The sequence below is a fragment of the Camelina sativa genome, chromosome 11 (assembly GCF_030686135.1).
Source record: "Camelina sativa cultivar CO46 ecotype springtype chromosome 11, ASM3068613v1".
NCBI lineage: Eukaryota > Viridiplantae > Streptophyta > Magnoliopsida > Brassicales > Brassicaceae > Camelina > Camelina sativa.
The window spans coordinates 39,842,160-39,984,443 of NC_141890.1; the positions used below are offsets into that span (position 1 = coordinate 39,842,160).

General features: G+C 36.8%; 13 protein-coding genes, 1 long non-coding RNA gene and 2 pseudogenes across 58 annotated transcripts; 6 read left to right on the plus strand and 10 right to left on the minus strand.

The window, feature by feature from the left end:
* Window positions 1-3,739, minus strand: part of LOC147935187 (WD repeat-containing protein 26 homolog pseudogene) — a 15,080-nt pseudogene extending 11,341 nt beyond the window's left edge.
* Window positions 3,740-4,498: 759 nt separating this feature from the next.
* LOC104725461 (xylulose kinase 2) lies at window positions 4,499-7,584 on the plus strand. The gene is made up of 11 exons (XM_087470826.1): window positions 4,499-4,740; window positions 4,843-5,500; window positions 5,571-5,659; window positions 5,783-5,847; window positions 6,033-6,088; window positions 6,190-6,310; window positions 6,402-6,476; window positions 6,564-6,617; window positions 6,706-6,800; window positions 6,902-7,076; window positions 7,185-7,584. The coding sequence occupies exons 1-11, from the start codon at window positions 4,682-4,684 to the stop codon at window positions 7,415-7,417; spliced, it is 1,680 nt and encodes a 559-aa protein (XP_087326952.1). The 5' UTR covers window positions 4,499-4,681; the 3' UTR covers window positions 7,418-7,584.
* Window positions 7,585-20,545: 12,961 nt separating this feature from the next.
* LOC104725462 (receptor protein-tyrosine kinase CEPR1) lies at window positions 20,546-24,541 on the minus strand. Its single transcript, XM_010444129.3, has 2 exons — window positions 21,518-24,541; window positions 20,546-21,183 (listed from the first exon to the last, which is right to left on the minus strand). The coding sequence occupies exons 1-2, from the start codon at window positions 24,027-24,029 to the stop codon at window positions 20,780-20,782; spliced, it is 2,916 nt and encodes a 971-aa protein (XP_010442431.2). The 5' UTR covers window positions 24,030-24,541; the 3' UTR covers window positions 20,546-20,779.
* An 8,521-nt stretch (window positions 24,542-33,062) lies between these two features.
* LOC147935188 (uncharacterized) lies at window positions 33,063-34,266 on the minus strand. The gene is made up of 2 exons (XR_015570421.1): window positions 33,592-34,266; window positions 33,063-33,493 (listed from the first exon to the last, which is right to left on the minus strand). It is a non-coding gene; the product is annotated as an uncharacterized LOC147935188 (long non-coding RNA).
* A 7,995-nt stretch (window positions 34,267-42,261) lies between these two features.
* LOC147935189 (uncharacterized) lies at window positions 42,262-45,106 on the minus strand. The gene is made up of 4 exons (XM_087472898.1): window positions 44,928-45,106; window positions 44,699-44,796; window positions 44,408-44,472; window positions 42,262-43,416 (listed from the first exon to the last, which is right to left on the minus strand). Exons 1-4 carry the CDS (start codon window positions 45,104-45,106, stop codon window positions 42,262-42,264), a joined length of 1,497 nt encoding a protein of 498 aa, XP_087329024.1.
* A 7,522-nt stretch (window positions 45,107-52,628) lies between these two features.
* Window positions 52,629-55,520, minus strand: LOC104725463 (E3 ubiquitin-protein ligase WAV3). The gene is made up of 2 exons (XM_010444130.2): window positions 54,699-55,520; window positions 52,629-54,607 (listed from the first exon to the last, which is right to left on the minus strand). Exons 1-2 carry the CDS (start codon window positions 55,053-55,055, stop codon window positions 52,742-52,744), a joined length of 2,223 nt encoding a protein of 740 aa, XP_010442432.2. The 5' UTR covers window positions 55,056-55,520; the 3' UTR covers window positions 52,629-52,741.
* Window positions 55,521-62,486: 6,966 nt separating this feature from the next.
* Window positions 62,487-76,062, plus strand: LOC104760948 (E3 ubiquitin-protein ligase UPL1). Its single transcript, XM_087470827.1, has 17 exons — window positions 62,487-62,703; window positions 62,905-63,037; window positions 63,548-63,643; window positions 63,746-63,952; window positions 64,065-70,458; window positions 70,609-71,663; window positions 71,742-72,044; window positions 72,128-72,332; window positions 72,468-72,742; window positions 72,834-73,126; window positions 73,231-74,329; window positions 74,409-74,555; window positions 74,665-74,745; window positions 74,834-75,059; window positions 75,175-75,314; window positions 75,512-75,618; window positions 75,705-76,062. The coding sequence occupies exons 2-17, from the start codon at window positions 62,939-62,941 to the stop codon at window positions 75,805-75,807; spliced, it is 10,830 nt and encodes a 3,609-aa protein (XP_087326953.1). The 5' UTR covers window positions 62,487-62,703; window positions 62,905-62,938; the 3' UTR covers window positions 75,808-76,062.
* A 1,365-nt stretch (window positions 76,063-77,427) lies between these two features.
* LOC104728738 (protein KINKY POLLEN) lies at window positions 77,428-90,371 on the plus strand. 2 transcript variants are annotated; one of them, XM_087470829.1, is made up of 23 exons: window positions 77,428-77,916; window positions 78,071-78,170; window positions 78,267-78,533; window positions 78,991-79,262; window positions 79,436-79,652; window positions 79,941-80,111; window positions 80,194-80,271; window positions 80,510-80,767; window positions 80,908-83,001; window positions 83,490-85,293; window positions 85,483-85,589; window positions 85,981-86,340; window positions 86,696-86,814; window positions 86,946-87,195; window positions 87,279-87,503; window positions 87,738-87,877; window positions 88,100-88,172; window positions 88,628-88,729; window positions 88,821-88,919; window positions 89,000-89,263; window positions 89,354-89,521; window positions 89,610-89,961; window positions 90,058-90,371. In XM_087470829.1, the coding sequence occupies exons 1-23, from the start codon at window positions 77,846-77,848 to the stop codon at window positions 90,183-90,185; spliced, it is 7,719 nt and encodes a 2,572-aa protein (XP_087326955.1). In that variant the 5' UTR covers window positions 77,428-77,845; the 3' UTR covers window positions 90,186-90,371. The 2 variants fall into 2 exon arrangements, with proteins under 2 accessions (XP_087326955.1, XP_087326954.1); XM_087470828.1 differs by having other exon boundaries at window positions 77,452-77,916; window positions 79,433-79,652.
* Window positions 90,372-90,720: 349 nt separating this feature from the next.
* On the minus strand, window positions 90,721-91,527 carry LOC147935190 (secreted RxLR effector protein 161 pseudogene; annotated as a pseudogene).
* Window positions 91,528-96,534: 5,007 nt separating this feature from the next.
* LOC104725465 (GATA transcription factor 24-like) lies at window positions 96,535-102,181 on the minus strand. 41 transcript variants are annotated; one of them, XM_087476061.1, is made up of 11 exons: window positions 101,736-102,143; window positions 101,471-101,554; window positions 101,260-101,393; window positions 100,960-101,070; window positions 100,749-100,857; window positions 100,072-100,670; window positions 97,879-99,908; window positions 97,387-97,446; window positions 97,220-97,279; window positions 97,016-97,148; window positions 96,535-96,900 (listed from the first exon to the last, which is right to left on the minus strand). In XM_087476061.1, the coding sequence occupies exons 1-4, from the start codon at window positions 101,934-101,936 to the stop codon at window positions 100,968-100,970; spliced, it is 522 nt and encodes a 173-aa protein (XP_087332187.1). In that variant the 5' UTR covers window positions 101,937-102,143; the 3' UTR covers window positions 96,535-96,900; window positions 97,016-97,148; window positions 97,220-97,279; window positions 97,387-97,446; window positions 97,879-99,908; window positions 100,072-100,670; window positions 100,749-100,857; window positions 100,960-100,967. The 41 variants fall into 41 exon arrangements, with proteins under 41 accessions (XP_087332187.1, XP_087332186.1, XP_087332184.1 ...); XM_087476060.1 differs by having other exon boundaries at window positions 96,535-97,141; XM_087476058.1 differs by having other exon boundaries at window positions 97,016-97,141; window positions 100,072-100,857.
* Window positions 102,182-108,291: 6,110 nt separating this feature from the next.
* On the minus strand, window positions 108,292-109,990 carry LOC104760953 (UDP-glycosyltransferase 91C1). The gene has a single exon (XM_010483955.3). The coding sequence runs from the start codon at window positions 109,829-109,831 to the stop codon at window positions 108,434-108,436; it is 1,398 nt and encodes a 465-aa protein (XP_010482257.2). The 5' UTR covers window positions 109,832-109,990; the 3' UTR covers window positions 108,292-108,433.
* A 1,620-nt stretch (window positions 109,991-111,610) lies between these two features.
* Window positions 111,611-112,994, plus strand: LOC104725470 (AT-hook motif nuclear-localized protein 17). Its single transcript, XM_010444137.3, has one exon. The coding sequence runs from the start codon at window positions 111,937-111,939 to the stop codon at window positions 112,753-112,755; it is 819 nt and encodes a 272-aa protein (XP_010442439.1). The 5' UTR covers window positions 111,611-111,936; the 3' UTR covers window positions 112,756-112,994.
* A 5,554-nt stretch (window positions 112,995-118,548) lies between these two features.
* LOC104728740 (uncharacterized) lies at window positions 118,549-119,457 on the plus strand. Its single transcript, XM_010447684.2, has one exon. The coding sequence runs from the start codon at window positions 118,549-118,551 to the stop codon at window positions 119,455-119,457; it is 909 nt and encodes a 302-aa protein (XP_010445986.2).
* A 4,635-nt stretch (window positions 119,458-124,092) lies between these two features.
* Window positions 124,093-126,016, plus strand: LOC104725471 (uncharacterized). Of its 4 annotated transcripts, none has more exons than XM_019231606.2 (6): window positions 124,093-124,616; window positions 124,719-124,791; window positions 124,890-125,050; window positions 125,128-125,155; window positions 125,541-125,649; window positions 125,788-126,016. In XM_019231606.2, exons 1-6 carry the CDS (start codon window positions 124,395-124,397, stop codon window positions 125,867-125,869), a joined length of 675 nt encoding a protein of 224 aa, XP_019087151.1. In that variant the 5' UTR covers window positions 124,093-124,394; the 3' UTR covers window positions 125,870-126,016. The 4 variants fall into 4 exon arrangements, 2 of the variants coding, with proteins under 2 accessions (XP_019087151.1, XP_010442440.1); XM_010444138.3 differs by having other exon boundaries at window positions 124,107-124,616; window positions 124,887-125,050; XR_015572842.1 differs by having other exon boundaries at window positions 124,109-124,616; window positions 124,887-125,050; window positions 125,551-125,649.
* Window positions 126,017-126,279: 263 nt separating this feature from the next.
* LOC104725472 (endoglucanase 25) lies at window positions 126,280-129,581 on the minus strand. The gene is made up of 6 exons (XM_010444139.2): window positions 128,721-129,581; window positions 128,301-128,611; window positions 127,752-128,216; window positions 127,504-127,639; window positions 127,229-127,401; window positions 126,280-127,055 (listed from the first exon to the last, which is right to left on the minus strand). The coding sequence occupies exons 1-6, from the start codon at window positions 129,091-129,093 to the stop codon at window positions 126,648-126,650; spliced, it is 1,866 nt and encodes a 621-aa protein (XP_010442441.1). The 5' UTR covers window positions 129,094-129,581; the 3' UTR covers window positions 126,280-126,647.
* Window positions 129,582-131,036: 1,455 nt separating this feature from the next.
* LOC104725473 (ferric reduction oxidase 7, chloroplastic) lies at window positions 131,037-134,782 on the minus strand. The gene is made up of 9 exons (XM_010444140.3): window positions 134,653-134,782; window positions 134,102-134,537; window positions 133,921-134,017; window positions 133,564-133,761; window positions 133,220-133,454; window positions 132,723-133,050; window positions 132,094-132,629; window positions 131,551-132,001; window positions 131,037-131,470 (listed from the first exon to the last, which is right to left on the minus strand). The coding sequence occupies exons 2-9, from the start codon at window positions 134,319-134,321 to the stop codon at window positions 131,301-131,303; spliced, it is 2,235 nt and encodes a 744-aa protein (XP_010442442.1). The 5' UTR covers window positions 134,322-134,537; window positions 134,653-134,782; the 3' UTR covers window positions 131,037-131,300.
* Between the last annotated feature and the right edge of the window lie 7,502 nt (window positions 134,783-142,284).

The window sequence follows — 142,284 nt, forward strand, 5'->3', positions numbered from 1 at the left end:
AGCCATTCAGTAGCAAAACAATCGCAATGCTGTCGCTAAATTTAGCGACTGCTTTTTAAGTCGCAACTTGCAGTCGGCAATTCCATGTTTTCTTGTAGTGAAAGGTCAATACACACGTGGATCCAGAAAGCCAACCATTGTTTTAGAGGCTATAGCGTCACAAGATCTGTGGATATGGCACGCGTTTTTTGGACCTCCAGGTACATTGAACGATATCAATGTTCTTGATCGCTCCGAAAGTAAATTACATTGTCAACGGCCGGGAGTATAATTTGGCTTACTATCTCACCGATGGTATTTATCCGAAATGGGCTACTCTTATCCAATCTATTCAGATTCCAGCAGATCCAAAGGCATACTTGTTTGCTACATGTCAACAAGCTGTCCGTAAAGATGTCGAACGTGCTTTTGGAGTCTTGCAAGCTCGCTTCGCCATAGTCAAAAACCCGGCTCTTATCCATGATAAGGGAACAATTGGAAAGATAATGAGAGTGTGTATCATACTTCACAATATGATAGTAGAAGACGAACAAGATGAGTACACGCAGTTTGAAGAAGCAGAATTCGCACAAGTGGAAGCAAACAGAACTTCACAAGTGGACTCCACAAATTCAGCTGATATACCTTCAAATGTCAGCAATTTGATGACCATGCTGAGCAAGCGGAAGGAAATTCGTAATCAACAAAAACATCAACAATTGAAGGATGATTTGGTTGAGAATATTTGGCAAAAGTTTGGCACAAATTAAAATTACAACTAATCTTTTTCCCCATTTGTGATTTCTACTTCTATTTTAATATGCTTTTATGTTTTGTATGTTTAAAAGTTTATGAAATGTAATAATTTTCCATTTTAATAAAATCTTAATTGTTTAAATATTTAAACTAATTGTTCTACTTAAATTAATTATATCTTAAAAATATTTTTTTTTTTCAAAAATTAGAACCCTAATAAGAGTCTTCCAGTGGAGGAGTATAATTTTATTCAACAAAAAAACTTCTTATTTTGTAAAATTATACTTTTTAATCAAAAACAAATATAAGAGCTTCAAAATAAGAGTCTCCCAATGGAGATGCCCTAAGGGTTTAGAAGAAGAACATGTTATAATCGTTTTTAATAACCTTGTTTAACAGCGTTTACGATTTTGTTAACGCCGGTAACAGAGAAATTAACGGACAGTGGGAAATCGACAAGTCGGGTTAGTTCACGTATTTTCAATCCACTATAAATTAATCTATGTTTTTTTCTGGCAACGTAAAAAGATCATGTTTTTTCTGACAAATATTAATTAGTTCATGTTTTTTTTTGGAATTTAGTTTCTCTACAACCTTAGTCAATGAATTCACACACTCTCTATCTTTTCTAGAAGCTGATATTATTATGGATGCCAACTCATAAAAGAGCTTCTTGTTAACACCAAGAGTCACCATCTCTTTTCTTAAGACTACCATAACATCAATATCCTTCTCCAACTTGAGAAACCAAAGAATGTTTGCTCTAGTAGAAAAAATATAACAACCTTTTCGTTTTGTAGTTCCATTCCCTTCAATGTAGCAATGTTATTTTCCCACTCTCCATTCTTTACTTGTTCAAGAAACAACTTAACGATAGTGTTGTGTAAAGGAAAGCCAGATTTATCCTTTAGACGGTTCCCAATTCGATCAAATCCAAGCGAGTAAAAAGCATCAGTGATGAGCCTAATGAATTCAGAATTTTTGATGAAATCTTTATAATCTATCATTTTCACAAGTTTCGAAGGTGCTTCAGTATTTATTACTGCACAAACATATTTTGAGCTTTCCCGAATCAAACGATATACATAAAAAGAGACACTAGCTTTTCATGAAGAGAATAGAATCAAGCTTGTAGACCCATAAAAAATAGCTAATTAATCAATAACACTTGATGTGTTTGATTCAAAATCAAGATACCTCAAATGGATGGCTAAAAATTGCAGTAAAACCCATAAAACAATCGCAAGAAAACACATTCCAAGAATCCATCAAAGAAAATGATATATCATGGTTTTTACGGTTTTTAACCATGATATAAGTGTGCTTTTTGAGTCTTTTGATTTGTTTTGTTAGGATGTTTTTGAGTCTTTACAGGTTTTCTAGGACTTTGTCACGGATGAAGCAAAGTGAAGCAATTTGGATCATTTTGAAGCATTAATCCGGAAGAAATCAACTTGGAGTCGAATCAGAGAGATGGTGTCGATCGACACCGCCTAAGTGTCGGTCGACACCCCGTTTTAGCCGACGAGAGAGCCAATTTTTGGAAGTTTTACAAAATTACCCGAAGTTCTCCATAATTGCAAGACTAGTCCCTGACGTGTTTTAGGACATATATATATATATATATATATATATATATAGTGTTTTTTTAGGTTTTAGAAATCCGGAAGCTTTATTTTTCCTGTAATTTTTGAGAGAAAACCCTGAGAGATTTTAGAGAGCTTTTGGAGAGAAGAATCCATACTCCTTTTGAGAAGATTGAGAACTCATTTACTTCTTCTTTATACTCTTTCTTAATACTCTTTCTTTTGAGTAGATCTGCTTGTTAGGTTTAGGATTTCTCATTAGGGATTTCATAGATTGTTAGATTGATTGATTGTTTGGAATCATCATCTTTCTTGTTCTTCACCATAGGTTGTTCTTAATACTAGATCTTTGATAAGTCATCTGGATTTAGATCTTATGATTATTAATTGATATGAGAATATAGTTGATTTTCCTGATAATAACATTTGGTGAGCAAAATTACTTCTTGCAAACAGATTTGATTTAGTAATTTTGTGAACAAACCTAAACGTATTTTTAAAGCTGATTTTAACCTAGAATTTTACAAAGAGATTTAGACTTTCTGGTTTTAAATTAAGATAATATTTGCAGTGAGAACTGATTTATTTTACAATTGTGTTTAGAGTTCAAGAACGGTGCTTTGAATCTTGCTTGCTAAATTAATTGATTTGATTTTCTATGATTTTCTAAGAATTTCCCTAGGCCTAACCTTTAATCCTTTTATATTTTACAACTCTTTTATTTTATGTCTTATTTTGCAATTTAATTACAATATTTCTGTGTAGCATAATTAAAAGATTATTAATTAAAAAATCTATATTGTGAGTCTAGAGTCCTTGTGGATTTGATCCCTAAGTACTATAGTGATCTCTTAATTTGAGAGAGTAGCTCTAGGGTAAATTTGAGCTGTTGAGCATATCATGACATATCAGAAAACCATGATATATCAGAAAACGTGAAATTGCAAGAAGAGGGCTTGAGAAGGAAAGATTCAATCTTTACCCGAGAAGATGCAAAAGCCAAGAATAAACTCAAAATGTGGAGAAAGGGAGAGTAGCTATTTAAACACCTGTTTTAAAAATCGCTAGGCGTTAGTCGGGCGGTAAGGGAGGACCTAGCGATTAATCGGAAAATCGAATTTAAATCGGAGATTCATCGGAAACTAGTTTTAGGACTTATATCTATATATAATAGATTAAAATTTCATAATATTACAAAGATTTAAACCTAGTCTAGTGGCTTGCGTCTTTTTATACATCCAACTTTTCCACAGTTCAAAACCCAGTAAATAACTTTTTTTTTTTGGTCAATTTTATTAATGAAGGGTAGAATGATCATTTTCACTTCATCTTCTCCATCGACAGAAATCAGCAGACAAGCAAACCCTAATCGTCACCGATCACTTTTTACCTTCTTTTCCAGTGAATTCACTTCCCATTCGACTGCTTTCGTTAACTAAATGGTAGATTTAAGGTATATCATACTATTCTAGGTCAAAAAATACAAAATTTATCAGTTTTTTGTTTTCCCGATTTTGACACCGATCTGGGTGAAAACGCAGCGAAGCATTGCCGCCGAACGCTTAATCGGCGCCTAAGCGGCTTCCGCGACCACGTTTTTGAACAGGGATTTAAACAATTAATAGATACAATTAAACATTTTTTTTATATGATAAGTTAATCTTTTATCAACAAACCACTTGGACCAAAAAAAAAAATCAACAAACCACACCATTTACTCCAACCTTACTATAATATATTTTAACTTTATTTTTTTTTACATTAACTCTATTTTAAAACAAAAAATAGAGTGATATATTGGCAAGAGCGGAGGCACACTAAGTATTATGGGTGCAGCTAAAACCAATACAATTTTAAAATTGTTCTAATTTACATCAAAAATTTAAATATATATTAGTTTGAAGTGAGTTTGAACTTTTGACCCCTTAAAAAAATTTCTAGATCCGCTACTCATGCATTAGAGATGGTATAACAGGCTATATATTTAGTATTTAAAAATTATATTTTAACAAACTATGCTACTCCTATATTACTAACGACTCAAATTATAATATGAAAGTTGTACATTAACAATATTTTTTTGAACCGTTACATTAAAAAAAAAAAAAAAAAATCTACTTGTTGTTTTTTCTTGTAAGTTAATTGGATAAGGTTAGAAATTAAAAATTATCCAATCTGATCACAGTCTTTTAGTCCATAGTCACTGAATATTCGGAACCTAGTACTTTGACTCCCTCCGCTCTTATCCAAAATACAATTTATTTAGTGTGACTGTTTTTAAATTCTGGATCAAACGAACCTTATAAAATAAAAACGACACATCTCCTTCCCCTACAAACTTTGGATCAAATCAATCAACAATGGCGGATCTCTCTCTTCCTCCCGATTCCTTCTTCCTCGGCTTCGACAGCTCTACCCAGTACGTCCCCCCCCCCCCCCCCCCCCTTCCTCCTATGTTATCTCTCTCTGATTTGATTAATTCGATCGATCTGAATCGTTGATTTCCTTAATGAATTGAAAGGTCTTTGAAAGCAACTGTGTTGGACTCAGACCTAAACATTATCAAAACCGAACTCGTTCATTTCGATTCTGATCTTCCTCATTACAAAACCAAAGACGGGGTTCACAGAGACACTACCGTCAACGGTAGAATCGTCTCCCCAACTCTCATGTGGGTGGAGGCACTTGATCTCATCCTCCAGAAGCTCTCCTCTGATTCCAATTTCGATTTCGGTAAGGTCATTGCTGTTTCCGGTAGCGGGCAGCAACACGGTAGTGTGTATTGGTCTAAAGGTAGTTCTGAGGTATTGAGATCTTTGGATTCAAAGAGATCTTTCAAAGAACAGCTCGAAAACGTTTTTTCGGTTAAGGAATCGCCTATATGGATGGATAGTAGTACAACAATGCAGTGTAAAGAGATTGAGAATGCTGTGGGTGGAGCTATGGAGCTGTCTCAGATCACGGGGTCTCGTGCTTATGAGCGGTTCACTGGTCCTCAGATACGGAAGCTTTTTATGACTCAGGGGGATACGTATAAGAGAACTGAGCGGATTTCGCTTGTTAGCTCTTTTATGGCGTCTTTGTTGATTGGAGATTATGCTTCCATTGATGAAACTGATGCAGCTGGGATGAATTTGATGGATGTAAAGAAACGTTGTTGGTCTAAAGCTGCTTTAGAGGTTCGTTGTGAGTCTATATAGTTAGACACCAAATAATGAGTGTTTCCTGATAGGGTTTCTTCATTTGCAGGCTACAGCTACAGGTTTGGAGGAAAAACTTGGGAAGTTAGCACCAGCTTATGCTACTGCTGGTTCCATTTCTCAGTATTTTGTTGAGAGGTTAGGATCGGTTGTGATCAGGATTGTTATGTCTTAGCCGGATTTGTAGACGTTTATACAGAACTTTAAGAGTCTTGCAGTTTCACATATTAGATTCAGAGATTCTTTTGGTGTTTGTTGCAGGTTCGGTTTTGCAAAGAACTGTGTGGTTGTGCAGTGGTCAGGAGATAATCCTAATAGCTTGGCAGGTACATATTCAACAACAGAGAAGCTTGGGGAGAATCCTATACATTTTCACACTTTTTATATTTAGCTTTTGAGTAGCAACTGCAACAGTTATGATGAAATGGAAGTGTATCTTGCGATTTGATTCTGTCTGTATTCGTATATGAAATACAAGGTGCTGATGAGAATGTTCTGAAATATTCTGCAGGTCTAACTCTTAGTACTCCTGGAGATCTGGCGATCAGTCTTGGGACCAGTGACACGGCATGTCTCTTGATTTTTGTCGAACTTTATAGTTAGCTATATCATAAACGGACTAGTAGTCTTACCATTTCACATGTCAAACATTGTAAACTCTCTTACAGGTATTTGGGATTAGCAAAGAACATCAACCCAGTCTTGAGGGCCATGTGTTCCCTAATCCTGTGGACCCTGACAGTTATATGGTAATGTTGGTTTACAAGAATGCTTCTCTCACCCGTGAAGGTAGTCATGACTGCAAACTCCAACTCTTATCTGTTCTTATACTTTCTTTGATCCTCTGAGACAACTAAGAATATGTGACTCTCCATTTCAGAAATTCGTGACCGTTGTGCTGAGGGATCTTGGGATGTTTTTAACAAGTATTTGCAGCAAACACAGCCACTAAACAGTAAGTTGCTTCTTCATAATCCTTCAGGTGTCCCCTCTATAATATACTCAGGTTCTTGTTTTCTAAATACACCACTATTTCCATTAGATGGAAAACTCGGCTTCTACTACACTGAAAATGAAATTCTCCCACCACTCCCCGGTATGTTGTGAGTTATTCTCCTTTCCATGCCATTGCTCTTGGCAAAAAGCTATAAGCTTCCTTTACTAATGTTATTACCAATGCTTAGTTGGCTCCCATCGTTACATTCTTGAGAACTTCTCTGGTGAGTCTCTTGATGGTGTGAAAGAACGAGAGGTCGATGAGTTCGACCCTCCCACAGAGGTAAGCAAGTGCACACACACATATACACTCTCATACACTGTTCTATGCAGTCACCTAGTTGCATAGTTTTTGATTCATCTCAATGTATTGTTTCCTGTCAGGTAAGGGCATTGATCGAAGGTCAGTTTCTTTCAAAACGGGCTCATACTGAGAGATTTGGTATGCCTTCCCCTCCGATCCGAATAATAGCGACAGGAGGTGCATCCGCTAATGAGAACATCTTGAGTTTGATCTCAGCAATCTTCGGATGTGATGTATATACTGTCCAAAGACCTGGTAACACTTGAAACATACAAAACAAAATTGCAGCGTCCTTGTTTACTCGCATGACCTCCTTACGGATTAAACAAAGTAACTGTCTGTTTGTTTGTTTGTGTGCAACAGATTCAGCATCACTAGGAGCTGCACTGAGAGCTGCTCATGGCTGGCTCTGCAACAAAAAAGGAACCTTTGTGCCAATCTCAAATCTCTACGAAGGGAAATTGGAGAAGACTTCTCTCAACTGCAAGCTCAAGGTAAAAGCAGGAGACGCAAACGTGGCTTCCACCTACGGTCTGTTGATGACTAAGATGATGGAAATAGAGAATAAGCTTGTGGAGAAGTTAGGCCACTTCTGAAAAGAAAAAAATTATCTCCCTAGTAGTACTCTCTCTGCTTATAGAAGAGTTGGAATAAATAATTAGATCTTACTAAAACAAAAACAGGTTTGCTTGTTACTCGGAATAAATGGACTGAAAGCTCAATGCTCGTATAAGATCTTTGAGAAACTTATGATTCGTAATCAGATATAACAGTGTATAGAATGAGAGATAGAGATGCGCACACAAACAAAATCAGAAGAGGTCATAATTGTATATGAATAATAAATCTCATGTTAGTCTTCACGAGGGAGACAAAAAATTGAACATAAACACGACAAAAGATTATTTCATCCCATTCGAAAATGTCACCAGGGAAAAAAAAACACAAAACACAAAACCCAGAAAAGAGCTTTTAAACTTGTGTTTGGTTTTAATAATCATCGAAATCAATTCATATGAATATATGATAATATAGAAAAATAGAGTATATAGTATTTTGCCTGGCTCCAACCTGTCTGCCTTTTTCCCCCAATCTCAATCTCTCTCCTTGTCTCTGTCTCTGTCTCTGTCTCTATCTCAGTCTCAGTCACTGTTCGCATACATCAATGGTGTCGGAAGTATAATACAGAGAGAAAGTGGCGTCTTATCTTTACTTATTCCAGCATTGTTAGTCCGGTTGTTGTTATACCGCTCGCCGCCGCCGATTATGGATTACGAAGACGGCGGCGGCATGCGGCGGTGAAATCGTAGCTTTTTCTTTGGTTCGATTGAAATAGAAAAAAAAATGGGTACTGACGGACACAATCGAGGAACGGTTTTGCTTAAAAAAATCAACGGCTAAAGAAGAAGAAGAGAAGAGAGAAAGGGGAAGGTTTGTAAGATGAGGAGCCATTTTCAAAGTTGCAAACTTTTGTATTGTCTATTCAATTTTGCTTTCCGGTTCGAGACACCATTTTGTCTTCCCCTAAGGGAAAAAAATGTTAATAAATATTTCTCATTAGCCAAATTATTTAATGTCCACATTAATTTTGATCTGTATCAGCCTGAAATTAGAATTAGTACTCTAACCTAGTCTAAAGTCTCAACTTGAAGAAAAAAAACAAACCTAATCTGAAGTCAGTCATAAATTTTGGGAGCGAATTTGAATATATATTTGTTACTAAAAAAAGGTATTTTATTAATATATATAATTAACATTTTCTCTCCCCCAAAATGTTATAAGAGTATCTCCAAGATGTTATAAAAGATACTTTATATATATATATAGTATAGAAACTTCAAAAATAAAGTATGAGAGTTTTTTTTAAAATTAAAGTTATAAGAAAGAGTTTTTTAACAATTCTACTACATGTATATTATTATAGTTTCTAAAATACCACATCTCAAAACTCTTTTCTAAAATACTGAACTGAATAAAATGTTTATAGTATCTTAACCAAAAACTAAACAAAAATATTTACTATTTTATTCATTTTCTTTCTCTCTCATCTAATCTCATCTTTTTTTTTTTTTTTTTTTTTTTTTTTTTTTTTGATTCGCGACACTTTTTCACTTTTTATTTTCTTTCACTTCTTCTTTTACCACCACTATTAACTTTATATTACAAATTTACAACTCTATTAATATTTTTGGAGATTTAAATATAGTGGTGGACAAATTTACACTATATAGACAGACAATTATAGTAAAAAATAAATATCATCCACAAATATGAAAATGCACAATATTGAAGTTTTTGGTAGACAACATTAGAATTTTTATGGACAACTTTCATATTTTTACAAATTAAACAAGTTATATTGGTTCTTCCAAGTAAATAAATTATTGTGAATACTTTAAATAATTTTTTTAACAATTTTTGGTAGACAACATTGAGTTTTTCAATGGACAACATTGAAATTTACGGTGGACAACTTTAATACTCTTACATATTAGACAAGTCATATGAGCTCTCCTAAGTTGTATTGGCGTACAAAAAATTGAAACAAAAAAACTTACTAAATTTGGTAGACAAAATTATTGTCCATGAAGTTTGTCTTTTAGCTATTTGTCTTTTTGCACTTTGATTATTTTTTTTATTCACATTAAATGCCAATATTGTCGTATCATGTGTCTGCTACATAAAACGACAATATTAATTGGTACCTATTTTATTTGTATATTTTCCCCCAAATTCATGCTAATAAACTCAAGGTTTTTTTTGACTTTTTAAATACATATTGTGGTAGAACGTAAAAGGTGATTTTCAATGTGGTAATATAGAAAAGTTTTAAACAAAATATGGTAGTTTTGATTAACTTCCCTATAAGAAATACAACTTTCAATTTTTCCTTTTTAGAAATGCCACTTTTTATTTTATGTCATAGGGATAAAATACACTTTTAATCTTGAATTAAAAAAAAAAGTAAAAAAATTGGAAGAGTGGCATGCGTTTTGAATTTCTAGTAGACCAGATCCAACGCCCAATAAGATTTAGTCCACCCAAATTTGTCCTTCGATTTCTGAAGTGGACAAAATGCACTTGGTTGGATTCTATTTGTCCACCTACACGTTTGCTGACGCATCTACCAATTTTATTGTGCCTCTAGTAGACCATATTTAACATCCGAACAGATTTTTGTCCACCATATTATGTCCTTCAGTCACCTTAGTAGACCAGATCCACTTGGTTGATAACACTTGTCTACCCCAATTATGTCCTCTGCTCTCTTAGTGTACCATTAATGGACCATGTCCACTTGGTTGGTGATACTTGTCTATCTTTTAACATGAAACCATTTTCTCCACCCTAAGACCTGTTGTAACCATCTTATTGAGAAATATCATACTCTGCTTTGAGAAAAGAATATTTAGTCCACCAGATCTGGTCCATCAGAAAAAAATTTGGGTCAGATATCATATCTGATACACTAAAATTGTATGGAGAAGAAAACAAATAGAAGAAACTCAAAATTGAGAAAATATTATACTCAGCCTAGAGGAGAGCTTCTCCAGAACCAGTGTCGGCTTAGATAGGGGGACAAGCGGTGCAACCGCCCCGGGTTCATAGCTTAAGGAAATGAATAATTTTTTTTATATTGGAAAAAAAAATTGTAAGATAAATGGGGCACAAAAAAAATAATGTAAGATAAATGGGCACAAAAAAAAATATGAGATAAAAGAGGCAAAAAAAAAATTTGTAACACAAAAATAGTCCATTAAAATATGTTTTAAAGATTTATTTTAATGAGTCAGTAATCAAAAAGACTATTTATCTTCCATAATTTTCTCAACATACTCCAACAGTAGAACGAAAATAAATTTTTATAATCTTCTCTAGTGTTTATATAATATAAATCCATATTTTTTAAACATATAACAGAGGTTCAAAAAAAAATTGGTCTTTCATTCAAAAAAAATATTGCCCATGGGCCCCTAAAAATCTTGAGCCGACACTGTCCAAAACAGAACAAAACACGTTGTGGGTTAGATCGAAGTCATATTTTTGAAAAAAAAATTTAGTTTGAAGAAAGCAAGAGGAGAGAAAAAGAAGAGGTGAGAGAAGAAAAGAGATGAGAGATCGAGAAAATAAGAATAGAAAGAAGATAAATGAGAAAGAAATATAAGAATGACAGTTTTGTCATTTTTAATAAATTAAAGTAGGACCTATGGCATTTTATAAAATGTTTAATTGAAATGGCATTTCCTTTAAAGAAATATATTGTACATGGCAGATATGATAAAAAAATTAAAAGTATATTTGAATATGAAGTTTTTAAAATATGTATTTTGCATTATAGTCTTTATATTGTTCGTAATTATTTTAAAATCATAAAACTTTTATATATAAGTCTAAAACATACATTAAAATGTTACAAACAATATTAATTTATAAAACATTACATTTTTATTTTAAATTACAGTAAGCCATAAACTACAAACTACTCAATTAAATTACAAACTACTTTATTTTGTTGTGTAATATTTGTTGTAATATTATGTAATTTTAAAAATATTAATAATTTTTTTAAACGTATTTAATTAATTTTATATATAACGATTAAATTTATAAGAATATATGTGAAATACGATGAAGTTATAAAATTTTAGGACTAAAATGATATAAAAAAAACATAATTTGTGATTATTTATGAGATACATAATTTTAGGGATTGAAATGCAAAAAAAAAATATGGAACTTCAAATTTGGAGTTTTGAATAGTGATAATTCATATATGGAGTGTCACTATTCAAAATTCCAATTATGAGGTATTGAACTATTTTTTGGAAGACATAAAACTTTAAATTTGAGGGGATAGAGTATCTTTTGGAGATGCTCTAACACTAGATCATTTCGACCACAGTGAATAAAATCAAATAGAACACCTCTTGCAGAGACCATTCCTAAAAACTTGTTCTCTAAATCAAGGACGACTAGACTAGGGAATAAAATTTCAAGCTTCAAGAACATGACAATAAAACTCAATATTAGCAGTTAGATTAGGATATATGTTAATATTATATATCCCTAGATTTACTATGATACGGTCTTAACAGGGAAACTTCTAATCGCTCCGTCCAACAAGGGGGTCGCTCGTCCAGGGGCAATGGCCGTTAATTGCACATTAATTTCTGTCTCTAAACTTTTAAAACTAATTGGCTCCATTGTAATAATTACGGATACCTTTTGTTTCTTGCAGGACCATTTTTCGAGTACGTAGATTGGGGCGGGGGAAGAGCATGAGGGAATGTACTATTTTACTGGAGTCTTGGCTGCTCGGTCTAACAAGGTCTCGGTCGGTACTACAGAATCTTCTGGAGCGTTATGGCATCGTAGGCTCGGTCATTCGGTCTCCTACTGTTTTACTTTCTTTACCCGAATGTGATTCATCTTCCAGTGGCCTTGGAGATATGAAAATTTGTGACATTTGTTTTTGAACTAAACAAACTGGAGAAGTTTTTCATGATAGCATTAATAAAGCATTGGATTGTTTTTCTCTTTTTCATTTTGATGTATGGGGCCTTATTGGAGTCCTTCTACAAGTGGTGTGTTCTATTTTCTAACTCTCGTTGATGATCATTCTTGAACCTTATGGACATATTTAATGTCCGCAAAATCGGAGGTCTCAAATCTGATTTGCAATTTTTGTGCTATGGCCGAGAGACAGTTTGGCAAACAAGTTAAGTCTTTTCGCAATGACAATGGCACTGAATATATGTGCCTCACCTTCTATTTTCAAGATCATGGCATTATTCAACAGACATCGTGTGTGGATACCCCTCAACAGAATGGTCGTGTCGAACGCAAACATCGCCACATTCTCAATGTTGCTCGGGCTTATCTTTTCCAAAGTCATATGCCAGTAAAATTTTGGGGTAAGAGTATTCTCACCGCTACACATTTGATTAACTGGACACCACTTCAATATTGAAGGGCAAATCACCGTATGAAGTTCTATTTGGGAAACGTCTGTCATACACCATACTTCGTACTTTTGGATGTCTTTGCTATGCTCACACTCAATCTCGTGGCAAAAATAAATTTGGGGCTCGATGTCGTAAATATTTTTTTGTGGGTTGTCCCTATGGCAAGAAAGCTTGGCGCTTACTCGATCTTGAAACAGAACAATTTTTCACCAGTCGTGATGTTCGGTTCCTTGAAAACGTATTTCCATACGTTGACAAACAGAAGGTCATATCTCCTTCTGTGTCGCCTGCTCTTGTTAACGATGATTGCTTTTTGCTAGTTCGTACTGCCTCTGTGGAGGTTGTTTCTTCTACTCCTTCTACTTCTTCACCGATTCAGAAGCCTCCTTTATCTGACACTGATGAGGTTTCCTCACCTGGTTTACCCGAGTTATTTGGAAAGGGACATCGCAAAAAGATCCTGTCCGTTCTCCTAAAATACTATGTTATTCCGCATGTACACTATTCCTCTCACCTTCTTGCTCCCGTTTTCTTTGACTGAACTTCCTCGTCTACGGTCTCTGGTAAGATTCTTTATCCTATTTCCATGTATTTATCTAACGCGGGTTTTTCAGCCAATCATATTGCCTACATGGCAGCCATTCTTGATAGCACAGAGCCAACCCATTTTAAAGATGATGTCTTAATCAAAGAGTTGTGCGAGGTTATGCAGAAAGAGATTGATGCTCTAGAGGCAAACTATACTTAGGATATTACTTATTTACCTCCCGGTAAGAAAGCTATCAATATTAAATGGGTCTACAAATTGAAATTTAACTTCGATGGCACTTTGGAACGTCACAAGGCTCGTGAGGGGATTGATTTTAAAGAAACTTTTGCTCCAATTGCAAAAATGATAATGGTCCGTTCTATTCTCGGTGTTGCTGCTGCTAAGGACTAGGAAGTCCACCAAATTGACGTTCCTAATGCTTTTCTTCACGGTGATCTTGACAAAGAGGTTTACATGCGTCTTCCTCCTTGTTTTAAAACGATGGATCCTTACAAGGTTTGTCGTCTTAGAAAATCCTTATATGGCCTCAAACAAGAATCTCGTTGTTGGTTCTCTAAGCTCTCCAATGCTCTTCGGGACATGGGGTTCACTCAAAGTTATCAAGATTACTCCTTGTTTACGTTAAGGCTAGGCGAGATGATCCTTCACGTTCTTTGTTTATGTTGATGATTTTGTGGTTGCAGGAAATGATTTAGCTACCATTAATAAGTTTAAAGTTCAACTTCACAAGTGTTTTCATATGAAGGATCTTGAACGACTGAAATATTTTCTGGGCATTGAGGTATCATGTGGTAAGGATGGTTTTTGTCTCTCTTAAAGAAATAATGTACTTGACATAATCAATGAGGCTGATTATGGGTCGTCTAATCAAAGAAAACGGGTACCAAGTGCCTATCGAGTTTAATCATAAACTTTCCTCTGCAACTGGCCCATTGTTTGACAACCCTCAACAATATCGTCGTTTGGTGGGTCGTTTTATCTACTTGACAATTACCAGGCTAGATTTAAGCTATGCAGTTCACGTTCTCTCTCAATTCATGAAGGCACCTTTGGAAGTTCATTGGAAAGCAGCACTTCGTCTTGTTCGTTATCTCAAAGGTTCTCCTGCACAAGGCATACTTCTTCGATCAGATTGGGATCTCAAAGTTTCCGCCTACTGCGACTCTGATTATAACTCATGTCATATTACTCATCGTTCACTTTCGGCATATGTTGTCTATTTAGGAAACTCACCTATTTCTTGGAAGAAAAAAGAAGCAAAAGATGGTTTCCAGTTCCTCTGCTGAGGCCGAGTACCGTGCCATGGCCTACACACTCAATAAAATCAAATGGTTGAAGGGCTTTCTCAAGAATTTGGGTGTTGATCATTCTTCTCCAATTTCACTGCATTGTGATAGTCAAGCTGTCATTCATATTGCAGTTAATCCTGTTTTTCATGAGCGGACGAAACATATTGAATCCGACTGTCATCAGGTCTGGGATACTATTCTTGACAAGCTCATTACAACCGAACATATTTCTACTACTGATGAGATTGCTGATCTTCTGACCAAAGCTCTCCCGGGGCCGACATTTCAACGACTAGTGTCCACGTTAGGTGTTATGGATTAGGTGCCATCAACGTGAAAGGGGGTATTAGATTAGGATATATGTTAATATTCTATATCCCTATATTTACTATGATACGATTTTATCACTTTTAGGCAACTCCTCTTGTATATATATTTTACGTCTTTGATTAGAATACATAATATATTACATTCTATTATCTTCTATTACAAAAATAGATCTAATCCACACCATAGATTATAAAAGAGAGTCAATATTGAGTCTATTGGATCAACTCATCCTTCCACCATTTCAGATGGTCCTTGATACTGTTAGAAATTGTAACCTCAGTGTAATTGATGTTGAAGATGGTGTTGGTGTTAAAAGGATAATTTAGCTCAAATAAGTGGGCATGTTGACGGTTTGTGATATGACTTTAAGAGATGCAACTAAAACTTATGAAAGGTTTTTAGGCATTGATGTTAAATTTGACGATTTCTTGAACGATGAGCAAAATATCAATTCTTTTTTCTTTCTTATTGATTGTTGATTGTGACTGATATAAAATGTACCAATGATACAAGAAAGAGAATTCTAGAAACAATATGAAGAACTGAACTATGTTGGAGGACAAGGAGGGCATCAACCAAAACCATTCAACCAACACCTAATTAAACTTTCTTACCGGAGCAACAATATTAAAATCCTCACCATCAAGTATACCTATCTCAATTACGCCGATTTAGGATACTTAATGGGAAGAACAAACAAGAAACTTTGCTCAAATATATACATCTATTCAATCCCACATACCACTACTTTTATCAAATTCAAGTGAACTCAAGTTTTCACGGCCTAGGAAGCTCATCTACTCATCCTCTTAATGATAACAACTTGGAACTTATGCCCAACAAGTGGTAGAAGGAAAACAAAGAGCAACTTGAACATTAGTTAATAACGTACCTTTTTCTAATAGATTTTAATTGGTCAAACTAAATACTCAGATACTATTTTTCAACACTAGTCACCATTTATAGAAAAAATCGATTGTTAATCAAAGAGATTTTCAAGGGATATCCATACATCATTGTGATGGATTGTCGAGACTAATGGCTAGAAAAGTCGTTATCTCGAGGAGGCGTGTGGAGAAAGATCCCACATCGGATAGATGTGAAGGGACTTGAATAATATATAAAGGGTTAGGACCTCTCCAATTATTATCAATTGGTTTTGAGTTGGAAGCCCACAGTAAAACCCGAATTTAAAATGGTATCAGAGCCTACACATGTTTACCTGTTAATTAATCTGGCCCGAATAGAGGCCTGATCACTCCATTAATTGATGGCCCAAAAGAAGGTCTAATTCCATCGAGATAGCTAAAAAAGAGCATTCTCGAGGGAGAGTAATGGATTGTCGAGGGGCGTGTGGAGAAAGATCCCACAACGGATAGATGTGAAGGAATTTGAGTAATATATAAAGGGTTAGGCCCTCTCCACTCATTGCCAATTGGTTTTGAGTTGTAAACCCAAAATAAGCCTGAATTTAACACATTGGTTGTAGATTTCCCAACATCAAATCCCATTACATGGTTTTTATAAAGTCACATAATGATCTTGACTTCACTAGGTGATTAGATTCAATTAAACCATTATACCTCATAATTCATGTGAGTTACCTCTCTAGTTAAACACCAAAGATTCAAACTTACTCTTTCATAAGAGGTAATTCTTACCATTTACTCTGATTGTTAAAAAATTTAGCTTTAACTATAAAAGTATATATCTTATACTTCTTCATCAGAAAGATTCAATGATCAAAGTAGTTCTGGTGTCATAAAAGAATCATGTTCATTATATATTCCTCATCAGTTTAGTTATAATATATGTGTATTTATATATATATATAAAAAAATTAGAGACCAAAACATGTAACATATTGGTTTGTAATAACTCAAGATAAGTTTTTACACTTGTGGATATGAACCACCAAGAATCTCATTTTGAGTTTATTAGTATTTGATGGGTCTGTCTTTTCTTCCTCTGAAGCCTTATTCCACTTTCAAGTTCTGAAGTCATCTCTTGATATTCCATTGAAATTGATCAAGGTTCTTTCTTGTCTTTTATACCGTTTCTTCTTTCTTTTGTACTCATTGATGGAGTGCCCCCACTAATTTCACAAAAGATGTAAAGAAATTTTTTTTAAAACAGTGATGAGAAGACTTTTCAATTTTGTGAGAGTTGCTGCAACGAATCGTATTCGTCTTTGTGTGGACCCTTAGAGCAACTTAGTAGAATCATATACTCACCACCACGATTCATTTCCGAGAATCCAAATCAATGATCAGCTCTTCAAGTACAATAATGATTGATCCGTTTAAAAACTATAAATATTTTTTTTGTTTTTCTCACTAATATTTTGGTAACATTACTTGTGGTGGTTACTTCATTTAGCATGACTAAAAATATTTCCTTTTGGTTTGTGTTTTTTTACATTAAATGAAATAAAATATTCCCCATATTGAGATTCTAAGATAGGCCATAAAGGGTGAATTTGCAGGAATCTTGGACAAAAATGGTCACACTCCTCTCCAACTTGAAGAATGAAACTAATTTAGAATGGTCACACTCTCCTCTAAAATCTTTTTTTTTTTCATGTATATGTCTTATTCATATGATCATATCTAATTCACTGCCCTAAATTTTTTATTTTACAGGACTTATTCGTTGTGAGACAAAATAAAAACATTTCTTTGACTATTAGAATCTTACTATTCAAATTAGTCTTTTGACATAAAACCCAACTGTGTGTTTTCCGAAAATGAAATTGGAAATACCTTTAAAACTTAAGTATATAGTGTTCAGAATATTTTACATTCTATGCTACAAACATTTATCGGATAAAATTCTGTTATTCGCTAAAATTATTCTTCAGCAAATTTGTTAAACCAAAGGGAGAGAAACTCATTTATATATCAACCAAAATCGTTGTTACGATAAAGCTATCATACTATGGCTCGTTAGATTTATGGCTTAACATATTTTTTTTCGTAACAGCTTTTTTGTTTTTGCAAAAGTTTATCGATAAAAGTAATATTACTATTTTTTTGAAATAATATGAATACATAATTTAAATTTAGTAGAAACTTTGATATTTATACTAAATTTTTTATTTTTTTAAAATATACCTTAATTATAATAAAGGGCTTTCTATTGACTCCAACTCTTTTCGATGGAGTCCGTTCTAAGAATTCAGGTTCACAGGTAGCGGCTTTCTCTTAGCTTATGTGGTATATTTGGAAAACGAGTAATGCTTGTGTTTTCGAAAATCAGGTTGAACAACCTGATGAGGTTGTGTGGGTGGCAGAAAGTGAAGCGTTGACCTAGATGTAGGCTCACGTTGAGGAGATTCCCTCAACCCCTATGGTTTCTTCTCTTCGGATTCGGGGGAGCATTTCGTCCCTTCCTTCGATTTATTCGGGATATCGGTGTTTTGTTGATGGTTGTTGGAAGGAGGCTGATGCTTTTGCAGGTATATGATGGTTTTGCACTTCTTTACAAGGATTGTCACCAATGCAGGGAGCTACCAATTACCAGTGCAGTCTGTCTCCGTTACATGCAGAAGTTAAAACTTTTATCTGGTCAATGCAATGTATGATTGGCAATGATTTCCGGGATGTGACATTTTTTACAGACTGTTCAGATTTGGTGAAGTTGGTGTCTTTCTTTCACGATTAGCTGGCTTTCTCAGGATACTTAAATCACATCAAGATTGACAGAGAGGAGCTTTATTCTTTTATTTATTTCAATCGAAATGCAAATGTAAAAGTGGAGTTTTTGGCACGCAGAGCGCGTACATATCCGTATTAAATTTTATTTGTAAACGATTTTCCACCAAATTAGTTTCTTTAAGCTGATTCTTTTGTTAAAAAAAAAAGATAAAAGGCTTTCTACTTAAATTGCTCAGAAAGGGTCATAAATTCATGTTCTTTTGTTTCGAGTAAAATGTGTTCATCCATTTTCCTGATATAGTTCTTTTTTTTTTGTCAACTAAACATTAATCTAGAAAATAACTTTAAAGTTGGTTGCCCAAACCGGAGGATAAAAGTTTATAAAAGAAATTTCAGAAGGTAAAGATCTCAAGGAACGAGCAAGACGATCTGCCCGAACGAGCAAGGCGATCTGATATAGTTCTTTTTATTTCTGATTTATTGTTTTTATCTCTTCATGAGTCAGCTTTATCATCATTAGAGCCTCCTTTAAAGTTGCCTTTAACTTGATAATAATTTATTACAAAGGTGCTATATGGAAATAATTTTAATACATGTGCTATTCAAACACGTTTGCACAAAACTTGTTAAGACAAGCCATTATGCTACGTTTTTAACTAAGAAGCATACAATGAAGAGATACACAATATTTTTTTGGTAGATTATATAATTTTTCTAAGTTGGTTACAAAATAGATTATAGATTAAATATAGGTTGAAAAAAAGATTATAGATTAATTGATCAATCCGTGGACTATATGAATACATTTAAGAATATCTCAAAGAATCCTCTTATAGAGAATATTCTAATGATTTGTACAATTTTTAAAATAAAATATTTATTATTCCATGTATTGTTACAAAATATATATTGTTAGGCATAAAAAAATATGGTTAAGAAATAAAATCTTGGCAATTTATCACACTTAATCGTGATTTCCGAGATATTATTGGAGTTGAAAATAAAATATTACCTAAGCACGGGTCATATTAAAAAAATTCACCAAACATGTTCAAAAATTAAAATAAAAACAAACAACAAACATAACCATTTCTTATACATAAGTACAAAATTAACAATATAAAACTTACAAAATATGTGTGTTTTTCAAACCATCATATTTAGCATATGTTTTTATTGCATAATAATTTATCCAAAAAAACTTTTTACAAATAATCATATAAATTATATTATTCTAAAATTATAATATAAATAAAAAAAAATTCAACCTTGCTCTCCAACGGATCCAAATCTAGTTATATGTGCAAAGACACAAGTATCTATTATAGACTTTACCCGAAACATGAAAGGCCCATAGGTGGAGACTGTTATCAAACATTACATAATGGTTGGCATATTTATATTGTATAAACCAATGAGAAACAATTAACATAATATACATAAATCCATATCTATTGTTTAGGAACCATTGTTTGATTGATTAAGAAGTGATATAACTCGTATAATTTCACTATCGCATATTAATAGAAATTTTCAAATAATTGAAAAGCATGACAGAATAAAAAATATGAGTCTCTTGCTTTTTCTCCTTTGTCCCTTTGTTGATATATAGAGACAAATATGACGATGCGACTCATAGATCGATCATACGTATTCGGATCATACTGATGAATATATATAGACACACACACAAGTATGTATAGCCTATATATTACTTTTTCCCTTTTTTAGGTTTATAAAAATGAGAATCAAGAATCCACTTCCATGCCATGCAATCGAAAAAGAAGTTCCACTCACTGATGAATAAAGAAGAATGACGAATTAAAAGTCCACAAAATAAAAAGAGCTTGTGAATTATCATGATTCATTTAGTGGGTCTACTACATATAGACATTCAGATTCTATGCGTTATTTTGAAGCAGCTATAAAATTCTAGTCTGAATGATGATCATCGATCCATATATAGTATTCTTGCTTACATGCTGATCACAAATCAGAGAAGCAAAACCGGAAATAATTAACGTCTTTAAACGGATAGATGTTAAAATACATGTAGAAGTATTAAAAGACTATATAAGCAGTTTCTTCTATGATATATATTTAAATACAGGATATCTTAGAAGTTATACGAACTGTTGCTACACCTCTCCATCAAGAAAGCATGAGACTAGAGTCTTGTTTGTGTGAGATGATCTGATGATAGAACTACTAAATCTTTAATCTTGGTTGTGGATTTAGAGGTCATGTCAGGTCCTCCTTGAGGCGCTGCGTCGATGAGCAGCTGGACGACTTCGTTCATGGTAGGACGGATTGTTGGAGTTCTGCTGGTACAACGGATAGCCACACGCAAGGCGTTGATCATATCGGCTCTGGATGATTCGGCTAATCTTTTGTCTAGTGTCTCAATCAATCCTTCTTTTGTGTCAATCTTTGTTGACACCCAGTTCACTATGTTTTTGTTCTCCCCGAAACATGAATCCACCGGTTTTTTCCCTGTGATGAGCTCCATTAACACAACCCCGAAACTGTATACGTCGCATTTGATCGTTGCTTTGGATGAGTACGCATATTCTGCCATTTCCAAATGCATATCATCAAGTGGTTAGTAAAACCAAATTGCAAACAAAAAACACACAATCAAATGAAATTTATAGAATTCTTAAAAAAGATTAAAGTTGAAAAAAAAAATCATTAAAAATTATAATATTAACCTCATGGAAATAAATTATCGAATTTAGTATAATGGTTTACTTGTTACAATTTTAAATACGACCATTTTCATTTCGTTATTTCAAGTTACTATGGCTATCATAATTACCTTAGGTCTCATTGTAATAACATTTCCATTGTTTAAAAGCATTGTGAAGTTTCATAATATAAGGTTTAAAGAGGTATTATATATCACCTGGGGCCAAGTAACCATAGGTGCCAGCCATAACGGTTGTGGTTGAATCTTTTCCTCTAGCCTGTAACACCTTTGCAATGCCAAAATCAGCAACTTTAGGCTGATAGTTTACATCCAACAAGATGTTTGTGGATTTGATGTCACGATGAATGATTGGCGGTGAGAGATCATGGTGAAGGTAAGCCAATCCTTGAGCTACTCCGACCGCGATTTGATGACGAGTACGCCACTCGAGGTGAACAAAGCCTTTGTGAAGAGCATCCCATAAGTTACCATTAGGCATGTACTCGTACACCAAAAGACTACAATCCAAACTTGAGAAATAGCTGAAGAGTTTCACGATGTTCTTATGGCGAATGCTCCCGAGGGTCTCAACTTCGGTTTTCAACTCCTTGTTCAAATGCATTTTGTCTTCGGAAGCTGAGTCTTTGCTGCTTTGGCTCCATAGTTTCTTCACCGCAACTACTTCTCCCGATTTAAGCTCTACTCTGTAGACCGTACCCGAACCACCATGACCTACAATGTTCTTGTCGACAAGAGATTCGAGAATCTCCCTTTGGTCGAAACTTATGCGGTGGAAACTCTTGACGTCGTAAGAGAAGTAAGAAGATGCTAAGGTCTCGTCTTGCTCTATAACTGCTCTGTTTTTACTCATCCGTTGTCTCAAGTAGAACATGATGCCCCCTAGGACTAGGATGAAGACTGAGACAAGGATTGCCCAGATGGAGCTCAGCTTCTTCTTGCCGCGAGGCTCTTGACACATTGGAAACTTCAAATCCGATGAACCAGCAGTTGGAGGAACACAGAGATTAGGGTTATCCGAAAAGCTTTCTACAAGACCTCCTCTTATTAATGAGACAGGGATGGGACCAGAGAGCCGGTTGTTGGAGAAATTTATCGAGGTTGGGAGCAACTCGGAGAGGTCTTCAGGGATTCTTCCGGTTAGGAGATTACTGGACAGATCAAGAACGTTGAGAGATCTGAGATTAGAAAGCGATTCAGGTATGGAAGAGTCAAGATGGTTGCCTTGCAGCACAAGTAAGTTCAGTTTCCTCAGTCTTCCGATTTCTGAAGGTATTGGACCAGACAACTGATTGTTACTAAGATCAAGCTTCACAAGATTGGTGGCATGAGAGATCTCGTGAGGCATAACACCGGAGATTATGTTACCCTGCATAAACAGCTCTGACAAATTCCAAGCGCCTCCAATAGCATTAGGTATTGGACCGAACAAGGAGTTGTAAGCCAAGTCGATGATGGAGACATGAGGCAGAGACATAACTCCTTGTGGTATGGTTCCCACGAGGCGGTTGCTCGCAACACGGAACCGTATGAGGGTCTTGCAGTTCCCATAAGTCTCAGGGATTGAACCAGAGAAACGGTTTTGTAGGACAAGAAAGTACAAAAGCGTACCGGATTTGCAAACATGAGCCGGAAGAGGACCTGAGAGGCGATTCTCCGAGACATCAAGAGCGATCATAGGCGAGGAAGATCCGAGATTTGGCGGGAGTTCACCGGTTAAGTAGTTGTCGTAGAGAGACAATATTTTCAAGGTTCTTGAGTTGCCAAGTGACTTGGGAATCTCACCAGTCAAGCTGTTGTTGTAAAGCTGAAGCACTCGTAGTTTCGGAAGACTACAGATTGAATCCGGTATGCTTCCGGTTAACCTGCTAACCGAGATATCGATATCCGTAAGGTTCTTGAGTTTACCGATTTCCTCTGGTATACTCCCGGTTAAGTGATAGTTGTAGTAAAGCTCAAGCTGCCTTAGGTTGGAAAGGTTCCCAATTTCTTTTGGAATCTCACCGGAGAGAAAGTTTCCGCTAAGTTCAAGATCAACAAGAGAACTCAAGTTACCAATGGATCTTGGGATGTTACCATGGAGCATACACGTCATCAGGAGCATGTGTGTGAGCTTCGTGAGCTTAGAGACAGAATCCGGTAAAGTCCAGAGGTCGAGCTCTGGATTCTCATTGAAGTTGAGATACTCTAAATCAGTGAGATTGAAAATCGAGAAAGGGAAGCTACCAGTGAAGTGGTTCCAAGACATGTCGATGACTCTTAAAGCTTTCATTGATGAGAAGTCAGGGAGAGTTCCTTTGAGATAAAGAGAGCTCATGTTTAGCTCTCGAAGCAGAGAACAGCTAGGGATGGTGCTGAGGAAGCTACTGCTTCTGTTGAGATGGTTGCGAGAGAGACGTAGAACACGAAGGTTTGGGAAGTAAGAGCAAATCCCATCTGGGAAAACCCCGGAGAGCGACCAACCGGAAAGGTCAATATCAGTTACTAGTCCTTGACCGTCGCATCTTACTCCGATGAAGTCACAATAGTTAGTACCAACGTCGTCAGAAACATTCCAAGAGGACAAAGCGTCGCCGAAGAGAGAGTTTTTCATGAGTTTGAAGAACTGAGGTTGTTGGTTAGAACTCATCAAGCCCCATGACTGGTTATTGCTGAAGCAAAAGAAGAAGAAGAAGAAGAGAACAAAAAAGGTGAAAAAATTGAGATGCATTTCAGGGGAAGATCAAGAGTAAACCTAGAGAAGCTACCTTAGGTTGCAAGAAAAGAGAATCGGGGTTGGGGGAAAAAGAGTTCAGGAAGAAGAGAAGAAGCTTACAAGTTGAAAGACTGAAATTATTGATAGGCTTATAAAAACAAAAGAAGGGTTCATGTTTTTTTGTACACGATCAAAAATCAGAATCAGATACATGCATTATACGAAAAGAAATATATAGTTTAAATAATAATATCATTGAAGAAAAGGAACATACATATCTTTCTTTTACATAAAGAAGCTTTATGTTTTATACCCACTAAGTTTATTATAGAGAGAATAACTTAGAGGTGTATGTAGCCAACTTTATACCCTATAGAAAGCTTTACTTTTATTTATAAAAAAAAGAGTATATATTAGGAAAAAGAAGAGTTGAAATATCACTGAATCTGATACTAAAGAGTGCATGATAATCTGTCCAAGAACCTCGCTCTTGTCTCGACATGTTTTTTGCTTGTGCTTTTTTGGATGGACATTGGACACAACCATGCATGAAACTATATAAATTATATAAAACATTTTCTCTCGCCATAACTATATTATTTTTATTTCTCTCAAATAGATTTTGAGCTTTCTTCAAACATATGTTCTGTGGAATCGGAAATACGTATATTTAAGTGCAGCATTTGAAAATGTACATATTTTAAAAATTGATTAGGTGTAAATAAAATTCGTATAATTTTCAAAAGTTTTAGTTTGATATATGCAAAATTGGATAACGAATACAGTAAAACCTTTATAAATTAATAAAGTCGGGACCATGAAATTTTATTAATTTATATAAGTTTTAATTTATCGATAAATTAATAATTAATAAATTAATGAATTAATAAAATATTAACTTATGAAGATATTTTTTTTTTTCATAAATTTGAAAATTTTCTACAAACTAAGATACTTTTGTTATAATTCACCTTTTTATAATTTTTTAATTTATAATTTTGTCTATCGTAATAGGATTGATGCTAATAATTTATTTAATTATCCAGGTGAAAATGATAAATCTTAGAAGTTTAGAGTTTAGAAGAAATTGCTAGTACTATCTTTCATGATAATGATGAAATCGAATAAGATATTATGGTGCCTTTAGAACTAGTTACATATAAAAAATTAATTATCGTATCTAGGACTCTCCACAATTTTATATGCAATTTGAGAAGACAACACCAAAAGTTTTTAATACAATTAAAAATATATATAGATGAGTTCTAACTAAAATACAAATTTAAGAATACACAACCAACAATAGAGTCCTATTTCACTAAATTTTCTTATATATATATATATATATATATATATATATATATATATATTTAATTTATATTATTATTAATTTATGATATTAATGGAACCATATTTTTACACTGGATTTCAAAAAAAAATAAAAATTTATCGAAATATGTCTTTTTTACGCCGGTCCAATTCGGGACTAAAAGAATTTATTAATTTATAGCAAATATTAATTTAAAAAGTATTAATTTATAGAAGTTTTACTGTACATTACCGTTTAAAGTTTATATAATTTTAAATATACGCTCTATTTAATTTAAAACCAATTAAGAACAATAATCGTAATAAAACAAAATAATGTATTCCTCTTACATAGTGCTGCTAATTCACTTAGGTTATAAGTAAAAGTAGGCCATTTATCCGGTTTAGAAGCTTCATAAACGTTTTTACTTTTCAACCTAAGTACACTTCCATATAAAGAGAGGAGATACCTCATCGGTATGAGACTATGTACATACAGTTGCTGCTTTCCGTCATGACAAGCATAGTCCATATGAGGTCTGTGGTCGTCCCAACTTGAAGATTGAACCTTGGACTTGAGTCGTCACATTTTTTACGTAAAATATTTGGATAAACCCGGAGGTATGCAAGTGTAGAATAACTAGTCCAAAGAATTTATATATTCGATTAGCATTTACCTTGGAATAGTTTGATATAATTGAATAAATCATTCTTGTCTTTTCTTGAGAATGGAACAGATATAAAGTATGTTATAATTAATTTAAATTATTGACAATATCAACAAAAACACATTCAGCTTCAGAATAACAAAATTTGGACTATGATATGTAGTAGTTTAATGATTTGTCCTTATTTTATATGTTGTTCTGTCATACTCTATATTAGTTCAAATCTTCATCATAATGCATGTTATTTACTGATAAATAAAAATAAACAAGAAATCTTCTTATAAATAAAAAGGAGTACGTTTAGCAAAATGACTGAAATCATCTCAGTAATTACATAAATTGCCACTAAATACATTAAAAAGGAGAATGAATCGTAAAAATTGAACACGGCAAATTTGTCCAAAATTGAAAAATAATTAGAACCCGACCCGTTTTCACAAAGGATCTGCGTGTTTTTAATAGAATCTGGTTTTATTCTTTATTGAGCCATCTATATACGGTAAACTTCACAAAGAAGGCCATATTAGCCAGACAAATTAATTTTAATTGTCCATAAGCCCAAAATTATTAGTATCGACAATCAATATCTGAAGAATATTCCACTTATATCTTAGGTAAACTTAAACACACTATTTAGTCAATCAATCCCGCCCTCAAATCTCTTTTCATAATCTACATTTGTCTGAGTATCAATCAATATTGATTTCAAATTCAATCAGAATCATAATTTAATCCTAATTATAACCAAGAATCTCGCAATCATCAACGACTCTATCAATGAGTGATCCTATATGATACCTTATACTATTAGATCACTATAAATAATCCAACATCAAACACATTCAAAACTCACCAAGCAAACAAGTCATTAGAACAAGAAATCAATGGCTGCATCTTACGCTTACCTCCGAGACGTTAAGCCTTACAAGACTTCTTGGAAGGTGTAAGTTAGGATTCTTCATTCATGGAAGACCTACTCAACAAGGTTTGGTGAAACATTCAATATGGTGCTCTCAGATTTTCAAGTAAGTTAAACTTCATTTGTCTCTCAGCATTTAAGTTAATATATTGTAGAAGAATGCAACTAAAATTTACTTGATACCCTCTTTAATCAGGGTACAAAGATTCACGCTTCGGTCAAAAAAGTTTGATTAATCATATTGAAAACAAGGTCGTCCCTGGGAAATGGAGAACCGTCGAGATCTTTGGTTGAGTATAGCCACTGGTCAATTTAAGCCAACGAATCTTCAATTCAAAATGTCTTTCATCACCCAAACCATTGTCAGTAGGATGAACTCTTTGTCTGATGATCCGTAAACCCTCTCCCCATTTGTTTCTGTCCTGTCCGGAAACCTAAATGAGAACAATTTGATCAGTGAGTTATTATATTTAAAGCATCTTCTTAAATACATACAATATTAAAAAGAAATTTGCTGATTCAATACATATTTTCAGATATTGTTGGTCAAATTGTTAATGTTGGTGAGATGGAAACCATATATGTCAACAACAAACTCACTAAGAAGATCAATTTTAAGCTTAGGGATGAGAGGTAACATTTTATCCACAATACTCGATATGTGAAAACATACTAACTTAGTCCATTCATAATATTATTAAATTAAGAGTGACTATTTATTAAGTGATGAAAGACTACCATGTACTTTGTGGGGTACGTTTGCTGAGTAAGTAAGTAGTGCCTGTGACAATGATGCTTCTGCACGGGTTATTTGTCAGGTGGGGTGAGATTAGCAAAAATCAAGACTTACAATGGTAAGTTTAAAACTTTTATAATTCCAGTGTGTAATAACATTGTTATTAACCATGATTTATGCAATGTTGTTTATTTGTATAGATAAAAGGAGTAACTCCAATGCTTTCAACGCATCTCAAGTGATAATTAATCTCGAATATGCTGAAATCGTAGAGTGGCAAAATGAGTAAGTTTAAGTTCATATAATCAATGAAAGTTATATAAACTGTATACTTTGTCTGGTTCTACTTCTTCAGCAAGATAGTTGGCTATATCAGCATACCAAGGTTGGTTGGAGCTATCCACAACAGCTAAATCTCCATCACTTGGCCAATTAGTCTCAGTAAAAGACGGGTGTCGACCGACATTTATAGTGGTGTTGGTCGATGCTGCTTCATTATCTCGAGAAATTGCTTCGGGTTTAATGAAGGTGTCGGTCGATGCTCCTTCAGCCGAAACAATGTTACCTGTCTGAAACCCAGTTTCAACAAAATACACATGCTCCTCTCGTAAAGAATCTCGGATTGGAACATCATCATCAATCCTAATCTTTGACAAGTGATCAGCAACACCATTCTCTACTCATTTCTTATCCCTCACCTCTATGTCAAACTCTTGTAGAAGAAGAATCAATCTTAAAAGTCTAGACTTAGCATCCTTTTTTTGCATCAAATATTTTAATGCAGCATGATCAGTATGAACAATGACCTTTGAACCAACTAGATAAGACCGAAACTTCTCAAAAGCAAACACCACTGCCAACAACTTTGTCTCTGTTGTTGCATAATTCCTTTGTGCATCATCAAGTGTCCTGCTTGCATAGTTGATTGCATGAAGTTTCTTATCTTTTCTCTGTCCCAGCACTGCTGCTCCTGCAAAATCACTAGCATCACACATTACCTCAAATGGTAAATCTCAACATGGTGGCTGAACAATAGGGGCACTCACAAGCTCTTGCTTAATCCTCTCAAAGGCTATGCGGCATTCATCAGTGAATTCAAACTTGACATCCTTACACAACAAAGCAGAAATTGGCCTAGCTATTTTGTTGAAATCCTTAATGAAACGCCTATAGAACCCTGCATGCCCAAGAAAGCTCCTCACTGCCTTCACATTCTCTGGTAATTGAAGCCTTGTCATCACCTCTATTTTAGCGCGTTCAACCTCTATGTCAGCTTCTAAAACCTTGTGGACAAGTACTATGTCATCTCTAACCATAAAATGACATTTCTCCCAATTAAGTACTAAATGCTTTTCTTCACACCTTGCTAGTACCTTACAGAGATTATCCAAACAGCTCTTGAATGAAGACCCATAAACTGAAAAATCATCCATGAATACCTCCATATAATCTTCAATCATATCAGTGAAGATAGACATCATGCATCTCTAAAATGTTGCAGGAGCATTACAGAGACCAAAGGGCATTCTACGGTAAGAAAGGTACCACAGGGACAATTGAAGGTCGTCTTCTCTTGATCATCAGGGTGACTCGGAATCTGAAAAAAACCCTGAATAACCATCCAAAAAGCAGTAGTATGGATGATTGGCTAACCTCTCAAGCATCTGATCAATGAAAGGAAGCAGAAAGTGATCTTTACGGGTTGCAGCATTCAGCTTCCTGTAGTCTATACACATCCGATGGCCAATAATTGTCCTTGTCGGGATTAGCTCATTCCTATCATTCTTCACCACTGTGACTCCACCTTTCTTAGGAACAACATGTACCGGACTAACCCAATTGCTATTAGATATCAGATAGATGATCCCAGCATTCAGCAACTTTATGATCTCTTTCTTAACAACATCTTGCAAATTTGGATTTAGCCTCCTCTGATGCTCAATAGATGTCTTAGCTCCCTCCTCAAGATGAATCCTATGCATACACAAGTCTGGATAAATTCCTGCAATATCATCAAGAGAATAGCCAAGAACTTTGCGCAACTTGCTTAGCAGTAAAGTGAGCTCTGCATTGTTTAAGGAAGCATTAACAATAACAGGATAAGAAGAGTTTTCACCCAAGAATGCATACCTTAAACCTGCAGGAAGTGGATTGAGATCAAGCTTTGGAGCTTTCTCAAAACTCCAATCTGAAAAAAATTTAGCTTTTGAAGAAGTACTAACCAATTTATCTTGTGCAACCAACTTCTTCACTTGTTCATTAGCATCAAGTAGTTTGACATACCCAGCAATAATGTCATCTAGATGCTCAACCTCTAGTGGATCCTCATGATGTAGCTCCTTGAATATCTCTTCAGCAAGATTAGACAATGTGTCCACATAGAATGTCTGACCATCAATGGTTGGCCTCTTGACCAGCTTGTCCATGTCAAAGCGCATTTTTAGATCACCAACATTAAGACCAATTTGCCCCTTCTTGACATCAATTATAGCTCCAGCAGTGGCTAAGAATGATCTTCCTAGGATAAGATGGTCTTTAGGTTCTTCTTCATACTTCAATACCACAAAATCAGTAGGTATCAAGCATTCTCCAATCTTAATTGGAACATCTTCAAGAACACCATCATGAATACGAACTGATCGATCAGCAAGGATAAGAGTGATCTTGGTAGGCTTGAAGTCTGTCATTCCCAGGCTGAGTCCTACTGATCTTAGCATCAAGTTGACACTAGAACCAGGATCAAACAAAGATCTGGAAAATCTGTCAGTGAAGGTACAATCAAGGACAAAGCTACCTGGATAAGGAAGCTTTTCTGGGATCTTGTTCTGGATTATAGCACTGACTTGAGCTGATATCATCATGACTCTCTACTCAGCATTCAAATCCTTGGTTACCATCCTATTGACATATCTCCTAAGCATTGGAGATGTCCTAACAACATCAATCAAAGGTAGCTCAACAATAAGCTTATCCATCATGGCCTTGCATTTAGCATCATCTAGCTCTTGTTTGGACTTCCTTGGATTCTTGGGAAATGGAACCTTGAGTTTGTAGACTCTTTCAGCAATTGGAGTAGAAGATTCGGTGATTTCACCTTCGATATCGTGAAGGGTGTCGACCTCCACCCAGGTGGTGTCGATCGACACCATCGACTGGTGTTTTTTCTGAAGCTTTGGGTGACATGGGTGTTGATCGATGCTCTTCAGTGTCGGTCGACACTGGCTCAACCAAGAGGAGGAGGGGACTGGTATGAAGAATTTCCATAAGTCCTCGTGAAGTTGCTCCCTTGTTGTTGCTTCTGATAGTCAGGCTTAGGAGTGTAGCCGGAAGAGTTTCCTTGGAAGTTACTACGCTAACTGTTTCCGCTGTAAGGCCTGTTACCTTTTTGATTTCCAAATCGCTGACCTTGATTCCCATAGACAAAGTTGACATCCTCTTCTTCCTGGTTTCCTTGTTCAGGCTCTGGCTCATATGTCTCAACTTTAGAAGCAGAGTGAACTGATTTCTTACCCACAAGAAGATTGTACATTGAATCCAGCTTAACATTAACAGAAGCTAGCTGGTTTGCATCATATCCTCCATGTAATCTCTTTCTTTCAGCATCAGCTCTCTTAGTGCTATTGCTGGAAGCCAAATTCTCAATCGAACTTTTAGCCTCTTATGGAAATCTTGTTTTGAAATTCTCATGACTTGCAGCATCCAAAGCTAATTGATACTTCCAGTCACATCCTCTGAAGAAGATACTTAGTAGTTGTACCCTTGAGAAACCATGGTGTTAACAGTCCCTCTGATAAGCTTTGAATCTCACCCAGGCTGCATTGAAAGCTTCATCTGGTCTTTGCTTGAAAGAGGACAGCTTGACTCTCAGCTCATCAGACATTGCATCATCATAGAAGTAATTGAGGAAAGACACCTTGATGTCTAGCCAATTCTTCAATGATCCGGGTTGCAACTGCTTGAACCATTGAGATGCCTCTCCTGCAAGTAAGTATGGAAAGAGCTTGCAGTATATGTAATCTTCAGTCACCCCGTTAGCCTTGATACTAGTCAAAATATCCTCAAAGTGCTCAATGTGGTCCAAAGGCTTCTCATTGGGCAGGTTTGAGAAAGGTCTCTGCCCAACTAGTTGGAAGTAAGCACGCTTCAGCTCAAAGTCACTCCTCTGGAATGGAGGAGGAACAATAGCAGAGCGGTTCTCATACATCAGATCAGCCCTATTGTAGTCTGCAATGGTTCAGATCAAGTCCTGGTTTTGCTCTTGTCTTTGAACTGGATTGTTAACGTGGTTGGCAGCTCCACGTATGTCTGCTGGAGCAAAGTGTCAATCGACACCTTCTTGGCGTCGGTTGACACCTTCGACCTGCTCATCAACGACAACAACTTCGGCAATCACATTGCCTTCTGCATCAATCTTTTGGCTATGCTCATTGCGCAAGTGGCCCTCTTGATCCCTCAAAGCACCAGCCTCATCAGGTCTCAGAATGATTGTGTTAACCATCTTCAAAGATTTGGCTGCTTTTCGGTTCTCACGCTCAAGTTTTCCCAACTCTTGGTTTGAAAGCTTCACAGTAGGACCAGTCTTATTATTCCGAGTGTGAGGCCTTGGAGGCATAAACCTGAAACACACAAGAGAAGAGAAGCAAAAGCGTGTAAGTTGCAAATAAAAAAAAAAATAGACGAAATTTAAAACTCAAATCTAATGGTAGATCAAAAGAGTCTCCGGCAACGGCGCCAAAATTTGATAAGCTCAAATTAAACCCTAGAACTACTCTCTCATATTAAGAGATCAATGTAGTACTTAGGGGTCGAATTCCACAAGGACTCTAGATTACACAATAAATTATAGAGTTTTATGATTACGCTAAACAGAATAATTTGTAATAAAATTAGAACAATGCAAAATATTAAATAAAAGCTGTGAAAATTCAATGGATTAAAAAGCTAGGTCTAGAGAATTTCTCAGGAAATTACAGAATATTAAATCAACAAATTAATAGAGTTCAAGCAATTAAAAATCAGATCTAGAACTCTAAATTATTTTTTAAAATAAATCAGTTCTTACTGCAAATATTATCTAAATTTAAAACCAAAAAATCCAAATCTCTTTGTAAAATTCAAGGTTAAAAATCAGATTTAAAAACAAGTTTAGATTGTTCACAAAATTACTAAATCAAATCTCTTTGTAAAAAGTAATTTTGCTCATCAATGGTTTAATCAGGAAAATCAATTATATTCTCATATCAATTTATTTTCCTAGGTTATTAATTCTAGGTGATCAATCAAGAATTAATATGAAGAACAACCAGAGATGAAGATTATAAAAGATAATGAACCCTAAGAAATCAGATCTAATAAAACCATTAAAAACTCTCTGAAAGACCCTGAACCTAACAAGCAAACTACTCAGACATATTCAATGAAGAACAAAACATATTTCTGAATAATATGTAATAGATATCAAAAAGTAAGAAGAGAGTTTAGGAATCTTCTCTCTACAGATGATCTTCTCTAATCAGATCTGTTTCTCCCAAAAGCTCTCAATATCTCTCAAAAAGCTAAAGCTGCTAGAATAAAACTTAAGGGTTACTTAGACCTAAAAACACTATATATATGCCCTAATACACATCAGGGACTAGTCTTGCAATTATGGAAAACTTCGGGAAACTTTGTAAAACATCCAAAACTTGGCTTCGTGTGTCGGCTTGCACCGGTGTCGACCGACACCTAAGGTGGCGTCGATCGACACCATCTCTCTAAACCAATTCCAAATTGATTTCCTTCGGTTAAAAGCTCTAAAATGATCCAAATTGTTCCACTTCGCTCCATCCATGCCAAAATCCTAGAAAACCTGTAAAATACCCAAAAACATCCTACAAAACAAATCAAAAGACTCAAAAGCACACTTATATCATGGTTAAAAACCGTAAAAACCATGATATATCATACCTCAAGGAAGGTGAATGGTACCTCAAAGACTTCTTCAAAATTGTTGTCACTCCAAAGTCGAATCCATACATAGTTCACCCCTTTCATCTCCTTTATATTCCTAAAACAACAATGGATCCTATCACTACAAAATCGAGGAGTCAGTTCTTTGAATTTACTTCAGCAAATCGTGAATGCTACAAAAGCTGATAAAAAAGGGGTTGTTGGTATGTTTTATTTGTTTAGGTTAAATAAATTTGATATATTCACTGTTCAGTAATAAGTTTTATACATATCCATTATACAGATGCATGTGGACTTCTGATGAGTGTATCTCCAATTGCAAAGATCCATTATATTGACAACAATCGTGGATGTGAATCTGAAGCAAATATGATCTTGTTCAAACTAAAAGATACCAAGTAAGTTACTAAAACGTTTTTTTATTCTTCTTAAATTGGTTTTATATAATCAGTAATATTCTAACCGTTTAAGAAGTTCATTGTTTGCTTTAAGTTGACTGTAATTGCAGATGTTATAAGCCCATCTTTCTATACAATCGTTGTGAACATGAAAAGAACATATTTATTGTATGAAGAAGTCTACAGAATTTTGTAATTTATGTGAAGGAAATCAAAATCGAACTTATCTTGCTTTGGTTTTGGATGATTATACTTTTATAACATAAGGAAATACCTGAAATTGAATGATTAAGGTGTGAGATAATCTTATAACAAAAAAAAAATCAAATTACAGGCCATAAAATTAGAATTAAAGGTCAGAGGGTCATATATGTATCTTCGTTATTCTCTTGAAGAGAATAATACAGTGAATTGAATCTATCGATATTACCCTCTGGACAAAAAGAAAATAATAACTTCGAACTAAGCCTCCTTACGAATTGAAATTAATTGAGAGGAAAGATTTTGAATTCAGTTTATATGTTTGTAAGTATCAAATAATCAAATTATTTTAAAAAGCGAATTCCGAGAGTTTTAAATCAAAAATTTACCAACCGAAAGGATCCGCGATTGAAACCAACCAACTCATTTAGTTTATTGCAAAACATCCGATTGAAATCTTCGAAATAGATTAATAAGCATAAGATTAGAGAAATCGAGAAGGAGAGAATTATAGGGTTCCAATCGTAATCTCCTGTTGAACAGAAGTTGATAAAAAAGTGAAGGAAGAAGATTAAAAAACCCAGATAGACCCGCGAATAAGGAAAACAAAAGTCAATTGTCTTTTGCTATTTTAGTTGGGCCTTTTCTATTCTATTTTTTTGTCCAAATGGGTATTATATTTTTAAGATTTTCAAAATAATTGTCTGAATATACAATATTACAAATGATTTAGAAAATATCCCAAATATATTTCCAAATCAAATACAGAAACAAACCTTCACACTATATAATGAGAAACACCAAACAATTTACTGTATGAAAAAAAAAAAATATATATATATATATACAAGCTAAGTAAAAGGTTTTAATTATATGAAAAATAATAAACTTTGAAAGTTATAATTATACTCATACTATAACTAAAATTACTTGTATTTCTAAAATAGATATTAAATAATTGCAAACTAAAAATTTACTTAGTAATAAACATAAAAGATTAAAACTTAAAAATTATAAAACATTTGACCCTGAGGTGTACCGCGGGTTAGAACCTAGTAAACCTGGCTTTATATTCTTAACTTAACTAATCATATTATTAAAAATATATATGTCGGTCACACCCCGGTTTCGGATACTTGCGGAGAGGTTTAAAAGAATTGATTTGACCACCTATGTCACCAAAGTGCAATTATCTTTTCGGTCAATGGTCTTGAGAAAACTTCAGAGTTAAGCGTGTTTGAGCTGGAGTAATCTCAAGATGGGTGACCTTCCGGGAAGTGACTGTCGGAACTGTGCGAGTGAGGACAAAACACAGGGAAAGATCATGTGGTGATTTGTAGGGACGGTAACAAGTCTTTAAAGCCTCCCGGACGTAGCAAACCGGCCATCGGATATGGATGAGCTCACGGGCCTAGTAAAAGGACATTAAGCCCATTAAGAAATGTAGGCCCATGGACTGGGATTAGACATGGGCTCCACTGAGAGGTGGCGGTCGGGGAGTTACAAGTGGTATCAGAGCCGAACCTAGACGAGTGTGGAGTTGAGTGAGCTCACACCATCGGGGGTGACAGTCTTGGTGCGCAAAAAGAACGTTGCGATCTGTTAGTGGTGGTGAAATTGTGACACCCTGGTTTCAGATACTTGCGGAGAGGTTTAAAAGAATTGATTTGGCCACCTATGTCACCAAAGTGCACTTATCTTTTCGGTCAATGGTCTTGAGAGAATTCTAGAGTTAAGCGTGCTTGAGCTGGATTAATCTCAGAATGGGTGATCTTCCGGGAAGTGACTGCCGGAACTGTACGAGTGAGGACAAAATATAGGGAAATATCATATGGTGATTTGTAGAGATGGTAACAAGTCTTTAAAGCCTACCAGACGTAGCAAACCAGTCGTTGGATATGGATGGGCTCACGGGCCTAGTGAAAGTACGTGAGAGCCATTAAGAAAGGTGGGCCAATTGAATGGGATTAGACATGGGGCATACTGAGAGGTTGCGGTCGGAGAGTTATAATATCCAATTCTAAAGTAAAATCACCTTTGTATTAAACCCAATATTTATAAAATTAAAAAACAAACGAATTAAAAATACTATATCCCTATATTAGTAAAAGAGAAGTACAACTTCTCCTTTGGACGAAAATGATCCTGACGCCAACGACCAGAAACAACTAAATAAAGATTAAATGTGACATTATATCCTATTGGGTTGGTTTGATTTTTAAAATAACCCGAAATTTTGCAATCGGATCTTTTAGTTAGGTGAAATGCGCAGATCCATTTGTTACCCGATATAGATGAATTCGGATCATGTGTTGTTATTCGGATTTGGAGTCGATATACTCGGATCCAAAAAGATTCCAAAATCTGCAAAACAATTTACTCAAAAAATATTAGAAATTTTTGTCCAAAAAAACATTTAAAGAAATCAAAACCAAAACAGTATTCCTAACTTTTGGCTGAGAGCATTTATCGCAAATCATTCATACCTATTATGTAATTCGAGAAAACTAACCATATTAAATTGATTTAAACCGAAAATATATTAATATAAACATTTAAGGAAATCAAATCCAAATCAGTATCCGTGTGATAATTAGCGATTCAATTTGAGCTGAGAGACATCAAGATTTTAGGAAGTCAATAATAACTTTTTACAGTATCTTCATATATTGAATTTAATGATAATTTGTATATTCCTATATTGTTCAAAGAGAATATTATGGAAAAAAATCTTTATGAATATTTAAACTAAAAATCTTTAAATTTTTGCATATATTACTAATTAATAAGAAAATTCAAAAAATATATATATATGAGCCTTAAAAATCTATAAAAACGGAATGGTATTAATGTATTGCCTAAAACGTCGTTAACAACCTTTACTGTTTTGTATCTGCTGACTGATATAAATAAGTACTACTCGTATTATTCTTGATTCACAAACCAAACCACCTATTACTTCGATATGAAAAAAAAAATCCTTAGGTTACTAACTTTTTTATCATGAAAACTTTTATGAATGTAACAGATTATACAATACTTTGTGTTATTTTTGTTTTTGTGTTATATGAAATTTCACGTTTTATGATTTGTGAGGGTATTAAACATTTGATGTGTTTTGCAGGTAATCTTAAACTAGTCAAGTAAACCAATTGTAAGTCTATAGAAATATAATATAGATGAGCTCTTCTTTTTTTTTTTCTATTATTCAGGTTTTCAAGACCAACAAGTTGACCAAAAAGGCCAACGAATCCTAAATCCGAAATGTCCCAAAATTTAGACCCATACCCAATATTTTATACAAGCACCATTTTTAATATAGTCCAATTTTATTTACTTACAAGTTATAAAACATTTATAAAAAACACAATTAAAATATATAAACTAAAATTCTGTTTATAAACTACCAGTAAATTGGGAAAATACAGTATATGTCTCTGTCGACTATCATATTAGTAAATAGAAATGTAAAAAATATTATTCATCTACTTTTCAACAACCACATCTTAAATAACTTATTATTTAGTTCTATTTATATCTCGTCTCATTATATATTTTTTTGGTTGAACACCGGATGACCTAAGTCTCCCAGAATTTTATTAATTAATTAAAAGAAACTACAAATGGACTTTTTTAGAGCGTGAAAGTCCCAAGAGATCATCTCTGAACAAAGGTGCAACAACATCTGGAACAACAATAAATGTATGCAAACCTAAAGGTAACAAGAACGCATAGGTAGCTAATCCATCAACAAGACAATTAGCCTCCCTATAAACATGTGAAATCCGGACCATCCAGTCCCTTGAGAGAAAGCCATGGCACATCCGCACCAGCAAGGACAGCGAGTGATAATCACTTATCTCTGCCATCAAAAAACTTGCCACCATTTCAGAATCAACCTCCAATGCTATTCCAGTTGCTTTATGTTCCCAAGCCAAGCATAAACCATAATAAACACTCCTGATCAACGTCTGATATTCAGTGCAAACCCTCCCTGTCACTCGCCTGACTGATTACGTAGAACCCCTCCTGCAGTAGCCAAACCTGGGTTACCATGTGAAGCTCCATCAATATTAACTTGGGTTACCCGACCTGAATTGATTCTATTTGCTCCACAGTTTTTATTCGTTATGGCCACATCCTGAGCTAGATCCTTGAGAAAATGAACACGATCACGACACTTCCACATTTCACCAAAGACATTACCACAACGCCACTTCCAACCCCACCAAACTGACATCACAAAGATAGTAGACCATGGAGAGGCTCGTACAGAAAACCCATCTCCCAAATTATCATAAATCCATTCCAGTAGGGACTGAGTAAAAAAACACACTTCTCCTCCGTGCAGGGATCAGTCTTAACCACACACCTGACATAGCTGGACAGTCCCTCAGAACATGCAGTATTGACTCCTCCCCACCCTTACACACCATGCAAACATTTGAATCACACAAGTGCTTGTACTGTCTCTCAACATTTACCATGAGAGCCTGATGTCCGACTAACAAGAGAAATAGACGAACCCGTTCTGGGACCACTGCTCCCCATATACACCGAAAAAACAGCGGACATATTTGGTCTAGAACCCTTCGTCTGGGTGACCATCTGATTAGCAGAACTAACCGTGAATCGGCCATCTGAAGTCATCCCCCATGAAAGTCTATTTGTCGCTCCGGTAAAACGGTCCAACGCCACAGCCATTAACTCCAGACATTTATCCTCAGGCAAATATGATGCAATCTAAGCCATATCCCATTCTACTCCATCAAACCATAAATTGTGTGCCAACGTTACCTCACAATCCAGTGGAGGAGCACCCAACACACAACTAGAAAGTATATCCATCGACACCCATCTATCCTGCGAAAATCGTATAGTTCTTCCATCGCCAATAACCCAACTTTGACCAGGATAAACAACCTCACGCAAACAAACACCCACACTTCTCCATGTCGAAGACCAGTTACTCTTCACGCCAACCCACATTGTATCATGAATGGAACCAACTTTGTACTTACTTCTTATCACGCGAGCCCATAGCTTGTCCTCCTCATTGATCAAACGCCAACCAACCTTTGCTATAAGCACTTTGTTCATATCCTTCGCATTTCGAATACCTAACCCCCCCCCCCACCTCTTCACACTTAGGTTGATAGACTTTATCCCATGCAATAAGGTGTTGTTTGCGTTTCTCTGGCGTGTTACCCCACATAAAAGACTTTGAAACTTTGTCTAACTTAGCAAGAATTGACTGAGGTAAAATGATGGTAGACATCGAATGAACTTGTATCGAAGATAACACAGCTTTCATCAACGTCAGTCTTCCTGCAAAACTGAGAACTCGACACTTCCAGCCGGATAGACGAGATGAAACTCTCTCCAAAATATGCCCAAAAGTCTCTTTATTAATGCGTTTGTGTAAGACAAGCATCCCTAAATACTTTCCCAAATTTGTAGTAGACTTGATCCCACTCTCTGCGCTGATAGAATGTCCCAACTCTCTAGAGACATTAGCAGAGAAGAAAATTTTTGACTTCTCCAAACTTACCTTTTGACCCAAGGTTGTACAGAACTTCTCCAACACCCCCCCCCATATCACTCGTATTTGTGCTACTAATGCTTCAGAAAAAAGAATCAGGTCATCCGCGAAACAAATATGAGAGATTTGTGGTCCACCACGAGACAAAGTTATCGGTTTCCACCTCTTATCAATGGCAGCATGATCAATCATATGACATAGTCTTTCCATGCATAAAACAAACAAATAGAGTGACAGTGGATCACCTTGTTGAAGCCCTCTCTGAGGAGTAAAGGAGTCAGTTCTCTCTTTGTTCCATAATAAACTCATAGCAGGACCCGAGACGCACTACAATATCCAACCAACCCAAATATCTGAAAAACTCACAGCTCGCAGAGTATCAGCCAAAAAGTCCCATCTGATTCTGTCATAAGTTTTCTCAAGATCAAGCTTGAGCAACATCCACCTTTTACGACCCTATTTACGTTGCATGGAATGCACATCCTCCTGTACCACCACAATATTATCATTACTTAAACGACCTAGAATAAAGCTAGCTTGGGCTGGTCCTGTAAGTTTAGGCATCAAACTCTTAAGTCGTTCGACCATAGTTTTCGTAATAGTCTTAAACAAGACATTACATAAACTGATTGGTCTAAATTGGTTGATCCGCTCCGGTTTCACTACTTTAGCAATCAGCATAAGCAAGGCGTCATTCGTGACAGGTGGTAGAACCCCAGACTCGAAAAAACTCCAACACAAACAGTACCATTGAGGTCCCTACAATATCCCATCACTGTTGATAGAACACCGGTTGATAACCATCTGGACCTGGTGATTTGAAACTACCCATACTCCTCACTGCCTTTTCAATCTCCACCCCCTTAAACGGTTTACTCAAGAGCTCACAATCCTCATGAGAGAGATTCATAAATCCTTCCCTTGGCAGCATATTCACCACTGCATCGACATCGTTCATAGAATATAGTCGTGTATAATACTCAAGGGCCAATGTCTCCAACTCCTTTGAATTCGTTACCCATCTACCAGAGTCATCCTTCAGCCTTTCAATTTGATTTCTTCGTCTTCGAATAATTGTGGAAGTGTGAAAAAAACTGGTATTTCTATCTCCTTGCACACCATTTCTCCCTTGACTTCTGAAACAAGAGTACCTCCTCCTGTTCAAGAACAACATCAAACTCGTTTAGTAGTTCCTCCTCCTTAGCCAAAAGAGCATCAGCCTGAGTGATCTCCAGAAAATCCTGAACAGCTTTGATCTCACTCACTAACTGTTCTTTATGCCGTTGAACATCTCCAAACACCTCTCTGTTCCATTGTCTCAAAACTTTCCGCAGTGCCAACAGAGCTTCAGGCGTCTTTAAAGTCCCTTGCCAAGATGTAGCCACTAATTCCTTGAAGTCGGGATGTTGCAGCCACGCTGCTTCAAATCTAAATGATCGCCGTCGAGGATTACTACTCAATTCCGGGGACAACTGCAGATATAAAGGTGCGTGATCCGACGAGAGAAAAGGTAGATGTCTAACTGTGACTTCATGCCATTTCAATCTAGCATGAGCACAGCACAAGATATGATCCAATTTCTGAGCAATAAAGTTAGCTTAAACTCTTCCTCGTTTCCATGTGAACTTATTCCCATGAAAACCCAAATTAATGAGAGAGAGATCATTAATCCACTCTCCAAATGCCAGAAAATCTGCTAATAACCTACCATTTCCACCAGTTCGTTCATCTATTCTAACAATCGTGTTAAAATCACCACTGATAATCATCGGACCAGGAATAGCTTCGACCACCTCCTTTAATTTTGCCCATAACCCACTCCTTCGATTAACAATAGGAGCTGCGTAAACAACAATCAGGTTTAAAACCTCCATGTCATTCATAACTTTTACCTGAATGAACTGCTCAAAGGATTCCACAACCTCCACCTTCCCAATATCCGACTTCCACAGTAACCACAAACCTCCACTCTATCCCACTGCGTCCACTCGATGTGAGTTTTCGAAACCTAACTTCTGACAATTTGTATCTGCTCGACTTCCCCCTGCGTGTGTCTCAAATAGCGCCAACAGATCCGCAGAGTTACGTTTCAAAATATATCTCACTGATCTTAAAAAAGCGGGTTTATTTGCCCCCTCGACAATTTCATAACAAGCAATTCATCATAAACTCTTGGATCTTAACCAGAACCGTCGGGGCAAACTGTTAAGCGACATGTTGCATCGTCTCCATCACTGACGATTCGCTAACCATCACCACTTCTTTCGACACCGAAATCTCTCCCATCTCCGAAGATAAATTACCACTATCATCAAAGGAACTTGGCACGTGATTCATCGACCGTTGACTTGCCAAACCCTCATTCTCACTAGATCCTCCGGCATGACCCAGGTTCGCTTTCTCCACTCTGAGACGTTTTCCATTGACAGACATCTCGAAGTTCTCTCGTATGGGTCCAAAAATCAACCCGCGAGTGGGCCGACTGCTTGTGGATTTATTGGGCTTGGACCCATTAACACCTCCACGCTATTTTAATTCGGGCCTTTTCTCCTGGGCCTCAAAACGTGGTAAAGCCTTTTTTGTCAGCAGAGCCTCATCACCTAGACTAGCAGTAACTTGGGAAGTACTCTTTCTTTGTTCACCTGAAGTTAATGCACCCACGTTTCCCTTATTCGACTTCGGAAAATTCACATTTACCCTCATTTCCGTGGATGAAATATCCTCATTAATACTACCAAATCGATTAGATACTGGGATATTTGCCGCATCAGTATTACTTAATTGTACCCGATTTTGCTTTCCCGAATTAAGAGCAGCTCTGGCAGTCGAGGTTGTCACCGTACTCCCCAACGTTCCCATTCTCCGGGCTGACCTGCGAACTGGGATGAACCCATCCTCTGTAGGAGCATCACCTCGTGAGCACCTCTCGTCCACTACATTTTTGTTGTCTATGTTAACCTCCTTTCCTAACACTACCTTGGGACACGCGTGTACCAGATGCCCATACACACCGCATCCCGAATAAATGTTCGAGAGCGCCTCATATGACACAAAATAGTGTTCCCCGTTAATCATAATAGTTCCTTTAAGTGGCTTTTGCAAGTTTACTTCCACACAAATCCTTGCAAACCTAGCCCTCTCAAAGTGTAATGTGTTCAAATCCACCTTGATCGGCTTCCCCAGTCCTCTAGCAATCCTCATCAATATGGACTGATGATAAAAACTTATCCGAATGTTAGACAACTTTATCAACACCGGAGTTGTCACAATCTCGTCCCAAATTGGATCAAACTCCGGTGACCATGCTTGCACCATCAGATAACTCCCAAACACCCTCCATGGACCACCGGTTAATGCAGCCATGTACTCATCCTCAGCCTCAAAGCGAACCATAAAAAACTGACGCGGTAGATCCATAACAAACATCGCACCTCGAGGCTTCCATAACTCACGTAGTTTCCTACTTAACACCGGTAGCGACACATGCCTGCCCAACACCTTCACAATCATGCAGTTCTTCCAAAAACCATGCATCGCATCCAGAATCTCCCATCCAATATTAACCATCGGTTCCCCATCCTCTCCACCAGGAAACTCCAACCGCATCCTATCTCCCAAAAAATCATCATCCATGATCTCTTCCGAGATCGGTCTCCTGCCTCCACAACTCCCTGTTACCTTCTGAACCCACACGCGAGACCCATCTGGCAGGTCTCCTCGAGGTCAATCTCGTGCCCCCACATCCACCATAGTAGCATCGTGTTCAGTTGGACCTGAAACCCTAGAGTCGCCAAGCGCAGCCGTTATGAATGTTATATCTCGTCTCATTATATACCTCACTCTCTTTTGTTCCTTTTAATTGTATAAAATATGTATTCCCCCAATATAAGATTGCTCTGTTTTAATCTATTTTTGACACCATTAGAAGATAAAAGGAACAACGACAATCTAATAAACAGAGACTAGAACATCTTACATATTGTTACTCGCTCCAACAACACTAGAATATTCCATAGCGCGGGTCCGATCCAGTTATTATCTTAATTCTCAAGTTAACCAAGTTAATTGGAATATTCTTAACCTCTAAATGTTATGTTCAACTTTCACCGGACCAGTTAAATAATGTCTATGATTTATATTGTTAGTTTACTAAACCGAGACCGAGTAACCTGCAACCACCACCATTCCATTTTCGTCGTTTTTATCGCTTCTAAATGAAGTCATACTAAACTTGTAACACCCATCCCGTCTTATCGGCCAAGACAAGGTGTTATTCAAATGGTCCCGCCAAAATGCTTCTTTCAAAAAATAAAATTCTTCAATCATAAAACTTGTCCCACGTCTCATAAAGCTTTTAACCTGAGGGAAAAGATAAAACGGTGAACACAATGACGACATTCTAATCACATTCAACAATCAGTCTGTAGCATAGAATCAGACTCCACATTCTTGACATACATCCAACAAGCATAACTGTTTCACATAATACTCTACCTAGCATATATAATCCTAATATTATATCAACCATATTTAAACACCACATTCTCATCATTACACACATCCATCATCAATATCGCTAAACTGAAATCCCATCGGCTTAGCATGACACGAAACAAATCTCATGTTCGTCCAATCGCCAAGTACGAAACAGTTCTCATGTTCGTCCAATTACCAGGCACAAACCAATCTCAGGTTTGGCCATCTCGAGACACGATACAAATCTCATGTTCGTGCGCCCTTCACATAATCTCATTTCATATCATCATTCAACAATTATCATGTTACACATCAACTAATTCTACCTTGCATCATATCATCATACCATCTCATCATACATTATGATCATACATCTAATCATCATATCATCATAGCATGCAATATCAAAAAATAGACATAACCAATCATGTAGTTTCCAAGCCTAGACAAGCAATTCATAAAGTAACCATTGTGTTTCCGCGATTACCATCCTCACCTTTACCACTTAAATGTTGAAACTCATTTCTCCTTTCCCATGTCAGACCCAATATTAAAGAACGCTCATACACGCTGAGCTCCATCCAACTTCAGTTTGCCAACCAAACATTACAATGTCACCATTTATTCCATACAAATATGTCTCGGAAACACACGTATAAAACCAAAACTAACCGTTAAAATCACGATCCCACCATTGAATCTGTAGACAGTAGTACCTTGAAGCTCCCCACCAAATCTCAGCTCGATCAGGCAAGTTTTGGACTACCAATCGCTGTTCCAAGGAGACACCCTCGAATCCGATTTCTAGGGTTGCAGGTTCAGATTGTTTCAGATATTTCTTGCGCAGGAAGCAACCCGCATAACTTTTTGAATATAACTCCGATCTGACTTCCATCCTACGAGCTCATGGCTTGATGGTGATCACGCCGGTGTTTTTTTATTACCAAACCGATGTCACCTCCGACGTCGGCAAGCCTCCACAGATGCCTCCTCCAAACTCTTTTCCTTCTCTTCTTTCTCTTTCTTATTATTTTTCTTTTCTCCATCTTTGATCTACTCCAACTTTTCTCTTCCACCACCACCGTGGCTTGCCACAGTCACAGTAGTGACTAACAGATTTACCACCTCCACGACATCTCCTTCCTCTCTTCTCCTCACGGCTACCTCTCTTCCCCTCCCTCCTCTGGCGGCGATGTTAGGGCTCAACACAAAGTCTCTCTCTCCCTCCTTCCTCGGCGATACCAGTGTTTTTCAGACACAATCACAGAAACCCTTTTCGTTTTCTACTTTAAAGGACATTGGACCTTAATGGGCTGAAGCTTACTAAGAAAATTGACCCAAATCTCAATTGCAAAAATTGGGGATGTTACAAAACTGCTTAGCACGCATATCAAATTGTACTACCCGAGACTCTCCCTAGTCTTCTTTGGTTTCACCACAAAACCAAAGAAGACTTCTTTTCTGTCTGCTTACAGTTTCCCAACTCACCTCTTCCTTAATTCCTGGCTCCTGGATTGAAGAAGTTTACCTTGTTAAAAAGCCCCTCTTTCTGTGCTGCTCATACACCGTTGTTCATCGTTACGGTTGGTTCAGAAACTTAAGCACTCAGACAATACTATCTACGTCCACCGTCATGTTGGTCCAAAACATGGGTACTTGGTCAAGGCGTTGATTCCCCTTGAAAAGCGTCCTAGCAGTCAAGTTTGGGGAAAGTTTGAGTGGTCTAACGTTGTCTACTTGTGCTTACGGTTCACAATTCATACGCTTTCTTGCGTTCTAATGTGATCACTTTTAGATATCTTATTATAATATGTAGTTTACCATAAAGTATTATGCTGTAGTTTAAACTTAATTAAGTTTTTATTTATTTTTGGTTGAAAATTTATAATTACAATGAATTAACTGACGACATAGAGGGATTCTGTTTGTTGGAAAAATAGAAGAAGAGAAAGAATAACCAAACAATTTTAGAGATTTTGTCAAGAAAACATAATCTGGAAAAGGTTTTCTTGTTTATTATTACTGACCATAAAGACTCTATATATACACAAAGATATATCTTTAAACGATAAATATAAATCTTCTTAAATATATCCAATCAAATCACATATTAAGTGATTAAGATTTCTCTTTGATTCTCAAGCTAAGAGATATGATTTGGTAAAATGATATCTTACAATATCCTAACAGATTTCTCAAATAAGTATCTTAATACGTTCTTTAACATCTCCTAGATAGAGAGCATTGTGAAACTGTCACTAACATCTCCATGACGTTACGAACGTTTTTTTATGGGCAATTTTAATAAAATGATAGAAAATTTAAAATTGTGTTGTTGACACGTGTGTTTACGTGTCAACTAGAAAATGAAGCAGTTTTTTGTTGTTAAAGAGAGATGGACTTAGTACAGACTTGAACTAAATTAAAACCCCATTTGTTTGTTTTTTTTTAGCAAAACGTTTGCTTTTTTTTTTGTTTAGTTAGATATGTTGGAGATTGACTGTTTGCTCAATCCATAACTGCATGAAAAATACAGGAAGAAGGAGGAGGAGACATGAAGTTACTAGAAAGAAGAGAAGACGTTTTCATACAACGAGGGAAAATAAGAGTAAAGTATGACAAAAGATTATGTGGAATTAAGGCCATTGAACCATGAACATTATTAAGGCCCAAACTGTTAATGGGTCTCAGATATATTACGAAACAACTAGTAAACCTAGGTCATTTTTTGGTATTAGTATGAATGTGTTGTAATGGTAAAAACAAGATAAGGGAAGTTGTGAAATAGTAAGTTTTAAGCGGTTAAAACTTTTTTTTCAGTACAAATCAACATGGTGTTAGAGCTATGTCGATCTTGGAGTTTGTAGAGTCGAGTCTCATGCACACAAAAAAACAACAGGCACAAGCCGAGTTAGATAAGCTCAGTAAGAAACAAGAAGCTAAAACTTAAGGTAATTTTGAATCTTTTACTTGTAGTAAGTAGAAATGCAGAATCTTCAAGTGGTTCCAGTTTGTGATGGGAAAAATTATAGTTTATATGGGTCATGAAGATGATGGCCTTACTAAAATCTAAAAGATTGTGGAAGATTGTAACAAAAGGAGTTCTTGAGTCACCTAAACTGTCCACACCTGGACCAGATGAGAAAAAGAGATTAGGGGAATGGGAAGAACTTGAAATGAAAGACCAAACAGTCTTACAACTATTGTTTAGTGTTGTTACTGAGGAGACCTGTAGTACTTACTTCTCTGTGGTTGAAACCTCAAGAGATGCATGGGACGTGTTGAAGCTGAGATTTCAAGCAGATACAAAAGGGTCCATGATAATGCTGCAGAGACTAAGAGCTAACTTTTACAACCTGAAACAAGATGAGAGAGAGACAATTGTAGAGTTCACAAAAAAAGTAGTTGAGCTGGGAAATGAAATGAGAACTCATGGGGAAGAGTTACCAGAGAGTATTGTTGTCTCAAAGATATTTTGCTCCTTGCAAGAGAGGTTTGACTCATATGTGGGAGTCATAGAGTAGACAAAGGACCTTGCAATCATAACAGTGGTTGAGGTAGTCAATGCCTTACAAGGTTAAGAGAAATGATTGGATGATAGGAACAGTGGAAATACAGAAGGAGCATTTGCAGCAAGATTTCAAAGGTTCCACCGCACTCAAAACATGCAAGGAGTAACCAGATTTGAGTCATCTCAACAGAAATGGTGCAATGGATGCTAGAGGAAGAACCATAGTGATGAGGAATGCTACTATAGGAACAAGACTGCTAACTCTCAACTGAACACTCAATTCGGACCAAGAGGAGGTTGTTTTATATGTGGAAAACCATGACACTATGCTAGAGGTTGCAGGCGCAAGCATAACCAAACTCAGATGCAAGCTCAAGCTGAACCACAAATGCAAATCCAAACGAATATACAAGACCAAGAACAAGACAACCAAGAAGAAGGGTTGTTTACATCAATTCATGACCAAATCACAAGTAATAAAAATGTCTGGTTGATTGACAATGGAGCTATGTGTCACATGACCAGAGAAGAAAGTTGGTTCTCACAGTTAAACAAAGGCAATAGGACAAGAGTGAGTTTATGCACTGGTGAAGCTATTCAAGCCAAGGGAAAGGGTACGGTCACAGTGAAGACTGAAACATGAAAAAAAGGCAATAAGGAATATCCTCTTTGTGCCTAGCTTGACGCAAAACTATCTAAGTGTTCCACAGCTAATGACCAATGGCTATGGGATTATGTTTAATGGATCAAGATGCACAATCACTAATCTAGAAGGGAAGAAGTTATTCCAAGCACCCATGACAGATGAATGCTAGTCAATTGAGTTCCAAAATGGAGAGACATCACCTGAGAAGAAGCTAGAAACTAGACTTGGAAGTTATGGTGAAGTCCATGAGAATGATGAATATGAAAATCTGTAAGAAAATAAAGAAAGAAATATGTTACGTTGTGTGATTGAAGAAGTAACAAATCACAAAGTGATCCATGATATCCAAGAAGGAGAATCAAGTCGTGAGAAGCAAATGAACCAGCCCTATTTGTTGATGGTAGAAGATGTGGGAGATAAGGTCATAAATTAAAAAGACTTAACAAGTGAGAATCAGGAAATGATAGCTGATGAGATTAATTCTAAGGATCAAGAAGCTGAGGATCTCAAGGCACTGTGCGAAGAGGAAATCAATCAGATGAAGAACAACTCACCGAGTATGGAGGAAAGGATAGAAAGATATGATGTTTGCATCCAAACAAAAAATAAGCATGAAAGGTTGCAAGCAGCCCTGGAAAATGTTAGATATGTTGTGAAATTAGATTTTGCAAAAGTTAAACATAGACGTAAACAAGTCAAGAATGAAATGATGAGGGAAATAAACACATATGAAAATGTGGCAATCTTATTAAGAATTGGACTAAGAATTGAAAATGTGAAAATGTAAAAACACATATGAAAATGTGGCAATCTTCTCAATCTTATTAAGAATTGAAAATGTGGCAATCTTAGGTCACTAAAACCATTGGATTTTTGCTAAGATCTGATCAAATCTGGAACAAGTCGGGAACGATGACGAAGTCAATCAAAGCTGCAATAAAGACGGGGGAAACACAGATGTGATGTTGTTGATGGTGTCAAAATCAAGGCCGTCAATTTCAAGACTGAACCATCCAAGCTTTCATAGGGCGTGGCGAACACCCCAAGGTTATTCCCATCTAGAAACTTATATTTTGAACAAGAATTTTGTGATTTTTGTGTGTTTGGGATTGAGGCATCTTTTGCTCTGTTTCTAAGCAGATGAGATCACTTCAGAGGAGGATTCGTCCCTGTGACATAATCATCAATATTGGGAAAGGTACTCGTATTCCCAAATGTCCAATCTACGGAGAAATGTCTACTTTATCTCTTCGATGTTTTTTTTTTTCAAAATCTATATTAACATTTTTAAAATAGATTTTATGTTCTATCCTTATAGTTATGTTTATTAAAACTTTTATTTGTAATGATAGACCATCTCCAACCATGGATCCAAATTTAGAAGTTCTGTGTATTTTTAGAATTAAAAAAAAAACACAAAACTAAAATTTTGGTTCCAAAACCGTAGGGTTGGTTCCAAAATCTCTACATTTAGAACCAACTCTCTTTTTGTTGGACATTTTGATTTAATCTTAATATTTTTGAGTTTAGAAAAGTTGATTTATTGAATAGAATGAAGCTATTGGATTGTCTTCATCACTACAAGAAAATATTTATATTGCAAGATATTAAGTTATCGCAAAAGATCAATATTTTGTTGCAAACAATGGAATTACTATAAAAGCTCGACAAATCTTATAATGTTGCTAATTAGGCGTTGCAAATTCATAATTGTCGCATAGATGTGGCGGTTTTAGCAATAAATCAATTCCTTGTTAATTTGTTGTATCAATGATACAATAATTTTGCAGCAAACTTGTTGTTGAATTACAACGTGTATTTGCAATTCTAAATTATAGTAAATCATTGCTACTTCAAATTTATACCCTTGCCGAATTACAACATGTATTTCGCAAAATATCCTTGTTGCAAATTTGATGGGACAATAAAAAGAAAAATTATTGCAAAAAAATTGTCGCATATGCTCTTATATGAACAATTTAGCTACAATTTTGTTTTCCACATATGTTATTTAACTACAACATATATTAATATTGAATTTGATTATTAAATAAATATTACAAGAAAAGAGGAATATATTAACCAACTAAATATTATAATATCTACCGGTTATAACAATAAATATTTACAAGCATAACAATACATAAGTGATTTTAAGCGAGTATATGGAACGAATTGTTGTAATAACAAAGTGATCTTAAGTGAGTATATCGAACGAATAGTTGTAATGAGTAAATGTAACTTTCTAATAAAATAATTATAAATATAAAATAAATTTAATCTTTAGTGAAAATGTATCAAGGAAAATTATAGTAAAAATACACAACTTTTAAAAATAAAATACATATTCTACAAAGATTTAAGATAAATTGACACAACTCTAAATTATATATTTACAATTGTATTAAATATTTCTATATTATAATCATTTTTTAAATCTTTAGTTAGATTATAGAATAACATTGGTATTAGATATTAATATTCAAATGATTTTGATTCAACAAAACAGAAAATATGTTTCAACAAAAGAGACAATATATATAGAGTTTAAAAGATATGAATACTGAATAGACACAACTATTAAAACATAAAGTAGTGATAAAAAAATATGAATAAAATATGGTGGAAAGACACAACTTTACAATGCATCGATGCAACTGTATAAACTATTTTTCAAAAATTTACAACATGTTCTTTTATAAAAAGATACGACAAAAAATTACAGTTGTTGATAGTATTTATTTAGATTGTTATTATTGTATAAATTAACTATAAAATGAAAGAGATGTATTGTACATGCTAAGTAAAAAGAAGTTCAAAACATTCAAATGTCAAAAGCAATTAGGAAAAACAACAATATTCCCGTATATATATCTAAGGAAACCAGATTTTTTTTTTTTTTTTTATGTTTATAAGTGTTAACCATAATGACAAATGACAATGATGATGAACAATGTTATTAATAACATAATAACATAATAATAATAACAACCAACAACTGCAATAAAAGAAAGGAATTATTTGTTCATAATTTTAAAGTCATCATTCATCCACCAGCTTCAATTATGATCTAGTCCCTAACTTCAACTCTCTTAATCGGTCAAATCCTAATTCACATTTCATTATTATCTTATCATTTATATATGATATATGTGTTCAACACGTTGCTTCGATTTGGAATGTAACTTTTGGTAGCACTATTGAATCGAAGTTACGAGATCATAATAAATAAGAACACACACAAACTACACAAATTTGTTTCAGTAATGCGCAGAGACACAGTGATTTGTTTCTTTATTTTTTATTTTTTTCATAAATTCAAAAAGAATTGGTCAAAACAACCCACACAAATTTCTTATATTTCGGATTAAAACCTTTTTTTTTTTGTGTGCACCCTTTCGGATTAAAACTTAAGCATGTTTAGTAAGAACATAAATGTAATCTGAAAGCTAAGGATGAAACAAACAATAAATTAATAGTCGGTTTTATAAGCTATGTTGGTTTACAAAAATGGTAATTTAAAAAAAAAATCTTAAAATGATAATGAATATAGTTACAGTAGTTATTAATTAATATTTATGTTTTTATTAATTCAATTTTCAGAAAAGGAAAAAAATATATATATATTTCAAAAAAATACTGTACTTGTTTTAAGTTTTTAATATAGTACATTTTTATTACTATTAACGATAAATTCTTATCTTTAAAACTTATAATTGATTATTATTTGTTTAGAGTTCTAGAAATTTAGTAATCACAAAATAATGTATGATGTATTTATAATCAGTTGTTGATATGTTTTCATATTGAAGGGTTGTAAGACTCATCAAAAATTTGAAATCCTTTTGAAAGGTCCAAACAGAAAAAAAAAAAATCTGTGTATACTTCCTGTGATTTTATAACTTGAACATGTGATTCATATAATGTCAAAAGGTTCTCTAGTAAAAACTTGTAAACGAAAAGTAAAAAAACATTTAAACTTAAATATAAAAGTAAGTAGTTCTCCTAAAAATATCACAAAGATCGTTTTTTTCAAATATTTTCTTTCAACTTCACAAAAGGAAAACATTATTGCTTTTCTCTACAGTTTTAAGAATCCACATAACACACATGTGAAATAGAGTTTACTACAAAAGTACAAATTAGTGATTGTTAGAAAATCGCGTAAACTCAAAATGCCAAACAAAACGATTAAATCTTAAGGCCAAACACTTCCCAGTTCCCATAGACTCATTTGGTTAAATTTTATACGTGTAACAATTAAAAAGTAATCTGCCGCCTGCTATTATGACACTCTTGAGTCTCTCTGACTAATACACATTTTTCCTCTGTATTGTCAATTATTTATTGTAAACAAAAAATTAATAACGTTTTTAAAATCTAGCGTTTTCGAAGCCGTGCAAGTCGCTCTTCTTCATCATAGCCAACTTAGCCAGCTTCTCAGCCGCTCTCCACGCTGATGCTGGAGTCAACGGCTCACCATTTTCATCCATCAGCATCATCGTCGTATTCGTCTCTCTCTCGCTCCCTCTCCGCCGTTGAATATGTTGCTGCTGGTGCTGGCTTTGATACTCCATTAGTTGTTGTCCTCTCCACTGGACTTCTACAAGCTCTGCCTCCACGACTTTTATGTACTCCGCGGCCTCCGCGGTTCCTGACTGGCCTAGTAACGCACGCGCTGACGTCAACAAGTGGTGTGCGCTTGTGCATTCCCCATACTCTACGAGCCTACGTGACTCGGCAACAGCCCGAGTTGCGATGAAGAGGCTTCTAAGCCGTTCGATTCTAGGAGAAGATGATGATCGAACGGCTTGGGGAACGCGTAGAGACTGGTCCCGTCCATACACAACTTCTTGTGTCGATGGGTCCTTGTAAAGACCTCTAACTGACAAAACTTGGTTGGCCCTAGTGGCTGTTGACGGGACCCTAAGCTCTATTAGAAGCTCTCTCTCTTCGCCTGCGTAGAGGTCCCCAAGCCGGACTGACCCGGAACCAGAACTCACCAACGTAGGCCGCCCATTACATAGATAAACGGCTGAGATTTCACATGGTCCAGAACCTGATCCAACTCGAATTTGGATCCTGAGATCTTGAACCACTACACTAAGTAATCCTCCTATGCATTTTGCAAAAGCCTCCTCTGCAGGGGCATTGCTACACCCACCACTCTCTCCGAAGCCATGCTCCGTAACAGGGATCTCAATGTGGGCAAAACGTGTTGATCCCACATGGGTTACTGTGGACCGTTGATTTGTGTGGACTTTACTCGACTGACCCTGACCGTCCGATAAAAGTACGATGCTCGCTACTGGGTTTCTCTCCCTACGATCCTCAAGAACTCTCGACGCCTTTTTCAAAGCGTCGCTTGTATTAGGAACTTGACCACAAAGCAACCCATCAACCACGGCTCCCGCTGAGCGTTTGCCGTGCTCCGTCATTCTCTTCAGCGGGAGAAGTCTCTTAGGAGCAGTCGTGACAATGGCAACGATTGAGAGCCGATCAGCAGAGCCAAGAGAGGCTATCACAAGCCTCATTGCTCGTTTGACCATCTGAAGTTTTGCATCGTTCATTGTTCCACCTACGTCAACAACAACCACAAGATCCACAGGCGCACGTTGAGACGGATCTAAAAGCCTACGTCCTACCCCGCCTCTGGTAGCTAAAGGGGGCGGTGCCTTCACCGTTAGAGCCACTGCACGAGTCTCGTAACCACACCCAACAGAGACAACGGCAGCTTCAGGTAACAAACTCACCTGCACGTTTCCAAAATCTCGACCACTAGCTGGAATCTCATGAGTTTTGACGGCAAAAGAAGGGTTTGGATCCACAACAAATCCCTTGAACTGAGCCACATCATCTTCCTCTTCCCCTCCACAATTCTCATCAGCTTCAGGTATAGGAACAAACCTCGGCGAAAGCAAAGGCTCATCATCGTCGTAAAATCTCGAATAGTCACTTTGCCTTGGCCTCGGTTTCGCTCTAGGAGAAGACGCCACGACAACGCGCTTCTCCTGGATAACGGGAACAGAGTCGTCGAGGGGAGACTCATTTGCATTCTTATGAGGAGCAAGGAGAGAAGCATCTTTCCAAATAGAACTACAAACAGGACAAACAAGCTTGCCGTGTTTACGTACGTAGTCGGCAATACAAGGGAAATGAAATGCGTGTGAACACTCCGCCGTATACTTAGCCGTACCTTGCCCTGTTTTCACGCTGTTCAAACATATCCCACAACTACTCTGCAAACAAAACAAAATCAATAAAAATCATCAGAAAACATAACTTTAAATCTATCTAAGTTCTCTTTGTTGCTCTTAATATGTTTCTTACTCTGAATTTGAAGCTGTTGCGGAACAGAGAAAGCTTTAACGGCGACCTAGGCGATGAAGGGTTCGAGCTAGCGGCCAAAGACAATCTTGGACTCTTTGTAGCCGATCTTGGCGTCGGGACTTGTTCCGCTGTTGGAGTCTCAGCATCGTTGGTCCGACAACGTAGGCCAGGACTAGAACTCAGTCGGGGAGTCGAAGGATTACTTCCACCAGAGAGAAAAGCTAGCTTAACGCAGCTTCTTGGGCTAGGACTTGGGGTAAGATTATAGCCGGGGTGGTTCTTGTCAAGATCCGGCGCTGCTGCGTCGCTGTTTCTAGGAGCGGTGGTGCAAAATGCTCGTCGCCAACCAGTACCCATAGCCGTGGTATTAAAAATAAGAATCTTGGGTTGTGTGTTTTTTGTTTGTTTTTTTTTTCAAGATGGAGAGATTTACAAAACCAAGAAAAAGAAGAGGAAGAAGATAAAGATTGAAAGATTGTGGCAGAGAGAAGAAGACAAAGGAAACGGTGGTGACAGTTTCGGATTTGTTATGGTTAATGGTTTTGGTCTCTCTCTATTGTTGTTATTTTATCTATGCATCTCAGAATGGGGAGATCTGTAGAGTTTAATATAAAAATGGTTTTTTTTTTCTTTATTGTCCAGATTCCAAGTTTAGTCTCTCTCTCTCTTCTTCTTCATCTTCTTCTCCTACGATATATAAGCATAAAATATTTACACTGTAGCTGGATTGTGCATTTAATTTCTTGGGATTTCTTATTGATGGCGCGAATGTCGAAAAGTTAAGAAGAAAAGTTTTTTTTTTCTTCTAAAAAACTCTATTATGAGATATCTTAATTTATTAGTAGTTTATTTATGAAAAAGGAGGAATTTTATTTAATAATTGAAAGAAATGTGACAATTTAATATGACAAGAGGATATTTTGTCCAAGAAATATGAAATACGAAAGATTTATTTTTCGAATATTTGACGTTTTTCTATAGAACAAATAATTATTTTTCTGTTACATATTGTTTTCTTACGTAAACATCCAATGTAATGAACCTTTTATACTTGTTTTACGTGTATCATACCAGTTTTTGTATAGTACATGTCATTTTCTATGTCATGTTTCATATATATATCTAATCCAAATTTTTATCGTAATAAATGTTTGTTTATTGATATAAGGAGATACTAAATAAGTATATTTTTAGATGGTTATTTTAAAGAATACTAACATGTTACATTCTCACTTATATATTCTTGCTAGTATTTTCTATTTATAATTTTAGCAATTGTTATTAACCTAAATACTTCTTTATTTGTTAATTATTAAATTTTGATCGTTCCTTTTTACAACTTGTTTTTTCTTTGTTTCGGATCTCATATCTCTCATCAAATCTCATATACATGTATGTGTTTGTGTCATTCTTTTGTTAGAAAAATATAGGTATCATCCATCTCTAAACATTCAAAACCAAAATAATTTTTATTTAATCTGAGCTATAAAAAGTAATGTAATAATAGGTATTGTGACCACACTATGTAATGTCAAAAACCAAAATTAAAGACGGTACCGTGACTGTTTATCGAAATGATCCGTCCAAACGCATTTATCGTGCAAGCAAGCCTACGTCCAAAATCTTTTCAGTCGCATATCGTATACTGCATTTAAACCGTTCGAAGAACAAAGCACATGACTTGAGAGTTAAGAGAATTCAACAGCCCATATGAGAAAGAGATCACAACCAATTTCGGTATCCTAGGCTGAAGATTCGTTTCTTAGACCAAGAACATAATTAAAGAAGGAAACCGTAGTATTATTTATAATTTAACCGAATATGAATGATTACAAAGTACAACAACTCATTAACTGTTTTATGTATATTACTATCTATCATTGATCTTCGCTGACCACATGACCACCGTGCAGTAAATCCAAAATGATGGTCCAACAAATAAAATCAAATTAGTTAATTGTTAATGTTTTAGAAAAGAAGTTGTTGAACAAAAATAAAAATTTCTTGTTTTCTATGTTCAAGATGTTTAACAATTTTTTAATTTAGTCTTTTCATATAGTCAAACCAAATAAAATAACTTATATACATAATTAGTAAAAGTTTTTCAGGTGTTTTAAGTTTTTTTAATATGTATAAAATATAAAACATGCTGATAAATAAATAACAGTAAAATAGCAAAATGAAGAAAGAAGGCCAAGAAGAAAAAGGAAGTAAAGAGAGCACATGTCCTGAAATGGAAGCCGTGTTTTTTGGGCAGGTAGTTAAGATGCGACCCTCTTAATAATACAATCACATGCCCCTTAATCAACATGGTTTATATATCTTCATAATCATTTCACAACCTACCTTTAATTGTATTAATGCTAGTGTATACTTATATATATATATATTTAATTGTTTTTATTTAATCAATTAGTGTTTGGGTCGACACATATTTTCTTTTATCGTTATTATATTCCCCTTTGTGTCCTGTCCTACCTTATATTCATGGCGTCTTTAAACATTCAACAATTCCCAATAAACGAATTATGAAAACTTAAGGATATAAGTATTTGAAAAGAATCCAATGGTCAACGCTACCAAAAACATAGATAGTCATGAATACTACTTTTGGAATTGTGTTTTTATTATTGACATGAAGATATTTACTTTTACTTGACACATAGAGAAGAAATTATGAAACTCTTATCTTTAGAATTGTGTATTTTACTTGTTTGTCTTTTACTTATTTATTGTGTATGCTCTTTCTAATCATGCTAAGTCAGTCGTAGTTTCTTAGATGAATCATGGTGATGATGGTTTTATGTTGCTTTAGTTGCATTTATAATTGTTTTCTAGAATTTAATTAAAACCAAAAAATCCTTTAACCATTAGTTATAGATTAATTGGATCTTGGAAGTCTACTGTTGTGCTCTATCTTTGTAGATCTGATCCTGATTATGCTACAAAGTACAATTAATCATGCATGCACTTGCGTCATCATAATTCAAACTAAAACTCGAGCTATCATATAAAGTGGACAACCTTTCATTGTCAAATGTCAATACTAACCACACAATATTGTGACTTACTAAATTCTGACTTCACAATTCACATAATAAAACGAATTATCAACTTTCAAAACTTATATATACTAAACTAGCAAATAAATGCTAACTACTCGAACTGACGGTTTGTTAGAGAATTTGTTGTATGAATTGGTCGTTTCTTATACCATTATTTGCAAGAAGATGCATGCCAATTGACAAAGTCGTCAGTCTTTAAACTTCTTGAATTCTTATACAAAAGTTTCTTCAAAATAGAAATTTTTCTTCCAATTTTATTAATGGTTTAAGTGACCTAAGAAAATAATTTCCACTGCACTCCTACATTTTGTTTTCAATCAGTATTTTTATAAATGTCTTATACAAATAACTGACGATAAATAGGTTGTATTATTAACTCCTGCTTATTTTACATCAAAATTGAAGTTTTTTATAGTATTGTTTTTCCTGTTGATAAAGAAACACGATGCATAATATGATTATTAATATAAATTTGAGGAAATTAACCGTAATCAGGGTTCATAAAGTGGACGTTCTAAAGCTATCCAGCGATGGTAATTTAATAATGTTTGTTCATGAGGCCAAAACCATTTCTGTTCAACACGTCTGTCCAAGAAATTTCTAAGTTGTTATGTCAATATTCCGTATTGTTTACGATCATTTTTTTAATAAAAAGCAGTCGAAATTTTCAAAAAGCATTGCTCTAGATAACCTTAACATATCTTAAATTTTGACCGACCAAGATTTGGAATCTACCTTTGAACATAAAAATGCTTTACACATCGATGACGTGTATGAGAGGAGTTTTGCATGGTATGGATATAGATAGATAGACCCATCTAAAGGAAACAAGAAGAGGAGTTTCTTTAGTCTAAGTAAGCAGTTAATGCTCTCTCACCTAACAAAGTAAGAGCCACGCACATATTTAACTACTCTATATTCTCATACTATTGTTTAGCAAAGTCTTCCTATCTTACTCATAAAATAACATTTGTTTGGTTGAAATCTAAAATAAGCAGTAATTGTTTGATATAGTTTAACAACTTCTAGATGATTTTTTATCTTAAGATTCAAATACGTGTTCTTCGATAACATGACTTTGGCACTTTTTATGATCCCTCTTTTGATATGAACTGATTAATTTTAACACACGTTGCTTCGTCAGTTTTGCGGATTGGATAGGAGACGCTCTGCTTCAACAATAGAGAATCTAGTGGGTTGATGTCGGTATAACTATAATTCGGGATATTCATCTTTCCCTTCATCATGAAACTTATGCGTCTTTGTTTTACGAGATTCTAGTTAACTTAAAAGTTTTTATCATTTATCGTAAACAAGAATATTAATATTTATTTGGATATAGAATTCAACCTAGATATCGACTATTGTACCACGCTGGTTGAAGCTTTTCTATTAGTTGAAATTTATATTCTTTTTTTAAGTTTATTGATATTTTACTGTCTTATTAGTCTAAGCGTTCAGACTAATGTATCGTATTGACTATTATAAAATCCATATATACAACATATCAATGTTACTAATCAAGAGATAATGATGATAGTTAAATGTCAATTTTGATTATAGCACGCTTGTAGACTTGGCTTCCACATGCCATTGGGAAATGTTTCATAAGTAGTCTTTTTTTTTTTTTTTTTGCTGAACAAACATCAAGTAGTCTTTCTTCTTAAATCGGTGATACGGGATGAATCTTGTATACTAGATCAAGTAAAATTAGTCTCTATATATTATGATACAGTATGCAATCATTCGTACCAATGCATGAAATAAACAATTTGTTGAAATTTCTTATTTTTTATATATTGAAGGTTTTTTTGTTCAGCTTTTAATTATAATTCCAATATTAAAACTAAAATAATAGTTTTTGAAACAAATTAAAAATATTCGAATGTTTTTTCTAATTAAAGTTTATTTTTTCCTGGTAACTGGAGTTAATATTTAGAAATGATGTGTTTGATAAAATCCACATTTTGTTAGGTAAAGGGTTTATGCAAAAAAAAAAAAAACTCTCAAAATTGCTACTTTTTTTTTTCTATTTATCCATGAACTCCAAAAAAATGAAAAATACATGTTAATCCTGCGAAGTAAAGTAATAGTGTAATATGTAAAATACCCCGTTATCATCCTCGTCAAATTTGTAAACTATTGATAAATGATATATCAAATCTAAACTCCAAGTCTCCCACGACGAGGAGTTCAATCCACATTAAAAACTAATATAAGTTAACGTTAAAAACATTTATCATATACATATCTTATTATATAAAGTTTGATGTCAATATTATTCATTAACAATTAACAAGATCGTGACACGTGTCAGTTGTATCAAGCAGATGGTGACACATGTCAATTCTAAATTTATTATAATTTAAAAAAATCAAAATGTAAAAATTCAAAACCTACCATAAAAATTAATTGTTGTTTCAAGAAAAATGTAAAATACTCACCTTTACATAAAGAAAAAGATTGTTGAAGTAAAAATAAATAAAACGATATTTGGTGTGATGGTGTCTTGAGTATTAAGGATTTACCATTTGCCACTGCACTAAGATTAATTCACATATAATAAGTTATTTTATGTGTCCATAAAAACAATTTGTTGGTAGTAGCAAAGACTATAAAGAGATATACATTAGTGTATTATAGAAAAAAAAAGAAACCAACTATTTTCTATAACTAAAAATTTATCTTTACTTTTATACATTGTTTTTACTTGTGAAAAAATTAAATATATATTCTTTTGTTAAATTTAGTTTAATTTAATTTTAATAACTTTGAACTCATCTACAATTATTTTCTTTAACTAAAAGTGTATCTATTTATTTATTTTTTTAACCAAATAATAAATTAAAAGGAAATCCCTTAGTTAGTTGTCCAAGACGGAGGGAAGGGGTTTTCAAAAGAAACTTCCGAGATAAGAAAACACGAAGCACCGACAAGACAATCCACCTTCGTATTTGACGAGCGCGGGATCCAAAAGATGGAAAATAGTGGGAAGGACTCCAGGTTGGAGAAAGACGGCTAATATTCAGAGGACTAATATTCGGGGTCTGCACCATAGTGAGTAACTCAGCACAATCAGTCTTGAAACGTTGACAAGCGATCCCTGCAGCACGTATCCACTCAATGGCTCATAACAACACTTGTAACTCCGAATGCAGGGGGAGGGACTCCATCGTAGACACTTGGCCCCTAACAAAAAGGTTTGCTCCTCACCAACGCAACACCACCAGCCCAATCCTGAATGCACATTGGTTAATTTCCCAAGAACCATTAATCTGACAACATGGTGAAGAAACCTGTACATCCGAAGACGGAGATAGAGCTGACATGACCGCCGTAAAAGATAGCGTTTCTTCCCAGGCTAACTTATCGCCCAATACCTGATAAATTATATCATTTGCCTCGATCTCTAAACCTTGAAAAACTTTTTTATTTATGGCCTTCTAGATCGTCTATAAAATCTATGGTAATTGAAAAAGTTGATCATGGTCACCCTGTTGAGAGGCATCCTTCCAGAAAACAAAATCCAAATTTGAGTACACTGACTCATATGAAAACCCCTCTGATGAAACCATAGTCAAAGATAAATCCTAAACTTCACACGAGCGAGGGCATTCAATGAAAACGTGATAAATAGTCTCAACCGTAGAGTCACACATTTTATACTAAATATCACATTGAACACCTAAGTGTATCTATTTACTTTTATAGATATTTTTATCTACTAAAATATTTACTTTATATTCTTTATTAAATTTAATTTAATTTTAAAAATTCTAAACCCGCATATCGGACGGGTCCTAATCTAGTAACATTTATATTGCTTATTATTTTTAATTTCATAGGATTAATCTGCACTTTGGAGTGATAGGCCGTAAAATTGCAAAACTGGCGATCTGAAAGATTTTTTTTTTTTTTTTGCAGTGATTTCTTATCAAAACATTACTTATTATCTAAAAGAAATATTTTCCACTGTTAAAGAAATAGTTATGCAAAATATAAAAAAATCAAGAAAATTAAAATTTTGTATAAAATAAAGAGAACGTAACTAACTTTGAAACAAAATTATTTTTTAAAACATCATTATATTTGAAACATAAAAATGATAATAGTTATTCAAGAAAAGAAGAATGAATAGAATAAAACTAAAAGTGCCATATCAGTTTTTGAAAACTTATCAAAATGAAACCTGTACAATTTAAAACTTCTTCTTCTTTTACCAACAGTATATCTGATTTTCACCAAAATACCCACATTTAACTGAACCGAAGTACTCGAATTTAATCAAAATAACCAATGTTAACCGAATAAACAAAGAAAAAGAAGTGAAACATCCAAAATAAACCGAAAACCTAACTGAATTATTCAGTTTATTTTGGTAACCCTCTAGAAATATTTCGGTTAATTGATAACCAGAAAACCCAACTCGAGTTGGTTCGGTTAACCCAAGTCCCTAGGTATAATGTCTATCGCAGGGAATATGCGAATAAGGAAATGAACCCAAAAAAATGATTACCGTCCCTATATATGGGCTTTGGGTCAAGGCCTCTCACAATCTCACTCGTCTCTTCATATATTTATTTCCGAAAATAAAAATAATAATAGTGTAGGAATAATTAAAAAACGAGAGAACCAAACAGGCCCAAAACTAAGGCCCAGTAACTAAAAAAATATGAAGAAGAAGAGAAATTAAACCTCCTCTTTCGGACAAAAATCTAGTTTTACACCCTAATCAAAAACTCTGAACCCTCTCCGTATGGTACATATATACATACTTACTTACTCGGTTGATTTAATAAAAAAAAAAAAAAAACCAAAATCGAAGGCAGCGAACACTACTCCTCTCTCTCTCTCTCTCTCTCTCTTTCTGGGGTTTTCTTCTTCTTCTTCTTCTACTTCGTCGTCTTCGTCTCTCTTCCTTGTCTATACGTATACAATAGGTATGTATCTATCTATATACTCTTTTGCCCAGATTCGTATGATTCCGCACTTTTTCTTTGTTTCCCCGCACGTTTTATCGTCTCTACTCTCTCTGATCTGGCTTGGTTTGAGATTCTTGGATTCCTTCTTCTCGGTTTCTCAAATTGATTGTTTCAGTTTTCTCAAACTCTCTTTTTGTGGGGGATTTTTTTTTTATGTAGCGGTTTGAAAATTAGCCGACGCTGGAGCAGTTAGATGGCGGCCGGGAGATCATCAAGTATGCCGTCACGACTCCGACAGCTTTTATCCGGTGAAGGTTCTATTGGACCTTCTATTAGACTCGACGCTGAGCCTGTGAGTTCTTTCATTATTTTCTTGATGCTATTTAATTAGGTTTTCTTCTATTAGGGATTTTTTTTTTTTTTTTTTTTTTTTGTATCTGCCCTCATAATCAAGTTTTGGTGGTCAGCTTTATGGTCAAACTATCATAGCTATGTTACATAGATATGTTTAATATCCTGTCACTTGTTTTTGCCTGTGGTGAGTCTAAATCCCCATGGTTTTATGATCTTCCCTGTGTTAGTCAGTCTTGATGGGTAGACTTTTTAGGGTGTATATATAGGATTGATTTATCCAATGTGTCTAGTTTGCTTTCAAACGAATAAAGTTGTTTTTTTTTCTTTCACCTGTAGAGTTCTTGACTGTTTTAGTTACTGGGGTATCCTTTTCTCATAAAGCTTGTTTTGCAAACTTGTTTACTCTCTAGCCTCCTTTGCAGATTATTATTACATTTGATGCAATCTTTTAGATTTTATTTACATCCCAGTCCTAACAAGTTTCACTCGACGTTATCTTGTTTTACAGCCTCCTGATATCAAATCCTTTATTGACAAAGTAATCCAGAGTCCACTGTCTGATATTGCAATACCTCTCTCTGGTTTTCGGTGGGAGTACAGTAAGGTAATAATTATGAGACTATCTCAAAGTTTCATGTTATTCTTTTCTTTTTCTTTTTTCCCCTATCTCTGTGGGTTTCTGACAGGATTGTATTTATTTCTCTAGGGGAACTTTCATCACTGGAGACCTTTGTTTCTACATTTTGATAAATACTTCAAGACATTTTTATCAAATAGGAATGACCTTCTCTTGTCCGATAAAATGTTAGAGGACGAGGATCCCTTTCCTAAGCACACAGTTCTTCAAATACTTAGGGCAATGCAGATAATCCTGGAAAATTCTCCCAACAAAAGTTCGTTCGATGGTTTAGAGGTATGTTGATTTATTCTGGAGGCTTTGATGAATTTCCAAGATCTGTATTAGAGCTGATAAACTTAAATGCTGTATTTTCTAGTAACTCGTCCAACATCATTTGTTTTTGCAGCACTTTAAACTCCTACTTGCTTCTACGGATCCAGAGGTTCTCATTGCAGCTCTGGAAACTCTGTCTGCGCTTGTAAAAATTAGCCCATCCAAGCTACACAGGAGCGGAAAGTTGATTGGATGTGGTTCAGTAAACAGCTTCCTACTCTCTATTGCCCAGGGGTGGGGTAGCAAAGAGGAGGGATTGGGTTTGTATTCTTGTGTTGTGGCAAACGAAAAAAACCAGGACGAAGGTCTGAGTTTATTTCCTTCGGACTTGGAAAATAATCAGAGTGAAGCAGATTATCGGATTGGTTCTACTGTTTATTTTGAGTTGCGTGGACATGCCCAGAGTATAGATGATGGTAGAAGTGCTAGTTCTAGTTCAAGGGTGATACACATTCCTGATTTACACATGAGAAAAGAGGAAGATCTAGCGATAATGAAGCAGTGTATAGAGCTTCACAATGTTCCTCCGGAGCTCAGATTCTCTTTACTGACCCGGATTAGATATGCTCATGCTTTTCGTTCTTCCAGAATATGCCGGTTGTATAGCAAGATCTGCCTACTTGCGTTTATTGTTCTTGTTCAGTCAAGTGATGCTCAAGACGAACTTGCATCCTTCTTTGCAAATGAACCTGAGTATACGAATGAATTAATCAGAATTGTCAGATCTGAAGAACCAATCCCCGGAACCATTAGAACTCTTGCCATGCTTGCATTGGGCGCGCAATTGGCTGTTTACTCTGCCTCTCATGATCGGGCCAGGATTCTAAGTGGATCTAGCATCAGCTTTGCTGTAGGCAACAGAATGATTCTGCTTAATGTGCTTCAGAAAGCTGTTCTATCTTTGAAGATCTCAAGTGATCCATCATCTATTGCTTTTGTTGAGGCTCTACTCCATTTTTATTTGCTCCACATTGTTTCATCATCTTCATCTGGAAGCACTATAAGGGGGTCAGGAATGGTTCCCACGTTTCTCCCTCTCTTGGAGTATGCTGATCCAAGCCACATACATCTTGTTTATTTGGCTGTTAAAGCACTACAAAAGCTCATGGATTATAGTAGTTCAGCCGTACCTCTACTCAGGGATCTTGGGGGAGTAGAGCTTTTGTCTCAGAGGTTAGAGGTAGAGGTACATCACATCCTTGGGTTGCATGTAGAGAACAACAGTGACATGGTAGATGGTGAATCCTCAAAAGTAAATGGTGATCTCTTGTTATCCCGGAAGAGACTCATCAAGGTTCTTCTGAAGTCACTTGGTTCTGCTACGTATACTCCTGGAAATGCTAATAGGTCTCAAAGTTCTCATGAGAGTACTTTGCCTGCCACTTTGTCGTTAATATACAGGAACGCAGATAAATTTGGTGGTGATATTTATTACTCAGCTGTCACAGTGATGAGTGATATAATCCATAAAGACCCAACATCTCTTACTTCCCTATTTGAAATGGGTCTCCCCGAAGCATTTTTGTCTTCAGTTGTATCAGGTATACTTCCTTCGTCAAAGGCTCTTGCATGCATTCCAAATGGCTTGGGTGCTATATGTCTCAATAGCAGAGGACTGGAGACAGTTAAAGAAACTTCGGCATTGCGCTTCCTTGTCGATGTATTTACCAGCAAGAAGTATGTTTTAGCTATGAATGAGGCCATTGTTCCGTTTACAAATGCTGTGGAAGAGCTTTTGCGTCATGTTACATCGCTAAGAGCCACCGGTGTTGAAATCATTATTGAAATTGTGGATAAAATTGCATGCTTTGGAGAGACTGGTTCTTCATCATCCTCTGTAAATCTGACGGAAAGTACTGCAATGGAAATGGATTCAGATGTGAAGGAAATATCTGGTGTCAGTCATGAGCAGTTCATTCAACTCTGCATCTTTCATCTGATAATTCTGCTCCATAGAACAATGGAGAATTCTGAGACATCTCGTCTCTTCGTGGAGAAGTCTGGCATCGAGGCTTTACTCAAGCTTCTTTTACGACCTAGCATTGCTCAATCCTCTGAAGGGATATCTATTGCCTTGCATAGCACCATTGTTTTCAAGGGTTTTACGCAACATCACTCTTCTTCTCTTGCTCGTGCCTTTTGCTCTTCTCTTCGCGATCAATTGAAGAAAGCTTTAGAAGGACTGCAAGATCTTTCAGGGACGTTCCTACTGGATCGAAAACTTTCTCCCAGTTCAGGAATTTTTGCCTCTCTTTTTCTTGTGGAATTTCTTCTGTTTCTAGCTGCATCAAAGGATAACCGTTGGGTGAGTGCGTTGCTTTTGGAGTTTGCTAATGGAAGCAAGGATGTTCTGGAAAACATTGGGCACTTGCACCGTGAAATTCTGTGGCAATTAGCATTTCATGAGGGTACCACACTGGAAAGTCAAAACGAGAAGACCGGTTCGTCTCCTGAGTCAGAGAAAGCAGAATTGGTTATAACTGCGACAGAAGGCCAAAGGTTCAATTCTTTTAGACAGTTCCTTGATCCATCTTTTAGAAGGAGGACGGCAGGATGGAGTGCAGAATCTCAATTCTTTGATTTAATAAATCTTTACCGTGATCTTGGGCGTGCATCAACCGGTTTTCAACCAAGACCTGTTACTGATGGTCCCTCTAGTTCATCAGACGTTTCTGGCAATAGAGAACATGAAAAAGATGGATCCTATTATACATCTTGCTGTGACATGGTGAGATCACTGTCCTTCCACATCACTTACATATTCCAAGAGTTAGGGAAGGCAATGCTGCTCCCATCTCGTAGGAGAGAAGATACAATCAATGTTTCTCCGTCATCTAAGTTAGTTGCGTCAACTTTTGCTTCAATCTCCCTGGATCACTTGAATTTTGGAGGCCATGAGATTGTTCCCGAGGCCTCAGTGTCAACTAAATGTCGCTACCTTGGCAAAGTTGTTGACTTCATCGATGCTATCCTTCTTGACAGGCCTGATTCGTGTAATCCTGTTCTGATAAATTGCTTTTACAGCCGGGGGGTGATTCAAACAGTTTTGACAACATTTGATGCTACAAGCCAGCTTTTATTCACAATTAATAGGAACCGCGCATCTCCGATGGAGACTGATGATGTTAAAGGAAAGCAAGATGAAAAGGAAGATGCAGATCATGCGTGGATATATGGTCCACCGGCTAGCTATGGTAAGCTCATGGACCATTTGGTCACATCATCGTTTATCTTATCACCATTCACCAAACACTTGCTTGTTCAACCAGTAGAAAGTGGAAATATTCCATTTCCACAAGATGCTGAGACATTTGTGAAGGTTCTCCAGTCCCTTGTGTTGAAAGCTGTACTTCCTGTTTGGACTCATCCACAATTTACAGAGTGTAGTTATGATTTCGTTACTACACTCATTTCCATCATCAAGCATGTGTATTCTGGAGTTGAACTGAAAAACCTAGGTGGCAGTGGTAGTGCTCGTGTAACAGGTCCACCTCCTAATGAAACAACCATTTCGACCATTGTGGAGATGGGTTTCTCCAGATCCAGAGCAGAAGAAGCCTTGAGACAGGTTGGATCAAACAGTGTTGAGTTGGCCATGGAGTGGCTGTTTTCCCATCCAGAAGAAATCCCAGAGGATGATGATGAGCTTGCTCGTGCTCTTGCAATGTCGCTCGGAAATTCTGAATCAGATACAAAGCTGAATGTTGCAGATGAAGCTCAACAACAAATTGAAGCAGAATTGGTCTCACTGCCACCTGTTGAAGAGCTTATAACAACATGTACGAAGCTTTTGCAGATGAAAGAACCCCTTGCTTTTCCTGTTAGAGATTTACTTGTATTGATATGCTCAGAAAACAATGGGGAACACCGATCTGGTGTTATATCTTGCCTTCTTAGTCGGATTAGGGATTGCTGTCCCGGTTTCGATGACACAAAGAACAATCTGCTATCTGCTCTGTTGCATGTTCTTGCTTTGATTCTACATGAAGATGCAGGTTCACGTGAAGTTGCGCTGAAGGCTGGTATTGTAAGACTTGTATGTGATGTACTTTCGAAGTGGGATTCTGGTAGTATTGATAAGGAAAAAGTTAAAGTTCCAAAGTGGGTGACGACCGGATTTCTTGCCATTGATAGGCTGCTACAGGTGGACCAGAAACTAAATACTGAGCTTATAGAGGAGTTGAAAAAGGGTGAGACGTCTCTCACCATTGATGAGAGCAAGCAAGAGAAGTTGCAATCTGTTTTTGGTTCTCCACAGCTCATTGATGTTGATGATCAAAAGAAACTGATTGAGATTGCTTGTACCTGTATCCGGAATCAGCTTCCTTCTGAAACAATGCATGCTGTTCTACAGCTTTGTTCTACATTGACGAGGAAACATTCTGTTGCTGTCTGCTTTCTTGATTGTGGAGGTGTGCAAGCACTGCTTTCTCTACCGAGTAATAGTCTCTTCCCAGGGTTTGACAGTATTGCTGCTAGTATTATCCGTCACGTCCTTGAAGATCCCCAAACGCTTCAGCAAGCCATGGAATCTGAGATAAAGCATGCACTTGCAACACTTTCTAACAGGCACTCAAATCAGAGAATATCTCCTCGCAACTTTCTATTAAATGTGAATTCAGTAATTACTCGGGACCCAGTCACTTTTATTCAGGCCGCTCGTTCGATATGCCAGATAGAGATGGTTGGTGAAAGACCTTACATCGTATTAGTGAAAGAAAAAGAGAAGTCAAAAGAGAAAGAGATGGATAAAGACAAAGCTGAGAAAGAAAAATCTCAGACCTCTAATGACGAGAAATTGGCAACTACTCCTGCCCCTGGGAGCACCAAGGCAACTAAAGTTCACCGTAAACCTCCCCAGTCCTTCATTGGTGTTCTTGAGCTGCTTCTGGATTCTATCTGTAATTTCATTCCTCCTCCAAAAGATGATATGGTTGAAGGTGATTCAACTTTAGCAGACATGGATATTGATCTTGCCTCTACAAAAGGGAAAGGCAAAGCTGTTGCCGCTACACCCGATGAAAAGGAAGCTAATTCACAGGATATGTCAGCTTCCCTGGCTAAAATGGTTTTCGTTCTGAAGCTTTTGAGCGAGATGCTGTTAATGTATTCTTCATCAATCCATATAATACTTCGAAGAGATGCTGAAATTAACAGTCTCAGAGGTCCCCAACAGAAGAGTAGTCAAGTAGGTGGAATATTTCATCATATTCTTCACAAGTTTATTCCATACTCAAGGGTGAAAAAGGAAAAGAAATCGGATAGTGATTGGCGGCAAAAGCTAGCAAGCAGAGGTAATCAATTTTTAGTGGGCGCATCTGTTCGATCAGCTGAAGCTAGGAAGAGGATATTTTCTGACATTAGCAGTATCTTCAATGACTTCATAGATACCTGCAATGGTTTTAGACCACCAGCTAATGAAATACAAATTTTAATTGATCTGTTGAGTGATATTCTCTCAGCTCGGTCACCTACTGGATCACATATATCTTCAGAAGCTTCTGCTACTTTTGTTGATGTTGGTTTGGTCAAGTCTCTTACTCGTACTCTTGAAGTGTTGGACTTGGACAATATAGAATCTCCCAAAGCTGTAACAGGAATCATAAAAGTCTTGGAGTTGGTGACAAAGGAGCATGTCCATTCTGCTGATTCGAACTCAAAGGATGAAAATGCGAACAAGTCAGTTGATCAAATTCAATTAGGAAGAGGAGATACTAATGTTAATGCTTCTCAGGCAGTAGAAAGATTACTTGGGTCCAATCATGATTCCATGACAGCAGATCATGTGGAGAATTTTGGTGGTTCCAACACCTATGTTGGTTCGGAGGCTCTGGCGGATGACATGGAGCATGATCAAGACTTGGATGAAGGTTTTGCTCCAGCGGAGGATGATTGTATGCAAGAAGAAGCTGAGGATGCCCGGGGTCTGGAAAATGGAGTCGGGTCGTTGGGTATAGAATTTGAGATGCACACCCACTCGCAGGAAAATCTTGATGAAGAGGAAGACGAGGAGATGTCTGGTGATGAGGGGGACGAAATAGATGAAGATGAAAACGATAATGAAGAAGAAGACGAGGAGGATAATGACTTGGAAGAAGATGATGTACATCACCTACCTCATCATGATACTGATCAAGATGATCACGAGCTGGATGATGATGAATTTGAAGAAGAAGTACTGGTTGAAGAAGATGAAGAGGACGAAGATGATGAAGATCGGGTAATTCTTAGGTTTGAAGATGGAATCAATGGGCTAAACGTTCTTGATCACTTAGAGGTTCTTAGAGATCATAGATTTTCCGATGAAACACTTCATGTGATGCCTGTTGAAGTCTTTGGCTCAAGACGTCAAGGACGAACAACTTCGATTTACAGCCTTCTTGGCAGGACTGGGGATGGCGCTACTCCTTCACAGCATCCTCTTTTATCGGGATCTGCATCACTTCCAGCGTCGCAAAGTCAAACAGGTTCTCATTTCTGCACTTTGTTCATTTCACCTTTCTGTTATGGTTTATTATGTTATATATATATATGAATAATTATCCCTCTTTAGTGTCAATTCTGTTGATCTTCTTATAGATATGATTTGCTTATCAACTTTTTTCTTCTCTTTTTAGAGAATATGCGTGATCATATCGATGGAGGTAGGGATTCCCACAGTAGTTCTGCATCACGGCTGGATGCTATATTCCGATCCCTGAGGAATGGACGCCAGGGACATCGTTTGAATTTGTGGGCTGATGACAGCCAGCAAATTGTTGGATCTGGTGCTTCAACCGTACCACAAGGTCTTGAAGATTTGCTTGTATCTCAGTTGAGACGACCCAGCTCGGATAAGCCTTCTGATCAGAATTCTTCACTTTTGGAACCCCAATCTCAGGCTGAGAGTGGGCGGTCCCAGGAGACAACTATTGGACCTGAAATTCCAGCTGAAAACACCACTGATAATGGAGGTGCCAATGTGTCTACCCCCTCTGTCGTACCAGATGCATCTACTCGGCCTGATACACAAGCCACTGCTAATGATTCTGTCTCAAGCTCACAGTCTCAGTCAGTTGAAATGCAATATGATCAAAATGATTCAACTGTCAGGGATGTTGAAGCTGTAAGCCAAGAAAGCGGCGGAAGTGGGGCAACATTAGGGGAAAGCCTTAGAAGTTTGGATGTCGAAATCGGAAGTGCTGATGGCCATGATGATGGTGCCGAAAGGCCTGAGGTACAGCCACCAGCTATGCGTTCAAGAAGGGCAAATTTGTCACTTGTGCCAACTTCAGCTGGACGAGAAGCTTCTCTTTACAGTGTTACTGAGGTATCTGAGAATTCTGGCCACGACGCTGAGCAGGATAATCCTCCAGCAGAGCAACCAGTAAATAGGGATGTTAGTTCTGGTTCCATTGATCCTGCATTTTTGGATGCGCTACCAGAGGAACTGCGAGCGGAAGTCCTGTCGGCTCAGCAAGGACAAGTACCACAACCTTCTTCTACTGAACAGAACAATTCAGGAGATATTGATCCTGAGTTTCTTGCTGCACTTCCTCCTGATATCCGAGCTGAAGTTCTGGCACAGCAACAAGCACAAAGGCTTCATCAGTCTCAGGAACTTGAAGGTCAGCCTGTGGAGATGGACACGGTTTCAATAATTGCAACATTTCCTTCTGAGTTGCGAGAAGAGGTATGAGTTATTGCCTTAAAACGCCATGGCGATGAATAGAATTCAAATATATCCATCTAACGTTATTTTTGTATTCAGGTTTTGTTAACGTCATCCGATGCTATTCTTGCAAATCTTACACCTGCACTGGTCGCAGAAGCAAATATGTTGCGTGAAAGGTTTGCTCATCGATACCACAACCGAAGTACAATGTTCGGTATGCATCCAAGACTTCGTAGAGGGGAGCCATCCAGGCGAGGCGAAGGTGTTTTGTCCGGAATAGAGAGAAATGAGGGGGTTGCTTCTCGTAGGTCTGCTGCAAAAGTTATAGAGACTGATGGAGCTCCTTTAGTCAACACTGAGGCACTCCAAGCAATGATTCGCGTTCTTCGCATAGTTCAGGTAACTAACTAATGCATCTTTCACTCTATTTAAATTATTAACCGCCTTCATTGAGAATTTATCCATATTTCTTTGGTCTGCAGCCTCTATACAAGGGTCCTCTGCAGAGGCTTTTACTGAATTTATGTTCTCATGGAGAAACAAGGTTTTCCTTAGTTAATACATTCATGGATATGTTGATGCTCGACACAAGGAAGCCTGTTAACTACTCAAGTGTTTCCGAACCACCTTATCGTCTTTATGCATGTCAAAGCAATGTTACATATTCACGTCCTCAGCATTTTGATGGTATGCTTTTTTTTAGTCTGGATTCTAACTGGGGACACTCGTACAACAACAGGGTTTTCATGAGTTGTATGTGTCTGCTGTTCAAAATACCGGAGCTAGAAGTATTCTATATAATTTTTGTAATTCATTTTGCAGGGGTTCCTCCTCTAGTGTCTCGGCGTGTTCTTGAGACATTGACATATTTGGCTCGAAATCATATGTACGTAGCAAAAATTCTGCTTCAGTCCAGGCTTTCACTGCCTTCCTTGCAAGGTTCGGCACCCTCAGACAAAGCACATGGAAAAGCTGTTGTAGTAAGTGATGATTATATGGGCAGAAAGGAGCACGAACCCGAATCTATAGCTTTTGCGTTGCTTCTCAGTCTCCTGAACCAGCCTCTTTATTTGAGAAGTGTGGCTCATCTCGAACAGGTATTTCTTTTCACAGTGATATGTTTTAGCTTTGTTTAGTTTTAATATAATCAATTCACGTATGGATGTGTTTTTTCATCATATAATCCAGCTGTTAAACTTACTGGAGGTCATCATTGACAATGCTGAAAGAAAGTCTGATACAGCAGACAGATCAGATGGGTCTGCCAGTCAGCAACAATCAACACCTCAAGGTTTAGAAGTTGAAAACAATTCAGAAAATCATGATATTATATCTGGTTCTACTGATACAATAACGAAGCCAATAGATTCATCTGCAAGTTCCTCCACCAGAGCAGAGAGTGAATGTGATGTTCAGAGTGTGTTGCTGAATCTTCCCAAAGCCGAGCTGTGTCTGCTTTGTTCCTTACTTGCACGTGACGGGTATGTCGGATGCTTATCTACGATAACTTACTTTAAATCTTTCAATCATAGCTTAAATGTATAAGTTTCTACATCTTGTCTAACTACTTATTCTGTCCATTCAGTTTGTCAGATAACGCATACACCCTTGTGGCGGAGGTGCTGAAAAAACTTGTGGCAATTGCTCCGAGCCATTGTCATTTGTTTATAACTGAGCTTGCAAATGCAATACAAAACCTGACGAGAACAGCGATGAGTGAACTTCACATGTTCGGTGAAGCAGTTAAAGCGCTGCTAAGTACCACTTCGTCCGATGGATCTGCAATTTTGAGGGTTTTGCAGGCATTAAGCTCCCTCATTGGTTCGTTAATCACAAAAGGGAAAAACCAGCCACCGAATTCAGAAGAGCATCTCGCTGTGCTTTCTCAGCTGTCGAACATCAATTCAGCTTTGGAACCTCTGTGGCTGGAGTTAAGCAATTGCATATGCAAAATTGAGGTGCATTCTGAGTCTTCGACTATTACTATATCTCCGTCGTTGAGCTCAACAACAAGGGTAGCTGGAGTAAGCCAGTCACTTCCTGCTGGTGCCCAGAACATCTTGCCTTATATAGAGTCATTTTTTGTTACTTCTGAGAAGTTGCATCCATCACAGTCAGGTTCAGGTCATGATTTTGGGGTCCCCATGGCTTCTGAAATTGAGGAACAGCCGAAGGGTCCAGGACCTAGCTCCAAGGTGGATGAGAAGTATGCGTCTTTTATCAGGTTTTCTGAAAGGCACAGGAAGCTTCTTAATGCTTTTATCAGACAAAATCCTGCTCTGCTTGAGAAGTCCTTTTCACTCATGCTGAAGGTCCCACGTTTTATTGAATTTGATAACAAACGTGCATACTTCAGATCAAAGATAAAGCACCAGCATGATCATCACCATAGCCCTTTGAGAATCTCTGTGAGAAGAGCATACATTCTTGAAGATTCATACAACCAATTGCGTATGAGGACAACTCAAGAACTGAAAGGTAGATTGACTGTTCATTTCCAAGGAGAAGAAGGTATTGATGCGGGTGGGCTTACTAGGGAATGGTATCAGTTGTTGTCAAGGGTTATTTTTGACAAAGGAGCTCTTCTGTTCACAACCGTTGGCAATGACTCAACCTTCCAACCAAATCCAAACTCTGTTTACCAGACAGAACACCTCTCCTACTTCAAATTTGTTGGTCGTGTTGTAAGTTTTAGCTCCCTTTAATTATGACTTAGACGTAGTATTCTGGTATATGTGTTAATTTTTAATTTGATCTGTCCAGGTTGGAAAAGCTCTATTTGATGGGCAGCTCCTTGATGTCCATTTCACTCGTTCCTTTTACAAGCATATCTTGGGAGTTAAGGTTACATACCACGATATTGAAGCCATAGATCCCGATTACTATAAAAACCTGAAATGGATGCTGGAGGTATTTATACTGTTTTAGCACTTGTTAATCTTTATATACTTTGATTGGTTCATGAAATAAAGCCGCACTATCAAATATTCTTGTTACTCATCTGTTCTTCCATATGCAGCATGATATTAGCGATGTCTTAGATCTCACTTTTAGCATTGACGCTGACGAGGAGAAGCTGATACTGTATGAAAAAACGGAGGTAACTTGTTCAGTCTTTCAATAGTGTCCCTGAATATTTCTGGTGTTTTTTTTTCTTTTCTTCTGAACATCTAAATATCAAATTGCAGGTTACTGACCATGAATTAATCCCTGGAGGTCGGAACATTAAAGTTACTGAGGAGAATAAGCATCAATATGTTGACTTAGTTGCCGAGCATCGATTAACCACCGCCATCCGTCCTCAGATAAATGCATTCCTAGAAGGGTTTAGTGAACTTATCCTAAGAGATCTAATATCCATTTTCAATGACAAGGAATTGGAGTTATTAATTAGTGGTCTTCCTGATATCGACTGTAAGTGATTCTGTACAAAGATATACTCATGGCATTTTCTGTTAGTTTTTAAGACTGTCCAAGTCAAATACAAGAAGAGGTTTTATTGACCAATGTCGTCTTACATATGTATCAGTGGATGACCTGAGGGTGAATACAGAATATTCTGGGTACAGTCCTGGATCCCCCGTTATTCAGTGGTTCTGGGAGGTTGTTCAGGGATTGAGCAAAGAAGACAAAGCCCGTCTACTGCAGTTTGTAACTGGAACCTCCAAGGTAAACAAACATATTACACTTATGTGGCCTTGGTCTTATATACGTTTCTTTGCTTAACTAAAGCCTCCAATGGTTCTCTTTTGAAGTTGAATGGATTTGACAATCTGAAATGATAAATGGATGTTGAGAACAATAGATTGTAGATAAAAAGTGTGGTTGAGCTTTGCGTCCACTAATATTTGAAATCCAACAAACAGGTTCCTCTGGAAGGATTTAGTGCCCTACAAGGAATCTCAGGCGCACAGAAATTTCAAATCCACAAGGCATATGGAAGTGCAAATCACTTGCCGTCTGCGCATACCTGGTAAATCTCCTTACGGTTTTGTATGATGATGATAATGTCCCCCAAAACATTAGACTTAAACAAACAATATCCAAAATGCTTTGCAGTTTCAATCAGTTAGATCTACCAGAGTACCCGTCTAAGGAACATCTGCAGGAGAGGCTACTGCTTGCGATCCATGAAGCTAGCGAAGGATTCGGCTTTGGTTAAAAGACAGAGTTCCCCAAGATTTTTCGACTACTTTTTTCTTCCTTTATTTTTGTTTTTATTTTACATATATCTTTTGGTAATGACTTTGTGAATGAGTAGTAGTATTTCTACAATACAGTGCTCTTTTATATTATGGGCAAAGAATGATTCTCCAACCCCTTCATTGTTGTGACTCTCACTTATCTCATGTAAAGTTTACTCAAACGCAGTCGTATCGTTTAGAAAGGGTATTCTTTATTAGCCCCATCATAAAAATCCCATAAATGACAAATTTAGATACGATGCAAAACCGTGTCTCCTAACTGATGTTTTCTACATTTTGAGTCTAATGGCCTGATCAGCTTCAATAATTTGTAGTATGATAACTGCTTCAACAACATTTTCATATGCATCATGCATGTCTTGCACTCTCCATAAATTTATTTGTAGTTTCTCTTTTCTCTAATTTGGACGGATACGTCTTTTAGTAACATATACATTAGTAACTAATAATAAGTTATTATGACTCGCGATCGATCACATTTAGAAGAACTCTAAAATGAGTAGTAACCGACGTAAGTAAGATACCATTTTAAAAGGTCGATTGTGGTAATTGTAAAGCTGGTCTGATAATACTTTTGTAATAAGTACTAAGTACATGAAGCTTTGTTATACGTCTTCATATCAAATTATACTGTTCCACATCTGATCAGTCACAAAAACGTACCTCATTAAAAAAAAGTCCCTAACGGTTTGGGAGAAAACTTGAAGCGTTTATTTAGAAACCATAATTGATATTTGTCATTTCGTCAATGATTTAACAATTCTTATACAACAACATGCACTAATTCTTATTTTTTTTTTTTTTTTTTTTTTATTTTTTTTTTTTTACAAAGTACAGGATCAGCTTACAAGATCAGCTCAAATGAGCCAATTAGAAGGAAAACCGTTCACATAGGTAATTTGGTGTGACTATTTTCTAGCTCGTCGTGTCAGTTTGTCCGCACTACCGTTCTGTGATCTAGGGATTAGGGCTATGGAAAAGGATAAGAACTCCTCCTTATCTTCTTCAATAACATCCAAATACGTCTTGAAGGCATGCCAGTCTGCTGGCGAAGACACCATCTTCACCAAATCAGAACAATCCGTGAGAAAAACTACGTTTTCATTGTCCGCTCCAATCATACATCGCATAGCCCAGATGAGGGCTTCCATTTCGGCATGGAGGGGAGATAAGCCGGAATTTGATGCATCCATAGTGGGAAATTCCCCATCAGGAGAAATGCAATGCCATCCTCTACCAGAAAATTGATCAATATCCTTTCAAGATCCATCCACATAGCAGCGATAACTATTTCTACTGCTTGCAACCAAGTTATTAACCGTAGCACCAAAGATCAGCCGAGGACCTTCCTGGACGGAGGGTCCTAGATGGTCTTCTTGAGCCAAAAACCAAAGCCTAACCATGCGCTAATTCGTTATAGAGTTTTATAAATAAAAATTAGGAATAAAATGTTATACTACAATACATGTATTTTCGTATTTGTTTTTGATGGAATTAACAAAAATGCATATCATCTTAAATTTGTCTAAAATCAGAATTAAAAAGAAAAAGAACACAAAGCGTTGACTAAGAAAACCAAGCGACGAGTCTCATGCACGCACGTCCCTAGATGGTGTGGCGTAACGATGCACCCTTAGTACAGACGATTACTGTTTCCTCTTCCCCTCAGAAAACGGAAAAAAAAAAAAAAAAAGTCGTCTTCTTCATCGTTCCCGCTCCCTCGCCCACGCCTCTCCCTCGGATCTTCCATCTCTCTCTCTCTCTCTCTCAATCCCCACAAAAAAAAAAAAAAAAAAAAAAACAAAGACTCAGTCTTAATCTTTCAGACCTATCAAAATTTTCTCTATCTCTAATTTTTTTTTTAAAACTTTTTGGGCTTCCCGAGCTATGAACCCAGTGCGTGTCCGTGTCCTTCGTCTCGACCCGACCCGCTGATTTAGCTTGATCGGAAGAAGAAGTAGAAGAAACCGCCGGTGTGTTTCTTAGATCGTAATAATGGTAGCTTTCTTCGTCATGCTTTTCTTCACGATCGCCGTCATCGTCGCACTCCTTTGGGCTTTCTTCAAGTATGTTTCATTTCACCCCACATCTTTGCCTTTTTGTTAAATTCGTGTTTCCTAGATCGTGAATTTTCAAAATTACGTTCATCTCTTGTGAAGGAACTTTTTTTTTGAGTATATGAAACTGCGTTTGATCTTTGGATTTATCCCTTATATATAGGTCACTGCCTTGGCTTCTCCAGCATTCTGCTGGAATAACTCTAAGTTTTCAGTTTGATAGATGGAATTGCTTGAAGGATGTTTCATTGCATTTTAAGAAGGTTTGTTATGGTCTTCACTTTGTAATATTTGAAGTCCTCAAATCATTTTTTATATCTTTGTGATGATCTCTTTATCTTTGGTTTTAACTACTGCAGGGTTCTATTGAATCTGTATTCGTTGGAGAATTTATAGCCAATCTAAGTCAATCTCTGGTTGAACTTTGTGCTACGGCTTTTATCCATGATCCTAAAGTAATATTCTCGATATGTGACCTGAAAATAGTAACTAGACCCTCCAACTCAAGTAAAGGTCCTCGCAAATCAAAGACTCGGAAACCGCGTTCTGGTGGCAAAGGAAAGTTGATGCTATTCGCTAATATTGGCAGATTCTTTTCAGTCTCCATGACAAATACGGTTGTGCAGGTAATTGCAGCCTGCTCTGATATCTATGAGAACACTCTTTTTGTTTGGTTCAGGTTCATTCATGCTATACTTCCACTTCATTATGTCTTGCTGAGATAGTTTTAATGAGAGCACCGTGAATGGTAATGATGCTATTAGCTTGAGTTGTTAGTACCATAAAAAAAAATTGTAGTGAAAGATTTACTTGCATTGATCTACATTAACTTTGATGAAATGGTATCTTACTGGCTATATAGATATAGAGTAGTAACATATTGACCACAAGCCAAGATATATACCCCATGATGAGGCGCTTTATGCTCAAATGACTGTTAGCTTTCTCTGCTTCTTTTAACTTATTCTTTATAGATGTTTCACTCAAACACTATCTTGACTTGTGGAACAAAATTAGGCTTTTTTTACAACTATACAAACCATGTTTCTACTGGTTTTCTTATTTCCTCTTGCCAAACTGCAGACACCTAAAGCTACAGCAGAAATCAAGGAGTTGGAGCTCGATATATCTAAGGACAGAGGGTCAGGGAATTTTTTCATCAAACTGTACCTATTGCCGATATTTGTGCAGATTGGCGAACCACATGTTACTTCCACTCATTCACCTGAGATGAACAGTGACATTAGCCTCAATTGGCAGACTTCTCCACAAACCGCAGAAGGCTCTGCTTCTTCTTCTTCTTCTTCTTTGCATTGTGAAAAGCTCTCCCTCTCCTGCGAATTTGGTCATAATAGGTACCTTTTGCTTGACATACATCCTATATCTAGCAGATTAACGTGTTCTCTTATTGAGAAAGATAAAGTTCTTATACCTGAACTCATAAGTTACATACTCCTTTGATTTCTTACCCCATTTGCATTTCCATTTTAATCTTCATGGCTGACATATTTTGATCTTCCTGAAGCAGACAATCTAGTCCAAGTATAAAAAATGTCGAAGTAGACCTAGCTGATGCTGTTCTTAACCTTAACGAGAAGCTGCTGTTGAAAAAAAAATCTTCCACAAGTGCTGCTTCCACAGGTGAAGTGATTGAATCAAGTTCTGGTCACACCACTTCAGAGAAGCCTCCAAAACAACCTATAAACGTTTTGGTTGCAAAGCATGCTTCAAATTTCCCTGAGAAGGTGAGTGATTTATTTTTAGCATGAGATAACTGTAACTATCTTTTATTGATTATCTATATCACATATGCATGTCTTTTCCCCACATGGGACTAAAGTGGCCCATTCAGTTTCTCCCACGTTGCATCACCTATCCAACTCATAATTGCTAAGATACGAAATTTATTTAAGCTACAATTAGCAACCATGTAAGATTAATATTTGCTTGTACAATGAAAGGAGTTTATGCATATTCTGTACAGCCAATTCATTATCTGAAGTCTTACTCGCGCCTTTGACTTTATGTGGTAGGTTTTATTTGATTTTTCGAAGCTTGAAATCAGATTTGTGCATCAAGAACATGGTTTTTCTATCGCGAATAGCATAACAGGCTTTCAGTTGAGAAGTGCTAAAACTCGATCCGGTGAAGATGGCAGGGAAGAAACATGTCTTGATTTTGTCATGGAACTCCGGAATATGCATGTATGTCACTAATAATCCAGTGAAATTTCGTTTTAATGTACCATCATATATTTTCTGCCTTTAAATTTCCCTTGCATCTCAGCTTTTCAGAGAATCTGAAGTTTCTGTCTTGGAGATGACAAAATTTGGAGTTTTCTCCAAGGTGTATTGTCCAACACAGGTGAGTCCTCTGAATTAGAGACAGAAGTCTTTTGGTGGTGCTTTCTTTTTCTTGTTTTGCATGTGCTTCGGTTGCTTTTACACTCGGAAATGGTTAGAAATTACTCCGTATACTCCCTATACGATGTGCGTATACTCCTTTTGGTTTTATAGTTTATTCTGTTTTGCACATATGCTGAAATTCTATCAGAAAGGCCTTCATGATTTGATGTATTACCTGATCTTGGTGCTTCTTTTAGGAATCTTTCCCTGTTAGAGCCGAGGTTGAGATTAAGCTGGCAAGTATACTGTGCAACATTATAGTGAAGAGATTTGAGCCGCTGTTGCGTTTGCACTTCTCTAAAAAGAAAAAGATGGTTCTCAAAGAGGAAACACCTAACATCGTAAAATCAGAAACTACTGGTCGTAAGGCTGTGGCTGTGGTATGGAAATGTGCCACCTCAGCCCCTGATGTGACGGTGGTGCTTTACAATCCTGGCGGTTCTCCTATATACCAAGTAAGTAGAAGACGTATGTCTGCTGTTATATAGTTGGTTCATGCAAAATTTTCACGGTCCGGAATTAGCATCACATGGTTTAGCAAAGAAAAATTTACTCATCAACCTCAACACTGACTTTAATTTCATGTTTTTTGCAGTGCGGCTTAGATTCATTTCAGGTCACCGCAGATAATATGTCAACTAGGGGAACAGTTGTACAGATGAAGCTAAATGAACTGAATTTATGCATGGTAGATGAACACCAGGGATGTTTGAAAGAAAGCCTCTTTGGTTTAGAGTCAACCCCAGGTTCGTTAGTCAATATAAGAAAGGTCAGATCGGAAATGGGCAAGAAACCTGAGGTTGTTGATGGTAAACAAACATTGGTGGTTGACGTATCAGAAGTCAGCCTGTTATTTTCTTTCAGAAGTTTTGAAGCACTTGTAGTAAACGCAATGTCAATTCAGGCTGTCATCAAAAGTTTAACTGGTGCTAGTAATAAGAACAGACAGGAAAAAGTGGTACATAGATCGAAGCCATCGGGCAGAGGGACTCAACTCTTGAAGCTCAATGTTGAGCGTTTCTCTTTGAATTTCGCTGGAGATTCGAGCCTGGACAATACAGTCATTGATGATCCTAAACGTGTAAATTATGGATCACAAGGTGGAAGAGTAATAATTAATGTCTCAGCTGATGGCACACCTCGAAGTGCCACTGTTTTCTCTACTTTGTCCAAGGAACATGAGAAGTTGAAGTACATAATTTCGTTTGAATTACTCAAATTCAGCTTTACTCTAAACAAGGAGATTCAGTCTACACAGGTAGAACTTGAAAAAGCAAAGTCGATCTACCAGGAATTTTTGGAGGAACCTCACCAAGTTTCCAGGGTGACACTTTGTGACATCCAAAACGCTAAGTTTGTACGTCGTATAGGTGGTGCTAAGGAAGTTTCAATCTGTTCTCTCTTCAGTGCCTCTAATATTGCCGTCAGATGGGAGCCTGATGTGCACATATCAATGGTCGAGCTCGGTCTGCGTTTGAAGTCCTTGATCTTAACTCAGAAACTTAAGCAACAAGGGAACGGAAACCCAGAAGATGCTTCCACTGTAACTGGTGATAGACAGAAGGAAGAACCAACTACAACCTCGAATTCTGTTGATAAGAAAAAGAAGAAGGAATCTATATTTGCTGTTGATGTAGAGATGTTAAGCATAACTGCGGAGGCTGGAGATGGGGTGGAGGCTGAGGTGCAGATTCAGTCAATCTTCTCAGAGAATGTGGGTATCGGAGTACTGCTGGAAGGATTTATGCTTGGTTTCTGTGGATGTAGAATAGTCAAAAGTAGTCGGGTACAGATATCACGAATACCTAGCATGCCTTCCACTTCATCCAATGCGACAACAGGAACAGGAACCCCATGGGATTGGTTAGTTCAAGGAGTTGATATACATATATGCATGCCCTTCAGGCTTCAGCTCCGTGCTATTGATGATGCCGTAGAAGAAATGCTGAGGGCTTTGAAGCTTGTAACCAACGCCAAAACCAAACTCATTTTGCCAAAAAAAAAGGAAAGCTCAGCACCTAAAAAAGCTGGGTCGAAAAAATTTGGACGTGTAAGATTCGGCATTCGCAAGTTAATATTTGATATTGAGGAAGAACCTCTCCAGGGTTGGCTTGATGAGCATTATCATCTTATGAGGAAAGAAGCCTATGAGTTAGCCATAAGGTCGAAATTTCTTGACGAATTAATTTCCAGTGGAAACCAGGTTCCAAAAACTGGGGGAGATGAGTCAGACAGTACTGAGAAGAAATTTTCTTTCGAAGGAGAAGAAATTGACACGCAAGATCCTTCCATTATCCAGATGATGAATGAAAAATTATGTAAACAATCGTTCAGTTCATACTACAAGTCCTGTCAAAGTTTAAGACCATCAGATGGTTCAGGTGCCTGTAAAGAAGGATTTCAGGCTGGTTTTAAGATGAGCACTTCTAGGACATCTTTACTTTCTGTTTCTGTTACTGATTTGGATCTTAGTCTCACAGCTATTAGTGGAGGTGAAGCTGGGATGATAGAAATCGTTAAGAAGCTTGACCCTATAAGTGAAGAAAAAGACATTCCTTTTTCACGACTTTATGGAAGCAATCTTCGGTTAAACACTGGGACTCTTGCTGTTCAAATAAGAAACTACACATTTCCTCTTCTCTCAACAGCTTTGGGTAAATGCGAAGGCCTTCTTGTGTTGGCTCAGCAGGTAAGACTGCCCCTATCTCTGTAGCAAATATCATTTCCCCTTTGGTTTCAAAAACCATCCTCTTTTTATTTCTTTGTGAGAAAGAGTTCCTGGAGGAAGTTTGATGTTTTGTGCATATGATGTTTCCTCGTTTATAAAACGTGAAAAAACCACCTTCTAAGCAGTTTAAAGAAGTGATAATCTAAGTATATAAAGTAGCTCTGAGATCCCTGCTGTGAAATAGAGTGGAGTACTAGCAATGGCATTTTATGGATACATATCCAGTTGTATTAGATATTAACGTTAGTAGATGGAAAATCTAAGCCACTATATCCTTAAATCATCAACTATATGGTTATGCATGAATTGTTATTTCAAATGAATGACAAATTTGTTCCCGCCTGCATCTTTTGTTCTTTTTCTGCTTTTTCCCCATTCGAAATCTTTACCCTTTTAGGTTCTTTGCTCATACTCCTAACGTATTTTTTTTTTCTCTTATTTTGACATAGGCAACAGCTTTTCAGCCCCAAGTAATCCATGATGTATATATCGGAAGATGGCGAAAGGTGCAGATGCTCCGTTCAGCCAGTGGAACAACACCCGCAATGAAAACATACCTGGATTTGCCTGTAAAATTTCAGAAGGGAGAGGTCTCCTTTGGAATTGGATATGAACCAGTTTTTGCTGACATTAGTTATGCCTTCACTGTGGCTCTTCGTAGAGCTAATCTCAGTCTCAAGGGTCCTGGTCTTATTCAGCCTCCCAAAAAGGAGAAAAGTTTACCATGGTGGGATGAAATGAGAAATTACATCCATGGTAATATAACCTTGTCCTTTTCTGAGACAAAGTGGATTGTTCTTGCTACTCCAGACCCCTATGAAAAGCTTGACAAGCTCCAAATGACCTCTGCTTCCGTGGAAATCCAGCAATCAGATGGTCGCGTGCACTTCTCTGCTGAGGACATAAAAATTTTCTTTAGCAGTTTTGAAGGTTTGGCTAGACATTATCCGAACCCTCCGGTTTGTCCATTAAGCTACCCTTTCCTTGAGGTTCCACGTTTCAGTGTTGAAGTCCGGATGGATTGGGAGTGCGAGTCTGGAAGTCCACTGAATCATTATCTGTTTGCCTTACCTATTGAAGGAAAGGCTCGTGATAAAATTTATGATCCTTTCAGGTCTACTTCTCTCTCACTGCGCTGGGATTTCACTTTAAGACCTAATCCATCAGTATCTGCAGTTGATCGAACAGTTGAAGTCGGATCCAAGTGTAAGCCTGAGAAATCTTCGTTTTCCCCACCCACTATAAACATTGGTGCTCATGATTTGGCATGGTTGATCAGATTCTGGAACATGAATTATCTTCCTCCTTACAAACTTCGCACATTTTCCCGGTGGCCTCGTTTCGGAGTTCCAAGAATTCCGAGATCAGGGAATTTGTCCCTAGACAGAGTGATGACAGAATATATGCTCCGCTTAGATGTTACACCTATATGTATCAAGCATATGACTCTGGATTCTAATAATCCTGCCAAAGGCTTGACATTTGATATGACCAAGCTGAAATATGAAATATGCTTCAGTCGTGGCAACCAGGAGTTTACTTTTGAATGCAAGCGTGAAACTCTTGATCCAGTGTACCAGGGGATAGACCTCCATCTGCCTAAAGCCTTTTTAAGAGGGGATCAGCATTGTTCAAAGCCAGTTCAGATGAGTCGAACAAGTTCACAATCTGGATCAACTGATAGAGTTACTTCTGATAGTGGGAATTCTATCGAGAAGCATCCTGACGATGGGTTTTTGTTTTCATCTGATTATTTCACGATCAGGAGGCAGGCCCCTAAGGCTGACCCTGAAAGACTGATGGTATGGAAAGAAGAAGGAAAAATTTATCGTGACAAAGTAGATGCAGGAACTACAACTGAAAGACGAAATGAACCTGAGGAGGATTCACATTCAGATCCGAGCGATGATGATGGATACAATGTCGTGATAGCGGACAATTGTCAGCGTATTTTTGTTTATGGACTCAAACTATTGTGGAACATAGAAAACAGAGATGCTGTTTTGTCTTTTGCTGGTGGACTTTCCAAAGCATTTCAAGCCCCCAAGCCTTCCCCTTCACGTCAGTATGCTCAGAGAAAGTTACTTGAGGGAAGCCAGAAGCATTCTGAATTAGAAGTTCCTCAAGATGACCCAGCTAAACAGCCTTCCACGGGAGATGGAAATCTCACTTCCCAATCTAAGGAGCCTGTGGAAGTTCATTCACCTTCATCAGAACCAATTAAAACAGAGAGCTTTGCATCTTTCCCACTTGGTAAGTCTTGCTGACTTACCTCTATTTGTCTGTTTGAAGCTACCATCTGTAGACTGTAGTATCCTAAACCTATGGAAAATAAACCCTATTTTTTTTTGTCCTATGTCCTATGTTCGTTTTCTTTGTTAACAAGCAAACTTACTTTCCATACAATGTGTAGGCCTCACCCTATTTATCTGTCTGATACAGGAGCCGCAAAAACTGGCAATTCAAATGGTTCAGAGGAAGAAGGAACTCGTCATTTTATGGTGAACGTTGTTGAGCCACAATTCAATCTCCATTCAGAAGACATAAATGTAAGCATAGATCAAACTTGAGTCTTTACAACATTACTTGTGGTATGCCTTTGAAATCCAGAAGAATGCATGTCAACTTGAAGATTTATCGTTATTTAGTAAAGTATTACTACCTTGAAGTAACATTCTATTACTCTCAATGTTGTTCTGTACGATTCTTTGAATTCCTGGACAGTCCTATCTTGAAAACAGATTATCTTGCAAAATACTAACTCTTCAGGTGATTCTGATAAAGTAGAATACTTACAGTTGGGCAGGTACACCAAATCTATGAAATGAGTTTATTGATCCAAAAGCTTTAGGGTTGAATTTTGTATCCGTAAATCTTTTCAGATACCTTGCAGTGTTTGTTAATTGTCATCATTATTTACATTATCTCTTCATCTACCAGGGTAGGTTTTTGCTCGCTGCTGCCAGTGGCCGTGTTTTAGCACGATCATTTCATCAAGTGGTTCATGTTGCTTATGACATGATTGAGAAGGCAGCTCAAAATGAAAATGATCACAATCCTCCTGAAAATGGCACTGACATGACATGGACACGCATGGAAGTGTCCATGATGTTGGAGCATGTTCAAGCTCATGTGGCACCGACAGATGTCGATCCAGGAGCTGGGGTGCAATGGCTCCCAAAGATTAGAAAAAGATCCCCAAAGGCAAAGCGCACTGGCGCACTGCTTGAAAGGGTTTTTATGCCGTGCGATATGTACTTTCAATACACCAGGCACAAAGGTGTGACTCCCGACCTGAAGGTAAAACCTTTTTTAGTGAAAAACTACGATATTTGTAGTCTTTTCTCCTTTTGGAATGATTTTTATCCATCAGCGTAAAGGCATTAAGTTCAGAAAGATTGGAAAGTGCGATTCAAATAGAAGGTGCATTAAGTTCAACAGAGCCTCTGTAGTTCACCAAAAACTTACTTGTAGTTCTCTTTATACACAAAAGTAGGACTGAAGAGCATGTCTACAATCTTTCATACACTAATGTATAATGTTCCTCTCACACACATCCCAACGATGCACTTCTCTTGGACTCAGGCATTATTTGTGTATCACTACACTTTTGTAACATTGTTTGAATGGCTTATATTACCATTATATGCTGCAGGTGAAGCCACTGAAAGAGCTTACTTTCAATTCTCGTAATATTACAGCATCGATGACATCACGTCAGTTTCAAGTTATGTCGGACGTTTTGTCCAATCTTCTGCTTGCAAGGTTACCAAAGTAAGTGTATAGCTGCGTGAAAGTTACAAACACTTCCTGAATTTTCTACAATAGTAAATTCAACTTTTTATGTAGTTGAAATGTAGCCCCTGACTATATCTTATTACCTGCAAATGCATATGAAAATTCAGGGCTCGTAACGACAGTTTAAAACTTTCTGGTGAAGAAGATGATGAAGTTGAAGAGGAAATTGATGAGGTAGTTCCTGATGGCATTGAGGAGGTGGAACTTGCGAAAGTTGAACTTGAACAGAAAGAGAGGGATAGGATGTCGCTTCTTGATGACATTAGAAAATTGACGCAGAGCGAAAGTAACTCTGGAAACATAAATCTCGAAAAGGAAAGCGATTTCTGGATGATCACTGGTGGGAGGCCAGTATTGGTGAGAAAATAGTTCTATAAGAAATAAATATAAATTTTGTCTGTATCAAATGATATCTGGTAAACTAAGTATCTCATATGCAGGTGGAGGGACTGAGGAAAGCGTATACCAGTGTGCAACAATCTAGGAAGACAGCATATACAGCACTGCGGACTTCTGTGAAGAATGCTGCGGAGTTAAGGTTGTTGGAAAAAGATAAGAACAAGAGACCATCCTCTGCCATGCGTATTTCCTTACAAATCAGCAAAGTCATCTGGTCTATGGTTTTAGATGGAAAAACATTCGCTGAGGTTGAAATAGACAATATGGTAAGCGAATATATTAATATACCTTGGGGATGGCTGGTCGAGCGTGTTGTTCATTCATTACTCCATATAACTAAACTATAAGATCTTTCTGGATCTTTAGAAACAACTAATCGAACATAATTTTTCTTCAGTTTACTGTTGTTACTTTTCAGCCTTGGCTGCTCTATTTCGAGCCAAATCTGTTCTCTAATATATTGGCAAGAAAATCCCTAATATGTTTCACACTGCTTGCAGATTTATGATTTTAACCGGGACTACAGAGACATTGGGATTGCCCAATTCACAACGAGATATGTTGTCCTGCGGAACTGTCTGCCTAATGCCAAGTGTGATACTGTTCTATCAGCTTGGAATCCTCCTCCGGAATGGGGCAAGTGAGTTCCTTTCTTTTAAAACTAGCGCAAGTAATTTTAATCTACTTATTTCCTTTATATATCCGTTCAGTCTTTGCTCTCATTTTTCACATTCGGCTAAAACTAGCTATTCATATTTTTTCATTTTACTCAGCTTTGGAGACTTGTAGATAACTCGTGAATGGCGAATTTGTAACTTTCGATATTCGTCGAAATTCACTGTGTTGTATACATTGGATGCAGGAAAGTGATGTTACAGGTAGATGCAAGGCAAGGAATCCCAAAAGACGGACAGGCTCCTTATGAACTGTTCCAGGCAAGTCGTTGTTCGTCATATATGTTCTAATGACACTAATAATATGAGGACTAAAAGTCAAGAAGCGTGAGCTTTGAAAAGTTGTTCAGCAAGTTAGAAGTTTAGTAAGCACTAAGATTTTCTGGCTAAAGCATTGTTTTGAAGTTACCAGCTCGGCAGAATTAACCGTTCATAAATGGTTTAGTGTAATAAAAAATTAATATAGGAGATGCATAATGTGGTAATCATCCTTTATATTATTTTCTGCTAGGGTCGTGAGTCAAAAGCCTCTAGTTAATCATAGTCTTTTTTGGTGAATAAAGAAGAGTGTTTTTTCTACTAGGGAAATTCGAACCAAGGTTTCTTTGGTGGATTCAAGCTTTTTCATTGCAGTCCATTATCACCAGCTTGCATATTACAAATAGTGAAGTATATACTCTATTAACTCAAATGGATCTCTTGTATTTGCTTGGCAGGTCGAAATCTATCCTCTAAAAATCCATTTGACAGAAACAATGTACACAATGATGTGGGAGTATATCTTTCCAGGAGAGGAGCAACATTCACAGAGAAGGGAGGTTTGTTGTTAATCCATTTCACTTCTCTAGCTAATGGAATATAGATTTCCTGCTAAAGAGTTATGACTCATGCTCATATTTTGTCTCCCAGGAAGTTTGGAAAGTGTCGACAACCTCAGGTTCAAAGCGAGTCAGGAAGGGTTCATTTGCTGAAGCGGCAGCGTTGCTCTCTACATCTGATCTAAGCCAGGTGATTTTTTTTTTTTTGTTATTCTTACATTCATATCATTTCTACAAATCTTCATAACTATGTTCTTAAAATGATTTCAGGGGTCAAAGAATCAAAACCTAAAGTCAAGCACGATTCGTGGTTCAGGGAGAGAACTGAGAAGAACATCCTCTTTTGACAGATCATGGGAGGAGACTGTGGCAGAATCTGTAGCTACTGAGCTTGTTCTATCCAATATGAAGGATTCGAAAACTTCCAAAGCTGGCCGTTCAGTTCATGAAGAAAAGAAGGGGGAAAAGTCATTGGAAGACAAGAAATCTAGACCCCAAAAGATAATGCAATTCCAAACCATCAAGATTAGTCAGGTCTGTCACTTGATTAACTCATCTAAGCAAAAAGGTCCATTGTTTACCAAGAAAAATGAATTTAATCGTTGTAATATGGTTCTGGGCTAGGTGGAATTGTTGATCACTTACGAGGGCTCAAGATTTGTGGTGAACGATATGAAGCTGTTGATGGACACATTTCATCGTGTTGAATTCAGCGGCACATGGAGGAGACTCTTCTCTCGAGTAAAGAAGCACATTATATGGGGAGTGCTCAAGTCGGTAACCGGAATGCAAGTAAGACCATTTTTACACCAGCAATAAATGCAAAAGGGTTTATGCGTCCCTGATTAAACAAAACTCATGTCATTGATGGTCTTTGTAGATGAAGAAATTCAAAGACAAAACTCATGTTCCAAAAGAGGAGATTGGTTTAAGAGACAAAGACGAGTCAGGGAGATCAGATCAGGATTCAGGGGCATGGGAAAAGCGCCCTGGAGAAAATGCAGGTGATGGATTTGTCACATCGATTAGAGGTATTTTCAATACCCAAAGGCGAAAGGCCAAGAAATTTGTGCTTCGGACAATGAGAGGCGAAGCAGAAGACAACTTCCCAGGGGAATGGAGTGACAACGAATCAGAATTCTCCCCCTTTGCAAGACAATTGACGATTACTAAAGCTAAGAAACTCATCAGGCGTCACTCTAAGAAGTTCCAAAATCAAAACACTACTAAAGGTGTTGTTTTAATGTGAAATCTCATTAGTTGTTTGTCAAGTTATGTGAGTTGCAAACCAAGTTAAAAGAAAGAACTCTCTATCTGTTGTGTTGCAGGTTCTAAGATGCCTCAACAACTCTCGCCTACTCTGTCTCCTCCTAAGGAAGATGATGACCATTACGATAGTGACTCTTCCAGTGGATCGTCTGCTTATGAAGAGTTTCTTGACCAGAATCAGATTTAAGATAGAATTCAAAATTTTTTGCTTCCTATAAATTTTGTAAAGAGTTGCACATTATTATTATTACATTACGTTTACACTCTTTAAAGATAGCTTACACGTCCACTGTACGAGCTTAGTGTTAATGACAGATGACTGGACATGGAAGAAAAAGGTTTTGTTTGGGAAATATACATTTTTGTTGTAAAAGTAAGAATGAAAGTAGAGAACTTGAGGTTTTGTTTCTCTCCTTCTTGTTATTATTCATCAATCCAACAAGTACATTATATAGTAGTAGCCAAAGCCTAAACCTAAACCGACTAGGACATGGCCGATGGGCCTTACACATTAAGATAAGTAATGGACTGGTTATAGAATTCCACTCCAAGTGTTTTATAACACTCCCCCTTGGATGATATAACCGTACCGATGCTAAGAGATCAACGCAATACGCTTGGGGGTGCTGCCACATTAAAACCTTACCAGGAAAAACTCAGTGGAACAAAACCATGGTGAAGGAAAAAGAGTACAGCACGCATTGCTCCCCCTGTTCTAAGCATCAATGAAAATTCTTAAGCCTCCGCATTCCAATCTGATGCGTGAGCTTCTTGAATGTTGATGCCGGTAAAGACTTGGTGAAGAGATCGGCTGAATTGTCGTAGGACTGAACTTGTACCACTTGAACTTCTCCGGCTTTCTGTAATTCATGCGTGAAGAAGAACTTGGGTAAAATGTGCTTCGTCCGATCTCCCTTAATGTAGCCTTCCTTGAGCTGTGCGATGCAAGCCGTTTTTGCCTCGTAGATCACGGTTGGTTCCTTGTCATCGACCATACCGCAGTCCATCCTGATATGTTGAGTCATCGACCTCAACCATACACATTCCCGACTAGCCTCATGCATAGCTAAAATCTCTGCATGGTTAGACGATGTAGCTGCAATGGTCTGCTTCATAGAACGCCAAGATATTGCAGTACCACCGTGTGTAAATACATAGCCGGTTTGGGACCTAGCATTATGTGGATCGGATAGATAACCTGCAACAGCAAAACCAACTAAACCTTCTTTGTTATGGTTAGTATAAAATAAACCCAAATCTGTCGTCCCTTGTAGGTAACGTAAAACATGTTTGATACCGTTTCAGTGCCTTTGGGTCAGACAAGAGCTAAATCTAGCTAGGAGGTTCACGGCAAAACATATGTCTGGTCTAGTGTGGCTAGCCAAGAACATTAACGCTCCTATAGCACTGAGGTATGGCACTTCTGGACCGAGAATTTCTTCATCGTCCTTCTTTGGACCGAATGGATCTTTATCCAAGTCAAGGCTCCTTACAACCATTGGGCTAGTCAATGGGTGAGATTGGTCCATATTAAACCTCTTGAGTACCTTTTCAGTATATGTCATTTGATGCACAAGGATTCCATCATTTATGTACTCAAGCTGCAATCCCAAACAGAATTTAGTCTTGCCTAGGTCTTTCATCTCGAATTCTTTCTTTAGATATTCGATTGTTTGGGCAATTTCCCCAGAGGTTCCAAGGATATTCAAATCATCTACATATACTACTATGATTACAAACCCTTTGTTTGCAAACTTCTTTATAAAAATACATGGACTGATGGGGTCATTCTTATAGCCCTCTTTGTCTAGGTACTCACTTAATCTATTGTACCACATTCGCCCACTTTGTTTCAGTTCATAAAGGGATTTGTCTAGCCTTATGCAGTATTGTTCTCGAGAACCACTCTTATCTTTGAGCTCAATACCCTCTGGTAATCTCATATAAATTTTATTTTCCAGTGGACCATATAAATATGCGGTTACAACATCCATTAAGCGCAAATCCAGTTTTTCTTTTATAGCCAGACTTAACAAATATCTAAAAGTCGTTGCATCCATCACAGGGGAGTATGTCTCCTCATAATCTATTCCTGGTCTTTGAGAGAATCCTTGTGCCACAAGTCGTGCCTTATATCTCACAGTTTCATTATTCTCATTTCTCTTTCTTACAAAGACCCACTTGTGTCCAACTGGCTTTATATCGAATGGTGTCCTTAAGATCGGACCAAACACATTCCTCTTCTTTAAAGAGTTCAACTCCACGTCAATGGCTTCTTTCCATTTTAACCAATCTTCACTTTGAGTGCACTCTAACATAGACGTGGGTTCATGATCCTCATTTATCTCAAGTGCTACCTTGTATGCAAATATTTCATCGATGTTGACATCTTTTCGGTTCCATTGTATTCCAGACATGATATAATTGATTGAGATCTCATTATTATCAACACCTTCAGGACCTTGAGGTTCAGCGTCCCAAACCTCATTCGGTACCTTAGGATTTGCCGCGGCCATGTCTGTAATTTCCTTAACCTCAGTTTGTTTTGCACCTTTCTTAGACTTCCGAGGGTTCTTATCTTTGGAACCTAATGGTCTACCACATTTCAAACGGGCCTTAGACACTGTAGCAACTTGATTATTGTGTTCCTTCTGAACATCAATATGTACTGGTGCATTACAAGCTGGTATGTACGATTTTGTTACTCTCTTTGGGTCAACAAAGGAATCTGGCAATTGAATAACTAGCTTTTGCAAATGTATAATCTTTTGGACCTCTGCATCACATGCTAGAGTCCGAGGATCTTGCCAATTTAAGGATGTTTGATTCCATGATATCTCTTTGACTAGCTTGTTATTCTCTCCACCCAACATAGGAAATTCGGATTCAGCAAACTGAGAATCCGCGTATCTGGCCTAAAATAAATCACCCATAGTTAGCTCAAGATACTTAATAATGGTGGGAGAATCATATCCAACATATATTTCCATCCTCCTTTGAGGTCCCATCTTAGTTCTATGTGGTGGAGCAATCGGTACATAAACGGCACACCCGAATGTTTTGAGATGGGATATGTCTGGCTCATGACCCGTTAGTAATTGGGATGGTGAATACTTATGTTCACTAGATGGCCTGATGCGTATAAGCTCAGCTGCATGTAATACTGCGTGTCCCCAAGCCGACACAGGAAGCTTCGACCTCATAAGCAATGGCCGAGCAATCAATTGAATACGTTTAATAAAAGATTCAGCTAATCCATTTTGTATATGGACATGTGCCACGGGATGTTCCACACTCACCCCCATGGACATACAATATTCATTAAACGCTTGGGATGTAAATTCACCAGCATTGTCTAGACGTATAGTCTTAAGGGGAAAATCTGGAAAGTGGGCTCGCAGACGTATAATCTGGGCCAGGAATCTAGCAAACGCAAGGTTTCTAGTTGACAATAAGCAAACATGCGACCATCTGGTCGATGCATCAATAAGGACCATGAAATATCTAAATGTCCCACAAGGAGGGTGTATGGGTCCACATATGTCTCCTTGTATCCTTTCCAGAAAATGCAAAGTTTCTTTAGTTACTTTGGCTGGTGATGGCCTTATAATAAGTTTCCCTTGTGCACATGCTACACACGTGAGATGTTTAGGGATAACTTTCCTCTCTTTAAGAGTGTGCTCATTAGAATTCTTTATTAGCTTACGCATCATGTTCGAACCCGGATGGCCAAGCCGGTCATGCCATAAAGTGAATTGTTCATTGAACATTTTATTCATTGCCAAATTAGCCTCTATCATATTAATCTTAGCATGGTAAAGACCAGTGGCTAATGCGGGTATAGTCTCTAGGACCTTCGAATGGACTTGGGTGATTTCAGTAATATATAGGAACTCTTGGTTTCCTTCACCCTTAGTTTCAACATGTAGACCATTCAAACAAATGTCTTTAAAACTCAATAAGCTTCTCTTTGAGCTGGGTGAATATAAGGCATCACTTAGTTCAAGATGTGTGCCATTTGGTAATAAAATATGTGCCTGGCCGTAGCCTTCAATTAAACTTGCTATACCCGCTATTGTGCTAATATTGGCATTTTTCAAAATGAGATTATGCAAAATATCTCTTATCTTTCAAAATTGTGTGGCTTGATCCACTATCCACCACAATTATATTCTTGTCCTCAGCCATTTCTCAAATGGACAAGAATTTTATGTTTTAAACATAAACAAATAATTTTATATTGAAGAAAATAAAATAATTGAATTTAAACCAAAATAATAATTCAATAAAATTCAAAGTCATAAAAAATAGATAATTAAAATAAATCAATAAAACCAATGTAAAATTTAATTATCCTCTCTTAGGCAATCAGAAGTTTCATAATCCAATTGGTCATCATTCTCATGGTCGAAATCGCCCTCACCATCGAGATGAACCAAGTTAGCTTCTGGATTTTTTTTCAAACTCTCTTGATAGAGATCAATAAGATGCTTAGATGTTCTGCATGTCTTAGCCCAATTATTTGCCATACCACATCGGTGACAAACCGATTTAGTCTTATGTTGCGGTTTGAAAATTGCGCGGCCTTTACCACGACCACGACCGAAGTCGGATCGGTTCCCATGGTCATAACCTTCATACTGGTTTCCTTGGTACTGGCCAGGACCACCATGTCCTCTACCACGGCCACGGCCGTGATACTTATCTCTATGGACGTAGTTGGTCTCTTTAATTTCCTTAGGCTTTTTAGGCTCTTTCTTAGTAATGTCAACCTTGTGAGCCTCTGGTAAGGGGGTAGATCCAGGAGGCCTCACATCACTGTTCATCAACAATAGCTCATTGTTTTGTTCAACAAGTAGCAAACAAGAAATGAGGCTTGCATATGTCTTAAACCCTTTTCACGATATTGTTGCTGAAGCAGTATGTTATTAGTGTGAAAGGTTGAGAATGTCTTCTCTAGCAAGTCCTCCTAAGTAACCTCCTTACCACATAATTTCAATATCGAGACTATCTTAAATAGCTCTGAATTATACTCATCCACGGATTTAAAATCCTAGATCCTTAGGTTTTTCCAATCAAATTGAGCCTTTGGTAGGAGCACCGTCTTTTGGTGTCCATATCTGTTTTTAACTCTGTCCAAAGGTCAAGAGGATCTTCTATAGTAAGGTACTGGTTCTTGAGACTCTCAAGATGATGGCGTATATGTAATATCGCCTAATATTTACTCTTTTCAGTGCAATCATTCTCATCTTCAATGAATTCGCATAGGTCTTTTGATTTCAGGTTGATCTTAATGTCCAATGCCCATAGTAAGTAATTGTCTCCAGAAGCATTAAGGGCAGCATAGGAGAGATTATTCAGCTTTGCCATCTGCACAATACAGAACAAACATCCGATCATTAGCATGCGGTATTTGAGACCGAACCATGCAATCAATATTAGGCTATGCGGTATTTGAGACCGAACAATGCCAATCACATAGGTTCATGCGGTATTTGAGACCGATCCATGCCTTAATAGCACACTCAAATTTTGTGGTTATGCATGAAACAACAATCCTAAATACTAGCATGCAAAGATTTCCTTTTTCTTAAGTTTTTCTTTTCTTAGATTAAATTTCCTTTTTCTTAAGATGGGATAACAACAAAATATTTTCTTAAGCTTTTAAGATAATGACTATAATTATTTAGAAGTTATCCTAATTTATTTTCATGCAAGCATAGAATATTTCGATTTTAATTAGGATTTTAGGGGTTTGATTTTTAGCAAATAATTAAGCATAATCGGATTCTAACAACCTAGAACAAACAGTTTTATATTTTCTATATGAATTTCGAATTTAAGGGTTTAGTTCTAAGGTTATCATGCATCAAGCAAACAATCATAATCGGATTTTAATCATAGTATAATTGGTTCAATTTACAAACAATCTATGCAACCCTAAGCATCAAGACAATCGATTTTAAAGTTTTAAAGTTATAGGGTTTTAAGATTTCAAAGCATAAGAACTTGTTTGTTGATTGTTTACTTGTAGTTTTAGGGTTCCAATAAATTAAGAGATCAAGTTCGATTCATAGGTTCTAAGAGGGTTTGATTTTATTTACCTTCCACCGATTTGGGGTTGACTAGAATTGATCCGGGAGCTAAAGACCTCGGATATACCTTGATTTTGATCACGAACCTCGGACTAGTCACGAACAAAACTTGATCACGAACTGAAACTTGACCACGAACAGGATTGATCACGAACTAGAACCACCGCCAAGCTACGAACTTGATCTGGTTGAGAGCTTGGACGAACATGGGTTTTATGTGCGGCGGTTTTTAGGGTTTTAGGGTAAGGGTTTTTGTCAGCTGGTTTTAGAGTTTCGTGATGATAACATGTTGTAAAAGTAAGAATGAAAGTAGAGAACTTGAGGTTTTGTTTCTCTCCTTCTTATTATTATTCATCAATCGAACAAGTACATTATATAGTAGTAGGCAAAGCCTAAACCTAAACCGACTAGGACATGGCCGATGAGCCTTACACAATAAGATAAGTAATGGGCCGGTTATAGAAGTCCACTCCAAATGTTTTACAACAATTTTCGACTTATGATGGAGTCATCAGTCATGTATGTACTGAATCTAGTAAGTGCCAAGTATAGATTGATACATAATCAGTATGTACAAATAAGGAACGCTTCAAACTCATTTCTAGCCCCGTAACTTATTTATCTATTGTCTAATGTTACAAACAACTACTCTAGCTAGCCTCCATCCACAAAGCTGTGCTCCGTCCGATGAAGCTGCCTCATAGTTACTCACATGGAATCTCATACCTGATGTCCTTCTAACTAATCAAAGCTAGAAGGTAAATCAAAGTCTGTATCAGATGGATTAGCCAGATTCACAAGAGGTTCCTGCATCCCCCAAAACTAAATTATTATAATGCTACTTGAGGAACATGGGCTATCAAGGGGATCTTCAATCCATAATTCCAAGAATCTACATAGACAGAACGAATATAATTTTTACTTTAGAACAATGATCATCATTATCATCATCATCATCATCGGCCGATGAAAGCATTCCAATATCGGGAGTGCCATCGGTTTCGAGGGGAAACTCTTGTATTGCTTTAGTAGGATCTACTTAAACTCCCTGCAAGCTGAGCTATCAATATTATGATAGCATCAAGGTCTTGTAAAGAATAGTGTAGAAATTGACATGGCAGCATACATTTTCAACCTGCTTGCTGGAGTCTTCAGTGTAGAGTGGTTTAATATCTACTTGGGTCTCCTGTAAATGTTTATTAAGGATAACTAATCAGACCGATAGCAATACCGAAAAAAAAGTCCTACACTAATCTTATGACATGAACCAAAAATACAGAATGTCTTACATACAGGTTCAATCTGAGACACAGAAAGATTCATGGATCCTTTGCTGAGATCTCTCAACGTTCCCTGGATATTCCAAACAACCAGATCACAGTGAGAAGACACAACTACACAATAAATCAAACTTTTCTAGAACGGCTTATAATGTTCAAAAATGAAACGAGTAGAGGCTATGTTGAAGACATGGAAATGTTACATGTAAATCACAAAGATCTTCGATTAAGAAAACGATTTTACATGAAGAAGGTAAGAACGGATGAATAATCAAGTCAGTACGCAAACAAGTTAATTCCAACTTATAAATAGAAAGTGAAAGATCATATTAAGCCACCTCTCCCTTAATATGAACCTAACCAACTATAGATATGGAAGATTTCTTCTCTTTTGGGGAAGACACTAAATTTGGTTAACAAAGCTGTTAAATGCTGATCACATTAGCATCAATGGCGTGTTTATATATTGTGTGCACTGTGATAAGAACTCAACAAAACGGGATACCTGGCGTGTTTATATATTGTGTGCTGTTTCAACACCCAAAAACACGCAATAGCAGTCTTGTATGTAATACCACTGTTGTACTCTTCACATTGCAGTTCTTTAATTTGCCAACAATGCCACACAGAAGAATAAGAAGGCATGCCCAATATAAATGAAAACATGCTCCCGTTAACACACTTCCCTTTTTGTATTTTATGAATTTCCCAAATCGAGTAACCATGACTCCTCTTTTGTTCGGCTGGCTCAAGTTCATCACTATCAACATCCCACTGTAAATTTCTACTCATGTGATAACGAATTAAAGAAGAAACTCTCAAAGTTGGCCAGAACTGAGATATATTGATCTGCTCCATGAAATGCAGAGTTGAAAATTGTTGCTTGTCCTCAAGTTGTGTAGTAGCAAGTGTTGTGACAATAGAAACCAATGACGGCAATCGCTGAGGCCATGATAGTGTCACCGTTTAGTTCCAGGCCCTGGGAAAGTCTGAGCCTCTGTTGTCCCCATATAAAACAGATCCAGTTTGTGTAACTTTGTATAATATGGTGAAGAAAAGTGTGCAACAGCCATAGTTCCAAGTTAATCTTCTGCAGTTTCTTCTTTCTCCAGCGATGCCATACTAAAAAACAGTCTCTCTTGTCTACAGTTTCAGCAGAGCAGGTGCCATATGTAACATCACTTCCACGTGAATCACTCCCAATTATCAGGACTGCTTGTAGTTCCTTAGATTTCCATTTGTGCTTGTAGGTTCTTGAACCCTCTTCTTTTTGCAGCTTCTTTTGTAAACTGTGCCTTTTAAGAAACACCTTATCGAATATATGATATACAAAAGATTTTGCCATCATACTTACTGACTCCTTGTAGTAATCCGCCACTTATGAGACACTTAAAACTTCTAATATCCCGTTTTGTTGAGTTCTCAATAGATCAATGCTAAAACCAGAGTGTAAATCTTCTAAAATAAGGCCCGGTTGTGACTTAAATTGATCCCTTGTTGCATGAGAACAAGTTAATGATGCATCTTGATGATCCGCAAAGATTAAATTCTCATTTTTTTGTGGTTGGAGCACACCATCGACAGCATTTTCCCCCTGCGGTTCCTGTTCTTGATGCAAATCAGTCTCTGCCAATGATTTTGTGGCTAAGGAAGGCTCATGTTTCAGAGCTGACAATGGCTGCAGAGTAACTGGAGCCAAATTCCCAAATCGAACATACAACTTTGACTTGAAATCTTTCCAATTCTTGAAAGACACATTCTTGAACCAACTAAGAGCATCTCCCTTTAATTTCTGCGTTACCAACTGTATCTTCTCCATGTCAGTATGTTGATCAGAGCGAATTAATCTTTCCACCTGTGTTATCCAACTACATGGATACAATCCATGAAAAATTGGCAACTCGATCTTTTTCACCATGTTATCTCTATTCCCTTTCATAATTCCTTGTGTTAATACATTCAACAATGTCCCTTCTAACTTCTGATCATCTAACCCATTAACCTGAGATGAAAAATCCTCAATCTTCTGCACAGAATCTGATATTGACCCAGTCTTATGTGAGCATGCTTCTTGACTTGATTCGTTTAGCATAGTCACTACATAATCAGATCCATAAATCTCATTATTCTCTTTACTGGCCAACATCAATTCTTCTTTAACAACTTTTCTCTTTATACATGACTCCATAGCTCTAGCTACAGCCATCATCTCCAGCAAATTACGTGGCTTTTGCTTATGAATAAGCTCCTGCATTTCCCGTGTTAACCCATTGAGAAAAATCCCTTCAAGTTTCTGCTCATCCAACCCAGATACTTGTGATGAAAGATCCTCAAATCGTTGTATATACTCCGCTATTGTTCCTGTCTGTTTGATACGAAATAAACTTATACTTGGTCCTCTAATCTTCGAGCCAAATTTCAGCATCAATCCCGACTTAAACTGAACCCAACTTTCAAACTGACTCCTGTTAATTTCCAAGTTGTACCAGCTCAATGCTTCTCCTTGCAAGCTCACTGAAGCTAAGACTAGTTTCTCTGCATCGTTGTATCCACCCATTCAAAAGAAACGCTCAACAAGCGCAATCCAACCATAAATCCCAAAGCCTTCAAATACTGCCATCTCTACGTTCTTGAGAAGGTTGTCTCTAATACCAGGCTTATTCTCACTAAGGCAAGGTTCCAGAGAAAAGAAAGATACCTGATTAAGTCGATTTTGTGATCTTGCAGCTTCTGCTTCGCTTAAACCACCACCCTCAAGTACCGTCTCTTTGCCCGGAAAGGATTGAATCAAGAAATCTTTTCTTAGGCCGATCTTTGAATTCATACGAGCTTCAGAAGAACAAATCCTTGTTTTCACCGCCGAAAATTGATCGTAAAATTCAATCGCCACTTGTTCTGATGCCGATAACTCCGGCGATAATACTTGCTCCATCATCATCTTCAATCTTCGAATCCGTTGATTGCAACAAACCCCAAAATTGCTTGAAAACCTAATCTTCTGCGATGACTTCGATCTCGATCACAAACGCACCGATTGATAAGAATCAATGTGTAAACTCTTATCTATTACTTTCGATGCACTGTTACAAAGAATAGAGCCATGGGCACATCACCGATTCATCAACTCTATCTCCCTAAGCGACACATACGTCACTCAACATACAACAAACAATGCATAAACTCTACAAAATGGCTAACAAAGCTTATATACAACAGACTAGTCACGTGATTCTTCCTCCTTCAAGATGCAGGAACACGTGACTTTCTTCTAGTGTAGACGCTATACGGCTTATCACACTGACAAAAAAAACAGCAACCATCGAGACTCAAGCAAGACAAATGGGAGGGTAGAGAGAGAGAAAAAAGGGAGAGGACCTTGTTGGCCCACATTAGACCACAAGCATTACACAAAGTCCTCGGTCCAGCTGGCCCTCGACGCATTGCAGGAGTATTACTTTCATCACAGTGCTCACATCTCCTAGTGCTACATGATTTTTACCAATAAAGAAAGCAGTAACCCATCAACGAGTACCTTAAAACCCTTATTCTAAATAAAACTGGAAACTGTTAAATCCACACAACTCACGTAGTTTCCTAGTGAAATGTGCCATCTTGAAGGCCACTCTGGCTAGTTTCCCAGTTCGAATCACCTGAACCATCTCTAACGGAAGCAAAATGTCCATTCTTACGATGCATCCTGAATTACAAAATAGTCTTTAGCATCAATCCGTGTGGAGACATCAAGTAGGAAAATAAACTTGTCCATCAATTCTCCAAAACCAAAGTTTGCGGGTAAACATTAGAAGAGTATAAGAAAAGCAGCCAAATCCCCTACAGGGCAGCCCAAATTGGCACCTAGATTAAGTTAACAAGAAACTTGATGTACCTCTGCGCAACTTCTTTTCGCACAGTATATCTAATTTTCTTGTCAAAACATCTTTCCTTACGCTTCTCACGGAACCTAACTAGAGAAGCTAGTCCTCTTGATAGATTTGACCGCCTGGGATTATCACCTACACCCTGAAGAACATATGAACTGCCCTACTAAAACATCCAGAAAATCCAAAACTTTTAGCTTCAAAGCCCTGATACATTACCCTGCTATTCTCAAATGGAAGTTTAAGTGTTGGAACAGCAGTAGGTATATCACGCCCTCCCAATAGCAAGAGAACAGTTTTCACCTGAATCATTACAAAGCATACAAAAGAGTGTTGTAATATCGCAAGGGAAACTCAAACCCTCAGTGAAACAGTCTCAAACAACACAGGCTGGTCTGATACGAATGGCAATAACATAACTGTGCTCATTTCACAAGATCAATGACTGAGATGGAATTAGCACATAACAGGAGTAAAAATGAACCTTGTCAGGTGTGACAGCAGGGAAGACAAAGACCTCTCCTTCAAAGGAGAGATTGAGCTCACTGGTTCTTGAGGGTCTCTCTGAAACACCACCATCTAAGCCAATTTGCTCCGCCACATAAACATCATCCACCAAATCATCACTTCCACATCCTTCGTCGTCAACCTCCTCAAGTATCTCTGGATTCGTCGCAGTCTTCATTAAACGAACCTTTTCTATCAATTCCCCCAACCCCTAAACCCTTTCTCAGCCCCCAAATTTTGGGTAGAAGAAGCTCCACAAATGGAAACTAATTTGGATAAAGATTAAAGCCCCTTGTCTTTTGTTTTTGGATACCCCGATTTGGAAACTTTTTTTTTGTTTTCTTATTCCTCCCACAAACTCTCAAAATAAATAAATTTGAAAAACTATTTCAAAATTAACTCTTTTTAAATCATAAATAAGTTACTTTTTTTTTTTTAATAAGTTACTTTATTCATTCTTTTAAAACTATTGTCATTATCGTTGATAAATAAAAAAATTATATGTATTGTCATGAAAAGTTAAAGTCAAGCCTACCATGCACTTGCATTTTGCTATAATCATCTGCCTAATTAGTAGTGTGAGTGGAAACTAAATCTGCCAAATCAACCAAATATGCCTTAGACCATCTCCATTGGTGGAATATAGAAAATTTTACAAAAGTTGCATAATAATAAAAGAGATTAAAAATAAGTAAAACAGCTCAAATTAGTTTACAATCGATCTTAATATTAGGAGTTTTAGAACAAGTAAGAATGGTGTGCGTGTCAGCTCCTGATTGGCTGACGGATTTTTTTTTTTTTTTTCCTGCTAGTGTCTTTCTCTTTGCGTCTTTCTATAATCGTCTCCAACTCTCTATTTGGCGAGTGGTGAGGGAGAAAATCGATATCAATGGTTGATCAAATCAGAATAATTATGTTCTTTGCCAAATTTTGTCATTTTTTTACATGGATGTGGAGACTTAACTCTGTTGGTGTGTTTGTTTGTCTGGATGTGGATTAATTTGTGTTGTTTCAAATATTCATTTTGATATAGGTTTTATGTTTGGTATTGTATTATACATACGTTTTTATTTCTTAATTTTAGAAAAAATCATTTTCTGTTTTCAAAACGTCTCGCTTCCGCGTATCCGTTTTCATTTCTATGCAACCTAGATATTATGTATAATTTGATACTAAAACATATCATATCTCCATCCTATAAAAGCAGTTCCACACAATAACGCAAACAGCCTTAGATACTAACCATATCCTCAACAACTTTTGTAATAGTTAATTACATGGAGAAAAAAAATAATGAAGTTTGCTTTTGTTAGTTTCTTGATTGTTACATCCGGTTAGTTTCATATTGATGAAAAGTGCATGTTTATGTTTATAATTCATAAGATAAAATATGGTTTGATTTGTAGTGATGACTATCGTAACATTTCGGGGTGTTGAAGCAACACAAATTTTATTGCCTGAAAAAACTCCTCAGCTTGTTTTGCATCACGAAGCTTCGCCGCCTATGGTGGATCTACAAAGTACGACATGCGATATAAAGTATCGTTTACCTTGTATTCCTCATCAATATATTTTAATATGTTTCTGCAAATGCTAATTTTATATCATATTTTATCAAATAAATAAATTGTGTTAACTAATTATAAAATTGTTTGATATATTTTGTGTACATCAACATTACATTTGAGAATGTATGGTGAAAACTAAAACAAACAAGATGAGATTGATAGGAGCTCTACTGCAATTCTATTCTTTTTTTAATCATATATTGGTTTGTTGCAATAATTTTAATTTCTATGTTGCTATATCACTATTTTTTTTGTAAATCTAATTCTAAACATAATAGGAATTTCTCGTAAATCTAATTCTGTCCACGTAATCGGAATGTTCCATGTATTGTTTGGTTTGAACGACATTTCATTATTTCTGCTCATCTAGTTTCACACAATAATATATTATAAATGTATATATGAAAATTGGTTTTTAAATGTTCTATATGTAAGATTTGTATTTTAGAACATGACTTTGTCCTATATATAGAATATGGTTACAAACATCTCTAGGATCTATATATATATATATATATATATGAAACAATACATAGTAAGAGAGATCAGTCAAGAACTTAGATAGCTCATGAGGGATATATAAAAGAGGGGAAATATGAATTGTAAGAGTATACAACAAAATCTTGATCTATTTAGTAAAACTATACAACTCGTCTATAAACTCCACAGAAATCGAGTAATCTAGAAGATGGAAATAGTAAGAAGGCATAAAAGAATAGAGAAAAGGTCTTAAGGTGAAGAAAAAAAAAAAAGAAGAAAGGAATTTCCCTTAATACTATGATACCAATTATTAAAGCTCAGGTTAAGATAGCGTCATTGTTTTGATCACGAAGCAGAACAAGTCAAGATCACCTTCTTCCTCGTCTTGGAACAGCCTTTATGTCCTAAGCCAATCACAAATTAATGCAACTTCTTAAGTTATGATTTCTGATAAAAAAAAAAAAAAAAAGAACAACATAATTATTTGTGTGGTCTGCGTGTATACCTTGATTATGGCACTTTGGTGGTTCTTCAATGCATGAAACGCTTTCCCATTTATCCATAGCTTAGAGACAATGATAGAGAGAAACGGATACGTACTTCAAATGAGTGTAACGTAGTTTTTCAACTACTGGATTCAAACCAAATACGCTTTAATCTATTAAATTTCAGTGACATATGATAAGCTCAAATTAAATCATAGAGCTACTCTCTCAAATTAAGAGATCACTGTAATACTTAGGGATTAAATTCCACAAGGACTTAAGTCTATACAATAAATTATAGAGTTTTATAATTATGCTAAACAGATTAATTTAAAATTAAAATAACAATGCAAAGTATTAAATAAAAGCGGTTGTAAATTCAGAATATCAAAAAGTTAGGCCTAGGGAATTTCTCAGAAAATTACAAATTATTAAATCAAGTAATAATTATGATTCAAGCAATTAAGAACAGATCTAGAACTCTAAACACCTTTGTAAGACAAATCAGTTCTCACTGCAAATATTATCTAAATTTAAAACCAGAAAATTCAAATCTCTTTGCAAAATTCTAGGTAATAAATCAGCTTTAAAAATAAGTTTAGATTGTTCACAAAATCACTAAATCAAATCTCTTTGCAAGAAGTAATTTTGCTCATCAAAATGTTTTATCAGGAAAATCAATTATATTCTCATATCAATTTATTTTTCTAAAGTATTAATTCTAGGTGATCAATCAAGAATTAATGTGAAGAACAATCTAAGATAAAGATCTAGAAAGATAATGAATCCTAAATACACAGATCTAATAAATCAGAAAATCCCTGTTAAAAACTCTGAACCTAACAAGCAAACTATTCAGACATATTCAATGAAGAACAAAACATAATTCTGAATAATAAGCAATTGAAATTAAAAGAGTAAAAAGGAGTTCAAGAATTCTTCTTCTACAAAGCAGATCTCTCTCTCTCCAAAGCTCTCAAAATCTCACAGGGTTGGAGGAAAATAAAACTTGCTAGAAAATAACTTAAGGGTTTGTAAAACATTAAAATACTATTTATATGTCCTAAAACACGTCAGGGCTCGGTCGTGGAGGGGTGTCGATCGACACAGAGGAGGTGTCGATCGACACTGAGCCTGATGCTCGTGTAATTTCTTCTTTGCAGCTTATCTCAGTAGTCTTCTCAACAGAAAATGTCTGTCCATCAATGGTAGGAGCTCTCCTCAGCTTATGCATCTCAAAGTTCATACTCAAACCTTCCACATTCAGTGCTATGTGACCCTTTTTCACATCTATGATGGCACCAGCTGTAGCCAAGAAAGATCTTCCTAAGATGAGAGGATCATTAGGCTCTTTATCATACTTCAGCACCACAAAGTCAGTGGGAATCATGAAGTTTCCAACCTTAATTGGAATATCCTCTAAAACACCTTCAAGAATTCTTCTGGATCTATCAGCTAAGATAAGAGAAATCTGAGTTGGCTTGAATTCTGTCATCCCAAGTTTCACAGCAACAGAATGTGGCATCAAGTTGATGCTATAGCTAAGATCACAAAGTGAGCTTTACTGCATCAATCAAAGGCATCTCAATCATCACCTTGTCCATCATTTCCTTGCATCTAGCATCTTCAATCTCCTGCTTGGACTTTCTTGGCTTAGGAAAAGGAATCTTAGACTTGTACACCCTCTCAACAGCTGCTGGAACAGGAGATTTTGTGTTTTCCGATTCTGTCTGAGAAGGGTGCCGACCGACACCCAGGTGGTGTCGATCGACACCATCATCTGAACCCGAGAATTTGGTCGATTTTTCCCCTTGTTCAGCAGAAAAATTTCATCACCATTTCCATCTCTCACTGATATGGCATTGCAAGCATGTTTGGGGTTTGACTCAGTTCTTCCAGGGAGAAAACCCTCTTGCTTTTTAACAGACCCAACAGTCTGTGCCACTTGACTCTCCAATTGATTAACATGTACATTCAGTGCATCAATCCTTCCAGTAAGCTTTGTGTAGACATTATCAATCTTCCCATTGAATGTCACTGTCATATTCTCATGTCCCTGAAGAAGCTGCTCAAGCATGGCCTCCATTCTACTCTCAGAAGGAGTTTGTGGAGGTGGAGACTGATAGGAAGAGTTCCCATAAGTCCTTGTGAAGTTGTTCCTTTGTTGATGCTTCTGAAAATCAGGCTTAGGAGTGTAGCCCAAAGAGTTCCAATTGTAAGGCTTGTTGCTTTGCTGATTACCGAATCTCTAACCCTGATTTCCATAGACAAAGTTGCCATCTGCTTCTTCATTCCCTGTCTCAGGTGGTGGCTCAAATGTCTCAACTTCAGCAGCAAAGTGAACTGATTTCTTACCCACAAGAAGATTATGCACTGAATCTAGCTTAGCATTGACTGAAGCTAGCTGGTTTGAATCAAATCCTCCATGCAATCTCTTCCTTTCAGCATCAACTCTCTTAGTACTATTACTGGAGGCCAAATTCTCAATCAAAGCTTCAGCATATTCTGGAAATCTTGTTTTGAAATTGCTATGGCTTGCAGCATCCAAAGCCAACTGATACTCCCAGTCACATCCTCTGAAAAAGATACTCAGCAGTTGTACCCTTGAGAATCCATGGTGTGGGCAATCCCTCTGATAAGCTTTGAATCTCACCCAAGTTGCTTTGAAGGCTTCATCTGGTCTCTGTTTGAAAGAGGACAGCTTGACTCTCAACTCATCTGACATTGCATCATCATAGAAGTAGTTGAGGAAAGCCACCTTGACGTCATGCCAATTTGTCAATGATCCAGCTGGTAACTGCTTCAACCACTGAGATGCCTCTCCTGCAAGTGAGTAAGAGAAGAGCTTGCAGAAGATGTAATCCTCAGTCACTCCATTAGCCTTGATACTGGTCACCAGGTCCTCAAAATGCTCAATGTGATCCAAAGGCTTCTCATTGGGCAGGTTAGAGAAAGGTCTCTCTCCAAAGCTCTCAAAATCTCACAGGGTTATAGGAAAATAAAACTTGCTAGAAAATAACTTAAGGGTTTGTAAAACCTTAAAATACTATTTATATGTCCTAAAACACGTCAGGGACTTGTGTTGCAAATATGGAAAACTTTGGCTGAATTTGTGAAACTTCCAAAACTTGATTCTCTCGTTGGCTAAACACGGTGTCGATCGATGCTAAAGCAGTGTCGATCGACACTCCCTCTCTGTTCTGACTCCAAGTTCGTTTCTTCGGGATTAATGCTCCAAAATGATCTAAATTGCTCCACTTTGCTCCATCCATGCTAAAATCCTAGAAAACCTGTAAAGACTCAAAAACATCCTAGAAAACAAATCAAAATACTCTAAAAGACTCCTTATATCATGGTTAAAAACCACAAAAACCATGATATATCAACATATTTAGTTGATAATTGACTTTAAATTTAGGCTTTTATAGTAGACTTGGTTTTTGCTGGATTTTAGTATATGAAAATAACAAACTCATAGATTCTAAGTTTTTATATATTTTAATACTAGTTTACTAACAAAAAAAACATTGTGGATTATACCATTCTTTATTTACCATTCATCAAATATAATACATAATAATATAGTTAAAAAAAAAATAGAAACAAAACCACAGATTAACTGCAATCGTTTTTAAATACAAATAAAATTGGTCTACAAGAATTTGTTGTCTATACTAAAAATAGCAGTTTAATCCGTAGACAAATTTGTCTTTTTCGACTGCAGTAATTATTTAGACCATAATCCGTAGAGATAAAGGAAAGAAAGAGAACCGATACTTCCCCCAGGAATTTGAAAAACGGTTCTTATAACAAATAAAACATGTGTCACTTATTTAGCGGAACAGAAATTAAAAAAAAAAAAAAATCTGTGATAAATATTTGTTTTTTAATTTTTTTGAGAAATATTCACCAGTTACTCCACTAAAGATGCCTTTACTATTCTTAAACAAAAATGATGGTTTTAAATAGAGTGGCATAATATGTTAATGTGGATTACTTATTTTTGAGACAACTTCAAAGACATTTTGGATTATTGAATATTTAAGTTTATCTTTGTCTCTTTTTATTTTTCTTCCAAATTAAATATATATCTTGATTGGATGCTCCCACGGCAGCCGTAATGGACAAAAGCCTAAATCATATCAACAACTAGATGATGACAATGAAGATGATCCTTTACTTGTCATAAAACTGACAATTTCGTCAACGTGGCGAATATTCTCATCCATGTTCCCAAACAAACCTTTCATCAGCTTAGCTTTATCCCTTATTGACTCACCTTCTTCATCCATCATCACCAATCTAACCGAGTCAGCCACCGAGCAAGAATCAAACGACCCATCTCTCTCATCTCTTAAAACCTCCACACCAATCCCCTTCCCATGCAACAGTCTCGTGTTAAGCCCTTGCTCATTCAGCACCGGCAAAAAGATCGGAGCTTTACCAAACCCTAACCCTTCCACCACTGAGTTCCAGCCACAGTGTGTCAAGAACCCTCCCACTGAGTCGTGCCTCAGTATTTTCACTTGTGGAACCCATCCAACATGAACCATGCCACGTCCCTTGACTGTTTCCTCGAACCCGTCTGGAATATGTGGCTCGTTCCTTAGAACCCAAAAGAAAGGTGTCTCTGATTTCTCCAACCCAAGAGCTAGCTCGGTGACTTCCTCACGACGGAGACTCGCTTCGGTGCCGAGTGACACGTAAACCACAGAGTTAACTCGCTGCTTGTCGAGCCACTCTTTAATACGAACCCATGTTGTATCATCGTCGTCGTCTTCTTCAATAACCGGAGGAAGAAACCCGGATGGAAAAACCGGTTTTTGGTACAGATCTTTTAGTAAACCAAACCATTCCGGTTCAAATTCCGGACAGCTACGGACAAAAACCGCATCGCTCTCGCCGATAGAGTAACCGAACCGGACAGAATCAGAAACCCCGGTTACATCTTCATCCGTCTTCTCAACGTATCTTGTGACTTCATGATAACGAAACGCGATGTTTGACTTAAACGGAACCCACGGGGGCACCACCGTGAAATCTTCCGGCGTAGTTCTTAACTCATCAATCAAAGACGAAGACGGTCCTAAGAAACAGAGAGTTGCAGCGTTAAAGAGACTAAAGAAGGCCTTGGAGATACCAAGCTCAGCCGCAATAGAAGGGAGCCAATGAGAAGCGTAGTCGAATATGATCCAGTCCGGAGAAGACCGTCCGAGAAACTCTTTCAACGGTGCCTGGAGAAGGTCAAAGGCGGCTTTGAGAGACTGTTGCTTGTTGTAAGGTACGTCCATGGAAGATTCTGAGGTTGGAGACAAGCCGGAGATGAGAGGGAGAGGGAAAGAGACGAAGGTGATGGAGGAGGAGAGGTTTGATGGTAGTTTGGGAAGTCTTTCGAGGTTTCTTGGTGTTGATATGAAGGAGATCTTGTGACCCTTTTGAGCTAGCAACTTGGAGAGACTAAGAAAAGGAAGAAGATGACCCATAGCTAGCCATGGAAACATGGCTATGTGCATAACTTCCTCTTCTCTCTTGTCCTCCATATTTGTTTTTCTTAATTTGCAAAATTTAATCAGCCATCCTATATAGCTATTTATCCACTATATGATGGAGAAATGAATACATGAAAAAAATAACAAGATTACACATTGATATGTATGTCATATACAATATATATGAGTTAAAAAAAAGTATACATATAATATTTTTTTATCAGAGGAGAAAAGTAATACATAAAATATAAATTTTATATTCAGTACATGATTAACGTATTAACACGATAACAATAACCGATGACACACTTTGGATTAGTTTGGAACGAATTTTTAAAGTTAGTTCATCATCGCCATCGGACAGCTCACGTAGACGGTATTCATCATTAGGCTTGGTGATATTATTACCATTGTTATAATAAAATAATTATGAAGTAATTATTACCATTGTTATAATAACTATCAATCAACCCGAATGAACAATCGAAATCAACGATAATTGATTTTTCTTACGATAAATTCCCAAAGCATAAAAAAAAAAAAAAAAAAAAATCCCAAAGCATTAAAGACTGAATAACTTGTGGCCACTGACAAGTAAATTCTCATGGGAGATTTGTGACCAACTGTTGTCTTTGTGCCACTATTTTTATTAGTGGCGGTCTTGTTGTGCATGCTATTCTTCGCATCAAAATATTGTTTCTACTTTTCTACCCTTGCACACAATGGTGAGATGCCTAACTAAGTTCTTCTTTCGCTTAATTAGTAATGGTGAAAATGTGCATTGGTTTTGATTAGGTAATACCTAAGATACAAAGATTAATCCTCAAAAATAACCATCACAAATTGGCTAAAGCTTCTAACACTTGAATAATCGAAATAATATTGTAAGACATTTGTAAGACATTTTTTCAAACTTTTGAAAACACATTTTAAAGCAATCATGAAATTGGAGTAGAGTGGGACGATCACACAATATTTCTTACTGGTGACTGGTGACCAATTTTATTTACTGCGATTGCACCATCCCTTCTTAACATTTACAATAAGCCATTGAAATTGGAAATTTCGCATTCAATTTAAATCTTAAAGGTGCAATGACAAACCTTAGCCACCAAACATGATTATGTTTCAAATTTAGAGATGGCTTTGACAAAGGCTTTTCATATAATATTTTCAAAAGTTCAAAAACAAAAAAATAAATAAATAGCGTCAACGACAGTTGGTAGAAGAATTCTAAAGTTTTCTAGTGAAAAAAGAACAGTAACATGTAAAAAATTAATAATGAATCATGAAGGAGAAGAAGAGTAGAAATGAGGATATAGCAAGAGAGATGTGATGGAGACCCGAATTGGTTCTCAGCACACTCCAGATTTGGGATATAGGGGATGTTCCTCTCATCTCTCGTCCCCACTTGTCTCCCATCTTTTTCTATCCCCATTTATAAACTAAATCATTTTTCTGTAGAATATATAAAAACTACACATATATATATATATCCAGATGACTATAGAGAAAAAGTCTTATTTTTTTGTTGACTTACAACCATTTTGTTTTGCTTACTGTTGATACTAAAGTCTCGTACTGTAATTTTTTTTATATTATTTGTAATAGTAAAAATCTGATCATGGACTCTTCTTTTTTTGACATATTCTTAAAATAATTTACATTTGGTTTAGTTTTGGTGTAAAAATAGTTGATTATATCAACCTCCAAAAAGATCTTTATATATATATATATATATATATATTTTTTTTTTTAAAAAGGTCAAAAAAAAAAGAAAAGAGAAGGGTGTGTGAACCCACACCACACCAAAACACAAATTAGAGAGAATCGGACATATAAATATTTATCTTTACTTGCAATTCCCAACTAGCGGCGCCGCTCTCTCTTCTCTCTTTTCTTGCTTTCAAAGCTCATCTTCCCCTTCTTCCCTATCCTCTCATTTCTCCTTTATTAATCATACCAAAAAAAAAAACAATACTTTTCCATTATTTTATAATCACACCCTACCATTTCCCAAAGGATCTCCATCTTCTTCTTTATACAAAACCTTCTCGTCTTCTTCTTCTTCCTCTTTTTTTTTTAATATCATTTACACAAAAATCCAAAGCCAAATCTCTAATAAACAAATCCCCCAAAAAAAAAAGAAAAAAAAAATGAAAGGTGAATACAGAGACCAAAAGAGTAACGAAATGTTCTCAAAGCTTCCTCAACATCAACAACAACAACAACACTCTCTGACCTCTCACTTCCACCTCTCCTCCACCGCCGCAACACCCACCGTCGATGACTCCTCCATCGAAGTCGTCCGACGTCCACGTGGAAGACCACCAGGTTCCAAAAACAAACCCAAACCACCTGTCTTCGTCACGCGTGACACCGACCCTCCTATGAGCCCTTACATCCTCGAAGTCCCTTCCGGAAACGACGTCGTCGAAGCCATCAACCGTTTCTGCCGGCGTAAATCCATAGGAGTCTGCGTTCTCAGCGGCTCTGGCTCCGTGGCTAACGTCACTTTACGTCAGCCTTCTCCCGCAGCTCCTGGCTCGACCATAACGTTCCACGGCAAGTTCGATCTCCTCTCCGTCTCCGCAACTTTCCTCCCTCCTCCGCCTCGTACTTCCTTGTCTCCACCGGTCTCTAACTTCTTCACCGTCTCTCTCGCCGGACCTCAAGGACAGATCATAGGAGGGTTCGTCGCCGGTCCGCTTATCTCCGCGGGAACAGTCTACGTCATCGCAGCAAGCTTCAACAACCCTTCTTACCACCGTTTACCAGCGGATGAAGAGCAGAAACACTCGGCGGGGACAGGGGAAAGAGAGGGCCAGTCTCCGGCGGTCTCTGGTGGCGGTGAAGAGTCGGGACAGATGGCGGGAAATGGAGGAGAGTCGTGTGGGGTTTCAATGTACAGTTGCCACATGGGTGGCTCTGATGTTATTTGGGCCCCTACCGCCAGGGCTCCACCGCCCTTCTAAACCAATCCTTCTCTTACACAACTCCTCTCTTCATCTTTTTGGTATTAGGATGAATCAAGAAACTAGGGTTTTTTTCTTTCTTTTTTTTTTTTGATCATGAAGCATCATCGTTTGGTTTTTTTTTGTTTGTATCATCAAATTTGACAACTCTCATGCTTAATCTTTTTTTCCACGGTGTAATCTTTGGTTTAGCTTTCTACTATGCGGTTACAAGTGCAATATTAATTTGATTTGACTCATATAGAATATGTGCTACCAAGTGTCTTCCATCGTATTCTGTAGATATTTAAGAATAGTTGTCTCTAATTATTGTGTTTCATTTTTTATACTCTTTGTTATTGGATTTGTTATGCTTTGTTGATTGTGGATCTTCAAATAGTGTTGGCTGGTAGATGTATATTAATGGGTTTTATTAGGAATTTAGCTAATTTTAAGAGAACCTTACAATTTTGGCTGCATTTCAAGGAAGCGGGCTTTTACTTTATCCTCCACACCATCGACCTTACAATTTTGGCGGCATTGACCATTTACTTTAAGTTTCATAACAGTTAAATACAAAAAAGAAAAAAAAAAAAAAAGTAAAAAAATGTACAAATGGTTTGTCATATAGTTACAGGTTGGTTTCCATTATATAGGTATTCATAAAAAAAGAAATGTTATAGATTTAACCAAAAAGGATAATAATGTTACATTAAGATATAAGTTTGAGAGAGCAAACTTGTTTGTGTTTTTGGGTAAAAAAAATAAAGAAGCATTAACTATACATATCTACGTAAGAAGCATTGACTGGACACAGTTTGGATTTGTCTCAAAGTGTCTTGATGGTTTGGACTCATGTCCCTGGTCACTCTCATATATCCAGAAGTTTGAAGACTATACATCTGCAATGTCTGCAAAAACACACATATCTATATATCTAAACACATTCAATACCCACTTGTCTTTTCAGTGCCCTTTCTCTTTATATCTATTTTACTAGCTTTTTTACATTGGGGTTTGGGACTGAAACTTGCAAGAAAGGGAGAAGAAGAAACGTGAACAAAAATTCGACAACGGCCTTTTCTTTTTGGGTCTTCTTTTTCTTTTTAAATTTGACCCTATCAACTAAATATAATTTAATTAGTTTTTGTTATTTTTGTTAACAACTAAATTAGTTTTAGTTCGGATATCTCAACCAGAGGATGAACGGAACATAGTCCATAACTTACGAGAACAAGTGCAATGTAAAAAAGCGAGAAAAAGAAAAACTATGTTTTGATCCTCACTAATAAGTCAATAATGAAAGCTAATCTTCATCCTTACTAAACAGTCTAAACTTAAGGTACTTAGGTTGTGTTGGACCTTGCTATTGTCACGTTTTTGCTTCCGTATCAGGCCGAAGCTCTTTTTAAATTGACTCTTGCGAATGGCTAAGTAAACACCTCAAGAAAAAGAAATCTTTTTTAAAGAGAAATGCACTTGTTATCGAAACTTGGTGGATGAATACAAACAAGGACCCAACCCTTATTCATATCACAATGAACCCAAAACGGATGGTAAGAAAAATTCAAATAACAAAGCAAGTTAGATTTGAAAACCTATGATCACAATCATACGTATATATCCATAATGAGCAAATGGATTGGGTGACAGATTATTAAGACTATTTCATAGAGTGGTCCTTGAATATATCCTAAATATTATCTAAAAACCTCTAAACCCTTTGCAGAGGAGGTCTCTACAAACCAAACTTACAAAAAAGTAAGATCAAAGTTGAAAGTTATTCGGTATGTACAAGAAACATAAGTGTTCTTTCTTAATTCTTCCTTATAAGCTTCTTAATTATGGTATATGGCTAAAATCATTTATAAAATATAAGTATATAGTCTTTAGGAATTCAATATATGCTTCAAGGTATAATTTTGTGAGTTTTTTTTTTCCGCTCAAACTCCATTTCATTAAGTTAGTGACATGAAACTCTCCTCTAAGGTGAGTTTTACAGCGGTCAAGAAACTTACATGGGAAATTAACAATCCAAAGATCGACAGGTTCCTAACGAACCACAACATCCCAATAAAACAAATAGGATACAGAAAGCAAGTACAACAAAATAAGCTAGTACAAAAATACAAAGGCATAAAAGCCAGAAAGATAGTGTGAACCGCAAGGAAGATAACCCACATGAGATGGCGAGGAGTTGTCTAAGAACGATTCGCCGATCGCAATACGACAGATTGCCACATTGGAATACAAAGATTCCGACGGGTTTTGATAAACCTAACTCGCACTAAAGATGACGACTCATCTTTATCTCCCTGAAAAGGGAGGCAGCAGGTAGGGTGGGAACAAGTTCCCAAGAGTCGAGTGCCCGAGAAAGGATCTAAGATAAAACCACCTTGCCAAACCACGTTGTAAGATCTGAACCAAGTAGGCACCGAGAAGCAGAGATCACGACGAGACCATGTAGACAAGGGAATGGAGATGTGGGAAGAACTTGAGCGCCAACACAAGAGAACATAGTTTGCCGAACAGCTGCATAAGACACAACTCGGAAGGAAGAAACTACTTCTCCAAATCTCTCTTTTAAGAAAGAGGAAACATGTGAAAAATCTCATCACATAAAAAGAATGAGACAATGGTCTCACACAGCTATGTGCTCTTAATACATTTAAAGCTAACCATTTTAAACCATTCTCCGTTAATGAAGAAAATAGCAGTGTGATACTCTCCGTATCGAAGGATTTGAATAAAATTAAACTCTCAACAATGGAGGAACAAGTGATGAAAACAGCCAGGCCCATATCCAAATAACTTAAACTATTGGATTGGGAAATTGGAACAAAGTCCAAACGTACATGAAAGGGCCATAACCAGGCCCAACAAACACACATTTACAATTTGTCGAGCAACTGTCAGCTAGGTTGGAGAGGTTGACTTCATCGCAGGAAAAAAAGCCACCACGGTGACCGGCGGATACAAGATAAGCAGCGGGTGGCGGGGCTCCAATCTGTTGATGAAGATTCCATCAGCTTCGGCCTTTACGTCTCTATCTGCTATAGGAGGAGCGGCGGTGAATCCTCACCAGAAAAGGGGCTTTGACTATGGAAACTGAGGAGAGGGTAACAACGTAACCAAAAAACAGCAAGTCATTACCAACGACGGAATAGCCATATCGATGGAAGTAGAGGAGAAGGGGCGATAGTTGGTCAGGTGAGTGGGAACATTCTCGCCGGAGAAAGCGTTCAAACTGGCCAGACACCACTTGAACGTGACCAACGGGAAGGGAGGTGAGCCAGATCCATCGAAATAATTCTTCGGGTGTACTTCCCGAGACAATCGACGGACCAATGGAGATGAAGGCCGAGGGACAACACCGGAAAGGGTCCAGATCCGCAGTAGAGCAGCGGTGCTTACACCGTAACAACTCTTTGACGGTGAAGAGGCTAACATCGGGAACGAGATAGGTGGTAGGTAACGAAGCTCTGCTCTGGAAATGATGATTTTGACTGCAAATAGCTTCCGGGTCAAATCTTGATACGTAGAAGGAAGAGTGGCTCTGGACATTACCCAGGAAAGGATCTTCGACTATTGAAGCCGAGAGGGAGCCAACAGCGGCTTTGCAAACCAGATGGAAATAGAGAGCTTCTTCATAAGTGGAGTCCAAAAGAAGGAAAGATCCACTATAGGAAGCGGAGGAATGTCCGACATTTTCATCACAATGGGTGGGAAAGGGGGGAGCATCTTCTCTCCGGAAAAACAGAGGCGGCGGAAGCAACCCATCTCGACGAATGACCGACGTAACCGGAGCAAGTATAACCAAGGAAAGCTTGAACAGATCTAGTGGCTCCAACAGGGGAAAGACCACCGACGGTATAACTAGGAGCCTCGGAGCTAAGATATTTTGGTCAAACAAGACCAACAAAAGATCTTCACAACAAGTGAGATAGCGTGACAAAGATTCTCGCCGGAAACCATGGACGACGGAGGTAGCCCAACAAGACGATGTCTTTAGATGTAAAGGGCTTTGCATAAATGGGAGAAACCAAGAGAGGAAGAGTAACGACGAAAGTCCGATGAGCGTCAATGACTCTCTCGGGCTTGGTGCCAGAGACAAAACTTTTGAGTTTTTTTTGTCAACCAAACATTAAATTTTAAAAAATCTTACGGTTGATATTACAAACATGAAAAAAGAGGTATCTGAGAAGGAGCATAGTGAAAACGATTTTCTTAGTAAATTGAAATCATCCAGCAAGTAGGAAAATGCTAACCAATCTTTAAAGGTATGTACCATCGCGACTAATTCAACACAATCCGTCTTGAAGTGCTAAGGCCATCATTAACGGCAAAACACTCTCCCTGTTCTAAGCCCAATTATATAATAAAAAAATTGAACAGTGGGCTTAGATCAAAAATATTGGTCTTGGTTCAAAACTGATCCACAGCCCGTTCTTACATTCTTCCTCTCTTCTGATTGGTTGGAAAAAAAATGGGAAGGAAATATTTTCATTTCTCTCATTCCATCGAAATCGTGTCTAGGGTTTGGTTTTCTTTCGAAAACGGCGACAACTTCGTTCTCGCCATAGTCGCCGCCGAAGCTTTGTTTTCCGGCAATTGAAACACCAAAATCGAAAGGAGAGAAGCTAGTTCCGTCCTATTCTGTCCTTGTCTCCGTCGTTGTCTCCGTCGTTGTCTCCGTCGTTTCCTTTGTCGGGCTTTTGGCATATCGGAACCAAAATCTCAATCGAAACCAAAAACAAAATCGAAACGCCTTTGTCTCCTCCTCTCCTTTGTCGGGCAAATCTCCGGTCATACAGAGAAGGTTTGTCACAGTCGTTTCCTCTTTCAATCTTTGAGTTAGGTTTTATCGATTTAGGGTTAATCTCAAATCTGTGAATTAGGTTTCGGTTTAGTATAGGATTTGGGATTAATCATTATACGATTATAGTGAGCTTATCTATGATTGAATTCCGAGAGTTGTATTTTGATTTTTTTATCAACAATAAAACTCATGAATTAAACTTGAAATTTCTTTGTTTCGGAGGTTTGTAGGTGAGGTCAACTAGTGGAAGTTAATCGGATTCTTCAAGAAACCTGCGTTTGCTCGAAAGTTAAAGGTTAGTCGCAAGGTTGGTTTCCTGATTTGAGTTGTGATATTAGTGTTTATTCAATGATTATATTTGATTGAAGTGGCTTGTTAATTGTGGTTTGATTGTGTAATGAGGGAAATTGTTTTGTGGTGTCGGATGTTAGACATTGTTGTTGTCAATTAAGTGTCTCTTTGTTTTGGTTTGTATGTCTCACCATCTAACCTTTTATCATTTGGTATGTTTGTATGTCTCTTAGATTTGGCTAGTCTTTGTGATTGTAGTTTGTTTTGTAGGTTTGAGTTGTGTAAAAACTTGTGAAACTGTCTGCTACCAAATCATTTAACAAATATAGTTGAGTAGTTACCAAATCTATGAATGATTTACTTTGAAAAAATAGTAAATGACTTTTATTTACTTCTGATTTGAGTGAAGTAGGTTGTTGTTATTTACAATTAAAACTCCCTAATAACAACACCTAACTTTTGATTTAGTGATGACTTCTTAAGTTCTCTACATTACGTCCAACCGCTTTGCTTCTTAAGTCCATCTTGTTTCCTTCTTAAGTGATCTATATTACATCCGAATCTTCTATCAATCTCTCACGCTGTTTTACTTCTCTTCTATCATCCTTCTTGTTGGCTTCTTTCTTCCAATCTATCATCACATTTACTTCTCTTCTATCATCCACCTTCGAACAATATCTTTTCTTTGTTTAATTCTGATTGCTATGGAATCAAACAATACTCCTAACAATCAGTCTCAACCCTACTTTTGCCTTCTTAACTTCCCATATGACAGCTTTGCTCCCCATGTAAACATTGGTTCCTCTCAAATTCCTTCTTTTAGTTCACAACCAAGTTCACAGCCGAGTTCACAGCCGAGTCAACCTCCTAGTCAAACAGAAGAGACAGCAGAACAGCGAAGGGAGAGAAGGCTATGGTCCACTCAAGATGACTTAGTCCTAATAAGCGGCTGGTTAAACACATCGAAGGATGCAGTAGTTGGGAATGGGCAAAAGGCAGGATCCTTTTGGATCCGTATAGGAGACTACTACGAAACGAGTAGTCATGTCCGTGATGGTGCTCAGCCTAGGCGCCCTGACCATTGTAGACAAAGGTGGCAAAAAATCAGTAAGGAAGTGAGCAGGTTCTGTGGAGCTTTTGCAGAGGCAGAGAGTGAGAGAGCTAGTGGGATGAACGATCTAGATGTTTTACAAAATGCTTACCAAATCTACACTAACCTGTACAAGAAGAAGTTCGGTATGGAGTATGCTTGGAATGTTCTACGCTATGAACAGAAATGGACAAGTCTCGAGGCTATGAACCCCACTCCGAGGACAACCAGTTCTAACAAGAGAAAAGCTGATGAAGCTGCACCATCTACGGGTTCTGTCGTTGGTGAGCACGAGAGCAGACCCGCGGGCATCAAGGCAACGAAAAGAGTAAGGAACAAAGGCAAAGAGAAGGCTGCACCATCTGCGGAGTTTAGTCACATGTGGGAGATAAAACAGAAGGATTTAGAGGGCATGAAACAACTCCAAAAGATGTCCATTCTTGACACTCTCATTGCCAAGAATGAAACCCTAGACGAAGATGAAAAAGCATTGAGGAAGAAGCTAATGGCGGAACTGTTTTAACTATGTTTTTTTAACTATGTATGCGGATGTTTGTCAATCTTGTTTTGTTTAAGCGATGTTTAGAATGAATCTATGCTATATGTTTTTCATGAATGTGGATGTTTTATATTTGATTCAATGTTTAGAATGAATCAATGTTTATGTTTGTTGTTCACTGTTTTAATATGCTATATATGAACCCGTGAATCCATATCAATGTTAATATGCTATACGTGAATCCATGTTTTATATATGTTTTTCATGAACTTATATATGTGTTTCGGTTTCAGGTTGAAGAAATCATGGACCGTGAATATGACTATGGTATAAACAGCCCATTAGACTATAGTATTGAGTCAGAAGAGGAGGCTGAGACCTGTTACTATCCTCCGGAACCAGCTCCTGCGATTGGATTCACAAGCCTCCGGAACCAGGTTCCAAATGATCCAGCTCAACTGAACCAGCTCAATGAACAAGTGATCCAGCTCAACGACCAAGTGATCCAGCTCAAGGTACTTGTGATCCAGCTCAAGGACCGAGTGATCCAGCTGACTGACCAAGTGAACCAGCTCAAGTAATGATCAATCCGTGATGTGTGGATGTTGTTGTTTGCTTTCAAATGTTGTTTGCTTTAGTATTACCAAACCCGTGATGTGTGGTGGTTGTTATTTGTTTGGATTTTTATTTAGGCTAGTTTGATAGCTTTGTGAACCCGTGATGTTGCTATGTACTCGTGAATGAACCCGTGATGTTTGCTATGTCTTTGCCTTCTTTGGATTTTAGTTTGATCACTTGTATATATGAGATGAGAAACATTTGCTCCTTGCACCAACACAAACATTTGCTCCTTGCACGAAAACAAAAATTTGCTTCTCTCTACAACAAAAATATTTCCTTCTATAACCAAAATAAAATATTTCATTCCTTCTCACCCAAAACAAATACTTCTTTCTCTTCTTCTTTGCTATGGCATCTTCTTCAAACAAATTTCACTACCATTATGATCCAAATAATGATAGTATGAACCAATTTTTTCAAGAGCAATTTAATAATCAATTTGAAGCTGCTGAAGAGGAAATTTCGGAAGAACCATCTACACGTATTTATATCGATAGACAACGGGAAGAAGGCCACGAACGTTTATGGAACGATTATTTTAGTGATAATCCGACTTACACGACAAGACAATTTCGCCGACGGTTTCGCATGAACAAGTCATTGTTCTTGCGTATTGTGAATCGTCTCAGTGAAGAAGTTCCATATTTTAAACCAAAAAAGGATGCAACCTTCCGGAATGGTTTCTCACCGCTACAACAATGTACTGAAGCAATTCGACTACTAGCATATGGGATTGGGGCGGACCCGGTTGACGAATATTTACGTATCTCTGAATCGACTTCTCGTAAATGTTTGGAACATTTCGTCGTCGGAATAGTTGACTTGTTTGGCACTGAATACCTACGCCGACCCACACAAGCGGATCTTCAAAGGCTACTCTTTTACGGAGAACTGCGGGGTTTTCCCGGGATGGTTGGAAGCATCGACTGTATGCATTGGAAGTGGAAAAATTGCCCAACAGCCTGGAAAGGAATGTATTCACGAGGCACCGGTAAACCAACAATTGTTTTGGAAGCGGTAGCTTCACAAGATCTCTGGATATGGCACGCATTTTTTGGAGCTCCAGGTACTTGTAACGATTTAAATGTTCTTGATCAATCACCAGTATTTAATGACATTATTTACGGTCGAGCTCCTGAAGTTACGTACTATGTCAACGGAAATGAGTATAATTTGGCTTACTATTTGACGGATGGTATTTACCCGGAATGGGCGACATTTGTTAAATCCATCCCACAACCACAACATCCGAAACATCGTTTGTTTGCAGAAAAACAAGAAGGTGCACGAAAAGATGTTGAGCGTGCATTTGGAGTCCTGCAATCTAGATTCGCCATGATTAAAAATCCATCTCTTTTATGGTCAAAGGGTAAGATTGCATATATTATGAGAGCATGTCTCATACTCCATAATATGATTGTCGAAGATGAACGAGATTCATACACGCTCTATGACGAACAAGAATTCCAACAAGAAGATGGAACCGGAATTACTCCAGATCTTTCGTTTTCAGTAAATATGCCTTCAAATCTTGAGGGTTTAGGTGATGGCCATACTATAATTCGTGATAGACAAGCACATGAGAAATTAAAAGAGGATTTGATAGAGCATATATGGAATAAATTTGGACATTAAACTATTTATTCATTAAATAAGATGTTTATCTGCTATAATTAATTAAGTAATATGTTTGTTTGTTTTTTTACATTTTATTTACAAGTTTATAAGTAAGCAATTTAAATGTTATTTTTATAATTTGTAAAATGTTTATGAATATTATATTATTAAATCTTATGATCTTAAACATGTTCTCCCAATAACTAGCTTCTTAACAAAAGATCTTAACTACTGATCTTACATTATTTCACTATATCTTTATTCTAAGAACACCATAATTAGTTCTCCCATTTTTTTTACCTATGATCTTAACAACTGATCTAACATTATTTTCACTATATATTTAATCTAAGAACACAAAAAAAAGTTCTTCCGTTAATGATGCCCTAACAATAGAATCTGCAAGACATAATGCACTTTAGCAAGAAACATTTTAATACTAGCATTTAGACCAATTCTAGTCAAGAATTTGGATCAAGATTCTCTTAATTTAATTAATCATATTATTAATATTAAACTAATCATATCAATCCATTAACAACTTAAACTAAATCACTCCTCCACTAAAGAATCTCTATGATGGTTGCTTAAGTAATAAAATAATGTTTATTAAACAATTTTTTATTAATTCACATTTTTATGAATTATGAAATAATCAAAACAAGAAATAATTATTTAATTATTTATATTACATGAGAAAGAAAACAACATTATTTTACAGATTGAATCTTTTTGATGTTTTTTTTTGGGGTAATGAAAAGGGATTTTAAGATATGTTTTGGATTTTCAAACTTAAGAAAGAGATAGAAGTAGAAACAAGTTCTTGTGGGTAATGCTTGATTTGTTGAAGTTTATACCAACTAAAAAAAAAAAGAACAAAGGTTAAGGGAGAGAGAAATTGAAAAAGATAGAAATTGAGTTGTGAGGAATGAGTTCAATGTCTCTTCAATATATAGAAGAAGAAACACCTAAAACTTAATAATACAAACAACACAAGGAAACGGGAGTACAAACAACAAAGATCACGGGGGATAACAAGAGAACCACTACCATTAACCCTAGCACAACTGTCTATGTATCCTGTTTAAGTGACAACGACAACGGTTAGAACTAAGTCAAAAAGCTAAACTTAACACAAATTACAAAATCAGAAATATAGAGTTGCTTACTTTTTGGAGTAACACACCCAACAAAGACCTTTGCCCAAACACACCTCTCTTCGCTCAATACGACATCTCTGTGGTACACTTGCACGACTCCATTGAACACCTCGCACAAAACCACACAAAACCAGTTAACACGGTTCATCATCAGACTTAAACACAATAGCACATGAAACCACATACTTGTAATAAAACTTCCATTGACAAAAGAGTATAAAACCGGTTACTACTAATCGGTCACCAAACAATAACACACGGTTCATGAGACTTAACACATCACAACACAAAACCACATTATTCTAAACAAACTTGAACACAACAGACAATTACAACCAGTTACTAATAATCAGACAACAACACCAACATACGGTTCATGAGACCTTAACAAAACACAACATAAAACCACTTCATTCTAATCAAATTTTAACACTAACAAAGCATACAACAAGTGACTAATTATGAGATAACATACAACAACATACGGTTTTGTGAGTCTGGTTAAACCCGCAGAGAAGGAATCGCATAAGTAAACCCAAAGTTAAAGTCAAACCCTACCAAATTTCTGAGATTTAGCCTACCCCGTGAAATCAATACAATCGGAATTGTAAAAACAATCACAATCGATCAGAATTGTAAACCCAGACTCACATGTATGTTCGATTAAAATTCTCACAAACCCTAACCTTACAAACCCTAATCGGTAATAATCAGACGAACCTTTTGTGATTGGATCCGCCAGCTGCTTGACCTCGCCGTCCCATTAATCCCATCACATGAATCTTCCGCCATCGTAATCGCCGTGGGAGATAGAAGGCCTTGAGCAACGAATCGTCACATCGAGTGGAATCTCGATTGGAACCCGAAACCTCGACATATCTCTCTCATATATGAAGATCTTTCGTGTTTCAGCCGAAAAATCCAACGATTCAAGGTGAATCGGTGAATTTTCACAGTAAAACGGTGAATCGCCGATGGTTTCGCCGTTTCTCTTACAGAGAGAGATATGTCGTGAAGAAAAAGAAAAAAATAGAAAAAAAAATTGTTTATCCTCATTTATATTTTTCCCCCTAGCCAATCAGAACCAGTCACGCATCCATTCTCATACGATTCTCAAAATCATTTTCGTGGAACCAATTTTCCTAATTTTTAATTTCTTTTTAGATTTTTTCTTTTCTTTGGGCCTGAAAATTCCACGGAGAATCCCCAGTTAGCAATTTCGTCCAAGAAACTACTAGCAAACTTGTTTAAAGTCTTAAGCATAGTAGTCACGCCACAGCTCACACATAAAAAAAAAAGAACGAAATTACATTTTTAATTTTAATTAATTAATAAACCAAAACCCAAAAACGAATTGATTGCAAGACAAAAAAAAAGAAAAAAAAAAAAAGCAAAAACGATCAGTCAGGTCGGGTCGGGTCGTCGTCTTTCTACTCATCTTGGATTGCGATTGCAGCAGATCTTCGTTGATTTTGGCTGTTTCTATGCCGCAAGAGCTTCGATTGCAACCTCGCTGAAGAGGGTGGGGTGGAGGGGTGAGACAAACCCTAGTAGGAGGCAGCTATGGACATCGATTGCGAGATCAAAGGGAAACGTATCGACAAGGATAACATTCGTGTCAAGCGGAAGACTTTGCAAGCTTTGCTCGATGATTGCCAAAGAGCCCTCGAGCTCTTAAACTTAGCCGAACTCAGTTCTGAAGACGACGACGAAGAAGATAAAATCACCGGCGAGAAGGAATCGAGCAGGGGAGAAGTTTCTTCTTCCGATCCTGAAGCTGATGAAGTATGTATCTCCAAATTTTTATAACGATTTTGAAGTTGGTGAAGAGACTTATGTGCGCCATGAGTTTGTAAATGACCTTCTTCTTCGTCTTCCTTGTTTCAGTTATATGATCTCATCAAATCCAGAGTTGAATGCCATGACTTCATTGACAAGATTGAGTCAGCTCAGGTTGCTGGTGAGGAACTGAATACTTCATCTTTGTTTTTACCCAATCCTATGATTTTACTCATTTGGGTTGTTTAGATAATTGTGATTTCTGTTTGTTTTTAGAAGATTGTAGTAGCTCATGGGATGTAGTTAGTGAAGATGATCTTTGGGATGATGAAAGCATGGCTCAAAGTGAAGAAGATTATGTCCTTGTTAGGGAAGAGGATATAGCAGAGGGTATTGCTTGTTTCATGGCTACTTATTTATCATCACTTAAGCAGAAAAAGGTACTCAAGCTTGCATTTTAATTTTGCTCTCGTTTTTATATCAGCCTGAGTTTATTCGATTTGGCATCATTATGCAGGATTTGACTCCTGAGCAGCTTCAGAAAGGTATCCTAGGCTTTCCATTCGTACTCAACCTTCAAAATGCTGTGTATCTCAATGATAAGTAGACGTTACATAACAGCCATGTTAGTGTCGCTTACACTCTGTTAGGAAGACAGTTAGATCTTTAGAGGAAAAGCAGAAGTATATAGGAATCAGTAAAGGGCATATGAGAGTAGGGGATGCATTGGAATTCATCCTTAGACTATTCTTTGGTTATGTATCTGTTCTAAACTTTAGTAAGAAGTTTAACTCTGAACTTGGAAGCTTGTTATTCCGTTTACGCAAACAAAGACCATTAAGTTGCCAATTTCTTTTCTTTGAGGTTGATTACGTGTGAAGTTCCTCAGCGGTGGCATAGTAGAGTATTAATGTTTGATTTGTAATGTAGCACTTAGCAGAATGTTCTCAGTGAAGAAGAGAAAGGGGAAGCTTCGAAAAGCCTGGGATGGAAGTAAGGTCGCTTACAATGTAGCATCGTGGAGCGCAACTGTTATAGGGTATAAAATCATATGAATATGTTCTTTATCATTGCTTGCTTTTACATTGCAATATCCATGTTAAGCTTGCTTCTCCAAGTCGCATTGCTTATCGTTCTCACCAATCTATGCATTTTTTTGTTTTCACTTCACTGACAGGATCTACCAAAACCCGGTGATCCTCAGGGTTGCATCAAAGGCCTTCTGGGCGTCATGTCATGTAATATCGAAGCTTGTATGAACAAAGCCTTTCGGACACATCTGGCCTGTGTGATGTGATAAGTTACAGTATAAGTTTGGCTCCTCCATGATCCTTGTAAATAAAAATTCCATCCTGTATATAGAATGCCATTTGTAATTCCTTTTGTTAAGTGTACTTTTCTCTGCGTCTCCTTTTCTATACGTAACAAACGAATAAATACATGCTAGAACATCATGATAAAGCATAAACCGACCATCAATATAGGTATCATAACTAGGGCCTAATCACAACACCATTCGAACCCAATATTTCTAACTGTCTAACCATTGAAAATCACAGTCACTTGTCCCTTCTTTTTAGGCTGCAAATGTTATTGAGTTCTATAATGATGGAACTTGGACAAACGTTCTTTTGTTTACAAACACAAGCACCAAAAGTAGATATCCAACGATATAAGCTTGTTTGTATTCCTCATAATAAGTTGATTTTACACCATGAAACATAGTTAAAAGTTTAAGACAGTTCATTCAATTGTTTTTCAAAGAATACAAGTTTGGTATCAAACATATACAGAGTAAAACGCATAGATATATATTATATCTCACAAGAACAAAAGAGCAACCCAAAAATAGAAAGAAAGACAATGCTCGTGGTAAGCTGACCCACCCAGGGTTTGTATCTAGTAAAGCCAAATGAAATCCTTAGTTGGTTATGGCTGACTTGTGTTTAGCTTCTAATCTTCTGGTGTCACACCCAAATCCTGACCTCATTCATTTGTTTTGGCAGCAGCAACAGATTCACACAAGTCTTATCTTTCTCAAGGTTTCCATGGTGCTGGTGGAGGCGGTGGAGTAGGAAACAACGGAGGAACAGCTGAGAAAATAGTATTTTTGTCTATCTTACCAGTAGCTTCTTCTTCACCAGACAATGCCACGAGAGCTGCGACCAGCCCAGCATTTCCTGCAAGAGTCGGTTCAGTGTAGTTGTAGTTCATACGGACATCGCGGAACCCGTCGCGCTTGTCAGGACCAGCAACCATGGCTCCTTCAATCGTGTTTGGGTTTGGTTTCTTACTGTCTCTCCATTTCCATCCTCCTTTGCAATTATATTTGACTTTGTTCTTTGGAATCGATGCTCCTCTATGATGCACATGTTTTGGGTATTTTGTGCCAAAACCAACCAGATAACTCATTTTCCGAGGGTTTTTACCGAGTATGTAATCAATCTGCCAAAACACAGCGAAGCCGAGTTAAGTCCAATTCTTTAGGGGATAAAATAATAAATCAAATTTAACAAGATTTTTGTATAATCTTGGTCACAAATGTCATTTTTGGAAATTATCCATTACTGTATCTGAGATTACCATTTGTGTAAAGAGTTAAGTCAAAGATGCATTACCTGGGATCTCGCAAAGTCACGTAGCACATTAGTCGAATAGAAATTGGGTCCACAGTACCATCCAGGAGTATCAGCAGCATCAAGATAATCACTGTAAAGAGTCGCTAAGAAAGCTGCATTTGCAGAATACTGCAGCGGCTGTGGGTCTCCATGATTCAACTCTAGCAACCCTCCTGAACATACCAAAATTTACATGTTATACTTCCATAACAAGAACAGGCCCAACGGTTGGAGTTTTATTAGAGGCAAACATAAAGACTGGAAAGGTAACTTACCCTTGGTTCTGTTAAATTTGTTGAAATAAGGCAAGTATGAGCACATGACGATACTGGTCTGATTGTGGAAGGTCCTTAGAATTTCTTCATATGGATATCCAGGGCTTAGAAACAACCTCAACCGGCTCAACAGTAACTACATAGCAAAAGAGATTCAAAAAGTCAGGAGCAGTATGGTTAAGGCAAATAATCAAGAAGACATGAATATCTAAGAAACATAACCACAGCAAGTTGTTCTGTGAACTGACCTGAGCACCAGCAAGCTTGTTGTCCCAGCTAAATACACCATAGTAAGGGCCACCCCAGAAGGCACCAGCATGCTTGGCCATCGTAGGTTGGGTGATTAGATTGAGATAGGTTACATTTCCTGTAGCATAGTACAACCAAGCACCACCCCAAATGAACTCATCCCAATACATGCTTGAATTATAGAACTTGGCAGATTCGGCAGTGCCTGCACTATATCTTCCTCTCCGAGTTCTTCCAAACTGATACACCGTCTTAGCACCATGGACAAGCTTTTTAGAATACTCCTTGTTGTCCTTGAACACAATAGACGCTGAAGCCAAAGCAGCTGCCATCTCCGCAGCAAGATCCGAACAGCCACCGTTACACGTAGTCACAGGCCTTTTATAATCCATGTCCTCAGGACGCATCCAACAGTAATGGTCATTAGGATCTGTATTTCCATCATCAGTATTCCCTGATCCGACCTGCCATAAACATGTAACGAGTGAACAAACAACTCAAAACAAAAGAAAGCTAAGATCCACCTTCAAGAGGTCAGAAAGTAGTACCTGAGACACAAGATCATCAATGGAATCAGCAGTACTATTGAAAGTCTTGAGAAAGTAATCAGTTCCCCATTTGATAAGCTCCTTAACATGGACGAGCTCACCCGCGGCTTCGTATTTAGCACTGTATTCGATAACACTCCAACTCAACATGGTCATAGCATAAGCCATGGGAAAGTTGAACTTGATAGCATCACCAGCATCGTAATAACCTCCCACCAAATCTTTGTAGAAGCTTCCGGTCTCACCTTTCCCATCTTGAAGCCCAGAGTTACCTCTCCATGACACGTTGTTGTGCTTCGGCAATCTCCCAGCTACAGAATCAAAACCGTCAAAATCAGACTTAGATCTACAAATCCATCTCTATATGATCAGATCTTAGGCTAAATTTTGCTAAATCAAAGTAAGAGAATCCAGACTTACATTTCTGAGCATTGAAGAACTTAAGAGCTTTGTGAAGAGCTAAGGTGTAATTATCCGGCGGCGGAGTCTTATGATGATGACGCGGCACAGTTTTAACGATCAAGGTGATGAATCCGGCGAGCAACGCGGCGGCAACGATAGTACCGACAGTCCAGACGAAGATCTTGCGGCTAACGATAATACAACCGAGATCGACGTACTTCTTCTTCTTCTGCTCAGTCGGACCAAGCAACCAGCTCTGCTGCGTCTCATCGAGTGGCCGCGAAAGAGCAGCGCGATCTAAATCGTTTAAATTCCGGCTACGATCATCGTCGGTGGCGGAATCTGCTGTGTTGATCTCCAATGGACCTCCCCATGGATCTCGTCCGTACATGATGATGCTTCGCTAAGATGAACCAACACTAAAGGATTCAGATCTGAGAATAAAAAAGAAGAAGTGTGTGGAAGTGAAGAAATGTGAGCTAGTCAATAATAATGAACTGTGTGAGATCTGGTTTTGGTAGTAGTGGTGGCTCTCTCTCTCTCTCTCTTTTTAGTTTTTAGTTTCTCTTCTTAAGTCTCTCCATCACTTCAATTATTTTTTGTTATTATCTTATTATATGCTTGTTGTTTGGTTAATTTGTGCATGTTACGTTACAGCTAACACTAATTCTGGAATTTTTTTTTTCTTTTCTGGCCAACTATGATTGAGCTTTCTTGCCAACTGGTAAAAAAAATCTTATGTAAATTTTCTTTTTTCTACAAATAAAGAAAAATGTTTAGACGTTTACATATATTACTTTATTTTGTCGGAAGACATTAAATTATTATTTTAAATCCACCGTTTCTCCAAAATAAACAATTTTTTAATATAATTTGTCCGTTATAAAAATGTGAGATGCTTTGTTTACTAGTAAAGCAAATGGGCTTAATGTCGGGTGGATGAAAAAGACAAGTCTCCTAATACAAAGTGTCGGTGGTGGGATGCAATTTTTTTTATTTTATGCTTATGATTATGGTGTCTTCCACGTCATCATTTTCTAGAGTCATTACAGTTTATATTAAAAATTAAAAACATTTTCTTACAAGAAAGAATATTTTTGCGTAAAATTCACTTATACTGGAAAATGATAGTCCACCGTAAAATTTAAATATATCGATTATTATTTTTCTAAAGTTGGTTTGTTATAATCAAATTTTTTTTTTCAAGAGGAATTCACGTAGTCTTTTTTCTTAAACATATTTATAGACATTTGTGCCCGAATAAATCGATGTTAGATCAATAATGACCTAAGAAAGAAAGAATTACATCTCACGAGTCAATTCATAGAACTCAAACTGATCTACTATAACTTTTAATTCGATAAAAATTACATTTCGTGTTGCTGGCGTCATCATCATAGAGTTCTTCGAAATCTCACCAAATATATAAAAGTAGTAGCTTATAAAAAGATCATTTATATGTAATGAATTATAGATTCACTGTGTTACAAAATTACATGGAATAAGATGGAGCTCAAACGATACTAATACAATTCATTAGGAATTTAAGATACATATGTCGGTTATCTTTGATTAATGGTTTTTTACAATACGGACATATCTCAATTTATTAAGAAAAATCGAAAACAAAAAAAAATTATAAATAATTTGACCAGTTATGTAATTTTAGACATTACCAGCTTGCATTTAATTATATATTATACTAAATTAGGACCCGTGCTAGAGCACATATTGAAATTCTTTTTATTTCTATTATAATTTTAGAATAAAATATAATTTATATGATTGTTTTTAAAAGTTTTTTTGGATAAAACATTATGCAATAAAATCATATGCTAAATATGATGATTTGAAAAGACACATATTTTATAAGTTTTATATTGTTAATTTGTAATTTTATATATGAGAAATGTTAATGTTTATGTTTGTTGTTTATTTTTATTTTAGTTTTTGAACATGTTTGATGAAAGTTTTTTAATATGACACATGCTTAGGTAATATTTTATTTTCAACCGCACAATAAGATCTCGGAAATCACGATCAATTGTGATAAGTTGTCAAGATTTTATTCCTTTTTACGCTTAAGAGTATATTTTTATGTCTAACGGTGTATATTTTGTAACAATACATGGAATACTAAAGATTTTATTTAGAAAATTGTATAAATCATTGGAATATTCTCTTTAAGATGATTATTTGGGATATTCTTAAGTGTATTCATATAGCCCACAAATTGACCAATTAATCTTAACATTTTTCTGTAACCAACCTATATTTAATCTATAACCTATTTTGTAACCAACTTATAAAAATTATATAGTCCACCAAAAAAAATTGTGTACTTCTGTTTTATTATATAGGGAATGTCCAATGTACAAAGAATACCACCAACAAACAAGTATAGAAACCATATAAGATGCATGCTCATACATTTTGATTATTTATACATAATTAAAAAATTGAAAGATAAAAACATACACATATCAACCATAGCTGTTTCTTTAATACATACAGACAGACTGCGATTACCTAAACTATACACTTATACTTTTCCATCACATTACCATAATGTTCTTGGCCTTTGAAAGCTTAACTAGCTTAGAGATCGAAACTATGGCTGTTGAAGTGGAAAAGAGGATGATTCGCCGATCGACAGATGCTATGTGACCGTATTTGTTTGGCTACGGTCGCCTGAAGAGCCGCTGGACCGCATACTATCACTCCAACATCTACACTTCCCCATTTCCCATTCAACGACTCAAATATCTCTGCAAAATCACAAAACAATAATACAAATTTAAATAAACCGTTAAATTTTTTTAACTAAACCTCTAAAGTACCTCTGTACCTCTAAAGTCAGGTCTGGTGCCATAACGCATAGTGGTGTAACTCTGGACATCTTCTTCTTCTATCTCCAAGCCTTTGAGCTCTGCTGCAGATGGATTATGGGGTTCTTCTACATTCAAAGCTACCTTGTCATTGCCATTTGCTTTCACTTCACCGGTTTTGTGACCCCAGCGATGCCAGAAAACAACCACAAGACCTCCAAAAATCAACACACTTGCAACCATACAAACAACAAACAGAAGCCCCTTGTACCACCATGTCGTTATGTTGTATTTATTTATGTAAAAAATGTCCAACAACGTGATCATTGCAATAAACCCAATGGTGGAGACAACTAGGTACAGTCCAGACCATATGTTATCCCCTGTACCTACTAGAACCGACATGGGACACCCGTTGGTTTGTTTTGGCTTGACAGAAGGATGCACCACCTTGTGAACCATCCCATCTTCCTGTTATGACCATGAAACAAAGCAGAGTTCAACTAACTAGTTAAGGCCTACCGCAGATACCAAATATCTTATATATGTAAGAGACTAATTACCAAGAGAGCCTCCGACTGTCGTGTGACATAGATGTGAATTTCAAGGTTTAGTTTCTTAGAGAAGGAAGGGCAAATGGAAGGTATGTCAATAGCTGAGAGAAGAGAGAGCTCGTCTGAGTTTTTAATGGCCCAGACAACTAAAACCTTACTCGGTAAACAAGGTTTCCCATCTCTTTTACGGTGTAGGATATCACTTAAGATGGCGAAAAAAGGCGTGATCCCGATTCCTCCTGCTACTAAGACCAGGTTCTCGTACCCTAAGTGGTATGGAGATTCATGTCCATAAGGTCCCTCCACACAAGTTGTGATTTTGGGATATGACTGAAGAGAAATGAGTTGGTCTTGATTCTCTGCCTCATATAGATTTGACAACTGGTCTCTAAGCTTTGCAGTCCATCCACCAAGAACCTTTATGAGAACCGCAACATGATGGTTCCCATCTAAAGGACTTGATGAAACACTGAAAGGATGCCATTGTAGCCATGATAGTTCCCTCACTTGAAGAAAGATAAAACTAAGCGCATTGTATCTCATATCTGGTTACAACAAAATTGGAAAGGAACAAAGTCAGTAAAATGGCCTTTAGATTAGAGGTACAGGGAAGAGAGAGGTTAAACAGAGTTTGTTACTTGGTGGTTTGGAAAGGACTAGTTCGAGAGTTCCACAGGGTAGGCTCTTTGCAGAGATTACATCTACAGTCCTTCTGGATTGGCAGAACCTCAAGAAACGGTCAAGAATGAAAAGAAATATTCCTCCAGAAACTATACTGAACAAGTAGTCACCAACGTGAAGTGCCAAGAAGACTACAAAGACAATGTATAGTTGATGGGTGTAGAAGAAGAGCTCAAAGTAAAGCTTTCTCACGGTGTGAAGCGACGTGACCCACATCAGTAAACCAGCCACTAGACTAATAACTCCAGGTAAATTAGCAATTCCAGTAGCTTTCCATTCAAATAACTGAGAGGAGTAAGTAGTGATGATTAAACTTTAGTATAGAACACAGTAAGAAATATAAGTAAGACTGTGTGTGTGATAACATCATCTCAAAACCAATTGGTATTATTAAATAAACTAGGCTGCCGCTTTACTATCACGTCAAGATTAAATGATGGTGCAGGAATCTTACACTCTTTAAAAGTTGACCTTGAATGGCCCATCCAACAACATAACAGAGGCCATGTAAGGTGAAGAAAGCCATAGTGATATGACCAAGCCAAACATGATATCTTGTAGCATGCTCGAAAGGGATATCGATAAGACGGAGAAGAACGGAGCCTCTCGAGATTGGTAGAAACAAAAACACCATACACAACAATCCAATCATTCCAAAACGGAGACCCGTTACCTCTAGCAGAAGAACACTGAACACACACACACACACACAGCCACAAATAAATGATTGGAATGAGACAAAAAAAAAAAAAAAAACAAAACAAAGCTGAACAGAAAGAAGGAAATGAGTTAAAGAACCTTTTTTTGTCAGGAAGCACATGGAATAATTCAAGAAGGCTGAGGTTCCTCAAGGTATAAGCATAGATAGCCCATAGGAAAAAAACAGAGAAGACCAAAATCCCAAGAAACTCAGCTGCAGAAACAACTCCAAATGGTCCATCCACAAGAACAGGAAATGTCCATAGCCTAAACCTTGGGAATTTCGATATCTTCTTCCTTCACAATCACCAAAACACACATTTATGTAAGACCAAAAACCAAAAGAATGCAATTTTATACAGTTACTTAAAGGTTTATATTATAATATGTTTTGCCACTGTATGTGACAATCAGCTCAATAAAATAGTTTAAAGAATCTCTTTCCACCATACTTACTTAGTGAAGACCTTCTCTTCCCCAGAGATGATGAGATAGAGAGAAGCTAGGACGGAGATAACAAGAATCGGACCACTAAAAAGTAGGAACATGCTTCCTGCAAGTTTTAGACAATTAGATGGTTAACAATTTGGACAGTTGTCGGAGAAAACAAAGCAGAAGTGATGGTACATAATGTAACCTGTGGTGCCATAGAGAGTTTTGGAGGAGACAGCCCTCCAGTTTGTGAGGAGTTGATCGCCGAGTGTTCCAGGGTACATCAAAAGGAAGACAACCCAAGTCACGAATATCACAGACATAACAACTTTCAATACCCATTTCAAAGATGAAGTCACCACAGAGGAGGATGATGATGATGATGATTGGTCTTTAGACAAGAGTGGGGTTGCATGTTCATCCATCTTGCTTTGAAGATTCTATTTTCTCAATGTTGTGATGAGAGTTGGTTGGCTACAGAAGAAGCATCAGCTTTTAAGGAGAAGAAAAATACAATGTGTTGGGAATAAATTAAAAACATTTAAGAGGATATGATTAAGAGAGCCGAGGAAGAAAATTTCTGGACCAGTGAGGTTCACATCATTCTCATTTTCTGAAAGATTCCATCAGTTACATCAATCCTAGTACACAAAATATATATATATATATATATATATATATATATATATTTAAATTAGAGCAAAAGAGAGGAGGGCATTAACACGCGAGAGTAACGTACTTGGGAGAGAGTCTCACCGTTTCATTTCAACCACAATTTAGGGGATGGTAACGAGTGCTGACTAATAGTAGATAAGATGATTATTATGGCGATTGTAATGGTTTGTCTGTTGGATCAGCTGCGTTACTAAAATTACAAGTTAAAAACAAATAGAGTAATCAATGCAGCACTAAAGGTACATAATATATTACTTTCCACATTTGAGAGATTCAAGTGAATTAAGCTTGCTACGTTTCACAATTGAATTGATTCTAGAGCTAGTAAAATATTTAAAGGGATTAAGAAATTGCCAAGAAACATAACTATTAATGTGTTAAGTTTTTCCAACACTAATCAACTAGTTTATAACCATTTAGAGGAAAAAAATGGAGATAAAAATGGAGCTAAGGTTTCTTAGACTTTTCAGTAACTAAACAAAATCTCAAAATCAAGTAAGATAAACAGAACCACTTAGCTAAGTTTTTACATGTCAATAGGGGTGTCAAAATGGATCCAAAATTGTGGATCAACTCAAATCAAACCAATCCAAAAATTTATTGGATTGATAGTTTGGGTTTTGATGGATTAATGGATCAAAATGGTTTATGGGTTTAATGGATTGGGTTGAAATGGATTAGAATAAAATGGTTGATGGATTAACTAAAACCAAACCAAACATTGTTGAATTGATTTTGAATACCAAATTAAATAGATTTTTAATTTAACTAAATATGTTAACCGAATTGAACCAACCAAATTAAACAAAACCAAGCTATCTCCCTTCTTCTTCGTTCTCGATTCAAAACTTCTTCTTCTTCTTCTTCGACGGACAGATGTCAACAACTTTTGTGGTCTCTAAAAGGGATGATTGATCATGACGAAACAACTCCCATGGCTGGCCTACAAGAAAACATAAGCTGATATAAGCCCTTAGGCTTGGCTCAACAACAAAAAATAATTTGATGCAGAGAGATCATAGTAGGACATCTTAGATACCAAAACTAAGATTACCGAGCACTAGTAAAGAACCAAACATTAAAATAAGAAAGCCCAATAGGCCCATATAATTAGGAGAGACGATTACCGGAGTACACAGACAATGGAGAGATCAATCCATGCGGCGAGGGAGAAGAAACAATTTCGGAGAAGATCAGAAGCTATGTCCGGCCGGTTTCTGTGATCTCAATATTAGATATATTATTCCCGTTAATTGGAAACAGAGAAGCCAGGTTCTGGAGTTTCACGGAGGAGTTAACCAAATCTGAATTATAGTTCTAGATAACCGGAATTAATATATCTAATACTCAATGATCAATCTCGATTGCACACTCTCTCGCATATTGAGATCAATGCAGCGTTCAGAGTCGAACAAATGTCTCTGCTTCAAATCCAAGTATGAGAGAGACCCTTTAAGAAATGCAGGTACCTTCACTGTTTAGACTTTAGATTAACTAATGAGCGTTATACATTCATCTTACTAGTTAACTGAATTGCTGCCATACATAACTTTATAATTTCAAACAATAACCAAAACAATAACCCTAATCTTCCTTGTGATATATAGAAAAAGAGAAGTACAAAATCGATTATGGGTCGGGTCAATTTCTAAAAATTACTCGAAATTATGAAATCGGATTCGGGTGCAAAATATCCGCTGCGTTTATAGTGGGTTATTGGGTTATAATTTTAAACTAAAATTTAAACAGATTTTCCATAAGTGAACCACGTTAGTTACATGAATATTTTGTGTTCCTGTAATTTAGGAAACTATCAATCATTATCGATTAATATTTAATCCGATAAAAACTTTACCAAAATTTGCAAATTGAATCAAACTGAATATAGCATATACCATAAATAACTTCTGATTAAAAATATATAATTAAAATTAAAATATTGATATATAATAGATTCCTTTAAAAAACGAAATTATTATTTTATATAAGAAAAAATATTTGATAAAAAAATATAAAAGGCATATATATGTACAGCAAAGTTTAACATTATTTTAATATATAAAAATTAAAATTATACTAGAAATTATTATTATTAAAATATTTACCATTAATTTTGTTAATTTCCTAATATTTAAATTTTTTACTATCATTATTTGGATATGCATAGAAACCGAAAAAATGAAAACAATAGTAATATTATTAAATTTCCTATAATAAAATCATATAACAATTACAAGGAAGTTACTATTTTTATGGGAAAAAATCTTTCATATTAATTGCCATAATTAATAACCGATTTTTATGGTAATTTTCATATTAATTGCTCCTAATAAATGTGCAGATTTTGAAAATATATAATTATATTTAAAATTAATATTAAATTGTTGGACACACTTCTTCTTCCTATACATAAAGAGATGTGTCAATACTTTCATGATGGAAACATATTCTTTTCTTCTCTCCCTCTCTCTTAGTCTCTTATCATATATTATAATATTATACTAATTTAAGTTCTAAAAATCTTGTGATCTTCACATTACCTCTTCCTCATTTTTAATATGATGGTTGTTCATCTATATCATATTTTAAATTATCATATGGATTTTTAATAACATAATAGGATTTGCATATTTTCAATCAATTTAGATAGCTATTTGTTTAATAGAGCAAACCGATCTATGTGTGTTTACAATAACAAAATATGCAGTTCTATAAACTCACATGTTATTATGCCATCCGGGTATGTATACAATTTCATCAATATTATTTATGGTTTCATATACATTAATTATAATCATATATTTTATAATAGAAATATTATTCATTTATATATCATGATATTTTTAAGAATACATAGATTGGTTTGCAAAACTCACAATCATATTATAGAGCGGGTTTGTCCAAAAAAAAGAGCGGGTTAGTAATGTTTTTGCCGATGCAGTTTTTTACAAATTGATCCGTCAAAACATATATTATATGTTGTACCTTTAACAAATAACAGATTTTACAATATTTTAAGTTTATTGCTACTTTTAGTACATATTATATTACATATGAATAAATACTCCTCCGAGCTGTAGCGCGGGTCCGCTTCTAGTTATGCTTGTATAAGACATGTTTAATATATTATTATCCAATGTTTTTCCACTTTCCTTGTTGATCTTTTCTGAAGTTGTTGAGATTTGTAAAAATTTCCCATAGGAGTGTCTAGGGCATTCGGGGTATTTAGGGCGCTTCCGGTTCAATTATATTGAGTTCGATCTATAATTACTGTAAAATTCGGTTTTGTTCTGGTTTTGATCCGGTTAAATTAGTTGATTTTGGTTATTTTTAGAGATTTTTGGGTATTTAGGACATTTTCAATTCGATTCGATTCTATTCAATTTGATATATAATTATCGATAATTTTGTGATTAGTGATTTGTTAATTATATTTTATGTAAATAGTTCTTTGTACATTATTAATATTAGTTATTTGTTAATAATGTTTTACGTAAACAGTTCTTTGTACATTTTTCAGTATCATACTACTTTATACATATTGTTAACGTGTTACACTTCTTTGAGAGTTTGTGAAGAATGTGATAGTCGATATATAAAGCATGCAAGGTGTTTGATGAAATGCCTGTATGAGACTTGGTTTGTCGAAGCATAGTGGTTTTTGGGTGTAGTGGATAGAATTAGACATGGTTTATAGAATGTGTGAGGAGAATTTGAAGCCTGGTTTTGTCAAATCTTGTTTCTGTTTTGTCCTCTGTCTTTGATTTGGGATCTTTTGGGAGTATTGATTGACAAGGCAATTAGAATCTCTTGTGGTGAATGAACTCAAAATGGGATTTGGTTATTGATGGGGTAACTTTATGCACGAAAAAGGTGAAAAGCAAGATCATTGGTGCTTTACATACTTTGCATCTTTAAATACAAGATACGTTGTTTTATTGGGGTCAGACTATGAAATGTAAGTGGTACAATTCTCATATTTTAAATGGAGAGGTGATTCCTATTTTTCATTGGTTATGGGCATAAAAAATCGTACCCGAATCCATATATAAAAAACATCCAATATGTTTTATTTTTCTAACACATTTATCCACACCCGATTGAATAATATCCGAATCCGAACGGGTTACCCGAATGCAAAGCCCTACCGCTCCACGAGTTGACAAGGACCTGAAACTAATAGGTCAAATGGTTGATTGAGTCAAAGGTTTGAGTTCTTTGGAGCGAACTTGATACCATTGGTGCAGAATCTGTATTATAAATCAAGGTTTAAGTTGATCTGAGTAAAGTAATGTAGAATCTTCGAAAATGGTGTGGCCATCTACAAATGAGGTCAAATGGCTCCATATAAACTAATCCAAATATTTCTGCCACAATCTTCCTAACGAATATCACAACGATTACGCAGACCCGCCACAAATTTTCAAGAAACAAATGTATCGGTCTATAATTTTAAAAATTAATTTTGTAGAAGAAAATCTTATAATTCCTTTTTTAAAGGCCCCAAAGATCTAATCTTTTGTCTTTAAAGGCACAAAAAAACAATATTTTTTTAAGCTCCTAAAATCTACTTTTTTAATTTTACAATTTTGTATGGGACAAGCTCCAAGGCCGTACTACTGGTTGGTCGGCCAAACTTCTTTCGAAAGGAGGGAAAGAAGTGATGATAAAATCAGTGACCACTGCGGTTCCGACGTTTGTGATGTCATGCTTTCGAATCCCGAAAACAATAACGTCCAAAATTACTAGTGCCATAGCAAATTTTTGGTGGAGCGCTGATGGTCAATCGCGGGGTATGCATTGGTTAGCGTGGGAAAAGCACTGTTCGAGTAAGCAACTCGGAGGTTTGGGTTTTCGGAATATTGATGATTTCAATTCGGCATTGTTGGCCAAGCAGTTATGGCGGCTGATAGAAGTCCCGGACTCGCTTTTTGCAAGGGTGTTTAAAAGTTGGTATTATCGAAACTCAGATCCTATGGATCCAATAAAATCTTACTCTCCATCTTATGGTTGGAGAAGTATTTTTTCCGCTAGATCTCTGGTAAGTAAAAGGCTTATTAAACGGGTCGGATCCAGGAATACTGTTTCTGTTTGGACAGATCCCTGGGTTCCAGCCCAATTCTCGAGACCAGCGTTAAGTAAGGATTCCTTTAAGGATGCTTTGCTTCATATTCATGATTTGATTGACCGCAGTACTAACACATGGAGGATGGATCGGCTAACCGACCATTTTGATCCCGTTGATGTGGCTTTGATAGGGGCTATACCTCTGAGTATTACTCCGCAAAGCGATTCGCTAGGTTGGCATTTTACGAAGTCTGGGAAGTATACGGTTAGATCAGGGTATCATAAGGCTCGTCTCGCGGTTTCTACTGGAGCCCCGGCGGTGGTATGTGGCCCCGACATAAATCCCTTAAAGGCTAGTTTTTGGAAAGTCAAGTGCCCCCCCCAAAATACAGCACTTTATGTGGCAAGTACTTTCTGGTTGTCTTTCGGTCGCAGCAAATTTAATTCGCCGGGGAATTTCGTGCGACTTGGAGTGTGCTCGGTGTGGTGCTCCGGTTGAAACTGTTAATCATGCCCTTTTTGAGTGTCCGCCTGCGCGTCAGGCTTGGGCTCTTTCTAATGTTCCGACGGGCACAATTGGCTTTCCAACAGAATCGGTGTTTGCGAATGTAGACCACTTCTTAGGGGCACAAAATCCAGGGTCTCGGGTTACAGCTTTTCCTTGGATTATGTGTGATCAAAGGTCAATTAAACCCAATGTGTACTCCACCACGATCTAGTGGTATCGTTGTAACACTTCAGGGTCGAATCCACAGAGACCAAGCGATGCACTATGAATTTATATAGACCGAATATAGCTAAGGCAAAGAGAAAGTTTGTGTTACAAGTAACTATCAAAACAGAAAGTAAATAAGTGTTTTAAATCAAAAGAGAAAACATTGGGTGCAGGGAATTATTAGGGACTATGATCACAAATTTAGATGATTAGATAGGGATGCATTAAACACAATTCTTGAACTCAAATCACGTTTGTAAAGCTATCATACTTCCCCAGCGATAACTACCTAAGCAATGAATTTACTAAATCCTAAACTTCCGTTTGAATCCAGCAAATTAAGCAAGCATTAATAGGTTCAGGTTTGATTAGTTCACAAGATGCCTCAACTTCAACTTCCGTTGGCTAAGGTCCACCTTGCTCACCTATGTTCTTTTCCAGCAACTCAACAACACTTTTGGTGCCCCGATGAATTAAACCTAAAATCAGAAATTAGGTAGCTAATCTAGTTTAAGCATTATGAACAACAATAGATGAAGAACAAAATAGATCAACCCCAAATCTAAAACCTAGCATCAATTAGGGGGAGGTATTGGTTCAAGATTTAGAAAGAATTTTAATGACTTTAAAAGTTAGGTAAAATATGTTGTTATTCAATCAAGACTTTTAAAAACTCTTTAAAAATTTGGTGTTATTGGTTGTGGATTTGTAAAAAGTTATCTAAAATCTTGATAAATCTAGTGTTATTGGATTAAGAGTTTTATAAAGTCATTAAAAGTTTTATGTTATTCAAGTAAAACAAAAGAATCTTGGATTGTTAATGAATTCAAATTTTATGTTATTGGTTTAGGATTTTATATCATTTCCTTAATAACAAAAGTCATAAAAACTCTTTCACCAAATAGAAAGATTTTACAAGATTAGAAAAAACAAATCATCAAGATTTTAAAAAACTTCCTAAACAATCTCTAAGAATCCTTCATTTTTAACTTTCAATTTTCTATGATTCTAACAATCAGCAAGAACATAAAGTCATTAAAATTCTTTCTAAATCCTAAACCAATACCTCCCCTTAATCATAGAAACCCTTCTGAAACCCTAAACCCAATTGAGAAACTACTCAGACATGGAGATAAAAGAACAGCAAATCAAAGAAGAAGAAGACATAATTGAATTGCAAAATAAAATAAATAAAAAGGGTTCAGAAATCTTCTCCAAAGTGTTAGAGAGGATTAGAGATCTTCTCCCAAAGGTTACAAATACTCAAAAGCTGCCTAGAATAAAAGTTGTCTTTCTAGAGGTCGAGCCTCATGCTTATCTATTGTTCTCCCAAAGGTTACAAATACTCAAAAGCAGCCAGTCTGAAATTTTCTGAGAAAGACTCTGCAACAACGACGGGATCGACCGATCTATAAGGGGGATCGGTCGATCCAACTTCTCTGGGGATCAAACTCAAATTATCAGAATAGATGGGACCGACCGGTCTAGTCTCAGGATTGATCGATCTCGTCTCTGCGGAAGGCAAGCATGAGTTGATCACAACACAACTCAGCTCATCTTCAATCCCATCATGGAGTGTTATAGCATTGCATGACTCTTTGTTCTTAGAGCTAGAAGAAATAGCAGAGACTCTCTTATCAATGGAATCAACACGTGAACTCAACCTCTCAAATTTCCCATTCAAATCATTGTACATGCTATCAATCTTGACATTAATCTTAGCAGAACTTTTCTTATGGCCCTCCAGCAGTGCTTGCATCATCAATTCGAGTTTGTTATCTTGTGGAGCTGCAGATGGAGCGTGGTATCCTTGGACATTTGAGCTATTAAATCCAACACCTTTGTTCTGAAATCCTTGCCGGAAGTTACCTTGTTGACTATGTGGAGGATACACATGATCCTGAGGATTCTCAACGTTGGTGCTTCTGTAG

Excerpts from the sequence above, each read along its gene's own strand:
- LOC104725463 (XM_010444130.2), bottom strand. The coding sequence starts at position 55,055 with ATGGGTACTGGTTGGCGACGAGCATTTTGCACCACCGCTCCTAGAAAC. Across the intron at positions 54,608-54,698 it reads GCAACAGCTTCAAATTCAGA|AGTAGTTGTGGGATATGTTT; the intron begins GTAAGAAACATA and ends TTTTGTTTGCAG.
- LOC104760953 (XM_010483955.3), bottom strand. The coding sequence starts at position 109,831 with ATGGAGGACAAGAGAGAAGAGGAAGTTATGCACATAGCCATGTTTCCA.
- LOC104725472 (XM_010444139.2), bottom strand. The coding sequence starts at position 129,093 with ATGTACGGACGAGATCCATGGGGAGGTCCATTGGAGATCAACACAGCA. Across the intron at positions 128,612-128,720 it reads GTTCTTCAATGCTCAGAAAT|CTGGGAGATTGCCGAAGCAC; the intron begins GTAAGTCTGGAT and ends TTGATTCTGTAG. Across the intron at positions 128,217-128,300 it reads TTGATGATCTTGTGTCTCAG|GTCGGATCAGGGAATACTGA; the intron begins GTACTACTTTCT and ends TGTTTATGGCAG.
- LOC104728738 (XM_087470828.1), top strand. The coding sequence starts at position 77,846 with ATGGTAGCTTTCTTCGTCATGCTTTTCTTCACGATCGCCGTCATCGTC. Across the intron at positions 83,002-83,489 it reads TTCTTGTGTTGGCTCAGCAG|GCAACAGCTTTTCAGCCCCA; the intron begins GTAAGACTGCCC and ends ATTTTGACATAG. Across the intron at positions 86,815-86,945 it reads CTGCTTGCAAGGTTACCAAA|GGCTCGTAACGACAGTTTAA; the intron begins GTAAGTGTATAG and ends ATGAAAATTCAG.
- LOC104725471 (XM_010444138.3), top strand. The coding sequence starts at position 124,395 with ATGGACATCGATTGCGAGATCAAAGGGAAACGTATCGACAAGGATAAC. Across the intron at positions 125,051-125,127 it reads CATCACTTAAGCAGAAAAAG|GATTTGACTCCTGAGCAGCT; the intron begins GTACTCAAGCTT and ends ATCATTATGCAG. Across the intron at positions 125,156-125,540 it reads TCCTGAGCAGCTTCAGAAAG|CACTTAGCAGAATGTTCTCA; the intron begins GTATCCTAGGCT and ends TTTGTAATGTAG.
- LOC104760948 (XM_087470827.1), top strand. The coding sequence starts at position 62,939 with ATGGCGGCCGGGAGATCATCAAGTATGCCGTCACGACTCCGACAGCTT. Across the intron at positions 63,953-64,064 it reads GTTCGTTCGATGGTTTAGAG|CACTTTAAACTCCTACTTGC; the intron begins GTATGTTGATTT and ends TTGTTTTTGCAG. Across the intron at positions 73,127-73,230 it reads TCCTTACTTGCACGTGACGG|TTTGTCAGATAACGCATACA; the intron begins GTATGTCGGATG and ends CTGTCCATTCAG.
- LOC104725470 (XM_010444137.3), top strand. The coding sequence starts at position 111,937 with ATGAAAGGTGAATACAGAGACCAAAAGAGTAACGAAATGTTCTCAAAG.
- LOC147935189 (XM_087472898.1), bottom strand. The coding sequence starts at position 45,106 with ATGGAAGTCAGATCGGAGTTATATTCAAAAAGTTATGCGGGTTGCTTC. Across the intron at positions 44,797-44,927 it reads ATTTGGTGGGGAGCTTCAAG|TTGGATGGAGCTCAGCGTGT; the intron begins GTACTACTGTCT and ends GGCAAACTGAAG. Across the intron at positions 44,473-44,698 it reads AAGTGGTAAAGGTGAGGATG|GGCGCACGAACATGAGATTT; the intron begins GTAATCGCGGAA and ends GATTATGTGAAG.
- LOC104725461 (XM_087470826.1), top strand. The coding sequence starts at position 4,682 with ATGGCGGATCTCTCTCTTCCTCCCGATTCCTTCTTCCTCGGCTTCGAC. Across the intron at positions 6,089-6,189 it reads GTCTTGGGACCAGTGACACG|GTATTTGGGATTAGCAAAGA; the intron begins GCATGTCTCTTG and ends ACTCTCTTACAG. Across the intron at positions 6,618-6,705 it reads AATTCTCCCACCACTCCCCG|TTGGCTCCCATCGTTACATT; the intron begins GTATGTTGTGAG and ends ACCAATGCTTAG.
- LOC104728740 (XM_010447684.2), top strand. The coding sequence starts at position 118,549 with ATGGAATCAAACAATACTCCTAACAATCAGTCTCAACCCTACTTTTGC.
- LOC104725473 (XM_010444140.3), bottom strand. The coding sequence starts at position 134,321 with ATGGATGAACATGCAACCCCACTCTTGTCTAAAGACCAATCATCATCA. Across the intron at positions 133,455-133,563 it reads GTGCTTCCTGACAAAAAAAG|TGTTCTTCTGCTAGAGGTAA; the intron begins GTTCTTTAACTC and ends GTGTGTGTTCAG. Across the intron at positions 131,471-131,550 it reads CACCAGACCTGACTTTAGAG|AGATATTTGAGTCGTTGAAT; the intron begins GTACAGAGGTAC and ends GTGATTTTGCAG.
- LOC104725465 (XM_087476031.1), bottom strand. The coding sequence starts at position 99,930 with ATGGGTGGATACAACGATGCAGAGAAACTAGTCTTAGCTTCAGTGAGC.
- LOC104725462 (XM_010444129.3), bottom strand. The coding sequence starts at position 24,029 with ATGCATCTCAATTTTTTCACCTTTTTTGTTCTCTTCTTCTTCTTCTTC. Across the intron at positions 21,184-21,517 it reads CTATGGTTACTTGGCCCCAG|AATATGCGTACTCATCCAAA; the intron begins GTGATATATAAT and ends TGGAAATGGCAG.